This window comes from Nannobrachium achirus (genome assembly GCF_963921795.1).
Source record: "Nannobrachium achirus genome assembly, chromosome: 13".
NCBI lineage: Eukaryota > Metazoa > Chordata > Actinopteri > Myctophiformes > Myctophidae > Nannobrachium > Nannobrachium achirus.
This window is the reverse complement of record NC_137833.1, coordinates 6,808,025-6,952,203: the sequence shown is the minus strand read 5'-3', so window position 1 is coordinate 6,952,203 and position 144,179 is coordinate 6,808,025. Positions and strand designations below refer to the sequence as shown.

Below are 144,179 nucleotides of genomic sequence, written 5' to 3'. Positions count from 1 at the left end.
AATGCAAAATGATATTATCAAATGTGGAGACAAAGAAAATATACTGTATATAATAGAGTATAGAGTCATGGCATGTATGATGGCAGGTTTACCGATAACAGGAACATACAGCCTCCAAGTAAGAAGACAGTGCACGTTTAAAAACTGGGAATGTTGAAATAGCTATAATGTTAACCGGTAAATGTGTTGTCTTCGTTGAAATTTCATTTAAAACTGAGGATTGCATTTGTCTTCTCAGTGTGATTGACAGGAGAGATGATCAGAGGAGCAGAGTTATCAATGACCCTGGCCCTGGATTAAAGAATGGATAGAGTTTCTCAGTGAAGGAGAAGCCAGTGAAAGAGTAGAGATGAACTCTGGCCTCCACATCATAAAAGGAGACCAGACCCTCCTCATAATCCACAAACACGCCCACTTTCTGGAGCTCCTCTCTTACAGGGAGGGGGACAAGAGGGAAAGCAGCAGCCTTGTACTTTCCATTCCTCAACACTATAGACCAGCAACCGAAATTGGGGTGCAGTGGGAGGATTCTCTTCCTGTTGATGGACTCTCTGGCCACTCCTAGTTCCCAGTCAGTCTTCCCTTTAACCTGAACCTCATAGTAAAACCTTCCTGAGGAGAAGCTTTGTTTTCCTAAGACACAGGCACCTGCAGAGAATCGCTCTTTGTTGTCTGGGAGATTCTTCTTTACGATGCCATGACTCACTTGTTTACCATCCTCAGACAGGATGAGATTAGGATGAGCTGTATCAGGGTCCAGAGTCACATCCACTGCGTATCGCTGGATCCTCCTCAGGTCTTTAAGATGCTTCTCCGTCTCTTGACTGAGTGACTTCTCCAGCTGAGCCACAGCTGTCCTCACAGTCCCCACATATGAAGACTGAGGGACATTGACCTTTGTCCAGTCCTTGGTGGGTGGAGGGGTGTTGATGGATGTGAAGTTCTGGAGGAGGTGGATGTGGTCTTCAGTGTGTGAGAGCTGCTTCAGCTCAGAGCTTCTCTTCTTTAACTCAGTGATTTCCTGTTGCAGATCTTTAATGAAGCCTTCAGCCTGTTTCTCTGTTGTTTTCTGCTTCTTTTCAATCACATCAATGAGCTCAGCCTGGCTTCTCTCAATACAGCTGATCAGAGCAGTGAAGACCTGCACACTGTCTGCTATCTCTCTGTCTGCATCTTTCTTACTGAGCTGTACTGAGTGTTGGACCTCCTGAATCTTCACTTGTCTCTCCTGGATCATCTGCTGAACTTCAGCCTCTGTCTTTCCCAGCTCAGCCTTCTTCCCTTCATATGCCTCTTTCAGAGATACAATTTGATGTAACTTGTGGTCTGACTCGGTGCAGAACTGACAAACACACATGAGGTCAGTCTTACAGAACAGCTCCAGAGGTCTGTCATGTTTCTGACACATATAATCTTCCAGGTTCTTTACAGGGTCGATGAGTTTGTGTCGTTTTAACCCTGTGAGTCTCTGATGAGGCTCCAGGTGAGTCACACAGTAGGAGGTCAGACACACCAGGCAGGACTTCAGGGCTTTGAGTTTGGTCTCAGTACAGACGTCACAGGAGACTTCATGTGGTTCAGCAGGTTCCTGGATTGGGTTGGAATTATTTTCCAGCTGCTTTGACTTCCTGAACTGATCAGCCATCTCAGAGAGGATTTTATTAACAGAGAACTTTGGTCTCTTATCAAAGGTCTCGTTGCATAGTGGACACTGACACTGATCACTGCTGTCCCAGTAATGTGTGATGCAGGTTTTACAGTAGTTGTGTCCACATGGAGTGGTGATTGGATCAGTGAACACATCCAGACAGATAGAACACAGGAACTGCTCTTCAGACAGGAGACTGCTGGCAGACGCCATTTCTACACATTGAAAATAAACATGGAAAGAAATGTAGGCTAATTGTTGACTTCTAGATTGAATGTAATTCTCCCTTTAGTGCTGACAGCTTAATAGTTATGAATCTAATCTGGATCATCATATTAGAATAGAGCTCCATAATGTTGGCACACCACATACTGTTATGGAAGCTTGTCGTATTTACCAACTGAACGATTAGACTACAGGATTTCCTGGAAAACAAAACTAAGGGAAGATCGTGTCTAGCTTCAGTTTAATATGCCTTTGTTCTGTTACAGAATAATAAGTCTTTATCTGATGTACTCACCGGTCTATGAGAGCGTGTCTGTGTGTGTGTGTGTGTGTGTGTGTGTGAGTGAGAGAGTGTGAGGGTGTAGATTGCATCACTAACAAAGAGGCTGCTCTGTTTCTGACTGCTGTTAACCCTTCACAGCCTCCGTTCTTCTCTGTCTGTTATGGTTTTAGTGCAGCCACTCCCAAACTGTGGTCCGGGGCCCACTGGTGGGCCTTGAGGGTAGCATATTGCAAGTTGGCCCCCAAATATAATTGGCAAAACACAAAGACTTTAAGGATAATATAATATGAATATGAGAAATGTACCGGTATGTTAAAAACAGTTTCATTGTCCAACACCACGGAGGTTGTGGGTTCAAATCCACCGTGGTGCATCCGGCTTTGTCGGGCGTCTATGCGAACACAGTTGACCCTTGTTTGGGAGAGGGAAGCCCTAGGGCGGGGAGGAGGGTGATATTGCCATACAGGCAGTAAGAAATTAGTTAAAAATGTCACAACAAAACTTGAACATCCAGACAGAGAATTGTAACGGGAAGAAAACAGGTGTTAGAATTGAGTTTAATTCACGGTTACATTCATGGTATCGGTTGATTGCATAGCCATATGCAATTAATAAAAGACACGGCGATGTAAAGGTTACTTTTACTTGTTGGTCCCCTTAAATCCACTGAATTTCCCCCTTGGGATAATAAAGGTATCTATCTATCTATCTATCCACACCAAGCACAGCAACTGTAACTATTGTGATCATGAGGACTAATGACTATTATCCCTATGGGGATGCATTGGTGCAACATAATTGCACAAAACATGCACCTGCAGCCTTTGTGTGTGGTCGCAGTTAGACATGAACTCTAGTGTTTACTTGAACATATTCCTCATCCACTGACAGGCATACTTTACCTGTCCATTCCTGGGTCAAAAAAAGAGAAGAAAAAAAAAAAAAACAGAATCTGCAAGCATGCTTATGAAGACATCTGAGAAGCTGCATTTCTAATCAGATCACATCCTGTAAGCAGTAATGAGGAAAGGAGATTACAAGCCGTAGAAGTCAGAGCTAGGAGACATGGAATGACAGCGGCTATCAACTCCTCTGTCAATAATTGTATTTCATACCGACAGATGATTCTAAAGTGCTCTTTTAAAGCTACAGTCCAGAATGTATTTGAATTAATAAAATGTCATTTGAGCCAATCTGTGTGGTAGAGTATGTTAAATACAACTAGCAGTGCACATCTGTATTCTGTTATGGTTGGAGGTGATCTCTCTGTTCCATTCCAAACAGCCCAAAACAAACTAATTAGGGTCCTTAAGCTTAACCTTCCCTATCAGACTCACCTCACCGCTACTCACCAGTTAAGAGTGGGGTGGCTCAGACTAGTAGACAGAGTACAGCAACTTGCAATGGGCCTGTACAAGATACACTACACCACTAAGATACCCATGTACCTGACAAAATACTTTGAAAACGTTAAGGACGTCCACAATTACAACACCAGAGGCAGCGCCACAGATCACGTTCAACCCAGAGTCAAGTCAGTCAAAGGGGCAAACTTGTTCTTCTGCTATACCACCAAAATGTGGAACGCCTTACTGAAGGCCTTAAAGGAGTGTGGATCCCTAACATCCTTTAAAATCGCCCTGAAAAAAACACTTACAGGCGGCAGCCGTAAAACAAACCTAGCCCAGCCTTACCCTCCCCTGACCCTTCTTTGTATTTACCTACTGTATATATTTCTTTGCACTGTTTTTTTAATTTTTATTTTCCTGACTATATCTACTGCATAGTACTGTGTTCTATCCGTCTGTCATTCAATGTTATACTGTATGAGATACTTCAATGGTTTCCTGTGGAAATAAGCCAAGTGCTTGTCTAGGATCTCCTTTTAGTTGACCTTGCACCAGTGAACTGTACCGTCATGAAACTGTACCTTTTCCTATGAACTTCAGACCCTGGTGTTTGGGTACAGTAGGACACCTACTGGCCAATACATAGTACTGCATGAAGTGGGAGCAGGCCTGTTGTTGTAAATAACACTTAGAGCTATTTCACTCAGCCGCTAAACGGCAGACCTTGTCGGCGAGGGAGGTACATCCATCTTGCGACGTGGATATAAATCAGGCTCAATAATCTGTGGCGACAATGAGAGACCGTCCATGCATGTCTTGAGCTCCAAGGATGGCATGAATCCTGAGGTCCTGGTCTTTCTTAGCCTGGGATCGCTTCCAATTTCAGGGTTTTTGATCCGGTCAGGAGGAGCGGAAACAACCTGCGTCATTTTGTAGTCAAACGGGACAACACTTTGCAGTTTTAACCCAAAACAATTCCCCGCGCTTAAGGACATCATTTTAGGACCTACCCTGCAATAAAACCCTTTATGCGGGGTAGTTTTGCATACTTTTCTTTTTTTTAAGTTTGTTTGGTATATCCATCTTGTAGTCCAACTCGCAGCGACTGGCATTTAAATAGGGATTGGGGAAACAAACAGGGGAGACCGAAACAAAGCGACGCCGCTTCTTCTTCTTCTTCCCTGCTACCACCAGGTGAAGAAGGGTTTATATCTGTGGTCCCTGCTACCACCAGGTGAAGAAGGGTTTATATCTCTTGCTACCACCAGGTGAAGAAAGGTTTATATCTGTGGTCCCTGCTACCACCAGGTGAAGAAAGGTTTATATCTGTGGTCCCTGCTACCACCAGGTGAAGAAAGGTTTATATCTGTGGTCCCTGCTACCACCAGGTGAAGAAGGGTTTATATCTCTTGCTACCACCAGGTGAAGAAGTAAGCAATTTACCCCGAGTGAGAGGACATTATGCTCTCATAATGTCCGCAGTGAGGGTGTTATCGGACGAGGCGCAGCCGAGTCCGATAACACACTCACTCAGGACATTATGAGAGCATAATGTCCGACCCCGAGTGGTAAATAGCTTTTCTACCACTTTTTCCCGTATACATGAAAGAAAACACATAGTTGTAACTTGCAAGGATCTTAAGTTACAATCATTATTGCCTATAAAACTTCCGCGAGACAGCAGATAGTTCCACCAACAACATCTTCTACTCACCAACAGATGGCGCCAACTCCATACTAATCCATGCGTCTAGCTTACAGCTAAGCTAACGTCAGTTAAAAGCACCGTTCCGGCCGTAAATAGAGGCTGTTCGCTTCCAGAAAGGCATAGGTTCAGAGAAAAGGGGCTTTAAAGTTGGCGGATTGCATTGGATCCAAATAAATCGGCGACGATAGTACGCACGTTAGTAAACATAGGACCGCTGCGACCTTCATTTGTTGGTTGGGGGACTACCTCCTGAAGTCCCCGGATGTACACTGAGGCGCATTGATCTCGGACACACAACTTTGCGGCAGTTGTCCTCTCATAACCTCCGGAATTTAGCCAATCAGAATCCAGTATTTGAACACGTGACTCGAAAAAGTGGTAGAAAGGTTTATATCTGTGGTCCCTGCTACCACCAGGTGAAGAAAGGTTTATATCTCTTGCTACCACCAGGTGAAGAAAGGTTTATATCTGTGGTCCCTGCTACCACCAGGTGAAGAAAGGTTTATATCTGTGGTCCTGGTCCCTGCTACCACCAGGTGAAGAAAGGTTTATATCTGTGGTCCCTGCTACCACCAGGTGAAGAAAGGTTTATATCTGTGGTCCCTGCTACCACCAGGTGAAGAAAGGTTTATATCTGTGGTCCTTGCTGCCACCAGGTGAAGAAAGGTTTATATCTCTTGCTACCACCAGGTGAAGAAAGGTTTCCTGCTCTGGAAGCTGTGAGTGTAGGAGCCGTTGGGGGTCCTCTGCGGGGCCCTGGCCGTCTCCACCACAACGGGGGCCATCTGGACCAGCTGCAGGGGCGTCTTGGACTCCTTCAGGGCCTGGCACAGGTTCAGGATCTGGAAGAGAGAATCACAAAGAAAATCGGTACGATGAAATACTTTTGATACTACACTGAGAACAGTGCAGCAAGGAGTCGACGACCTTGTTGACATGAAGTGCCATGTTTTTCATTTGCTTGATAGTCAGTGTGCCATCATGTCAACATTTTTTCAAATATTCTATTTCACGTCAGGATTAGAATAACCCCACTTATCCCCCAGACTATCCCTTCCCAGGCAGAGTTCAGAGTTTTTGCCTTTATTGATAGGACAGTAGACTGACAGGAAATGGTGGGAGAGATGGGGAGTGACACGCGGCAAAAGTCGTCCGGATCGGGAATCGAACCGGCGACGCCGCCAGGCATTCATGCCTATGTGGTAATGCCTAAGTGGTATGCGCCTGGACCTGTAGGTTCAGAGTTTGAATTAATACATCATTATGCAGGATGTAATTTGCATACAGATGTGAGGGAATGTAACTGAATTGACTAGATTTCTTTTAAATATAGTCCTCTCTCTCTCACACTTATGCCAGTGTGCCAGTGATCACCCTCCCCTGTGCCAATGTTGGCACCCCATGGCTAAGGTTGCCTACTGGTGTAGCTTGTACTGTCCACTGTCCCCCCCTCCCCCCCTGTGACACACTCACCTGTCCTCTCATAACTGCGATCTGCTTATGAAACTGTCCACGGTCGAAGCCTGGGTCTTTCTGTAACACAACAACCACTTGTTACACTGCTAGCTCACAATGTGTTGCGAGCTTGTAGATCGTTGTACGACAAAGTATAAAATAGAGCTCCACAGCGGGTACTACAGTGTCATTTATAAAGCATTGAATGGTTGGGCTAAAATACATTTCAGAACTTGTGCTGCATCATGAACAACCCAGACTCCTCAGGTCATCTTTCAAAACCAGGAGTCAGAACTAAATGTGCAGCATTCTGTTTTTTTTTACAACATATCTGAAACCAACAGCCAGAAAAGGTCTGCTTCAACTCTCAGTTAAAAAGCTGAAGACCTTTCTGTTTGCTGCTGCCTTTTACTGAAGTTTCTTCTGCACTGTCATTTCATTCTCTCTTTTTTGGGTATTAGTTTGTATCAAAATGTCTTTCTCTTAAAGGAGTAGTTCACCCCCAAAATGACTTTTTTCCTATTGATTACTCATGCCATGGAGAGTAGAGTTCAATAATATTTTTGGGTTTTTGTTGCATTCCTAAGACAAAAATGTGATAACAATAAATGTACCCCCATTCGTTCCGGATGGGGACCCGTTTCGAAACGGGTCCCCATCCGGAATCCATAATGGCTGTTTTCTCATGAATGCCTGAACGGATTTCCAATCGGATCTTTTTGTTTGAAAGCTGTGAACATCCTGCACACACATGGTGCATGATTTGTCTATGGGCGTGCATGATCCGTGCACTATAAATTACATGGAAGTCTATGGAGGCCTCTAGTTAATGTGTTAATGCTTAATGTTTCGTGCAAAGCCATTTGAATTGCATCTTTGTTTAAAGCGTACTATTATAAAAATACAAATGAGTTACTACTAGTATATTATCTCTGCAGGAGACACTTGATCAATGTTTATGTAATTTAGGAAATATACAAAGCATCGTATGGAGACACAGAATGTCATCTTGTTAACATCAATCTATCAAACCTTAAAGAGCTCATAGAGGTCCTCCTCCAAGTCTTTGATCAGGTTGGGGTCCATGAGTTTGGGCAGAACCAGGTCTCTGATCTCCTGGGAGAAAGGAACCTTAGCCTGGGGCAGCCATGCCCAGTAGAACGGATCTGTAGGAGAGGAGAGGGAAGATACAATATTAAGCAGCCATGCCCAGTAGAACAGATCTGTAGGAGAGGAGAGGGAAGAGACAACATTAAGCAGCCATGCCCAGTAGAACGGATCTGTAGGAGAGGAGAGGGAAGAGACAACATTAAGCAGCCATGCCCAGTAGAACAGATCTGTAGGAGAGGAGAGGGAAGAGACAACATTAAGCAGCCATGCCCAGTAGAACAGATCTGTAGGAGAGGAGAGGGAAGAGACAACATTAAGCAGCCATGCCCAGTAGAACGGATCTGTAGGAGAGGAGAGGAGAGAGACAACATTAGAACAGGTCTGTAGGAGAGGAGAGGGGAGAGACAACATTAGAACAGGTCTGTAGGAGAGGAGAGGGGAAAGACAACATCGGGTACTGTTCATCAAACAAAACAAATCACGCTTTTACTTAAGCTCTTTCAACCTGGAATACCTGCTTTTGGCATAATGTCATTATAGGCAAAGATTTATCAAAATGTTTAATTTAATTTGTATTTTCATAGCAGATCTATAACCTCACAATGTCTCGCAATGTGAGCTGGTAGATCTGCTACGATAAGATTGTAGAAAGTTGATAATTGTAAAAGTGGTTAATCAGTCTAGCCATTGAATGTAAAAAGAATATCAAATTAGAAAATGGACGTCACAGAGCCACTGACTTGCATAGTGTCAGTCAGAGGCCAAAATAAAGCACGGTCATCTTGAAAATAGTGATGTTTTTGCAAGCAGAGCCTGCGTAGTGGAATAGTAATGTGTTCAGGATAACTCACAGGCTCTCCAGGAGTCTGGGTGTTTGAGAGGGAAGGCCAGGCCGTTGTCTATCGCTGCCAGCTTAATGATGGGACTCTTCACCAGAACCCAGTCTGTGTCCTACACACACACACACGCACGCACACACGCGCACACACACACACACACGCCACAAAATATATATTTTTTCAGTTCAGTGATGTATTGGGTACACACGGCATCCGAAGTCTTTTCAAGCAGGAGCACAAGCACACACATGCATCAAGTTTAAAACAATCCTTAAGTTCACACCCCAAACATGTTTACAAAAGCTGTAGTGTCACACCATCGTGCATTAACATAGGAACAAGCCTCGGATGCATATCAATGGTCTGCTAACTCCTGTAGTGTAGATGTTAAGCGGCATGCGTCTGACGACACACACACACACACACACACACACACACACACACACACACACACACACACACACACGCCACAAAATATCATTTTGTTGTCTTTTACATTAACCCCAAAAAAGGCACAAAAATCTCACATGTCTGAGAGTATGTACTGTATGTGTTATAAAGGATGAGATATGACGATGATAAGCATTGAACGGCACCCAGACCTACTGCACACAGTATAAACAGAGCTTTCTTTTCCTTATTGAAATTCTAATGAGAAAAAAGAAATGCTGATTTCTGTTCCAAAAAGCTTCATACCACGCATGTATATACATAATGACAACATGTGACATAACTCTGTTTACGTAATGCTGTACCCCCTCCAACTGTATTTTTGTTCCCCATTGTCAACTTTATTATGTTTTGAAACTTGTTTTGGCAATGTAAACGTATGTTTTCTCATGCCAGTAAAGCTCCTTTGAATTGAATTGATAAGCACATGTAATTTGTCACTTAATGGCATCGGACATACTGAATGGATTATGGAATGGTAGTGTACAGTGGACACGTCTTATATGTATTGAGAGGTTTTATATGCCAAATTAACTGTAAAGTAGTTTTGCCGATAAATTACTGAATCTTGCAATTTGTGAGTCAGGTCTGACCGCTGTTTACTCACCCGAATCCCTCCGCTGTCCATTGGATAGTCATACTTTATTAACCAGTTGTCATTCCCTCTGTCTGGGAACAGGAAACACATCCCAGAGGACAGGAAACACATCCCAGAGGACAGGAAACACATCCCAGAGGACAAGATAATGAGAACATGTTATTACCATTTAGACCGGGGGCGCATTATTACACATTATTACTTTAAGCATTATTTTATGCATTAACTATTGATAAATAGCAGATATACAAGCTCACAGCACGGTAGCTATTTTAAAAAAATCATGAAAATTTGTCTTTGCATATTTTTGACACGATTCTATAAATGTTTTCTAAATGCTTCTTTTTCATGTCAAGGACCCCCAAAATTACATGTATTTGGCCGTGGATCCCCTTCTCAAAATATGTTGTTCCAGGGACCCCCAGATAAAAAAATATGTTGTCTATTTTTAAAACAACCATTCATTAATGAGCAATAAGTGTTAAATGGCCTTATAATAGGAATAGTACTGTAATAATGTCTTGATCGTTGTCTTGATTGCTTAAACATGATGTCATGGGAGGTGACAGTTCTCCATTCCTACCCACTGCCATTCCTACTGAGGTTAGAGTTAGGGTTAGGGTATGGTTAGGTGGTCACTGCCTCCGTAGGAATGGCAGTGTGTAGGAATGGCAGGTTTAGGAATGGAAATGGCTATATTGATTGATTAGTTTATTTTCGTGTCCTGCACACAGAGTGCCCAACCCTCATGGGTTTATAAGACACCATTTCAAGTTTACAGCATGTTTTACAATTGTGCGTTCGGAAATGCGCACCGTGTGTGTGCTCAGTGTAGTGAGTTCAGTGGGCGTGACATTGTAGAGTGCGTTCAGTGAGGCTTATTTACGAACGACCAGTTAAGAGGCAGCTGTGCGCTTTTTCACTCTGAACTCTGAAGGTAAACTTTCTGAAAAGCAGCAGTTGCTAACGTAACGTTGACATTGAAAGGAGATCTCATTCATAACATTGGCATACCTGCTGTTAGTTTACACGTTGATGCGTGTGAAACTATCAAGCCCAAACGACCAATTATGCTGCAAATGCTGCATTTTGCTGCAAACAGTAACACCGCACCACACCGTCAAACCCCATCTTCTGAGTAGGGTCGGTCAGTGTGTACACTCAGCACACTGAATTTCCGAACGACAACGCACCAAGTGCACCGAATAAACGATCGACATGGCACACCAGTGCGTTGAGTGCGCATTTCCGAACGCACCCGATGTCATACATTCAGTTACACAGAATTATTGTCTACTCTCCCAAGCTTGACAAATAAAATCGGACACAATGAACGCTCCTTTGGCAAAACATATCTCAAGCTATATACTCGATAACAGGCTTGACAGCCCAAAGCTTATTGATACCGGGTACTCAATAAATGTGATATCTAGTAGGCCTATATGTAACAGGCTCATGTTTCGAGCTCCATCCCTAGCTGTGAGCTTGTATATCTGATATTTTTATAGCAGATATAGCTTAAGTATAACATAATTCCAGGTCTAATTGTCTTTAAAAACACCAACATGTGATCTTGGGGTGATGTAATAAGGAGCGCCACACTGACCTGTGTTCCTAATGATATAATCCAGCACCACCAGCCTCTCAAACTGCAGCTGCAGCTGTCGCCTGGTGTTCTCAGGAAGAGGCTCCACTTCAAATCTCCTCAGCCAGTCGTCTGCGTCTTTGTATCCTTCAACAAACAGCTGAAACGAGCCCACCTGACACAAGAGAAAGGCACAGTTTGCACTATATTATATTGTTTTCGAGCATGCAAAGTAGTCTGAAATGCTTCTCTGCCAGCATTGCCGGGTCTGCTTATTATAAACGACTTTGGGCTTGTTTCCCTGTAAATTCGCTGTGCACATAAACATAGTTGCGGGTTGCTTCTGTTTTGGCTTGTTTTCGTAGACCCGGTCGTTTGTTTCACTCACAGAAACTGGCAACACTCTCACCTCGAACATAAACATCACAGACATAGAAAGGTAGACGCCTCCCCCGGCTCTGGGGGTCTTTATCGCGGGCCTATATAGCTATGAATATGACTATGGGTTCACGCTTAGATTTTAAGTGTAGCAACAACGAAAACAGTACATTATAGGTCAACGCAGTGCTCTTCTTTTACATTCCACAGACCAGAAGACACAGCGCTATGGCCACTTCCAAGTGTTTAGACATTTATTGCCCCTTAATTGTACTCCAATTTGAAATAAAGGTTATGATGCTGATGATCTGATGGACTTTGATCAATAACATGGTTGATGATAACACACTGCAAAATAACAATCAGATACAATAACTACAATACATTGTAGTTAGGAACTATTCAGTTCTTCTCAGACAATATTCTATCCACCTGTTAGACTTAAGAATTAAATGCAAATAGAATATACATAATAATGTTTATCAATTTAGATGTATTTGCTGCACCTTTGGACCTGCTCACAGCATGAAATGACTCCAGTGAAACATTAACTTTTACAAGGAGTGCAGCTACGCTGACTTACATCTACAGTAAATGTAAAACACACCTACACTTACACTAGCACAGCAGTGCGACAACGGAGATAATAAAAACCTCACGTCAACAGGATTGTATCATTAACACAGAGGACATAGACAGGTGAGTACGGAACGGATATGATTTTCAGCACAAATGATCACCATTCATCTATTCATATATGAACGAGACATTTCAATGAATTTGAGTCTTAAGTGCCGTCCACATCAAGAATAATAATACATAACTGTATAGTGTTGATTTTGACCGCACGTTTTGATTTAGTTTTGGTCACAGTCTTTTGAAGAAAATTCGGACTAAATCCACAGTTGACTTAGTCGAACAAAATGTATTTTTGGCTGATTTTCACTGACAAAAATAGCTTTTAGTGAGCAGCTATTTTCGGTCTTTGACACCCGAACGGACCCATTTCATCTTGTTGTTTTTTGGAGCCGTGTGCAAAGCACATGGCTCCCTGTGCACAGCTTTCAGCTTTTGTCCCGTCTAGTGGGAAAAGGATGTTTCGTTGAGTTCGAACAGTACCTTTTATGACCACACATGTTAAGGGAGGGGCGCTGTTTTCAGGCCAGGCCAGGCCAGGCACACACACACACACGCACACACACACACAGGGGGGAACACATAGAATCAAAAACATAGATCTGGAAGTGCTCAAATTCACGGCTCCACTTCGAACCAAGGTTTGATTTTTTTAAGGTAGTTGACAGACATTTTTGTCATAGTTTTAGTTGACGAAATCAACACCGCAACAGTAGACTATAGTGATAATAATTTAATTTAAGCATGCATACTGATAAACTGTAATGCTATGTAAACATAATGAAGTTGAAGCCTTGTAAATTCAGATAAATTCTGATTGGCCGTCAGTTTACCAAACCATTCTGAAGGTGATTCTCACACTATCACCACTGTCGTCGTTATCGTTAGCGTTCACTCTGCTATCCACTAGATTTACAACTTAAACATAAAGAAAGAAGCATGTTTACAGTTATCGTTGTTCTTTGTGTGTCTCTATTACGGTTTGTCAATATCATGTATGTAGTGTATAAATATGCTGTAAGGTTGTAGGTTTTATGTAATCATTAAAGAACAACATTTAATACTTAAAAATATATCAACTTTGTTCTCAGTGTGTGGAAATGGCGTCTGCCAGCAGTCTCCTGTCTGAAGAGCAGTTCCTGTGTTCTATCTGTCTGGATGTGTTCACTGATCCAATCAGCACTCCATGTGGACACAACTACTGTAAAACCTGTATCACACATTACTGGGACAGCAGTGATCAGTGTCAGTGTCCACTATGCAACGAACCCTTCGATAAGAGACCAAAGTTCTCTGTTAATAAAATCCTCTCTGAGATGGCTGATCAGTTCAGGAAGTCAAAGCAGCTGGAAAATAATTCCAACACAATCCAGGAACCTGCAGAACCACATGAAGTCTCCTGTGACGTCTGTACTGAGACCAAACCCAAGGCTGTGAAGTCATGCCTGGTGTGTCTGATCTCCTACTGTGTGACTCACCTGGAGCCTCATCAGAGACTCACAGGGTTAAAACGACACAAACTCATCGACCCTGTAAAGAACCTGGAAGAGTATATGTGTAAGAAACATGACAAACCTCTGGAGCTGTTCTGTAAGACTGACCTCATGTGTGTTTGTCAGTTCTGCACCGAGTCAGACCACAAGTTACACCAAACTGTATCTCTGAAAGAGGCATATGAAGAGAAGAAGGCTGAGCTGGGAAAGACAGAGGCTGAAGTTCAGCAGATGATCCAGGAGAGACAAGTGAAGATTCAGGAGGTCCAACACTCAGTACAGCTCAGTAAGAAAGATGCAGACAGAGAGATAGCAGACAGTGTGCAGGTCTTCACTGCTCTGATCAGCTGTATTGAGAGAAGCCAGGCTGAGCTCATTGATGTGATTGAAAAGAAGCAGAAAACAACAGAGAAACAGGCTGAAGGCTTCATTAAAGATCTGCAACAGGAAATCACTGAGTTAAAGAAGAGAAGCTCTGAGCTGAAGCAGCTCTCACACACTGAAGACCACCTCCACCTCCTCCAGAACTTCACATCCATCAACACCCCTCCACCCACCAAGGACTGGACAAAGGTCAACGTCCCTCAGTCTTCATATGTAGGGACGGTGAGGACAGCTGTGGCTCAGCTGGAGAAGACACTCAGTCAAGAGATGGAGAAGACACTGAACCAAGGGGTGGAGATGCTGTGTGATGAGCTTGGGAGGATCCAGCAATATGCAGTGGATGTGACTCTGGATCCTGATACAGCATACTGTGCACTCATCCTGTCTGAGGATGGAAAACAAGTGAGTTATGGAAACGTAATGAAGAATCTCCCAGACAACAACAAGAGATTCTATCCAGGTGTCAGTGTCTTGGGAAAACAAAGCTTCTCCTCAGGAAGGTTTTATTATGAGGTTCAGGTTAAAGGGAAGACTGACTGGGGTTTAGGAGTGGTCAGAGAGTCCATCAAAAGGAAGGAAAAGATCACAGTGACCCCCGACAATGGTTGCTGGTTTGTAGTGTTGAGGAATGGAAATGAGTACAAGGCTGCTGCTGACATTTCTGTCCTCCTCCCTGTAAGAGAGGATCTCCAGAAAGTGGGAGTGTTTGTGGATTATGAGGAGGGTCTGGTGTCCTTTTATGATGTGGAGGCCAGAGTTCACCTCTACTCTTTCACTGGCTGCTCCTTCACTGAGAAACTATATCCATACTTTGGTCCAGATTTAAACCGCAGTGGTCAAAACTCAGCTCCTCTGATCATCTGTCCTGTCAATCATACAGATTAGACTAGAATCCTCAGCTTGACACGAAAGATTAGTTCTAGTTTAAGACATAAATATGTGTATAGAAGGGTTCAATTACAGGTTTATTGTGCTAATTAATGAAGACATTGATATGGGGTTCATTGTCAGTCAAGCTATTGAATTCTAAAACATGCATTCTATTGAAATGCAAGAACTTAACTTCACATGTCTGAATTGCAGACAAAGATTAATATGTTAAATTGAATGTGAGGACAGCTGTGGCTCAGCTGGAGAAGACACTCAGTAAAGAGATGGAGAAGATACAGAATCAAGGGGGTGGAGAAGCTCTGTGATGATGAGCTTGCGAGGATCCAGCGTGGTAATGCAGGGGATGTAACTCTGGACCCTGATACAGCACATCCTAATCTCATCCTGTCTGAGGATAGAAAACAGGTGCATACTAACAGAAAGAAAGATGTCACAGACAAAACAATGAGATTAACCATTTGACATTTCGTTTTAGGAAAACAAAGCTTCTCCTCAGGAAGGTTTGACTATGAGGTTCAGGTTAAAGATAAGACTAAGTGGCATTTAGGAGTGACCAGAGAGTCCATCGACAGGGAGGTAGCCATAAAGTGGTGTCACTACAATGGTTACAGTAAAATGGTAAATGGTGCATTTATATAGCGCTTTTAATCCAAAGCGCTTTACATAGATTGTGCATTACATTCACCCATTCACGCACACATTCATACACCGGTGGCGGAGGAAGCCATGCAAGGCACCAACCTACTCACCGGAGGCAATTAGGGGTTCAGAGTCTTGCCCAAGGACCCTTCGACATTAACTCAGGGGGAGCCCGGATTCGAACTGGGAACCCTTCGGGATTTATACCCTTCGTGCTCTAATACCAGTTTCTCTACCCCTGAGCTATGCCGCCCCATACAGTGTTACAGTGTTGCTAAAAGCCAAAGGAAATGAGTACCATGCTCATTCTTATCCTGATCTACAGCAGGGGTTCCCTAACTTTTTTGTCTCAGGGCACCCCATAAATATTTTTTTTTAATCCGAGGCACCCACATTATAATTTTCACTTCCAGCACCTTACATTTATAGCATATCGTCGTTGTCGGGTGAAAACCTTGTATGTCCAAAACCGTTTGTCGATCTACAAGCACACAGTGCTTGTAGATCGGCTGTTTTCACTAGTTTTGTGCGACAGAGGTTTCTGCCTGACAGTAATGATATTTTAGTGATTATGTTGCGAGGAAAACATTGAGATAATAGCCATTTTGGTTAGAACTGACTGAAAATAACTTTGTACTTCAAGTTTAAAATGACACTAAATATTTTTTCAAGTGTCCAAATAAATTCCAAATATTATCAAATGATCTCGCGGCACCCCTGGACTGCCGTCGCGGCACCCCAGGGTGCCCCGTCACCCACTTTGAAAACCCCTGATCTACAGTATACCTCCCTGTAAAACAGAAGCTCCAGAAAGTGGGAGTGTTTGTGGATTATGAGGAGGGTCTGGTCTCCTTTTATGATGTGGAGGCCAGAGTTCATATCTACTCTTTCACTGGCTGCACCTTCACTGAGAAACTCTATCCATTCTTTAACGCAGGGCCAAATATCTATGGTGATAACAACTCTGCTCCTCTGATCATCTCTCCTGTCAATCACATATATTAGACTAATTTAATCCTCAACTTTACGCCTTCTGGGGGCGAACATTCAGTGGAAAATACCAGATCTACAAGCTCACAACCTGCGGCGCGCTGTTAGCTTGTACATCAGATATTTTTTTCTTAGAGATTTGATGTAATATGAAATAAATTCTAGTTGTCCTATTCTAGAGCCCTGGGGGACCCCAGTTATCTACATGTATCAAAGTGTGTATATAGAAGGGTTAATCTAACTCTAATTTGAGTTAGGACATTTGTTTTGTTGTTGTTTTTTCCTAAGAAAATCGAATCTTTTTTCTTTTTTGAAAAAGTGAAAATATAGAAACACCAGAGTTAATGATGAAACATTTGAAAATGTGATTCTCTAATAGAAACCAATAACTGTAATTGTGTGGAAAATACCTGTAAAGTGCTAGAAATAGCTCAATTTGTAATGCAAAAATAAACTTAAAGGTAATAAAGAATGATAATAAGTAAGTATAACATGTTGTCTAAATGTTCTCAGGGGTAAATAATGTATGTGTTAAGATGACAATATTCAGTCATCAAACTGGTTCGGTGTTAAAAAGCTTTCTATCTATCTAGTCCTAAGCTATCGTCAATAATAATCATTGTTCTTCAACGTGTACAGAAACTGCTTTGCTTTGAGTTTCATGATCTTTATTGTTTTGTTTTATTGTGATGGTCCTTTATGCTTGTTTTATTTGGTCAATGTTAGATATTTTTCTCCCGTCATTGTGATGGCTATTCATGTCAAAAAAATAAAAATGAGTTTTTTTGATTGATTGAACACTCGGCTGCTCACTCTACAACGTTGTTAGTTTTAGGAGCTGTGCTGCTCATGTCCTTGTCTTACTTTAGGAAGGCCTATTCTGTGAAAGCTCTGAAAACTTAATACAGTTATCCAACTTATCACTGATCAAATTTTTCAAGGTTTTAAAGAAAAACTACCATGAATATGTTTTAAGTCAACATATTTGAAATTAAATACAAATTGTACTTTTCAGGATTCCAATTCAAAAATAGCAAAAAAAGCTAATCTGATCTGCTATTTTTGATACTTTTGTGTGACAGAATGACAACGTCGAAGGACATTAATTTACCAAAAAAGTTCAAATACGGAGATAAAAGATAAGGGGTTTCTGGCCGACACTATATGCAATGTGGCCCTCTGGAGTGGGCGTGGAAATAGTGTCCCTCTACATTATAAAAGTTGCCCATCTCTGACATAGAGCCCAACACTCCCGGCTGACAGGCTTCGACCGCAGTCCGTAGGAGTACAGTAGGTGCAATGACCATTATCACCCTCCTCCCCTCCCTAGGGCTTCCCTCTCACAAACACGGGCCAACTGTGTTCGTATAGACGCCCGACAAAGCCGGATGCACTGCGGTGGATTTGAACCCACAACCTCTGTGGTGGTGGGCAATGAAATTGTTTCTAATATAAGATATTCATATTATATTATCTTTAAAGTATTCGTGTTTTTCCAATTATTTGGCGGTCCACTTGCAATAGGCTACCCTCATGGCCCACCAGTGGGCCCCGGACCACAGGTTGGGAGTGGCTGGCAGCACTAAAACCATAACAGAGGGAGAAGCAGACAGAGAAGAACGGTGGCTGTGAAGGGTTAACAGCAGTCAGAAACAGAGCAGCCTCTTTAGTGACGCAATCTACAGTAAAGTGAAAGTTAGAGTGTTCATGCAGTTTGGTGTAAGCACACTCACACACTCTCTCTTTCTCTCTCTCACACAGACACGCTCTCAAGTACAACAAAACAAAACAAAAAACAACGTTCAGGTCAACAGGATTTCTGCTGGAATATTAAGAAGAACATACAGAGGTGAGTACATCAGATAAGGACTTATTATTCTGTTACAGAGAACAAAGGCATATTAAACTGTAGTCAGACACGATCTTCCCTTGGTTTCGTTTTCCTGGAAATCCTGTAGTCTAGTCGTTCAATTGGTAAACGTCAGGCTTCCCTTACAGTTTACAGTTTAGGCATTTAGCTGACGCTTTTAATCCAAAGCGATTTACAATAAGCAGGTAATACATAAATATAATAAGCAATATAATATGTCAGTACATCAACAACAATACAACAAATGCATAGGAAATCAATCTAGAAAAAAATAATAATAATAAAAAAAAAAATAACCTAGGTAAACCACGCACCTAATCAGTAAAACATATTTTTCTAAAACCCATAAATACCATCTAGCTTCATGTGTGGTCCTTGAGGGAGGGGGCGAAGTGTTTCAGTAGTGCTATGGGTTTAGGTGGAGTCTGAAGAGGTGAGTCATCAGTCCACAGCGGAAGCTAGGGAATGAATCTGTAGTTCTGAATGTGACAGGGAGTTTATTCCACAGTTTGGGGGCCAGGAGGGGAAGTGTTTAGGACGAGTGGATTTTGTCCTTGGGTTTTAGCAAGGCTTCGCTTACAGTATGTGGTGTGCCAACATTATTGAGCTCTATTCTAATATGATGATCCAGATTAGATTCATAACTATTAAGCTGTCAGCACTAAGGGAGAATTACATTAAATCTAGAAGTCAAGAATTACATTTCTTTCCGTGTTTATTTTCAGTGTGTAGAAATGGCGTCTGACAGCAGTCTCCGGTCTGAAGAGCAGTTCCTGTGTTCTATCTGTCTGGATGTGTTCACTGATCCAATCACCACTCCATGTGGACACAACTACTGTAAAACCTGTATCGCACAGCACTGGCACTGTACTGATATGTGTAAGTGTCCACTATGCAACAAAACCTTCTACAGGAGACCAGAATTCTCTGTTAACAAAGTCCTCTCTGAGATGGCTGATCAGTTCAGGAAGTCAAAGCAGCGGAAAAAATATTCCAGCGCAATCCAGGAACCTGCTGAACCTGCTAAACCAGATGAAGTCTCCTGTGACGTCTGTACTGAGACCAAACTCAAGGCTGTGAAAACCTGCCTGGTGTGTCTGACCTCCTACTGTGAGACTCACCTGGAGCCTCATCAGAGACTCACAGGGTTAAAACGACACAAACTCATCGACCCTGTAAAGAACCTGGAAGATTATATGTGTAAGAAACATGACAAACCTCTGGAGCTGTTCTGTAAGACTGACCTCATTTGTGTTTGTCAGTTCTGCACTGTGTTAGAACACAAATCACATCAGATTGTATCTCTGAAAGAAGAATGTGAAGAAAAGAAGGCTGAGCTGGGAAAGACAGAGGCTGAAGTTCAGCAGATGATCCAGGAGAGACAAGTGAAGATTCAGGAGGTCCAACACTCAGTACAGCTCAGTCAGAAAGATGCAGACAGAGAGATAGCAGACAGTGTGCAGGTCTTCATTGCTCTGATCAGCTGTATTGAGAGAAGCCAGGCTGAGGTCATTGATGTGATTGAAGAGAAGCAGAAAACAACAGAGAAACAGGCTGAGGGCTTCATTAAAGATCTGCAACAGGAAATCACTGAGTTAAAGAAGAGAAGCTCTGAGCTGAAGAAGCTCTCACTCACTGAAGACCACCTCCACCTCCTCCAGAACATCTCATCCATCAACACCCCTCCACCCACCAAGGACTGGACAAAGGTCAATGTCCATCAGCCTTCATATGTGGGGACTGTGAGGACAGCAGTGGCTCAGCTGGAGAAGACACTCAGTCAAGAGATGGAGAAGAACCTGCATGATGCTGAGCTGAGGAGGATGCAGCAATATGAGGTGGATGTGACTCTGGACCCTGATACAGCCTACAGTCAACTCATCCTGTCTGAGGATGGAAAACAAGTGAGTCATGGAAACATAGAGAAGAATCTCCCAGACAACAAAGAGAGATTCTCTCCAAGTGTTAGTGTCTTAGGAAAACAAAGCTTCTCCTCAGAAAGGTTTTACTATGAGGTTCAGGTTAAAGGGAAGACTCACTGGGATGTAGGAGTGGTCAGAGAGTCCATCAACAGGAAGGGAACCGTCACACTGACCCCCAACAATGGTATCTGGTCTATATATTTGAGGAATGGAAATGAGTACAAGGCTGCTGCTGGCCCTCCTGTCCTCCTCCCTGTAAGAGAGGAGCTCCAGAAAGTGGGAGTGTTTGTGGATTATGAGGAGGGTCTGGTCTCCTTTTATGATGTGGAGGCCAGAGTTCATCTCTACTCTTTCACTGGCTGCTCCTTCACTGAGAAACTCTATCCATTCTTTGGTCCGGCTTTAAACCGTGGTGGTGAAAACTCAGCTCCTCTGATCATCTCTCCTGTCAATCATACAGACTAGACTAGAATCCTCAGCTTGACACGAAAGGTTAGTTCTAGTTTAAGACATAAATATGTGTATAGAAGGGTTCAATTACAGGTTTATTGTGCTAATTAATGAAGACATTGATATGAGGTTCATTATCAGTCAAGCTATTGAATTCTAAAACATGCATTCTATTGAACTGCAAGAACTTAACTTCACATGTCTGAATTGCAGACAAAGATTAATATGTTAAATTGAGTGCTTCATTTGAGTATTTAGTATTTAGTTGAAATCCCTCTCTGTCAAGTCAGTGTCCATCAGTCTTCTAATGTGGGGACTGTGAGGACAGCTGTGGCTCAGCTGGAGAAGACACTCAGTAAAGAGATGAAGAAGATACAGAATCAAGGGGGTGGAGAAGCTCTGTGATGATGAGCTTGGGAGGATCCAGCGATATGCAGTGGATGCAACTCTGGACCCTGATACAGCACATCCTAATCTCATCCTGTCTGAGGATGGAAAACAGGTGCATGCTGGAAACAGAAAGAAAGATGTCACAGACAAAACTCTTTCACTGGCTGCACCTTCACTGAGAAACTCTATCCATTCTTTAACGCAGGGCCAAATATCTATGGTGATAACAACTCTGCTCCTCTGATCATCTCTCCTGTCAATCACATATATTAAGACTAATTTAATCCTCAACTTTACGTATTCTGGGGGAGAACATTCAGTGGAAAATACCAGATCTACAAGCTCACAACCTGCGGCGCGCTGTTAGCTTTACATCAGATATTTTAGTTTTAGAGATTTGATGCAATATGAAATACATTCTAGATGTCCTATTCTAGAGCCCTGGGGGACCCCAGTTATCTACAGTACATGTATCTAGGTTAAGTTAAGTGTGTATATAGATAGAAGGGTTAATCTAACTGTAATTTGAGTTTGGAAATTTGCTGAGGTTTTTTTTTGGTTGTTGTTTTTTCCTAAGAAAATCAAATCTTTTGTTTTTTTGAAAAAGTGAAAATAGAAACACCAGAGTTAATGATGAAACATTTGAAAATGTGATTCTTTAATAGAAATCAGTAACTGTAATTGTGTGGAAAATACCTGTAAAGTGCTGGAATTTAGCTCAATTTGTAATGCAAAAATAAACTTAAAGTTGTACTATGTAACTTTTTTTATAAAACAAATCTTAAAATTCTCCTAACTATTAAATCACAAAAGTTTTAGAAGATCCGCGCCGTGAATTTCAGCCTGTAAAGCCTTCTCTGTATGTAAACTGAGATCCTTGCCGTGGACCGGATCTCGCGCGAAAATTGCGTCATCACACTACCGGCCAATCACAGCGAGGGTTATACAACTGCCGGCCAATCACAGCGCATCTTGAAGTGGGGTCGCTATGGCAGCCATATTTGTTGTCGCCCGTTTGTACCATCCCTTCTCTAGGTAATTTCGCCTACCAGGCAGGGTGAAGGAGTCCGTATCTCTGGAATTACTGAACGCACAGGAACAAGGGACCCCTTAAAAGATAGATCTCAGCGAGGTGGAGGCAGACGCGGGGGTCTGAAGGTACGAAAAACGTCCGAAAGACGCGGACGCGACCGCGGTTTGCTATAGGGCTAATGACCACTAGTTGGGCATCTTACACAGTATGGCTTTAAAGGTAATAAAGAATGATAATAAGTAAGTATAACATGTTGTCTAAATGTTCTCAGGGGTAAATAATTGATGTGTTGTTAAGATGACAGTATTCAGTCATCAAACTGGTTCGGTGTTAAAAAGCTTTCTATCTAACTAGTTCTAATCTAAATCTATTCTATCGTCAATAATAATCATTGTTCTTCAACGTGTACAGAAACTGCTTTGCTCTGAGTTTCATGATCTTTATTGTTTTGTTTTATTGTGATGGTCCTTTATGCTTGTTTTATTTGGTCAATGTTAGATATTTTTCCCCCGTCATTGTGATGGCTATTCATGTCAAAAAAATAAAAATTCGTTTTTTTTTATTGATTTAACACTCGGCTGCTCACTCTACAACGTTGTTAGTTTTAGGAGCTGTGCTCATGTGCTTGTCTTACTTTAGGAAGAAGGCCAATTCTGTGAAAGCTCTGAAAACTTAATATAGTTATCCAACTTATCACTGATCACATGTTTCAAGGTTTTAAAGAAAAACTACCATGAATATGTTTTAAGTCAACATATTTGAAATTAAATACAAATTGTACTTTTCAGGATTCCAATTCAAAAACAGCAAAAATAGCAGATCTACAAGCTAAAGTTTTGAGCTTGTAGATCTTTTATTTTTGCTACTTTTGTGTGACATGTGTGACATAGAATGACAACATCGAAGGACATTAATTTACAAAAAAAGTTCAAATACGGAGATAAAAGATCAGGGGTTTCTGCCCGACACTATATGCAATGTGGCCCTCTGGAGTGGGCGTGGAAATAGTGTCCCTCTACATTATCAAAGTTGCACATCTCTGACATAGAGCCCAACACTCCCGGCTGACGGGCTTCGCCCGCAGCCCGTAGGAGTACAGTAGGTGCAATGACCATTATCACCCTCCTCCCCACCCTAGGGCTTCCCTCTTACAAACACGGGCCAACTGTGTTCGCATAGACGCCCGACAAAGCCGAACGCACCACGGTGGATTTGAACCCACAACCTCTGGGCAAAAACCTCTGGGTGGGCAATGAAATTGTTTTTTAACATACATTTTTGATATTCATATTATATTATCTTTTAAGTGTTCGTGTTTTGCCAATTATTTGGGGGTCCACTTGCAATAGGCTACCCTCATGGCCCACCAGTGGGCCCCGGACCACAGGTTAGGAGTGGCTGCACTAAAACCATAACAGAGGGAGAAACAGAGAGAAGAGTGGAGGCTGTGAAGGGTTAACAGCAGTCAGAAACAGAGCAGCCTCTTTGCCACTGACGCAATCTACAGTGAAGTGAAAGTATAGTGTTCATGTAGTTTGGTGGAAGCGCTCTCTCTCTCTCTCACACACACACACACACACACACACACACACACTCTCTCTCTCTCTCTCTCTCTCTCGCTCTCTCAGTTCAACAGGATTTCTACGGGAATATTAAGAACATAGACAGGTGAGTACATCAGATAAGGACTTATTATTCTGTTACAGAGAACAAAGGCATATTAAACTGTAGTCAGACACGATCTTCCCTTGGTTTCGTTTTCCTGGAAATCCTGTAGTCTAGTCGTTCAGTTGGTAAACGACAGGCTTCCCTTACAGTTTACAGTTTAGGCATTTAGCAGATGCTTTTAATCCAAAGCGATTTACAATAAGCAGGTAATACATCAATATAATAAGCAATATAATAATATGTCAGTACATCAACAGCAATACAACAAATGCATAGGACTATCAATCTAGAAATAAATGATAAATAAATAAATAAATAATAATAATACCCTAGGTAAACCACGCACCTAATCAGCTATCTAGCTTCATGTGTGGTCATCGAGGGAAGGGGAGTGTTACAGTAGTGCTATGGGTTTAGGTGGAGTCTGAAGAGGTGAGTCTTCAGTCCTAGGGAGTGAGTCTGTAGTTCTAATGGAAACTATTAATATGTCATCAATAAGGGAGAATTATATTCAATCTAGAAGTCAAGAATTACATTTCTTTCCGTGTTTATTTTCAGTGTATAAAAATGGCGTCTGCCAGCAGTTTCCTGTCTGAAGAGCAGTTCCTGTGTTCTATCTGTCTGGATGTGTTCACTGATCCAATCACCACTCCATGTGGACACAATTACTGTAAAACCTGCATCACACATTACTGGGAAAGCAGTGATCAGTGTCAGTGTCCACTATGCAACGAAAACTTTGATAAGAGACCAAAGTTCTCTGTTAATACTTTCATATCTGAGATGGCTGATCAGTTCAGGAAGTCAAAGCAGCTGAAAATGCCTTCCAACACAAACCCAGAACCTGCTGAACCTGCTGAATCAGATGAAGTCTCCTGTGACGTCTGTACTGAGACCAAACTCAAGGCTGTGAAGTCATGCCTGGTGTGTCTGACCTCCTACTGTGACACTCACCTGGAGCCTCATCAGAGACTCACAGGGTTAAAACGACACAAACTCATCGACCCTGTAAAGAACCTGGAAGACTATATGTGTAAGAAACATGACAAACCTCTGGAGCTGTTCTGTAAGACTGACCTCATGTGTGTTTGCCAGTTCTGCACTGAGTCAGACCACAAGTTACACCAAACAGTATCTCTGAAAGAGGCATATGAAGGAAAGAAGGCTGAGCTGGGAAAGACAGAGGCTGAAGTTCAGCAGATGATCCAGGAGAGACAAGTGAAGATTCAGGAGGTCCAACACTCAGTACAGCTCAGTAAGAAAGATGCAGACAGAGAGATAGCATACAGTGTGCAGATCTTCACTGCTCTGATCAGCTGTATTGAGAGGAGCCAGGCTGAGCTCATTGATGTGATTGAAAAGAAGCAGAAAACAACAGAGAAACAGGCTGAAGGTTTCATTAAAGATCTGCAACAGGAAATCAATGAGTTAAAGAAGAGAAGCTCTGAGCTGAAGCAACTCTCACTCACTGAAGACCACCTCCACCTCCTCCAGAACTTCACGTCCATCAACACCCCTCCACCCACCAAGGACTGGACAAAGGTCAATGTCCCTCAGTCTTCATATGTGGGGACTGTGAGGACAGCTGTGGCTCAGCTGGAGAAGACACTCAGTCAAGAGATGGAGAAGAACCTGTGTGATGCTGAGCTGAGGAGGATCCAGCAATATAAAGTGGATGTAATTCTGGACCCTGATACAGCAAATCCATGGCTCATCCTGTCTGAGGATGGAAAACAAGTGAGTTGTGGAAACGAAGAGAAGAATCTCCCAGACAACAAAGGGAGATTCTCTTCAGTTTCCTGTGTCTTAGGAAAACAAAGCTTCTCCTCAGGAAGGTTTTACTATGAGGTTCAGGTTAAAGGGAAGACTGACTGGGATGTAGGAGTGGCCAGAGAGTCCATCAACAGGAAGGGAAACGTCACACTGACCCCCAACAATGGTATCTGGTCTATATGTTTGAGGAATGGAAATGAGTACAAGGCTGGTGCTGGCCCTGCTGTCCTCCTCCCTGTAAGAGAGGAGCTCCAGACAGTGGGAGTGTTTGTGGATTATGAGGAGGGTCTGGTCTCCTTTTATGATGTGGAGGCCAGAGTTCATCTCTACTCTTTCACTGGCTGCTCCTTCACTGAGGAACTATATCCATTCTTCAGTCCAGCTTCAAACAGTAGTGGTCAAAACTCTGCTCCTCTGATCATCTCTCCTGTCAATCATACAGACTAGACAAATAATCCTCAGCTTGACATGAAAGCTTGGTTCTAGTTTAAGAAACTAATATGAGTATAGAAGGGTTCAATTACAAGTTTATTGTGCTAATTAATGAAGACATTGATATGAGGTTCATTGTCAGTCAAGCTATTGAATTCTAAAACATGCATTCTTTTGAAACGCAAGAACTTAACTTCACATGTCTGAATTGCAGACAAAGATTAATATGTTAAAGCTGTACTGTGGAAGCTGCTCAACTAGTGGTCAGTAGCGGTATTGCTTTTTTCGGCCGGAGTCGCCGCGGACCACCGGAACGGGGGTCCGCGGACCACCGCGGTCGTCGCGAGCACCTCCGCCTTGCCGATACGATTCCGTAGAGCCGTCTCCCATCATTAGACCAGAATTGAGGGAGTAGCAAGCAAGATTCCTTCACCAATGTAAACACAGTTGCTGAGGGAAGCTACTTCCTTTAGAGACTCGCTGTGATTGGCCGGTGGTGTATGATCGGCGCTGTGATTGGCCGGTAGTGTATCATGTGGGAGATGACATCATTTTGCCGGGAAATTCTCCCCCCCTCACAACTCATAGAAAACATATAAAGAGAAGGCTTCAGAAGCTGAAAATAACAGAGTGGGGGTTCTAAAACTTTAGCGATTTAACAGTTAGGACAATTTTAAGATTTGTTTTATAAAAAAAGTTACATGGTATAACTTTAAATTGAGTGCTTCATTTGAGTATTTAGTATTTAGTTGAAATCCCTCTCTGTCAGGTCAGTGTCCATCAGTCTTCTAATGTGGGGACTGTGAGGACAGCTGTGGCTCAGCTGGAGAAGACACTCAGTAAAGAGATGAAGAAGATACAGAATCAAGGGGGTGGAGAAGCTCTGTGATGATGAGCTTGGGAGGATCCAGCGATATGCAGGGGATGTAACTCTGGACCCTGATACAGCACAGTGTGAACTCATCCTGTCTGAGGATGGAAACAGGTGCATACTGGAAACAGAAAGAAAGATGTCACAGACAAAACTCTTTCACTGGCTGCACCTTCACTGAGAAACTCATTCCATTCTTTAACGCAGGGCCAAATATCTATGGTGATAACAACTCTGCTCCTCTGATCATCTCTCCTGTCAATCACATATATTAAGACTACTTTAATCCTCAACTTTACGTATTCTGGGGGAGAACATTCAGTGGAAAATACCAGATCTACAAGCTCACAACCTGTGGCGCGCTGTTAGCTTGTACATCAGATATTTTTGTCTTAGGGATTTGATGTAATATGAAATAAATTCTAGTTGTCCTATTCTAGAGCCCTGGGGGACCCCAGTTATCTACATGTATCTAAGTGTGTATATAGAAGGGTTAATCTAACTCTAATTTGAGTTAGGAAATTTGTTTTGTTGTTGTTTTTTCCTAAGAAAATCAAATCCTTTTTTTTTCTTTTTTGAAAAAGTGAAAATATAGAAACACCAGAGTTAATGAAACATTTGAAAATGTGATTCTTTAATAGAAATCAGTAACTGTAATTGTGTGGAAAATACCTGTAAAGTGCTGGAATTTAGCTCAATTTGTAATCCAAAAATAAACTTAAAGGTAATAAAGAATGATAATAAGTAAGTATAACATGTTGTCTAAATGTTCTCAGGGGTAAATAATTGATGTGTTGTTAAGATGACAGTATTCAGTCATCAAACTGGTTCGGTGTTAAAAAGCTTTCTATCTAACTAGTTCTAATCTAAATCTATTCTATCGTCAATAATAATCATTGTTCTTCAATGTGTACAGAAACTGCTTTGCTTTGAGTTTCATGATCTTTATTGTTTTGTTTTATTGTGATGGTCCTTTATGCTTGTTTTATTTGGTCAATGTTAGATATTTTCCCCCCCGTCATTGTGATGGCTATTCATGTCAAAAAAATAAAAATGAGTTTTTTTGATTGATTGAACACTCAGCTGCTCACTCTACAACATTGTTAGTCTTTAGGAGCTGTGCTCATGTCCTTGTCTTACTTTAGGAAGAAGGCCAATTCTGTGAAAGCTCTGAAAACGTAATATAGTTATCCAACTTATCACTGATCACATTTTTCAAGGTTTTAAAGAAAAACTACCATGAATATGTTTTAAGTCAACATATTTGAAATTAAATACAAATTGTACTTTTCAGGATTCCAATTCAAAAATAGCAAAAAAAGCAAATCTGATCTGCTATTTTTGATACTTTTGTGTGACAGAATGACAACGTCGAAGGACATTAATTTACCAAAAAAGTTCAAATCTGGAGATAAAAGATAAGGGGTTTCTGCCCGACAATATATGCAATGTGGCCCTATGGAGTGGGCGTGGAAATAGTGTCCCTCTACATTATGAAAGTTGCCCATCTCTGACATAGAGCCCAACACTCCCGGCTGACAGGCTTCGCCCACAGCCCGTAGGAGTACAGTAGGTGTATTGACCATTATCACCCTCCTCCCCACCCTAGGGCTTCCCTCTCACAAACACGGGCCAACTGTGTTCGCATAGACGCCCGACAAAGCTGAACGCACCACGGTGGATTTGAACCCACAACCTCTGGGCAAAAACCTCTGGGTGGGCAATGAAATTGTTTTTTTAACATACATTTTTGATATTCATATTATATTATCTTTTAAGTGTTCGTGTTTTGCCAATTATTTGGGGGTCCACTTGCAATAAGCTACCCTCATGGCCCACCAGAGGGCCCCGGACCACAGGTTGGGAGTGGCTGCACTAAAACCAGAGGGAGAAACAGAGAGAAGAGTGGAGGCTGTGAAGGGTTAACAGCAGTCAGAAACAGAGCAGGCTCTTTAGTGACGCAATCTACAGTGAAGTGAAAGTTAGAGTGTTCATGCACTTTGGTGGAAGCACACTCACACACACACACGCTCTCTAGTACTAAAAAACGTTCAGTTCAACAGGATTTCTGCTGGAATATTAAGAAGAACATACAGAGGTGAGTACATCAGATAAGGACTTATTATTCTGTTACAGAGAACAAAGGCATATTAAACTGTAGTCAGACACGATCTTCCCTTGGTTTCGTTTTCCTGGAAATCCTGTAGTCTAGTCGTTCAGTTGGTAAACGACAGGCTTCCCTTACAGTTTACAGTTTAGGCATTTAGCAGACGCTTTTAATCCAAAGCGATTTACAAGAAGCAGGTAATACATCAATATAATAAGCAAGATAATATGTCAGAACATCAACAGCAATACAACAAATGCATAGGACTATCAATCTAGAAATAAATAATAAATAAATAAATAAATAATAATAATAACCTAGGTCAACCACGCACCTAATCAGCTATCTAGCTTCATGTGTGGTCATCGAGGGAGGGGTTTAGGTGGAGTCTGAAGAGGTGAGTCTTCAGGCCTAGGGAGTGAGTCTGTAGTTCTAATGGAAACTATTAATATGTCATCAATAAGGGAGAATTATATTCAATCTAGAAGTCAAGAATTACATTTCTTTCCGTGTTTATTTTCAGTGTATAAAAATGGCGTCTGCCAGCAGTCTCCTGTCTGAAGAGCAGTTCCTGTGTTCTATCTGTCTGGATGTGTTCACTGATCCAATCACCACTCCATGTGGACACAACTACTGTAAAACCTGTATCACACATTACTGGGACAGCAGTGATGTGTGTCAGTGTCCACTATGCAACGAAACCTTCGATAAGAAACCAAAGTTCTCTGTTAATACTTTCATATCTGAGATGGCTGATCAGTTCAGGAAGTCAAAGCAGGTGAAAGAAACGTCCAGCTCAAACCAAGAGCCTGCTGAACCAGATGAAGTCTCCTGTGACGTCTGTACTGAGACCAAACTCAAGGCTGTGAAGTCCTGCCTGGTGTGTCTGACCTCTTACTGTGAGACTCACCTGGAGCCTCATCAGAGACTCACAGGGTTAAAACGACACAAACTTGTCGACCCTGTAAAGAACCTGGAAGATTATATGTGTAAGAAACATGACAAACCTCTGGAGCTGTTCTGTAAGACTGACCTCATGTGTGTTTGTCAGTTCTGCACCGAGTCAGACCACAAGTTACATCAGATTGTATCTCTGAAAGAGGCATATGAAGAGAAGAAGGCTGAGCTGGGAAAGACAGAGGCTGAAGTTCAGCAGATGATCCAGGAGAGACAAGTGAAGATTCAGGAGGTCCAACACTCAGTACAGCTCAGTAAGAAAGATGCAGACAGAGAGATAGCAGGCAGTGTGCAGGTCTTCACTGCTCTGATCAGCTGTATTGAGAGAAGCCAGGCTGAGCTCATTGATGTGATTGAAAAGAAGCAGAAAACAACAGAGAAACAGGCTGAAGGTTTCATTAAAGATCTGCAACAGGAAATCACTGAGTTAAAGAAGAGAAGCTCTGAGCTGAAGCAGCTCTCACACACTGAAGACCACATCCACCTCCTCCAGAACTTCACATCCATCAACACCCCTCCACCCACCAAGGACTGGACAAAGGTCAATGTCCATCAGTCTTCATATGTTGGGACAGTGAGGACAGCTGTGGCTCAGCTGGAGAAGACACTCAGTCAAGAGATGGAGAATAACCTATGTGATGCTGAGCTGAGGAGGATCCAGCAATATGAGGTGGATGTGACTCTGGACCTTGAAACGGCACATCCTAATCTCATCCTGTCTGAGGATGGAAAACAAGTGAGTGATGGAGACATAAAAAAGAATCTCCCAGACAACACAAAGAGATTCTCTCCATGTTCCTGTGTCTTAGGAAAACAAAGCTTCTCCTCAGGAAGGTTTTACTATGAGGTTCAGGTTAAAGGGAAGACTGGCTGGTATCTAGGAGTGGCCAGAGAGTCCATCAACAGGAAGGGAACCGTCACACTGACTCCCAACAATGGTATCTGGTCTATATATTTGAGGAATGGAAATGAGTACAAGGCTGCTGCTGACCCTTCTGTCCCCCTCCCTGTAAGAGAGGAGCTCCAGACAGTGGGAGTGTTTGTGGATTATGAGGAGGGTCTGGTCTCCTTTTATGATGTGGAGGCCAGAGTTCATCTCTACTCTTTCACTGGCTGCACCTTCACTGAGAAACTATATCCATACTTCAGTCCAGATTTAAACCATAGTGGTCAAAACTCAGCTCCTCTTATCATCTCTCCTGTCAATCATACAGATTAGACTAATAATCCTCAACTTGGCAAGAAAGTTTACAGTAGTTCTAGTTTAAGAAACTAATATGAGTATAGAAGGGTTCATTTACAGGTTTATTTTCCTAATGAAGACATTGATATGAGGTTCATTGTCAGTCAAGCTATTGAACTCTAACACATGCATTCTATTGAAACACAAGAACTTAACTTCACATGTCTGAATTACAGCCAAAGATTAATATGTTAAATTGATTCCTTCATTTGTGTAAGTATTTAGCTAAAATCCCTTTCTGTCAGGTCATTTTAACCAAACGAACCCTTGCGTATTCTGAGGGCGAACATTCAGCAGAAAATACCAGATCTACAAGCTCATAACCTGCGTCTCGTCTTAGAGATTTGATGTAATATGAAATTCTAGTTGTCCTATTCTAGAGCCCTGGAGGACCCCAGTTATCTAAATGTAATGTATGTGTGTATATAGAAGGCTTAATTTAACTGTCATTTGAGTTTGGAGATTTGCTGTTTTTTTTTTCTTCTTTTCTTGAGTTTATGATGATTTGAAAATTTGATTCTTTAATAGAAATCAATAACTGTAATTATGTGAAAATACCTGTTGTATGTTGTGCTTGAATTTAACTCAATTTGTAATCCAAAAATAAACTCAAAGGTAATAAAGAATGATACACATTGGTTTTCATTTATTCTTAGGGTGTAGTATGTACATTTATAACCTTTATAACATGTGGTCTAAATGTTCTCAGTGGTAAATATGTGTTAAGATGACAATATTCAGTTATCAAACAGGTTCAGGGTTAAGAAGGTGAGCTACAGTATTTCTATCTAGTTCTAATCTAAATCTAATCTATCGTCACTAATAATCATCGTTCTGTAACTGCTTTGCTTCGAGTTTTACGATCATCTTTTGTTTCATTGTGATGCTCAATTATGCTTGTTTTATTTGGTCAAGGTTCGATATTTTCCCCCCATTATTGTGATGGCTATTTATGTCAAAAAGGTTGCTAAAAATGAGGGTAACTATAGTTTTTTTATGATTGATTGAACACTCGGCTGCTCACTATAAAATTAGTTTAGGAGCTGAGCTCATGTCTTACCTTAGGAGGAAGTCCTATTATAACGTTAGTTTAGGAGCTGTGCTCATGTCTTACCTTAGGAGGAAGTCCTATTCTGTGGAAACACTGAGCCACTTTGGGCACCTTCTCCATGGCAAGCTTCTTCCCCCGAGACTTCACCCTGTCTATGGCGCTGTAGTTAAAGGTTTTACTGCTCAGGTACACCACCTGCAGAGAGGAGAATAACATGCATTTAATGCATAGAACATTAACCCATTTAGGCCTAGAATTATTTAATGCTTTAACTGTTAAAATAGCAGATATACAAGCTCGCAGCGCGGCAGCGAGTGCTGTGTTGCGAGCTTGTAGATCGGCTATTTTTGTTCTTGTAGCAAGTCTTTGAATATATCCTTTTAAAAGCGAACATGTGTAACTCAAATATTTGCTTCTGGGCGGGTCCCTGGAACATATATTTTGAGATCGGGGGTCCGCGGCCAAATACATGTACTTTTGGTGGGTCCTCGACGTGAAAAAGTTTGAGAAGTATTTAGAAGACATTTATAGAATCGGGTCAACAATATTCAAAGACTTGCACAATTTATTAATGTTCACGATTCAAAAAAATAAATAAAAAATAGCAGATCTACAAGCTCGCAGAGTGCTGCGCTGCGAGCTTGTAGCCAAAACTACTAGTAACTGGTGTACTGACCATGGTATTAAACTACTAGTAACTGGTGTACTGACCATGGTATTAAACTACTACTGGTGTACTGACCATGGTATTAAACTACTAGTAACTGGTGTACTGACCATGGTATTACTGGGTTTAACTGACCAGCCAACTGGCCTGACCTGAACCCCCACAGAGAATCTGTGTTGTGTTGTCAAGAGGAAGATGAGAGACACCAGACTCAACCACACAGATGCGATTAAGACCCATTTCAGTATACAAATGAAACCAAATGGACCTCTAAGGATCCATTTGGTTTCATTTGTATACTGAAATGCATCCTTAGGGGTTTATTTGGTTTCATTTATATAATGTCAGAGTTACATACAAGGATCAATTTAGACCTCCCAAAAAGAACGCAGAGAGTCCCTGGACCCCACTTTGAGGACGACCACTGGTCTAAATGGTCTGTTACTCCCTTTTCTTTTAGTTTTTGTTACCTTGTAGGTGGTTGTACTGTTAAATAACTTGAAAAATAACCATAAAAACCAACATGAAAAATAATCGTGGTAACATTGTGTATTGTGATACAGCTTGGGAAAATATTGTGATATTGTATTTTTCCATATCGCCCACCCATACTTTTTGGGGACTATGTTGAGGTCCAGTCTCTACCTTGGTTTTGGGGACTATGTTGAGGTCCAGTCTCTACAGTACCTTGGTTTTGGGGACTATGTTGAGGTCCAGTCTCTACCTTGGTGTTGGGGACTATGTTGAGGTGCAGTCTCTACCTTGGTGTTGGGGACTATGTTGAGGTCCAGTCTCTACCTTGGTCTTGGGGACTATGTTGAGGTCCAGTCTCTACCTTGGTGTTGGGGACTATGTTGAGGTCCAGTCTCTACAGTACCTTGGGGTTGGGGACTATGTTGAGGTGCGGTACCTTGGTGTTGGGGACTATGTTGAGGTCTCGTCTCTACAGTACCTTGGTGTTGGGGACTATGTTGAGGTGCAGTCTCTACAGTACCTTGGTTTTGGGGACTATGTTGAGGTCCAGTCTCTACCTTGGTGTTGGGGACTATGTTGAGGTCTAGTCTCTACAGTATCTTGGTTTTGGGGACTATGTTGAGGTCCAGTCTCTACCTTGGTTTTGGGGACTATGTTGAGGTCCAGTCTCTACCTTGGTTTTGGGGACTATGTTGAGGTCCAGTCTGTGGTCCACCAGGCTGGTTGATGAGGTACATACATAGGTACATAGGGGTCTCTACCTTGGTGTTGGGGACTATGTTGAGGTCCAGTCTGTAGTCCACCAGGCTGGTTGATGAGGTACATACATAGGTACATAGGGGTCTCTACCTTGGTGTTGGGGACTATGTTGAGGTCCAGTCTGTGGTCCACCAGGCTGGTTGATGAGGTACATACATAGGTACATAGGGGTCTCTACCATGGTGTTGGGGACTATGTTGAGGTCCAGTCTGTGGTCCACCAGGCTGGTTGATGAGGTACATACATAGGTACATAGGGGTCTCTACCTTGGTTTTGGGGACTATGTTGAGGTCCAGTCTGTGGTCCACCAGGCTGGCTCCGGCCTCAGACAGGTACCCCTGGTTGAGGACCAGACAGTCGCGGCCGAAGCTGCAGGGACAGCAGACTTTCTGCAGCCATTTGGTCCACTTGGGGTTGAGCTGTCCGTAGGGCTCCTCGTTCTTGGGCTTGAATACGCCGATTATCTTCTGCAAACAGAGACAGTTCAATTCAATTCAAAGGGCTTTATTGGCATGAGAAAACATACGTTTACATTGCCAGAGACACACAGATGTAATGGTAATAATATGGTGTCGCTTGTTTTCTGCAGGTAAATAAAACTTTGGAGTTTACTCTCAGGTTGCCCGGCCGGGCAAGTGCTTGTTTGTGCGGGGACGCAACCGTCTATAAACACAACACCAGATATAATGTGAGCTGTTTTCACTGTTGCTACACTTAAAAATATAAAATAGGTGTGAACCCAAAGTCATATTCAGTCATAGCTATGTAGGAATTAGGATTACAAATTAGGAATGACATTTTTTTATCGCACAGCCCCAGGAAGTAAAACAAAACAAGTGTTAAATTGAACGGTCATTAAAATTTTACCTATCATTTTATAATGGATGATTCGATTTACTTTTCGGGCAAGTGGGTTGGGCATGACCTTTGGGCAAAAAGAACATGACCTGTGATTGCCCGAAAGGCAAGTGCCTCTGAGACCTTAGTGTCAACCCCTGGGAGATTATAATCGATTAAAATAATCGAATAAATAATCCAATAAAATCTAATAAAATAATCGATTTGGGCAGATTTAGACATTTTCAAAAACTTTCCAAAATAGCAAAAGCTGTCGAGCCTAGGCCACATCTCACAATGTGTCACGTCATAGGCTTGTAGATCAGCCATGTTCGCTATTCTTTCCTCAATATGCTGATTATAAAAGGTCTATTGGAATAACGAATAGTTTTTCAGCCCTCCTAGGTGAGAAGGGAGTTCTAGGGCAGTGTTTCTCAACCTTTTTTCTGCATGGGCACACTTTTCATGTTCCAAGAATCCATGAAACGGGGGTAAAAATGTTTCAAATTTGTACGTTTCTTCGCAAAGTAAAGCCCTGCTTCTTCATACAAGGCTGTCGCACAACAGTAGTGAAAACAGCAGATCTACAAGCACACAACGCCTCGCACCGCGAGGCGTTGTGTGCTTGTAGATTGGCTGTTTTCACTAGTTTAAATCATTTTTAAAATGATAAATACAATACTGGCTTTCAAGCAGTTTCAAGGGGCACACTTGACCCTTCTCAGAGGCACACCAAAGGTCCCCAGGCACAGTGGTTGAGGATTTAGTCCTGGCCAGGCTGACACCCTAGAATCTAGAGTGTCAGCCTGGCCGGGACTAAATCCCATCCTCCAACCCTGCCATCAAAAGAGACAATTCATGAGTGAGCAAGGCAGAGAGGCTGGCTGTGACTAACAAAGTGGAATTGGAATGGTTTCGCAACTCATTTATGTCAATCAGATTATCCTAAGTCCCCTCACATGACCATGTGTGTAGTAGCCTATTCTGGGGCAGGGGACTGGGGCTTCTATTGTGCCCTGCTGCTAGTTATGCTGCTGCCTGGTAACGACGTTTAAACATTATGTCTTTAAATACGCGCATCATGAGTGAAAATGTACCGTCATCCGCTTGTTGAGAAGCCAGCGAGGCAAAGATAATATCTTGAGAGAGACGGTTTCAGGAGGAAGCCGTTCAAACTTATTTTTTCAAATGAATGGGCTAAATCACTTTTATGTGTTGGTAGACTTCCTATTCCAGGGGTCTTCGATGTTTTCAGTCCAAGGACCCCTTAACTGAGAGAGAGATGAAGCAGGGACCCCCACAACCTGTTCAGAGATTCCATATAGTTTCATCATTTTGACAGCACAATCGTCTGTGTGTTTTCCGGTTGATGTCAATTTGTGTTTTCAGATATTTAACCACTTGAACCGTCAATACTTAATAAACTTGACCTTTCACTCTGTACTTAGTCTGCTTTTTTCCCCCTCTATACCAAACCTCTTTGCCGAAAATAGCCGATCTACAAGCTCACAACGCCTCGCAGCGTGAGGCGTTGTGAGCTTGTAGATCTGCTTGTAGATTCGGATGACCCCCTGTAGTAACTCTGAGGACCCCCTAGGGGTCCCGGACCCCGTTGAAGTCCTATCACTAAGGGAAGAGCAAGCACACATGGGCTAAGCGCTACAACACATGACTCTGTGATGTTTAAACAATAAATTGATTTTAACCAGTGAGAGAAAACTCATCTCAACAGGTCTGTGGGAGATGTCACGGATATGTGAGCAATGCACACAATGTCTGCATGACACATGTGCCCCTCTCTCTCTCTCTCTCTCTCTCTCTCTCTCTCCCTCTCTCTCTCTCTCTCAGCTAACCCTGTGACAGCAACAAAGGTGATTCCTGCCGCGGTTAACATTATGATTACCATGGTTTATAAATATACTGTAGGAATGAATCAACTTCACACCACCAAGAAAGCCGGTGTCCTCCAGTCCAAAGTCATATGGCAACAGCTAGACCAGTGATTCTCAAGGACCGCCAGTTTGATATGCATTAGGATCAGGCAATGGTCCCCCGTTTCTAAAGTGACAATTTAAGGATTTTTTAATACCTTTGGCCAAAATTAAACATTGGCCAAATTGTCAAATATTAGAGGCAGAAATGTGAAAATAGCAGGTCCCCAGTCCCACTCCCCAAACTTAAAATATGATTATTTTGGGGGTCCCGGCCTTAAAAGGTTGAGAACCACTGGTCTAGAAAAAAATTCATACAGGTGTCCAAACTCAAAAACACATTTGCCAACTGTGTATGTCTGTATGACAATATCCTAACTAGGTTGGTTCATTATGACAATAATGTCAAAAGATTCATCATGACAATATCATAATAATGAAGGAAAGCTGACTTTAGCAACACAAGTTAGTAAAAATGTGCATATTGCAGGCAGGCGACCATCATCTCCAATATGGACACAATGCCTAAACATTCCCACCACTCCAAGGCACTGAGGCAGTCAGCAACAGCATTTTTGCAACACAGAGCGAGGCTTGTTTTTCAGTTTAAGTAATTGTCTCCACCAGCCGAAGGCTGAGGGAGAGTATGTTTGCGTCCGTCCGTCCGTGCGTGCGTGCGCCGATTTGTGTGGCCTGGTGGAGACCTGTGCTCGGAAGAGCACTGCTTCTAGTTTCATCATCCATTCCACAGCACGTCATTTAGGTGAAGAATCTAAAAAGACAGGGGTCTTCAACGTTTTCAGGCTGAGGACGCCTTAGTTGAGAGAGAGATGAAGCAGGGACCCCCACAACCTGTTCATACTAGATTCCATATAGTTTCATATTTTGACAGCACAATCATCAGTGTATGTTGGATTCATGTCAATTTGTGTTTTCAGATATTTAACCACTTGAACCTAAACTCGACCTTTCACTCTGTACTTAGTCTGCTCTTTTTCCCCCTCTACACCAAACCTCTTTAACCAAAAATAGCAGATCTACAAGCTCACAAGGCTTGTAGATCTGCTATTTTTGGCTAAAGTTCTAAGAATATGGACACTAGGATTCAAGTGGTTAATATAAAAAAGGAGAAAAAAACACATAGATTTGGAGGACCCTCCTGCAGTAACTCTGAGAATCCCCGGCCAAGGGGTCCCGGACCCCTTGTTTGAAGACCCCTGTAATAAGAATTCCTCAGTCTCTCTCACCCCCTGGGAGTCTTTGACAAAGTAGCTTCCACTGCTGCCCTGGTAGATCCTCTCCGGGTAGATCCCCTCCTCACTGGCCTGCTCTGCTCTCCGGACGATCTCCCCAAACTCCGGGTCCAAGGGGAAGCGGTTCCTGTGCCGGGGGGCCCGGACCCCCGGGCAGCCGCTGCCCCTTCTACCCGGCCCGGGACGCTCCAGGAGCGGCTGTCTCTCTCCTCCTCTCTCCCGGCCGCCGCAGCCTCCTCCTCCTGGTCTTCCTCCGGACACGCGGACCCCTGAACCCGGGGTCCCCAGGCCTTGGCCCGGGGCAGTGGAGCAGGGGACCACCTCGCTCTGGCAGTATTTGCAGTGCAGTGAGTGTACAGAGTCCTGGGACTGGGAGATGAGCGGACCACCATTCTCCTCCATCATTCTGGAACTCTGCAGCTCTCCTCTCTCTCTCTGACTCACATGTTCATGTTGTGATCTTCCGCGTGGAGGCCACACCCACTCAGCTGCTATTGGCTACAATGCCTGCGCAAAATCCCACCCACTCAGTAGAATGGGTGAAAAAAGTTTTAATTAATATTTCTTATAATGCTCGACTCAATTAAAATAATCTTTCTTTCTTTCTAAGCTACAATTTCATACACTATTTGTATAGGCTTTAGGGTTTAGGCTATCCACAGTCACTCACTCACAGCACTTTATGATTTTAAATGTTTTTGCTTGTGGGGGTAAATGTGAATGTCTGTAAACCTAACGCAACATTTATTTGTAAATTGTTGTTGAACGATCTCACTAAAAATATCGTTTTACACCCTTCTGTTTCATTTGATCAGTATGTTTGCATATTGAAAATGGAAATAATGTGCCACATATAGCCAGTAGATGGTGCTATAAATTTACCATTATTTACCAACGTGTCATTTTCCTCCCTGTTCGGGATGAGAATAAAATGCCTTTAGTTTAATATCTAATGTATTATGCTTTGGTCGTAGGCTACTCTCACTATACGTGACTCTACGGGCATGATCCTAAATAGTGTGTTAAGTTAAGGAGAACTCCTTCTAACCAGTGGTGTAAAGTAACTAAGTAGATTTTCTTTGTGGTATCTGTAGGCTACTTTACTTGAGTATTTCCAGTTTTCAGTAATTTTATTTCTACTCCTCTACATCTCAGGTCCAAATATTGTACTTTTACAACACTACAATTATTTGAAAACTTTAGTTCGCCTACTATAGCTACTTTGTAGATATAAATTATTAGATATTGTAAAACATACATTAATCCATTATTTCCCTATTTTATACCTAGGCTATTTGAAAAGTATATTTTCAAATATATTTTGTACTTTTACTTTTGGTACTTTAAAGTACATTTTGATGCCAGCACTTTCATACTTTCACTCAAGTACACTTTGAATTCCAGACTTCTACTTGTAACAGATTATTGTGAGTAGGCCTACTTTTTCCACCACTGGCTAATAACGCTATGGAGCAGACAGAGCTGCTGTGTAATCTGATCCAGAGGTTCCTCTGGTGACTGCAGCAGCTGTCCTACCACAGCTCCAGTCTGGACGTCCAGGCGTGGTCTTCTAGATGGGTGTGGTCGGTGGACTGACTGCTGCTTCCACGGTTCATACTGGAAGTTCTCAATGGACACAAGCACGGTTATTATGGAATATTAAAAAAAAGAAAAGTTGACATGCTGTCCTTGAGGCTTTTCCCTTCTGTATAGAATTGTGTTCGGGTTTTATTATTACCTCAACATCATCGCTAGAACTATAATTTGTGGAGGGACTTCACTTCACTGGACACTTCATACAGACAAGCGAGGTAAAACTATTTCATGCATTTTACTGGTGTTTAAAGTTGTTGAAGGACTTGCAGCACAAGTTAACCAAGCAGGCCGTTTTGTTCATATTAAGTTGGGGTTTTCTGACTGTTTAGATGTAGGTTTTATGCAGTCAAACACTGTGAAATCCACTATTAATAAAGTGTGTATATCGTTAAGTAAACAGCTGTTCAGCACAATAACTGATTCATTCATAACGTTGACTACAACCAGTGGTACTAGGCAGTAACTAATTTCTAATATGTTAGTTACTGTAATATTAGGCTACCGAAAACAGTAATAGTTTTACATGTAAGCCTACAGTTGTTTGAACATATTACATATTGCTGCCTTTTGAAAAACATTTCATTTAAGATCGAGGTCAATAGAGATTGCTGCTTTATTTTATAGCCTTTTTGGCTGATTGGTGACTCTTATCATTATTATTCAAATAATGGATTCAGTTCTAAAAGGAGCTGGCTAAACAGATTATGTTGTTGTACATCCTTTTTTTGGATGGGATCAAAAGTAATATGTTATATAGCTCTATGTAAATGAATAATAGGACTAGTATTCTTGATTCCAAGTAATAAATAATATAATGTTAATACCTAATATGTAATAACCTAATTACTCTCCTGAGTAATAGTGCCCTGACCACAACTGACCTTAATTCCTATACCTTACCCAAACCCTTTGAACATAAATGTCATTATTAAAATACCTTACCCAAACCCTATGAACATAAATGTCATTATTAAAATACCTTACCCAAACCCTATGAACATAAATGTCATTATTAAAATACCTTAATAGTTGTCTATTTTAGGATCAGGTGTCTTCACACTAAACATTCTCTAAGTTCAAGTTTATTTATTTTCTCACAGGAAATAAACTTGAACTTGAACCCAAGCGGTTCCCTAGCAACCGACACATTGGCAAGTTCCCAAGTGTGAAGATGTAAACTGCTGCCATGGTATTTAGGCTACTAGTAGAGTGGCTCTCAACCTGTGGGTCGTGATTTTGTTTGGGAGGTCCCCAGATGGCAGTGAAGTGACAATTTGAGGACTTTTAAGACCTTTTTAATAATACCTCAAAAAGAAAGAAAAGAAAAAAGACCATCACTGCATCAAAAGTAATCCACAAAAAAACTGGTCAAACATTGCTCAAATTGTCGGAAAATCAGAAAGAGGCAACAAAAATAGCAGACTTACAAGCTCACAACTCCTCGCTAAGTATAGATCTGATATTTTCACAATATTTATCTGTGGAACCGGAAGTGTAATGCCTCAACTCCCTAAGTGATTATCAGGGTGGGGGGTCCCCAGTTCAAATATGATTATTTTGGGGGTCCCCAATTTAAATATGATTAATTTGGAGGGTCCCATGTTCAAATATGCAAGATCTAAACATGCAGATCTACAAGCTCGCAGCTCGGCACTTGGTGCCGGCCCGCGCTGTGAGCTTGTAGATCTGCTATTTTTCAATAGCATTAAACAATATAGGCCTAAATGGGTTAAGACTCTCGTACAATGTTGACATTTTCAATCTATGTCAACATCTACAGGAGTCTTAATAATATAAGGCTGTCACACCCTGGTTGGCAAACTAAGGTGTTGCTTAATGTGCAGTATATTATTTACCTTCAAACAGGGTTATCTTTAATGCTTTAAAAGTACAACACACTTAACTTTCAGATCATGGAGGTCTCCATATTATGAACAATATAAAGCATATCCACCCATTAATGCAGAACATGAAAATGTGTATTTGAGTCCTGATTCTCTAATGTAACGCACGCACACATTTTGGGGGGGAGCTTGGGTTGCCTTGATAATCACATTATAACTAAACATCTGGAGGACAATAACAGGATAATAACTTTGTGCACAAACTGGTGCACCAAGTTTTTTTGCTCTGAGTAGTCATTGCTATAAATAGACTGCATTTATATAGCACTTTTTCCAAAGCACTTTACAATGTACTTCACATTGACACACACACACACACACACACACACACACACACACACACACACACACACACACACACACACACACACACACACACACACACAGCGATGGAAGAGGAAACCATGCAAGGCACCAACCTGCTCACCAGGAGAAGTTAGGGTTCAGCAATCTGGCTAGCCATCGCCAAGGAAAAGTTCAGTCGCTCTTTTCACTTGACTGGCTGTTATTGAGGGGTTCAGTGTCTTGCTCAAGGACCACTGTTACTGCACACAAACACACACTCTATAGCAGGGGTGGGCAACTTTGATGATGGAGAGGGCCACTACATTTTCACACTCACTCCAGAGGGCCACAATGCATATTCTGCGACGCGTTTTGAGCTTGTAGATCTGCTATTTTTCTATTTTTGAATTGGAATCCTGAAAAGTAACTTTTTTTGTTCTTTTTTTAAAATGTGAAATGCATTTACAGTATATGTTCTTATGTTAACTTTATGAACTTAAATACAAATGCATTGGACATAAAAAATACAATAACTTTTGAATACTAGTAATTTAGCTACTGAAATAGATCGAAGTAATTAAAGCAGGTCATTTTTCATTCCAAACATTTTCCATGTTTGGAATTGTAACAGCTGAAATCAATAATATATCAGTACTCCATTATCAACCTGCGGGCCGCATAAGTGAAGGTGAGGGCCGCATGTGGCCCCCGGGCAAGTATTACAATCACAATATATGGCTTTTTTAAAAACCCGAATCTTATAACCACCACAAACAGACGCAGGCTGTCTGCACTTCCCTAATCCACCTGTGTACAGTAAGCCCTCGTTCTGGGCACCACGGCTCCAGGGAATCCACTACCTGGAAGTCAGTCTGAACAGAAGTGGTCTGACTGTACAACGTTGCCCTGCATGGGCCACCCAGCAAAACAAACACACTTTTAGTATATAAACCAGGGACGTGCTGGGCCCCTGATTCAGCCCCGGAAAAAGAGTTGTAGAGACCCTCATTGCGCGCTATAGAGAGACATCTCTCTCTATATAGCGCTGCTGCTACTCAAAGATTTGCCATTTCAGATCATGACAAGTGACAAGCCAGTGGGCCAATTACTGTACATGAGTTATATTTCGTCGTTGTCGGGTGGAAACCTTGTATGTCCAAAACCGCTTGTTTTGTATTTATCATTTTAAAAATGATTTAAACTAGTGAAAACAGCCGATCTACAAGCACACAACGCCTCACACCGCGAGTCGTTGTGTGCTTGTAGATCTGCTGTTTTCACTACTTTTGTGCGACGGCCTTGTTTGATGAAGCAGGGCTTTGCTTTGCGAAAAAAATTACAAATTTGAAACTTGGAGATATGAGGTTTTCTGCCCGACAGTGACGATTTACTTTGTTGGCTGCCCAGCCCCCAAAATGGAACGAAGGCCGACATTTTATTTTTATTTTTCTCCTAATGGCTCGGCCTGGACCGGCCGGGAATGAACCGGCCGTTCGGGAGTTGTCCCACTTTTCCCAATGGCCAGCACGTCCCTGTGTACAACGTTGCCCTGGGCCACCCAGCAAAACAAACACACTTTTAGTATATAAACTAGAACTGCACTCTGTCGAGGTGCCAACTTGCGCCTTGTACTGCCAGCAGAGCGTGCCATGAGGTGCGCTCACCACTGGCATCACACTGGCATCACCAGGAATGCTGGTCCCAGGGACGTGCAGAGAATGTTAGAGAGGCAGGGCCTGAAATTTCAAAAAAGGGCCTTTTGATGAAAATATAGAAAATAGACGACCTCCAAGCTCACAACACAGGCTTAAACACGGGCAGACACCGACATACTGTACATACGAACATATGTACACATACATACGCAGCCGTACGCAGAACTTGCACACTCTGCCGACGCAAGTAATAAGAAAAGCTAAATTAATCTTGAAACAATAAAACATACTTTTTTACGTATACTGCTATGCACATTCCTTATAAAAGTGATATTTATCTTACAAATTGGTGGCATTTTGTCCCATGTGGCTTTGCCTCCAGAAAGCCGCCCCCCCACCCCCCACCCCCCAGACAATAGGACCCACATTCTGGCCCCATCTCATGGGACATGCAGACATGTCTGGTCATATACTGTATCCTTCTTTTTCTTTTCTTCTTTAATGAAACGGCTGGTGTGTGAGCTGTGAGGTCCAGAAAGGTAGTCAGTTGCCTGAGGACACACCAGCCCATAGATGTTATCATGATTAAGTCAAAGAAAAGGGGGGGCAGTGCTTGTTCTCCATGTTTAGTCCTGGAAGCTATCCTTGACCTCAAAGGCTCCATTCAGCCTGGGAGGGAATGAGATGAAAGAAAGCCGTTATTCCCCCTGGATGAGCAGTAGTTGTTTGGTTTACCATGTGGGAGACTCGGGGTTTGAATCCAGGAGGTTACACATGCAATGGAGAAACACCCGAATTAATTTCTACTGGTCATTTTTTTTTTTTTTTTTTAAATCAGATGGTATTGTAGGAGTCCTAATCACAGGAAAATGTCATGTTAAAAAATTAATAATGTTTTTGTAAGGTTTTATAGCCATAAATCATAGGGAAACTAGGTAACTTTAAGACTATTTTAAATATCGTCGTTGTCAGGTGAAAACCTTGTATGTCCAAAACCGTTCGTTTTGCATTTATCATTTTTAAAATGATTTAAACTAGTGAAAACAGCCAATGTACAAGTGTGTGCTCGTAGATCTGCGGTTTTCGCTACTTTTGTGCGATGGTCTTGTGCAATGAAGAAGGGCTTTACTTTGCGAAAGAACGTACAAATATGAGATATGAGATACGAGTTTTCTACCCGACAACGATGATATTTATGTCTATAATTTTTTTTGCGGTCATTTCCCGTTATCAGTCACTATATTATTGTGCTGGGGTGTTTCCTTGCAGAAAGACACAACCCCCTGGCTGTATTTTCTCAGCCAGAGCTCTTAATTGCTCCCTTTGAACTTCAAAGGGGTTGTGCACTGAGGTAATTGATCGGGCCGCAAAAGTGTCAAGTGCTCGTTAGTGATCTCTCTTCATCAATGAAAGCATCAAAGACAACAACCTGTTTGATGCCTGTCATAGAGGGGAGGGGGAGGGGGGAATGTAAATGGTAAATGGTGCATTTATATAGTGCTTTTATCTAAGACGCTTTACAGAGATTTTGTATTACATTCACCCATTCACACACACATTCATACACCGATGGCAGAGGAAACCATGCAAGGCACCAACCTGCTCACCGGGAGCAACTAGGGGTTCAGAGTCTTGCTCAAGGACTCTTCGACATTAACTCAGGGGGAGCCCGGATCCGAACTGGGAACCCTTCGTGTTCTAATGTCGGTTTCTCTACCCCTGAGCTATGCCGCCCCAAAATGTGTTTGTATACACACAGACTTGCCTAGTTCCCCTTTAATTTAGTCTTTAGTTATTTTTTTATGTTTTACATGTTTTCATGACAACATGTGTGTCCTTCACAGAGAGATGGGCCTCCTGCGGCTGCTGAAGTCTCAGTTCCTGTGCCACCTTTTCATCTGCTGTGTGTTTCTGCTCAGCGGCCTCACGGTCAACCTCCTGCAGGTTAGGGCTGGGCCATATGGTGATAAATATCGTTGAGACGATACAGTGTCTCCACGATATGCCTTTTCAGAGATATCGTACACTGTATATCGTGGTACAATGAGGGAGAGCCTTATAAAAAAGGCTGTCGTATTGTTAATACAGAGATTCATTGCAGAATTCGTTTAAACCTGCATTTTGGTCTAAATCAGTAGTTTTTAAAATGCCACTGATCTAAATGGTCTAGTATACTCTTTTGTTTCCTTTATTTTTTTATTTTTTTTACCTTGTAGGTGGTTGTACTGTTAAGTAACCTGAAAAATAACCATGAAAACCAACATAAAAAGAATCGTGATAAGATTGAGTATCGTGATACCGCTTGGAAAAATATCATGATATTGAATCTTTCCATCTGCCCCCCCCTCCTGCAGGTGTGTACTCTGCCGTTGTGGCTCCTGGACAAACAGCTGGCCAGGAGGCTCAACTGCAGACTGGGATACTGCGTCTCCAGCCGTGAGTACAGCCTGCTCCAGGATTTCCCAAAGTGGGAGGGTGCCGTTATGCCAGTCCAGGGGTGCCACAGAATAGTTTGATGATATTTTGGAATTCATCAATATCACTACATCAATATCACTACATCAATATCACTACATCAATATCACTACATCAATATCACTACATCAATATCACTACATCAATATCACTTAAAAACAGACTTGATTTGCACTGTACTTGAGTTATTTTTCCATCTACTGTACAGCCGCTTGTAGATCGGCTATTTTTGGTGAACCTTCCCCCCGGAATAGGCATGCTGTGGTTCAAGTGGTTAAACGTCAAGTATAAAAGTTATTTTCAGTCAGTTCTGATGGAAACGGATATATCTTCCAATATGATGTAAGATTATAGAAATGTACAGTGTGATTCAGGGGTGCTGTGGATGAAAATGTTATTTACAGGGGTGACCTTTGTGAAACCCCCTGGCATACTCACTCCCTGCCAGTCAGCTGACAACAAAGTCTGTGACTTATCAAATCTCGTTCTAAGATAGGATTGGGTCGGTCCTGTGTCTGTCCTGCCAACAGACAAGCGTATATTAAGTATTACAGTACTTAATATGGATAAGGAAACTGTTTTCAGTTGATTTGTAACCTTTGCAATCCCTGCATTTGTGTCAACAGACCATTTGTGTCTTCTTGTTAAACATGATTGACTTATACTTGTATGATGATGTGGCTCACTGAAAATAGTTAATCTACAAGCTCACAGTGCTTTGCGACGCAATGTGTTGTGTGCTTGTACATTGGTTATTTTTGGCACAGAGTATATTAACCATTAATTAAGTAGAACTTACTATATTATGTGCCTTTTCTTTAACCCCAGAGATGGTGGCGCTCCTGGAGTGGTGGTCGGGAACTGAATGCACGCTCTACACGGACCCCAACAACTACCCACTGTATGGGAAAGAAGATGCCATAGTGGTGCTCAACCACAGCTTTGAGATCGATTTCCTGTGTGGTTGGACCTTCTGCGACAGATTCGGCGTTCTCGGGGTGAGGGCAAATCATTGGTTAGATACATCTACTGGTCTCCTAATAGTCCAGTTCAATATTTCCAAAACTGAAGGTTCGTTCAAATTGTCAGGGGATTAGGAAAATTATATGTTTTTGTAGACTTCAGAGTATAACAAATCAGAAAATCCATGTTTCTTTTTGCAAAGATCCTTGGGGAATTTTTGACAGCTGCTGAAAGTTTGGGTCCCATTAACTTTACTATACAGGAAATAAATCTGCTTTAAGTAACATGTGAGGGGTCAAACTATAGGGTTTTTCTTTTTTCATTATTCTGAATCCATTGCAAGCATTTGCTTTGCACAAATAAACATTCCTTGGGCTAAAAACGCCCCCACAAAACTATGGATTAGTGACGAGTCATCTCTTTTCACAGTTTTGTGGAAAAACAAATGCTTGCAATGGATTCGGAATCATGATTTTATGATTTGTTACACTCTGAAGTTTCCAAAAATGTATAGTTTTCCTAATCCCCCGAATATTTAAACGACATTACACAAGTGACTGGACAATAACTAGAGTATACATTTTGGTGTCCTCCTCCTTCGACTCTTCTAATCAGCTTTAAAACCCATTCAGAACGGGTACACATTATTGTGTATCATTATTTTATGCTTTAACTATTGAAAAATAGCAGATATACAAGCTCACAGCGCGGCACCGAGTGCCGCGCTGCGAGCTTGTAGATCTGCTATTTTTTAAAAGTCGTGAAAATTTAAATTATGACCCGATTCTATAAGTGTCTTTTGAATCCTTCTAAGGTTTTTTTAAAAACCTATGTTTCTATGTCAGCAATCTGGCCAGCCATCGTCAAAGAAAAGGTCCTTTTCACTTAACTGGAGCTCAGTTGGTCTGTTCTTGAGAGACTACTGTGTCAGTGGTTCTCAAACCTTTTCATGTGAAGGACCCCCAAAATGATAACAAAATATTTAGTTCCAGGGACCCCCCAGAAGCAAAATTTGAGTTACAAACGTTCGCTTTGAAAATAGATGTATTCAAAGATTTGCACACATTTTCAAAAATAACAGATCTACAAGCTCACAGCGCGGCACTCGGTGCCGCGCTGTGAGCTTGTATATCTGCTATTTTTCACTGGTTAAAGCATTCAATAATTCTAGGCCTAATGTAAACTTCTTTCAGAGTTCCAAAGTGTTAGCCAAGAAGGAGCTGGCGTACGTGCCTGTGATCGGCTGGATGTGGTATTTCCTGGAGATAGTGTTCTGTAAGAGGAAATGGGAGGAAGACAGAAGAACGGTGGCTGAGAGTCTTCAGAAGCTGCAGGATTATCCAGAGCACTTCTGGGTGAGACTCAGTGCCGGCGGGATTTTAGGGTTCCCACACATCTTTACCAATTAATTTCTTTTCCAAAACTTTTCCAGAATATTTAACCCGATTTCCAGGACTATATAACAATAATTCAGCTCAATAACGAGTCGCTTACTCCTATGCACATTGCACAATGCCCAAAGACAGGTAGTGTATGCCAGTGGTTCTCAACCTTTTCAGGCCGTGACCCCCGAAATAATCATATTTGAAGAGAGTTGAGGAATTTTGTATAACACGGTTTTATTGTGAAAATAGCCGATCTACATGCTCACAACGCCTCGCGTTGCGAGGCGTTGTGAGCATGTAGATCTGCTATTTTCACAATTTCTGCCTCTGATATTTGACAATTTGGCCAATGTTTAATTTGTAATTTCAGTATAAAAAAAATCAATAACGAAAGACAATGCATAGTTATTTTTTCCAGTACCTACCAGGACCCTTGATCAATTCCAAAACTTTTACAGTACTGGAAAAATATTTTTCTAAATTCAAAATATTTCCAGGAATCTCATGACCGTGGGAACCCTGGATTAAAACAAGATAAACTGATTATGTCATTTCTAGGGATGGGACAATAATCGCTATCATCATTTATCGTGATAAAAAAACACTCACAATATTTGTATTGTGGAGATTTAATTTATCGTGAATTTGTCCTCCTTCATGCACTGGGAACAATTCACCTTTTATTTTCCCGTGCTGCATATTTGGTACCATTTAGCCTAAACCCTCTATAATTGGTAAAACTGACTCTTTTTTTTCAGTCTCTACCAAATCTCTTTGCAAAAAATCGCTCACAACGCGTCGCAATGAGCTTGTAGATCTGCTATTTTTGGGGCAAATGTTCCACCCCAGAATAATAATGGATGTTGGGGATATTTTGATTATCGCGATAATATCGTAAACCGCTATTATTTCGTTCACGAATAATCGTGACACAGACATCGTCCCATCCCAAGTCATTTCATCATCAGAATGGCATATCACCCTATAGGCCTATATGTTTGGGGATTGTGTTATTAATGATAATGAGCCATCTCATTTCCTGGGGGCCATGCAGTTCTTGCTGTTCTGTGAGGGGACCCGCTTCACCCCCCAGAAGCACCAGGTCAGCATGCAGGTGGCAGAGAGCAAAGGTCTGCCCCGGCTCAAGCACCATCTCCTGCCCCGGACCAAAGGATTCTGGGTGACCGTGCAGAACCTCAGAGGGAAAGGTGAGTTCTGATTCACCATGCAGAACCTCAGAGGAAAAGGTGAGTTCTGATTCACCGTGCAGAACCTCAGAGGAAAAGGTGAGTTCTGATTCACCGTGCAGAACCTCAGAGGAAAAGGTGAGTTCTGATTCACCGTGCAGAACCTCAGAGGAAAAGGTGAGTTCTGATTCACCGTGCAGAACCTCAGAGGGAAAGGTGAGTTCTGATTCACCATGCAGAACCTCAGAGGAAAAGGTGAGTTCTGATTCACCGTGCAGAACCTCAGAGGGAAAGGTGAGTTCTGATTCACCGTGCAGAACCTCAGAGGGAAAGGTGAGTTCTGATTCACCGTGCAGAACCTCAGAGGAAAAGGTGAGTTCTGATTCACCATGCAGAACCTCAGAGGAAAAGGTGAGTTCTGATTCACCGTGCAGAACCTCAGAGGGAAAGGTGAGTTCTGATTCACCGTGCAGAACCTCAGAGGAAAAGGTGAGTTCTGATTCACCATGCAGAACCTCAGAGGAAAAGGTGAGTTCTGATTCACCGTGCAGAACCTCAGAGGGAAAGGTGAGTTCTGATTCACCGTGCAGAACCTCAGAGGAAAAGGTGAGTTCTGATTCACCATGCAGAACCTCAGAGGAAAAGGTGAGTTCTGATTCACCGTGCAGAACCTCAGAGGAAAAGGTGAGTTCTGATTCACCGTGCAGAACCTCAGAGGAAAAGGTGAGTTCTGATTCAGAGGGAAAGGTGAGTTCTGATTCACCATGCAGAACCTCAGAGGAAAAGGTGAGTTCTGATTCACCGTGCAGAACCTCAGAGGAAAAGGTGAGTTCTGATTCACCGTGCAGAACCTCAGAGGAAAAGGTGAGTTCTGATTCACCGTGCAGAACCTCAGAGGAAAAGGTGAGTTCTGATTCACCATGCAGAACCTCAGAGGGAAAGGTGAGTTCTGATTCACCGTGCAGAACCTCAGAGGAAAAGGTGAGTTCTGATTCACCGTGCAGAACCTCAGAGGAAAAGGTGAGTTCTGATTCACCGTGCAGAACCTCAGAGGAAAAGGTGAGTTCTGATTCACCGTGCAGAACCTCAGAGGAAAAGGTGAGTTCTGATTCACCGTGCAGAACCTCAGAGGGAAAGGTGAGTTCTGATTCACCGTGCAGAACCTCAGAGGGAAAGGTGAGTTCGTCCATTCTGATGAATCCACATCAAATGTTTAATCGGTCAGGAGTATCAGTTATTATTACGCATCATTACTTTAACCATTATTTTATGCTTTAACTATTAAAAAATAGCAGATCTACAAGCTCACAGCACGGCGCCGAGAGTGTGTCACGCTGCAAGATTTTTGAAGAATCATGAAAATGTATGTTTCTATGTCTGTGGTTCTCAAGCTTTTTCATGTCAAGGACCCCCTAGAATTACATGTATTTGGCCGCCAACCCCATCTCGAAATATTATGTGTCAGGGAGGGACCCCCCTAAAGCAAATATTTGAGTTACAAATGTTCGCTTTAAAAAAGATATACCGTACATCTATTCAAAAATAGCAGATCTACAAGCTCACAGTGTGGCACTCTGTGGCACCCTGTGAGCTTGTATCTGCTATGTTTTCATAGCTAAAGCATAAATACTGGTCAAAGCGGGCTCCAGGTCTTTAACGGTGCTCTCTCTGTCTCGTGCAGTCGCTGCTGTGTACGATTCCACGCTGAACTTCAGAGACAACCAAGTTCCGACCTTGTTGGGCGTTCTTAACGGGAAAAAGTATCACGCCGACTTATACGTGAGGTATTAACACACATTACACTTGACTTTTGAATGCATTTTGACAAGTGATGTAAAGTAACTGAGTACATTTACTTAAGTAATGTACTTTTTCAGTACAATTTTGATGTATTTGTACTTTATTTGAGTAATTGCAATTTCCAATACTTTTACTTCTACTCCACTACATCTAGGATCAAAATATTGTACTTTACTTCACTAAATGTATTTGAAAACTTTAGTCATTGTTACTTTACAGGTATAAATTATAATATAAAAAAAACATACATGAACCACTTTAGCCATATTTTATACCTTGGCTATTTGAAAATAGCCGATCTGCAAGCTCACAACGCGTCGCATCGCGACGCGTTGTGAGCTTGTAGATCAGCTATTTTCAAACATTTTGTACTTTTTGGTACATAAGCATATTTTGATGCCAATATCTTCGTACTAATGCACTTCATACTCAAGTACATTTTGAATTCTGGACTTTTACTTGTAACGGAGTACTTCTACATTGCTGTATTGATACTTTTACTCAAGTGAAAAAAAGCATAGTACTTTTTCCACCACTGCATTTTGACACAAAGGGTCGGGTTTGTTTTCCGGTATCCGGTCGACTCGCCAAGTCGCCAACTTAGCGGGACATGTCGCCAAAGTCAGGTCGCCAACCAGTCGTGGACATCTCGCTAAATTCGCTGAGTCAGCTCGCCAACCAGTTGCGTGTGTGTAGGAAATGTCCTGTGAATGATACACGTTCATGGCGGCTTATTCAAGAGCACAAGTGTTAAAGAATGAAGAGTGACGTTTGGTAGAGTGTGCTTTGCCTGGCTTACCTGCAGTAATAGACTAGTTTGCAAATCCCGCCCCATTCTGCCCTGTTACTATGATGGGACATTTTCCCTGGGCAGATTGTTTTTATAGTGGCAGTGAATGGGATTTTTTTGTGTTTTCATAGCCTCATTACAGCTATATAAAGTACCAAAGGAAAAACATCTAGGTGATATTAATAAAAAGGGAAGACAAAGGTACAGTAGTTACATTGCAAAACAGGGGATTTCCCCGAAAATATATGTTTTAATTTGTTTAATCCCAGTGGGACAGAATCACTATTGCAGATTCTTTTATAGTGGAAGTGGATGGGATTTTTTTTTTGTTCATAGCCTCATTACAGCTATATAAAGTACCAAAAAAAACACATCTACGTGATATTAATAAAAAGGGAAGAAAAGGGTACAGTAATTACATAGCAAAACAGTAGTTTCCCCCCGAAAATATATGTTTTAATTAGTTTAATCCTCTGGATCAGAGAGAGAATAGTATAGAAATAGAAAGCGCATTGCATCTTGGGTAGGAAGAGGAGAACTATAATCTGTTCTCCTCACACAATCGTAATTCTGCCCATTTAAAATATATGTACCCAATCGTAACTAGTTAGACCATTGATAAGGTCCATGTGAACTAGTTTGTTGAAGCTTATTCATTATGATGAGCGTGATCGCTATCACCTACCGCGGCCGTACCGATTGCGCGACCGATTGCCGTGTCGCGCAGTGCGGACAGTTTTTGAAAGGCTGAAGCAACATTCTCCACTGCACAAACTCCACCCCCGATAGCAAAAAGTGAATGTTTTTTCTGGTTGGCCAGTCAGGGAGTCTCAGGGACCAATCAGAAGGCTGACAAACGGTCTATTCTGTCAGTCTGACGTCTCTTTCCGCTTGCAGGAGGATCCCTCTGGAGGCGGTCCCTGAGGAGGAAGCAGAGTGTGCCGATTGGCTGCACAAGCTCTACCAGGAGAAGGTTAGACGCATTAGACAAACCACAACGCACACGCTTGACTCTTTCTGTTTGAGTCACATTCGTTTTCAGAATCTTAAAACCTAATGTATAATCTACACAACAGCCTGATTTATGCTTCAGTGACAAAGTGTCATGTTTGTTGCTCAACAATAATGTGAGTCGGCTAAAAGAAGTTTAAACATGTTGCGTAATTTACAGGCATTATACTTTTACATTATACAAAACATGTATGTATTCGTTGTTGAAGAAAATCTAAAAATATATATATACTGTAATTATAATTTTCTTAATTTAGAGTAGACATTTATTTTTAGACCCTTTTTCTCCTCAATGTATCACTGTTGTTGTATCCTACTGACTCACCTGCAAGTGAGAAGCCCCCACCGGGAGCACGTAGAACCTTCGTCCAACTCTCCCCCCCCCCCCCCCCAATACTCCCCTATGACAGGTGTAACAGGTGGTTGATGGTCCGCGACCGATCCCGTTTGGCGGGATTCCCCCAGCCATGGAATCAAGGAAGTGGTCCGTTTCCTTGTTAGAATGTCATTTGCTTCACCGTCTATCATTTGTGTATTGGACTCTGCAAGTCTTCTACTGTGTGGTTGCTTTTGGCCACATGTAAATGTTTATTTTAGGTTGGATAAGAGTGTAAGAAATGTAAAGCAAAATAAGCGTTGTTTTATATTTACAACATGGTGATACTGCCGCGAGCTGTGTCAGCTCTCAGCTCTGGGATTAATCTAAACGCAAATTCACCTTGTGAAATGAAAGGTCCTATAACAATAAACGATTCACCAATCGCAGAGAACTGTTTGCACTAGTCACGGAACAGTGGCATTCAACAACAAACTAAAAAGTTGCTCAACAAGTCAGGGTTCATTCATTCATCATGGTGATGATTAAAAAGTGATAGCATGTATTTATGTTCAAATAAAGGCTTTATTTATACATAAAGAGGTATACATGAAGAGACAAAACAGTCAAATAAAGTCTTATTAAACTCTGAGCTGGCCGAGTGGCCCCCACTTGTGGGCAGGGACTTTACCACTGCCATACAAATGCATGGCAATGGATTGTGAAACCGTCAGGGTAAGTTTACTATAATCAATTTGTTGTCTTAGGAATGCGACAAAAAACTAAACAATATTATTGATCTCTAGTCTCCATGCATGGCGTGAGTAATCAATGGAAAAAAAGTCATTTTGGGGGTGAACTACTCCTTTAAGAGAATTGGGCAGAGTCATGGCCCTCATGGTACAACCGAGACCAAATCATGATGTCATCCCTGGTGTCTATGGTATGTTTGTGGTAACCTGGTGTCTATGGTATGTCTGTGGTAACCTGGTGTCTATGGTATGTTTGTGGTAACCTGGTGTCTATGGTATGTTTGTGGTAACCTGGTGTCTATGGTATGTTTGTGGTAACCTGATGTCTATGGTATGTTTGTGGTAACCTGGTGTCTATGGTATGTTTGTGGTAACCTGATGTTTATGGTATGTTTGTGGTAACCTGGTGTCTATGGTATGTTTGTGGTAACCTGGTGTATATGGTATGTTTGTGGTAACCTGGTGTCTATGGTATGTTTGTGGTAACCTGGTGTCTATGGTATGTTTGTGGTAACCTGGTGTCTATGGTATGTTTGTGGTAACCTGGTATGTTTGTGGTAACCTGGTGTCTATGGTATGTTTGTGGTAACCTGATGTTTATGGTATGTTTGTGGTAACCTGGTGTCTATGGTATGTTTGTGGTAACCTGATGTCTATGGTATGTTTGTGGTAACCTGGTGTCTATGGTATGTTTGTGGTAACCTGATGTTTATGGTATGTTTGTGGTAACCTGGTGTCTATGGTATGTTTGTGGTAACCTGGTGTATATGGTATGTTTGTGGTAACCTGGTGTCTATGGTATGTTTGTGGTAACCTGGTGTCTATGGTATGTTTGTGGTAACCTGGTGTCTATGGTATGTTTGTGGTAACCTGGTATGTTTGTGGTAACCTGGTGTCTATGGTATGTTTGTGGTAACCTGATGTTTATGGTATGTTTGTGGTAACCTGGTGTCTATGGTATGTTTGTGGTAACCTGATGTTTATGGTATGTTTGTGGTAACCTGGTGTCTATGGTATGTTTGTGGTAACCTGGTGTCTATGGTATGTTTGTGGTAACCTGGTGTCTATGGTATGTTTGTGGTAACCTGGTGTCTATGGTATGTTTGTGGTAACCTGGTGTCTATGGTATGTATGTGGTAACCTGGTGTCTATGGTATGTATGTGGTGGTAACCTGGTGTCTATGGTATGTTTGTGGTAACCTGGTGTCTATGGTATGTTTGTGGTAACCTGGTGTCTATGGTATGTTTGTGGTAACCTGGTGTCTATGGTATGTTTGTGGTAACCTGGTGTCTATGGTATGTTTGTGGTAACCTGGTGTCTATGGTATGTTTGTGGTAACCTGGTGTCTATGGTATGTATGTGGTAACCTGGTGTCTATGGTATGTTTGTGGTAACCTGGTGTCTATGGTATGTTTGTGGTAACCTGGTGTCTATGGTATGTATGTGGTAACCTGGTGTCTATGGTATGTATGTGGTAACCTGGTGTCTATGGTATGTTTGTGGTAACCTGGTGTCTATGGTATGTATGTGGTAACCTGGTGTCTATGGTATGTTTGTGGTAACCTGGTGTCTATGGTATGTATGTGGTAACCTGGTGTCTATGGTATGTTTGTGGTAACCTGGTGTCTATGGTATGTTTGTGGTAACCTGGTGTCTATGGTATGTTTGTGGTAACCTGGTGTCTATGGTATGTTTGTGGTAACCTGGTGTCTATGGTATGTTTGTGGTAACCTGGTGTCTATGGTATGTTTGTGGTAACCTGGTGTCTATGGTATGTTTGTGGTAACTTGATGTAACCTGGTGTCTATGGTATGTTTGTGGTAACCTGGTGTCTATGGTATGTTTGTGGTAACCTGATGTCTATGGTATGTTTGTGGTAACCTGATGTCTATGGTATGTTTGTGGTAACCTGATGTCTATGGTATGTTTGTGGTAACTTGATGTAACCTGGTGTCTATGGTATGTTTGTGGTAACCTGGTGTCTATGGTATGTTTGTGGTAACCTGATGTCTATGGTATGTTTGTGGTAACTTGATGTAACCTGGTGTCTATGGTATGTTTGTGGTAACCGGAATGCTCTCCTTAAAACACGCTTGCTTTAATTCTTTTCTGCCGACCTCACACCGACCGCTTGGTGGGGCGGTTCTTGTATTCTTATATTTGTTTTGCTGAGGATAGGGTTAGGCATAAGTTTAGGGTTAGGGTTTTACTGAGGTTAAGATTGTTACTATCAAAACCTCCACCGGCTGTCAGTCTGTCACGTCACGTCACACTTTTCCCCTACTCATATCTCCGCCACCGTTGCCCCTATCCATGCCAACTTTGAACACACACTCCTTGGCTACCAAACCACAACCTCCGCTCCACTCATTTCTCACATGGCCCTCTTCTAGCGCCACCATGAGGACGATTCTTGTAAAACACATTTTTGGACACAGATTTTGCCCTAAAATCACACAAAGCGGTACACAGTATGTCTACAGTCATGTCATCAACATGGAGCTGTCCCATTTAAGAGCCACCATCAGGCCGATTTTTGCACACTGCTCCTACAGATTTTGCCCTAAAATCACACAAAGCTGTGACAGAGTCATGTCATCAATGTGACCTGACGGTCGCTTATCTCCCTATTAGGGAGTCTTACTGGTATTCTTATTTGTTTCACTGAGGATAAGGTTAGACATAGTTTCACTGAGGTTAAGGTTAGGTTTAACCGTTTAGGCATAGTTTACAGAGGTTACGTTTAGGAAAACCAGGCAGAGACTGTCTATCCGCCGGATAGTCGTGAGGCGACTGTGTTTTGACTGTGTTTTGTGGCGAGTGGTCTGGTATTCATGTGTGTGCATGTGTGTCCCCAGGACAGCTTCCAGGAGCAGTATTCCCAGACGGGCCGCTTCCCTGGCCCTGTAGTGAGCCCTCCCCGGCGCCCCTGGGCCCTGCTCAACTGGTTGTTGTGGTCCTGTGTGCTCCTGTACCCCCTCGCTCTGCTCCTCGCTCAACTCGCCACCTCTGGATCCGTCGCCACCGTCCTGATCACCGTATGCGTCTGCTGTGCAGGTAGGTTCCATACGGACGCAGTCAGTGGAAAGCGCTGGTTCCCAAACAAGTAGGTCGGGACCCATTTGTGGGCCGCGGACAAATTTGTATGGGTCCCTTAATTTAAATTTTTGGTTTCCTACAGTTTGCTTTTAATTGTTATTATTTCAAAACAAAAATAAACATTCCCAAAAAGCTAACATTTTCATAATAAAAATAAAAAACTAAGAAAATAAGTAGTTGAAAATAAGTAGTTAAAATAGCCGATCTACAAGCTTGCGAAGCGTTGTGAGCTTGTAGATCTCACTAGTTTGGGTCCCCGGGCAAACTTCTAATTTCTCTTGTGGGACTCGACCTGAAACGTTTGGGAACCACTGGTAAAAAGTGGATCTCTGAACCGGCTTCTAAAGCTCGTTCTCTTTCGTTCCAAATAACCTGTTCCTCTCTTTGTCCAAACATTCTGTAAAGCAGCAGATTTGACAGCTAAAATGTAAGTTCAACTACTGTGCAAAGTATAACATATCTGCCTTGCATATTTGAGAGTTACTACAGGGGGGGCCGACAAATCTTTGCGTGATATGATCATGTTTTTTACATTAACCACTTGAAACCTAGCATCCGTATTCTGAGTGGAACATTAGCCAAAAATAGCAGATCTACAAGCTTGCTGCGAGGCGTTGTAAGCTTGTAGATCGGCTATTTTTGGCAAAGAGGTCGGTAGAGGGAAAAGAGCAGCAGACTAAAAGTATTTGACGGTTCAAGTGGTTAAATGTCTGAAAACATACATTACTCCAACATGATGACAGTGCTGTCAAACAAGTCTAAGCTGTCTAAGAAATCTATGAACATTTCTTTCATCTGCAACACTATTTTATACAATGTGTAGTAGTGGGGGTCCCTGCTTCATCTATCTCTCAGCTAAGGGGTCCTTCCTTGGCCTGAAAAGGTTGAAGACCCCTGAAGCCAGCAGCATTCTATACTATATAGAATATAGAATACACTTTCACTATGAGAAGGCATGCATCAATCTTTCATTCTGAGTATTTTCCCCAGAGAGAAACATTGTTCTCATCACATGATCTGCACAAATGATGTTCCTCTTATTTTGTTATTCAAAACAGTGAGAGTTTGCATACCTATCAGCTAACTAAACTCAGTACATGCCGTTCTCATCCCTGGCCGACGCTCCAACGTCCTCAACTCTTCAACCTGCTCTCAGGCTCTCCAGGCCGGCCATTAGGAAAAAAATCTAAATAAAATGTCGGCCTTTGTTCCATTTTGGGGGCTGGGCAGCCGACAAAGTAAATCGTCACTGTCGGGCAGAAACCTCGTATCTCTTTCGCAAAGCAAAGCCCTGCTTCACCATACAAGGCCGTTGCACAAAAGTAGTGAAAACAGCAGATCTACAAGCACACAACGCCTCGCGGTGCGAGGCGTTGTGTGCTTGTAGATCGTCTGTTTTCACTAGTTTAAATCATTTTTAAAATGATAAATACAAAACAAACGGTTTTGGACATACACGGTTTCCACCTGACAACGACAAAATATAACTCATGTACCGTAATTGGCCCACTGGCTTGTCACTTGCATGTCACGATCTGAAACAGCAAATCTTTGAGTAGCAATGAGGGCCTCTACAACGGTATTTCCCGGGCTGAATCAGGGGCCCAGCACGTCCCTGCTGCAGACAGACTTGCTGTCCAACTTTCCACCAGTCTGAAACACTCGCCTCCTTCAGACTCTACCTAACCCCCTAGCAGCACTCATTTTTTTCATTTGTAGCCTATTTTCAACAGATTACAAGGCCACATTGTGTATTAAAGTGCAATATAAAGCAACTTTTACTTTAGAAAGAAAAATCTGACTTGGTTCTCCCTGATGGTTTCAGTTTCCCTGGGCGTTCGCTGGATGATCGGCCAGACTGAGATCAACAAGGGCTCGAGCTACGGAAACAACCAGGTTCCCCTCAGGAACGGAGAAGCCGCGACCCACGACTGAACGCTCCCAGTGACGGCGTGTGAAACCCAGCGTTGAGTGGACCGTCTGGCAGCGCTGCTTTGGCTATGAACGCTTTCCTTTGATAGTGCAGAACTAGTCTGGGATCACTTCACTTTTAGAGGTTTGATCCGGACGGGAGAGGAAACCACTTTACGTCATGTTGTAGTACTCAAAGGACTACAATTTGCCGGAACTATCAAACCGGATTCAGTTTTAACCCAAAATAATTCCCCTGCGCTCAAGGACATACTTTTAGGGCCTACCTAATAAACTCCTTGATGCGGCGTAGTTTTGTTTTTGAAAAATATGTTTGGGATATGCATCTTTTATTCCAACTCGTAGCGACTGGCAAGACTACACTAGGCTACTGGAGCATTGTAATAGGGATTGGGGAAACAAACGGAGGGAACCCAAAACAAAGCGACGCCGCTTCTTCGGCTTGTGGTTTCTGCCTAAACCGGATCAAACCGCCCGTTGTTACCGATTACCAGGCTTTCCCTCAGAAAGCCTGGTGGGCGAGGTTAGTGCAGAACACAATGCAAATGAGCCGTTGTGCCATGCTGCTCAGACAGGTGCTAAAAGCGTCAAACCGGGCAGCTTGGGTTTGGTGCATGGCTGCATGCAGTGGTTTGGAAAACCTCCCAAAGGAAACAAAATGCTTACTGCAGGGTTTCCAATCCACACATCTTTTAACAATGACTTTTCAAAACTTTTCCATGGCTTTTCCAAAGTACTTCAGTCCATTTCCAGGCCTAAAGCGATCATACGGTGCCAAAATGAGACTCTTAAACCAGTGTGTTATCAATGCACCAGGACAGACTGGAGCGAAACCGTCAAGTTGACAAAAAGAATAGATCTATAAGCTAACAACGTATCACGTAGCACTGCATGTTACCACGTTACATCTTGGACGTTGGACAAAAACAACGCATTTCGTTGCTGTCGAGCAAAATTCGAACTTTGTTTCTTTCACTAAATTAACGGCCTACTCGATCACACGGTCACTACAGCGCCACACAAAAGCATCAAAAGTAGCAGATCCAGAAGAATGAAAAGCAGCACGTTTTGAGTTTTTAGATCTTCTACTTTTGCCATTTTTCAAAACCATTTGATGGATTCCAAACCTTTTCCAGGCCTGGAAAACAGTTTTTTGAATTTCTAAATGTTTGCAGGAATTATATGACCGTGGGAGCCCTGTGTCTGCCATTTGTCTAAAGTTATTCCAAAAAGCAAACAATGGGCTACCTCTTTAAAGACTGCTAATGTTTGTAAACCAACTGATCCCATCCCGTATCATTGACAGTCAATTAGAACAATGGTTCACAACCTATTTGTCGGGGTCCTCAGACTCAGAGGGGTCCCCAAATTATTTTGGGGGGGTCTCCAGATGTTTAGCAAAATGTTAACATTGTTTTCTCACTCAACAGTAAACAGTCCAACATACAGTATAAGTGTATACGGGGTATCTGGACGTTTCAAAAGTGACAATTTAAGGACTTTAAAGACCTTTTTAGTACCTCTGGTCAAACATTGGTCAAATATTAGAGGCAGAAATGCTCACAACGCCTCACAAAGCGAGGCGTTGTGAGCATTTAGATCTGCCATTTTCACAATGAAATACTGATGTCTCTGGTTCACATTGGCCCATTTTTTCATCTCACTCCTGTCACTTTGTCTGCTGACCTCACTCGGCAACAAAATAAAAATACAATAAACAAATGTAAAAATAAAACAATTCAAAGGAGGCAAGCAGTGATCACCCCATGATGTGCACTGCAATGTAGTTTCAAATGCACTACATTGCAGATGCTTTTTTGAGAGTAAAAAACTAAAAGAGAAGAAGACACGTGTGACATGCATGATCTGGGCAGATTGCCCCAGGAAATGTGCCAATCTCAACCCAAAACAACGGTAGATGAGAGTGAAACTAACTCCTCCAATTACAAGTGCTTGTGCAAGGTGGGGGGGTCCCCAGTTAAAATATGATTTCGGGGGTCGCAGCCTAGAAAAGGTTGAGAACCACAGAATTAGAATACACAATCCAGTTTTCTTACAAAATGATTTTTAATATTGTTTGTACATGGCAAACACTGTAAAAGCAGCAGAGGACCAGAAGTTGTGGTGTGTGTTTGTGTGTGTATGTATGAGGATGATGTGTGAGTGTTTGTTTAATGTGTGAGCAGCAGGCCAGCCTCCTCCGGACTGGCTGCGTTCCGGGTACATCCGGGTACGTTCCGGGTACATCAACAAAAAGCTCCTCACAGCTCTTAAAGGACAACTCCTCCCTAAATCCCTTCTAGGCTCATTTTCTTACTTATATTGATCCCAAAAGACTGTCCATGAGGTCTATTAGGCACAAATGTCCCTGATGTCCAGTTTCCCCAGCAGAACCCAGCAGCTCTCATAGCATAGAGTGGAGCTTATAAGCCTATCGCTTTTACACTATTTGTTGTGGTCAAAAGTGATTTCTTTTTCATGAATGTGTTACTAGTTGTCATTATAAACACATCCATGCCATCGTTATCCCACACAATCCACCACAATCTCATAAATAATGTTTTGGGGTGAGCATTCGGAACAAGTGCCAATCAAAGTGAGTGCACTGGCCAATCACAGGGCATCTTTTCCGGGACTTGGCAAAACACATAAAAGCATAACATCTGTTTAGCAGAGTGTGATGGCTTGTGTGGGACAACGATGGCATGGATGTGTTTATAATGACAACTAGTACCACATTCATGAAAAATAAAAACATTTTTGACCACAACAAATAGTGTAAAAGTCATAGGCTTATAGGCTCCACTCTATGCTATGAGAGCTGCTGGGTTCTGCTGGGGAAATTGGACAACAGGTGCATTTCTGCCTAATAGATCCCATGGACATGGTCTTTTTGGATCAATATAAGTAGGAAAATGAGCCTAGAAGTGATTTAGGGAGGAGTTGTCCTTTAACGTGGTGGGATTTGGATACGGCCTCGATACATGACCAACTTTTAACATTTAACTCTTGGCAAAAGGCAAAATACAAAATAATAAAAACAAAATGTCTTCCTACGGCAGACTTCCTCCAGGCCAAATGAGTGTTGAATTAATTAGCATTTTGGTATTGTTTCCGTCGTTTCATTTAAAGAAAATGGTAACGACAGTGTCCTACATGGGTTGAATGAAGCTTACCACATCTAAAAAAGTCGGAAGTCCGAAGTCTATTTCTTTCAAAAGGCCTGCTGAAATGAAACCCTCCCCCCCCTCCCTGGACCCCCACAAACTGCTCTCTTCAGGGTAAACAGTTTTTTAAAAGTGCCATAGCTGTCAAATCCCCCCCCCTCTCATTTCTTAATAAAAAAAATAACGAAAAACGGAAAAGAAAATTCCTCGTTGCTTCTTTCCGGAGGTCTTCACCAGTGAGAACGATAAAAGCGGTTAGAATTATTATTTTTTAATTTACAATATTGTTTATACAAAGGATCAAAGCCAATTCTATTCTTACAATATGTACAACTTCTCCCCCCGCGCGCGCGCACCCCCCCTCCTATCAGACCCGACGGGTACGTGCATACAGACACGCCCCTCTACTCCGATAGGTCCAGTTGTCCTCTGAAATGATAACATAACATAAAGCCTGATTTATGCATGGTTGTGTGGGGGGCCCCCGAAAACAGCCGATCCACAAGCTCGCGACGCGTCGCGATGTGACGCGAGGCGACGCGCCGTGAGCTTGGGGATCGGCTGTTTTCAAGGCTTTTAAGTTCCATGAAACCAGGCTTCGGGTTCCTCAGTTTAGCGTCCATGTGCCGGCAGCCTCAGCGACGTCCACAGTTTGCGTTCCTCTTTGCCCACAGAGAGTACAGTAGTGTTTTGTAAACGTAATAAGAGCATGAGAACAGGAGGTCCCGGACGGTCACTCCTCATCTGTACACACCTGTTGAGACACCAAGGAGAGAGGAGGACATCATGACGACTGGGCATTAACGACTTGGGATTTTTGCAAGTCGACTCGACTCAGTAAAAAGTTGAGTTGAAGTCGACTTTATCGTTTGATGACGTCATCACATCACACACGACCCCCTCTAATTATTTTGGGGGGTCCCCAGATGATTAACTTAATGTGCAACATTGTTTTCTCACCCAACTGCAAACAAACCAACATACAGTTTAAGTGTATATAGAGGGTATCTTCACATTTCTAAAGTGACAATTTAAGGATTTTTTAATACCTCTAAAATGGCAAATTAAACATTGTCCAAATTGTGAAATATATAGAGGCAGAAATTGTGAAAATAAAATAGCCGATCTACATGCTCACAACGCCTCGCGTTGCGAGGCGTTGTTCACAATTTCTTTCACATTGTTTTTTTCAACTTCGACTTTCTCTGGTGGGAGTCGACTTGTGTTAATGAAGTCGACTTGTCGACTTTTTCGTTAATGCCCTACTAAGTACATTTACATTTTGATACCAATATGTTTGTACTTTTACTCAAGTGAATGTTTAATTCCAGACTTTTACTTGTAACAGCATTTCTACATTGCAGTATTGATACTTTTACTTAAGTAAAGAATGTTCTTCTACCAATGGGTAGAAGCCAATGTACCGGCGTTACATCACATACAAATACATAGCACATACTGTACCCACCTTTCACATGTTCATATGTTACCTCTACACCAAATCTTCTACAAAAATAGCCTATCTACAAGCTCGTGTGTCGTGTTGAGAGCTTGTAGATCTTCAATTTTCACAGGATGCTTGCCCGAGAATACATAGGGACCGGATGCTAGGATTCATCCAAGAAGTGGTTTTCAACTGGTTTCAGGACATTCTCAGCTAAATTAGCAGTACATTTCTTTTTAAACATTTTTCTTTTTCTGCCTTTATTGGTCGTCAGGTTTCTGAAGTCGAACCTGCAACTAGGAGCCTAGGTGCCTGGACTTTTGGGTTTGCTCTACAAGTCAGACTTAACAAAGCTTGGGTTAAATCCAACAGTGAGGCAGAGTCCTGTACGGGTCCAATTTTCAGAACCCGTGCCCAACCCGCCCGTCATTAGTCAGATCCGTGGTTATATAAAAATCAAAACAAGATCCGCCCCGCCCATCAAAAAAAGGTCCCGTCGCCTGCCCCGCTACCTGTGATTACATGCAGTAAAAATAGCCAACAGCCGTGCCTGCTTGATTTCAAAATGCATCGCACTCGATCGTCCCTGCACGCCGCCATCAAGTGTTTGCGACGCAATATACAGTATTTACATAAACGCCAGGTCAGCTGCCACTCTTAATCCTTTTAGATAGACTTTTAAAGCACCCTTGCTATGATGGGAACATGGGCACGTTGCTGTGGTTGTCTGTCTGTGTGTGTTATATGCGTCTTGTTGCCCAGTGCCACTTCCCACTGTGTGCGCTCCACGTTGTTTAGGCGGAAACAGTGCTGCATGCATGCCGTGGTTCTGTCCTGCTGCTCAATGTGTGCGCTCCTATGATGTTCTTTAGGCGGAATCAGTCGTCTGATTTTCACAATAAAATATCACCCGCCTGTGTTTAGGGATAGGACAATTAGCGATATTATCGTTTATCGCGATAAAAAACACTCAAGGTAATCGTATCGCGTAGATGTAATATATCGCGATATCGTCCTCCGTCATGCACTGGGATCAATTCACCTTTTAATTGCCGAGCAGCATATCCGGTACCACGTAAACCCTCTATAATTGGTAAAAGGAACTTATAATATACATACTTGATAGTCTTTTTTTCACTCTCTATCAAAAGATGTCTTTGCCAAAAAAATAGCCGATCTACAAGCTCACAACGCGACGCGTTGTGAGCTTGTAGATCTGCTATTTTTTGTCAAATGTTCCGCCCCAGGATAATGGATGTTGATTATCGCGATAATATCGTAAATCGCGATTTTTTTTGTCACAATAATCGTGATATGAAATTTTCATATCGTCCCATCCCTACCCGTGTTTAGTCGCGCCCGTTGCAGGACTCTGCAGTGAGGTGCTCACCTTGACAAAGGGGTGGTCCAGCATCATGTACAGTGAGGTGAGGTGCTCACCTTGACAAAGGGGTGGTCCAGCATCTTGTACAGTGAGGTGCTCACCTTGACAAAGGGGTGGTGGTACAGTGAGGTGCTCACCTTGACAAAGGGGTGGTGGTACAGTGAGGTGCTCACCTTGACAAAGGGGTGGTCCAGCATCTTGTACAGTGAGGTGCTCACCTTGACAAAGGGGTGGTGGTACAGTGAGGTGCTCACCTTGACAAAGGGGTGGTCCAGCATCTTGTACAGTGAGGTGCTCACCTTGACAAAGGGGTGGTGGTACAGTGAGGTGCTCACCTTGACAAAGGGGTGGTCCAGTAACATGCTAGCGGTCCAGCGGCGCTTGGGCTCGCTCTCCAGGCAGTGGCCCAGGAAGTCCTTGCCCTCGGTGCTCAGCTTCTCGGGGATGGGCGGCTTGTGCCCCATGCCCACCTTGTACATGATCTGGAAGTTGTGCTCGTACTCGTGCCAGGGCCTCTGTGGGAGAGAGGGCAGCAGTTTTCAGTACCCAGTTAAAGCCTCCTTCACAGGTGAGATTTAAGCAACTGCTATTTTTGGCTGAAAAGGAAATTAAATCACGCAACAAATGACCGCTATCCATCCATTGGAGTACCAGAGATTAAGAACAAAAGGGTGTCTGTAGCCTAATGCATATCAATCTGGGGGTCCCTTAATTTAATTAAAGGGGTTGAGAATCACTGGGCTACTTCCTTATAACAGGGTTAAGACCTAAAGCGAGAGATAAAAAAGGAGGAAAAGCACTGTGCTTTAATAAAAGTATAAAAAGTAGTGTGTGTTGGCACCGCTCTGTATTGCTTACAGCGTAGGATCTTGCAGGAATCCCTTTACTTTTACTTGTCCATTCACCTCAAATGTGACAGTGTGTTTTCAAATAGTGCTTGTTTTTCTTAGACTTGCTGTTCTGGACAACAGTCAAACCAAATGGCACTAGAACAGGGGTTCCCAAACTTTTTTGTCTCAGGGCACCCCATGAATATTCTTTAAATCCGAGGCACCCCTACATTATAATTTTCACTCCCAGCACCTTATATTTATAGCATATCGTCGTTGTCGGGTGGAAACCTTGTATGTCCAAAACCGTTCGTTTTGTATTTATCATCTATAAAATTGACAAAACTAGTGAAAACAGCAGATCTACAAGCACACAACGCCTCGCGATGTGTGCTTGTAGATCTGCTGTTTTCACTCGTTTTGTGCGACAGTCTTGTATGATGAAGCAGGTCTTTGCTTTACCAAAAGACGTACACATTTGAAACTTGGAGATACAAGGTTTCTGCCCGACAGTGACGATATTTTAGTGATTATGTTGCGAGGAGAACGTTGAGATAATAGCCATTTTTGGTTAGAACTGACTGAAAATAACTTTGTACTTCCAAGTTTAAAATGATACAAAATACTTTTTCAAATGTCCAAATAAATTCCAAATATTATCAAATTATCTCGCGGGCACCCCTGGACTGCCGTCACGGCACCCCAGGGTGCCCCGTCACCCACTTTGAAAACCCCTGTGCTAGAGAGTTGGAACGAAGCTCCGAGCAGCAAGTTGAAACCCCAGCTTAACTGGAACACCGTGACGACAACTGATCATTCTCTTTTCCAGAGTTTACGTTGATACAGGTGTTTGATAAACGAGACTAATCTATTGAAGCTTGATTACAGCATACATATGGGGGGAACTGGCATCCAGTCTCAACTACATGCAGAATAAATCTATACAATTTGCAAATACCCATTCAGGCCTAGAATTATTGAACGCTTTAACCAGTGAAAAATAGCAGATATACAAGCTCACAGCACGGCACCGAGTGCCGCGCTGCGAGCTTGCAGATCTGCTATTTTTGAAAAAGTCGTGAAAATGTGTGCAAATCTTTGAATATATGTATTTTCAAAGCGAACGTTTGTAACTCAAATTTTGCTTCTGGGTGGTCCCTGGAACTAGATATTTTGAGATGGGGGTTCGTGGCCAAATACATATAATTTTGGGGGTCCTTGACATGAAAAGGTTTGAGCACCACTGACATAGTCTCTCAAGAACAGACTAACTGAGCTCCAGTTAAGTGAAAAGGACCTTTTCGTTGACGATGGCTTGCCAGATTGCTGACATAGAAACATAGGTTTTTCAAAAAAAAAACGTATAGAATCGGGTCCAAATTTTCACGTTTTTTTTTTCAAAAAATAGCAGATCTTCAAGCTCGCAGCACGGCACTCTGTGCCGCGCTGTGAGCTTGTATATCTGCTATTTTTCAATAGTTAAAGCATAAAATAATAATACACAATAATGTGTACCCGTTCAAGATACATTTGACAGTTTATTCCTTCATATCCTGTGCCACAAAAGGTGGTGTTTTTCTGAGCTGTTGGCAATGACAGCGGATCTACTTGTATTACAAGTATTTCCTCCTGTCAGGCCTCCATTGTCAGTAATGTAATCTGCTGTCAGAGCTGCATTCATTCATTTGATCTCACAGGTGAACAAACAAGCCCTAATAAAACCTCTGTTTGAACAGGATAGAACCTGGACAAAGAAAAGTCAAATGTATAAGAAAATGAAAGTGTTTTTTTATGGTGTGGAATGCTGTGTATTTATATTAGGGCTGCAACCGTTGATGAAACGAATTGATTTAATGAATTATAGAAAATAGATCAATAATGGAAAATTATAACAGATAAATAACAACTCACTCTTTTGAGCAAGTCAACATAGGCGAAAGGTAAAAAAAGAAAGGGGAAAAAAATAGTGACAAGCAGCTATCTAAAATATCTGCTATATTCACATGTCTTTGCACAAAGTATAAAACAACACAAATGGTTTATCAATTTGTTGATATACAACTTTCTCCCCTCCAAAAGGTACTTCTGAGGAAAAGTAATTATGAATTAGGTAATAGGCATAACCTTTTATAGAATTGAAGTACATTTTGTCTTTATTGTCGGTTTTAATTGTGGTGTATACTGTATGTATGTATTGTCTTGAATGTATGCATTGACCACATCAAAACAAATTTCCCTTGATGAAAGGACATCTAATCTCATTTAACCCATTTAGGACTAAAATTATTGAATGCTTTAACCAGTGAAAAATAGCAGATATACAAGCTCACAGCGCGGCACCGAGTGCCGCGCTGCGAGCTTGTAGATCTGCTATTTTTGAAAAAGTCGTGAAAATGTGTGCAAATCTTATGTTTTTTTAAAGCAAACGTTTGTAACTCAAATTTTGCTTCTGGGTGGTCCCTGGAACAAAATATTTTGAGACGGGGGTCCGTGGCCAAATAAATATCATTTTGGGGGTCCTTCACATGAAAAAGGTTTGAGATCCACTGACATAGTAGTCTCTCAAGAACAGACTAACTGAGCTCCAGTTAAGTGAAAAGGACCTTTTCTTTGACGATGGCTATAGCCAGATTGCTGACATAGAAACCTAGGTTTTTTTCCAAAAATCTTAGAAGGATTCAAAAGACACTTATGTAATCGGGTCAAAAATCAAATTTTCACGATAAAAAAAAAAATAGCAGATCTACAAGCTCGCAGTGCGGCACTCTGTGCCGCGCTGTGAGCTTGTATATCTGCTATTTTTCAATAGTTAAAGCATAAAATATTGCGTCATAATGTGTTCAGGCCTAAATGGGTTAAAGGACATCTGATCTCATTTAATAATCACTAAGGAAAGCTGGGTAGAGTTGGCTCACCTTTCCAGTCACCATCTCGATCAGAACACATCCCAGACTCCAGATGTCCGCCGCCCGGCCGTGGCCTTCGCCCTTCGCTCTGGTGATGACTTCTGGAGCCATGTACGCTGAGAGCAGGAGAACAATGTCAACAATGTGGCTTTTGTACTGGTGTGCGCGGACAGTAACTAAGTTAATCTAACTACATTTTTGGAGTATTTGTTATTTTGTTCTTTGAAAGATGACTTTCACTCTACTACATTTCAAATATAAATACTGTACTTTTCACTCCTACTACATTTCTAGACAGGGACTCGTAAAACCCAAATGCACAAAACAGAGTTTTTACTATTGAACACTTTGAGTATTTACCATGGTATTTACTTGAGTATATACTTTGTTCATTCCTGCTTTTGTGTTAGCGAAAGCTTTGCAGTTATCCTTCTTTTCCCCCCAAAACCCTGAAGGCAACATTCCACATAAACTGAACCTTCAAAGTCATTCTCAAGCCACAGCGACCTCTGGTGGTGGCATGTGCTCATTGTTTACCTGCAGTTCCCAGGGTGCTGTTGACTAGCCTAGCTGAGCTAGACATCCCAGCCATGTTAAAACAAGGTAGGGATACTGCAGTTAGTTAGCTGCATTAGTATCTAGGCTGGTTATACCAGGCTAGCTGTCGACCTCCCCAGGCATGGGATGTATAGTATTTACCTGCTGTTCCCAGTGTGCTGTTGACCTCTCCAGGCATGGTATGGGAGTTGTTCTTCAGCTTGACGGAGCAGCCGAAGTCGCCCAGTTTGATCAGGCCTGACGACGTCAGGAAGGTGTTGGCTCCTGTTGACACGAAAAACAAGATGAAAACTTTATTTTCACTGAAAGGTTTTTCAGCACAGTTCTGGGAAAAAAACTAAACTAAAACAACCAGAAAGGTTGGCCTATGGAATGTGTATCATTGAGGAATGTACATAGCACAACTAGCAGGTTGCAGTTGAACCTAAATTCACTCACAAAATCATTTACGGACATAAAAAAAAGGAAAAAAAAAAAAGTTTCAGGGTTGACCGCCGCGATTTTATTACCTTTTAAGGTGGCGCGTGTCCATCGTGCACGACGACGGAAGGATCGTACATGATTCGCGTGCATACCGCTCGCAAACATAAAATATCCCAATATAATCCATGCTTGTGTTGCTGCGCCAGCTACACTGTTGCCCAACAAGGAAGTGAATGCAAGTGAATGCCCCCCAAAAAACCTAATCTAAATCTAATTCATCTAATAGCTCAGGAAACCCAGGCGTGGCGGCCTGGAACAACGGGAATAACTCGGGAAACTCGAGATGCGGCAGCAAATAAGTTATGTGAATGTGAACAGAACGCTGGTGGAATGACTATCTTAACTTAACTCATCTACATTTACTTTGGCGAGTTATTCCCAATGGTCCAGGGCAGACTGCCACCGACGACTGTTGACCACCTATCACTGGATGGCGCTGTTTGCTAGCTTATGGGTCAACACATAGTGTGTGCACAAGGCGAAAAAAAAAGAAAAGAAAAATTAATAATAAATGACATTTGAAAGATAGAACATGGATAAAAGGATCTTCACAGCTTGTGCACAAGGAAAAAAAACTCAGTTTGTTTAACTGATAATATCAGTTAAATGGAATTAATCGATGATGTTTGAACGATAAAACATGGATAAACTTATCTTCACAGCTTGTGCACAATGCAAAAAAAAAATACCATCAGGGCTTTCCTTTTCATACGCCACTTGTGATGTCACCATCTCTCCGGAGCAGAGGCGATGATTAACATGAGACAGACCATGAAAGTGTTTGAACTACGCCATCTCTGGTGACCAGGTATATTATCTTTAAAAGGCCACAGAACACAGGAAACAAAAACTGCCATGGCTCCCTGGAGTGTAGTTTTCAGTTTTAACATTTTAATACACGTTTTAAGGACCAGGACGAAGACTTTAATGATTGGTACAGAGCGATTGGCACAGAGCGAGCGACCCCGGCCGGGGCGCCCCAAGGGGCGTCCCCGAGCCGAGGCGGCCGGGGCGCCCCAAGGGGCGTCCCCGAGCCGAGGCGGCCGGCCCGCCGCCGGGTTGAGTCCTCCGGGGCAGACTGCGCGGACCCCACCAGTTTATCTCTTAACGGTTTCACGCCCTGTTGAACTCTCTCTTCAAAGTTCTTTTCAACTTTCCCTCACGGTACTTGTCCGCTATCGGTCTCGCGCCGGTATTTAGACTTATTTGTCCTGTTTCTGTTGTCATGGCTGCCAGTTCCCACTTGACATTGTGTGGGAGTCCTGACTGCTCCAGGCCATACTGAATAACAGCTACTTTACATAACGTCTTCAGACTAGGACTTAAGTGTAAGATATATAGTTGTTGTGGTACAACGATGATCATACGATCTCCCAGCATGCAACTGTACATACAAACAGTACCAAGCCACTCGGGGCCTTTCCCCTTCTGCTCAACTTTCTTCCAGGAGAAGGTTTTGGGATTTAATTTCCACAGATCATTGAGCACCCTACTCGGATCAAAGTTAACGCCACCTAATATGTACAGCTCTCCATTGTAGACAAAGGCTGCATGATCCTTACGTCGTTCTGGAAGAAGCTGTGCAGAAGGTGTGATCAGCCAACAGTTGGTCTCTGTGTCAAACACTCTGATGTTGTTGTCCTGGTTGTCCTGGTCCCCAATGCCCCCAAATACAAACATTTTTGTCCCGATGATGGTGGCAGAGTGACATATTGGAATAGGAGGTGGAGTGCCAGTGGCGTAAATAAAAGACCAGACCATTGTGCTGGTGTCCAACTTGTAGACGTCTTTGTATCCAATCAGCTGCTTCATTCCTCCATGGATAAACATGACCTTCCCTAGAACACAGGCTGAGTGGCTGGCCCTCGTCTCTGGAACAGTTCCAGAAACCTTGGGCCTGAACCATGCGTGGGTGTCCACATCAAATGCATAAAGAACGTTGTCCAATTCCAACCCCATGAGGTTAACCCATATGTCATCGTTAAACTTTGCCTTACAATTCACCATCCCTCCCCAGATGTAGATGATATCTTCTATAAGTACAGCTGTGTGTCTGTAGCGCATGGAGGGAACCTCAAGGGAACATTCTCCTCTTCCACTGGTCACTGGAGGCAACGTCATCCAGCACAAAGTCACTGTGTTGAAGACATGAACATCAATCTGATCCTTGTTGTCGTAGGTCTTCTCGTCAGAGAAGAATCCTCCAAATGAATACACCTTGTCCTTCACTGGTCCAGCAGCACAACCAATGAAGTGGTGGGATGTCTTTGGTCCTCTTTTCAGGGGCGGTGTCCAGAAAACCATCTCTACCTCAGTTGCCCTGTATCTGTCAGTGTTTTTCCTCTTTATGTAGTTCTCTGAATCTCTGGGTATTCCTCTGGGTCTGTATCAATGTGTTCAGACCTTATGTAGGCTAACAAAGCTCTGGTCCCATGACACTCACAACACTAACTGATGTTCTGCATGTGTGACAACGCTGATTTGCGCAGGTGTTTCTATCTGCACATGTCGCAATTGTGAAAATAGCAGATCTACATGCTCACAACGCCTCACATCGCGAGGCGTTGTGAGCATTGTGAGCTATTTTCAAAATAGAAAGTATATCTTTTTTTCAACTTCAACTTTCGACTTTCTCTGAGTCGACTTTTTCGTTAATACCCTAATGAGTTCCGGGTCTTAACAACTTGGGGGCCAAACTCGTTCAGTAACGAGATACGGCCACTGGAGGTCGCTGTGCCAAAACTAAGTTGTCTCGTCTCTCAACGATATAAAGGGTTAACTTGGTTACGTGCAGCTGCATCCGTCCTTTGTACCCTGTGAGAGACGCTGGTGCATAGGTCATAACATGGCTCGCACAGAAGCAAAATGGATCGTCTAGGCTGCATACACTTCCATTCTATGCTGAAACATAAAAAGGGCTTTATCTATGAATAAGGTGCAAAGAACGCCAGGGAAGCAGAGATCTGATTGTTTTCACAGGCGACACTTTACCGCAATGGTCTGCCCCGGTTTGGATTTTAGTTTCGCGAGCGTTTGTAAACAAATGGATTATCTTCCTCAATCGTCAGCGGACACTCACGTGCACACGCAAGAAGCTTCCGAGGCTCTTCAAAATAAAGCGTAAGTGGACGGCGGCACCAGCAACAGCTAGAAATGTTAGAAACCTTGGCTTCCGTTGTGTTAATGGGTGTAAACATTTCCCCGTGGACCACCAGTGGTCCGTGGACCACCATAGAGGAGACAGGAGGACAGACACTGTGGTACTACTGACCCTTGATGTCTCTGTGCACGATGCCGTGCTCGTGCAGCACGTTGATGGCGGTGGTGATCTGTTTGCTGTACAGCCTGATCACGTGCTCCTGTAGGCCCAGGCGGGACACCTCCTCCAGGGTACCCTCGTCACAGTACTCCATGAAGATGTACATCTCCTCCTAGAGGCGGGGAGGGGGAAGGCAGGGAGAGGGAGTCAAGACAACGGCGTCATTTCACAAAGACACAGGGGGTGGCAAAAAAAAAAAACGAAAAAAAAAAAAAAAAAAACACTTAAGCACCATTTCTAAAATAGCAAAAATAGTGGATCTACAAGCTCCAATCCTTGTTTTGAGTGGTCTCGTGTAATATTGTTAATATTTTGAAATATGGACTTTTGGTATTCATGAGCTGTATGCCGTACAAATTCAACATTTTCACAAGAAATGTTTGGAATAATTCAATGAATGTGCAATGTACAGTATCTAGAATATATGAAAGTTTTAAGAAATTTTACTTTTACACAATATTCAAATGTTTCAGGATAGACCCATCTCTATATACATTTTGGAACCGACAGAAAAGTGCATTCGATAGAAGACCCAAAAAACGAATGCGCATGCGCGACAGCGAGAGAGAGCAAAGAGCGAGCGAGAGACAACGAGAGAGAGAGAGAGCGAGACACAGTGAGAGAGAGAGTGCAAAGAGCGGCGAGAGACAGCGAGAGAGAGAGAGAGAGAGAGAGAGAGAGCGAGACACAGTGAGAGAGAGAGAGAGAGAGAGAGCGAGACACAGTGAGAGAGAGAGAGAGAGAGAGAGAGAGAGCGAGACACAGTGAGAGAGAGAGAGAGTGCAAAGAGCGGCGAGAGACAGCGAAAGAGAGAGAGAGAGAGAGAGAGAGAGCGAGACACAGTGAGAGAGAGAGAGACACAGTGAGTGAGAGAGAGAGAGAGAGAGAGAGAGAGAGAGAGAGAGAGAGAGAGAGAGAGAGAGAGAGAGAGAGAAAGAGAGAGAGAGCGAGACACAGAGAGAGAGAGAGAGAGAGAGAGAGAGAGAGAGAGAGAGAGAGAGCGAGACACAGTGAGAGAGAGAGAGAGAGAGCGAGACACAGTGAGAGAGAGAGAGAGAGAGAGAGAGAGAGAGAGAGAGAGAGAGCGAGACACAGTGAGAGAGAGAGAGAGAGAGAGAGAGAGAGAGAGAGAGAGAGAGAGCGAGACACAGTGAGAGAGAGAGAGAGTGCAAAGAGTGGCGAGAGACAGCGAGAGAGAGAGAGAGAGAGAGAGAGAGAGAGAGAGAGAGAGAGCGAGACACAGTGAGAGAGAGAGAGAGTGCAAAGAGCGGCGAGAGACAGCGCGCGCGAGAGAGAGAGAGAGAGAGAGAGAGAGAGAGAGAGAGAGAGTACTGCCTAGCGCAGTGCACGTTGTCATTTCCATGACAACGATGTGCTGATTGGCTGGCTGGTTACATGGGTCGCACAGAGTTCACAGCCACGCAACCTTTAGCAGCAGCAGCCTAATGAAGTGCTCACTCAGAGTGCCGTGAGTTTTGGAGAAGCACAAGAAGCCATTCTCTGATGCTGAAATAATTAAAGAATGCTTGACTTGTTTTATTTGAATATTATTTAAATATTAACATTATTGTTGTTTGTATTGATAGAGCTTTGTTTTAACCCCACTCCTTTTGGGGCATTCTTATAGGTATTTGAATTGTTGTTAAAATTGAACGTTATATTTAGGTAGCTTTTTCTTTTCTTTCCTTTTTTCTTTTTTGTAATTTCTTGACAAAAGTTGACTATCCACACACATGGATTACTTTTAGCAATTTTCATGGATCCTACAGTAAATCCAGCTACAAGTTAAACAATATTGTGTGTGTTTGTCAGGCTGCTCCTCACCTGTCTAGTCATTCACAGAGCGTTAACAACGAGGCGAGGGGGGCTAGATGGGAGCGGCGCGTAGAGCCGCGACTTTCTAGTAGAACACATTTGGCACATTACGCAAAGATACGTGATCTGATGGAAGAAGTGCTGCTCGTACCCGATGGAGCTCAACGCCAAAGTATCGGACCAGGTTGGGGTGTTTGATTCCTTCAAAGATCTTCAGTTCGTCTGCCGTCTCCTTGATGGTTTTGTGGTCGTTGGGCTGGAAGCGGATCTGTTGGGAAACAGCAGCAAGACAGGTCAGGTACTGTATTTATGAAAAGAGAAAATAAATACAGAAATGGTATCTGCAGTTCTTTTGACCTCTCCAAAGTAGAGATGTCAACATGGTTCACTATATAATTACATTGAAATATCCTTCTCATATAGAGCATCGCAGCGGAAGCCAGTAAACACTGGTGCCACTTAGAAATCGTCATTCATTTTCCCCATAGACCTTTACAAAAATATTTATAACAATAATGTTAAGCCTAGAACCAAGCCATCCAGGATGGCAGTGAATCATGACCATAAAACCTTTGATCCTATGTGAAACGTACCTCTTTCATGGCCATCAGCTCTCCAGAATCCACGTTGATACAGGTGTAGACCTTCCCATACTGGCCCTCACCTGTTGAACATCAAGAGAATGGAGAATAAGCCATTAATCATTATTTTATGTAAAAATAGCAGATTTACCAGTAAGACTCCCTAATCGGGAGATAAGCGACCTTCAGGTCGCATGTATGTTGTCTGCAAAAAGCAACCTCATGGTGGCACTAGAAGAGGGGCATGTGAGAAATCAGGGGCGGAGGTTGTGGTTTGCCAGCCAAGGAGTGTGTGTGCAAAGTTTGGCATGGATAGGGGCAACAGTGACGGAGAAAACAGTAAGGCGGTGTGACGTGATGTGACGGACAGCCGGTGGAGTTTTTCATAGTTAACTCACAGCGCAGCTGCAAGCTTTTAGATCTGCTATTTTTTTCAAATCGTGAACATTTGTGCAAGTTTTTGATTTTTTTTTTTACCTGATCAGATTCTACAAATGTCTTCTAAATCCTTCTTCTAAAATCAGTGGTTCTCAAACCCAAAAGGACCACCAAAATTACATGCATTTGGCCGCGGACCCCCATCTCAAAATATGTTGTTCCAGGGACCCTCCCGGAAGCAAATATTTGAGTTCCAAATGTTCGATTTTCAAAAGATATATTCAAAGATTTGCCCAAAAAAATCACGACTTTAAAAAAAAAACAGATCTACTGTACAAGCTCAAGCTCAAGAAAAAGATTGTATTATTTGGAGGGTTTTCTTGTTGCCCCTCTGCCACTTGAAGGTGACCTTACCTATCTTAAATGGTGCATTTATATAGCGCTTTTATCCAAGGCGCTTTACAGAGATTGTGCATTACATTCACCCATTCACACACACATTCATACACCGATGGCAGAGGAAACCATGCAAGGCACCAACCTGCTCACCGGGAGCAATTAGGGGTTCAGAGTCTTGCTCAGGGACTCTTCGAAAATTAACTCAGGGAACCCTTCTTGCTCTAATAGCGGTTTCTCTACCCCTGAGCTATGCTGGCCCTTTATCTTGTTGCCCCTCTGCCACTTGAAGGTGACCTTACCTATCTTGTTGCCCCTCTGCCACTTGAAGGTGACCTTGCGCAGGCCCACGTGCATCACGTTGTCGTAGGACTTGGGCGTGTGGCAGACCTGCCCGATGATGTTCCTCTGCTTCATGACGGCGTAGCGCTTCTCCTCGAAGGTGCGGATGGAGCGCCGCACCGCCTCCATGGGGCTCTGGCGCGCCGCCGTGTCTGAGGAGAGGAGAGAGAGGAGAGGAGACGGAGGTTCTATAGATCAGTGGTTCTGAAACTTTTCCATGTCAAGGACCCACACATTGATACAGTTGTGGTCGAAATTATTCAACCCCCTCTGAATTAGTGAATTAGTGTAGCCACTGTTCCTTTGACTTAGAACTTGTGAACTATTCTCAAAACTGTACTTTTTGAAACATTCAGGGTCTTTGCAATTGTTTTATATCCTTTTCCTTTTTTGTACAAATAGTCAGGGAAAACTAGCAGAATATCTGTCAAATCTGGGAATAAATTCCTTACCAAACAATTTCTTCACCAATGTGTTCGTAAAGGTGTCTAGTAACATATCTAACAAAGATTGAAATTCAACATCCCTAGCAAAATGTTTGACAGCTAGGGTAATTCTGGGTCTCATTCACTTACTATACACTGTACTATAAGGGAAAAAATCACTCCCAAAAATATGCTTTAAGTGGGATTTGAGGCGTCTAACTAGGTGTTTTTAATTATTCTGAATCCATTGCAAGCATTTGTTTTGCACGAAAAACATTCCTTGGGCCAAAAATGGACCCCATACACCTTGTGAAAAGTGATGACTAATCACTAAACCATAGTTTTTTTGCGTCTGATTTTGGCCCAATGAATGTTTTTCGTGCAAAACAAATGCTTGCAATGGATTCAGAATAATTAAAAACACCTAGTTAGACCCCTAACATGCTACTTAAAGCATATTTTAGAGAGTGATTTTTTCCCTTTAGTACAGTGTATAGCAAGTGAATGATACCCAGAATTACCCTAGCTGTCAAATATTTTGCTAGGGATGTTGAATTTCAATCTTTGTTAGATATGTTACTAGACACCTTTACACACACATTGGTGAAGAAATTGTTTGGTAAGGAATTTATTCCCAGGGTTTTATTAAAATTCCCTGACTAAAAGCAATAATCTCTTCCGTGAACTTTTCTGACCATTCCTTAAACTTAGCCATGTTTCTAACTGCTCTAATCACAGTCAACAAACTTCTAGTCAGGCCAGATTGCACATCTGATGCAACTATTTAAGCCCTTGATTAGTCGATTGCAGTTAAAACAGATGTTTTCAGGTCTAATTAAAGCTATACTGTGTAAGTTGCTCAACTAGTGGTCAGTAGCGGTAGAGCAAACCGCGGTCGCGTCTGCTTTTTTCGGCCGTTTTTTGCCGCGGACCGAGCCTTCAGACCACCGCGTCCGCCTCGCCTCTCCGAGACACATCCGTAGAGGTCTTCCGTGTCCCTCTACGAGCAGCGGTTGGGGAGCTACATGCTAGACTCCTAGACCAGTGTAAACACTGCAGTGTACTTCCTGAAGGGCTCGGCAGTGTATGATCTGGGCTGTGATTGGCCGGTAGGGAGACACGTGTACAGAATGATGCATATGACATAATTTTGCCAGGAAAAACAGCCCCGGTCACGGCCACCAGGGCTCAGTAGAACACATATAAAGAAAAGGCTTTGGGAGCTGAAATTAACAGAGTGGGTGTTCTAAAACTTTAGCGATTTAATAATTAGGACAATTTTAAGATTTATTTTATTAAAAAAGTTACATAGTATAACTTTAAGAGTTGAATAATTGAAAGTGAAAGTGGTGTTGAAAGTGTCATTTAGCATTGAATTTGGAAAAAGAAAACACACCAAAGTTACTTTTGTTGAGCCATTTACATTGTTCTTGTATGATGTATTTATTTCATTCAGTTGTCAGTTTGTGAATGTAGCCAATAACCCAGATTTGCAGAGGGGGGTTGAATAGGGCTGTCACAATTATTACATAATCGTCTAATCGTGATTATTTGACATTATCGCAATTATTTTGTCATAATCGTCATAATTGTGAATGTTGAAAAATGTCAGAAATAGTGGAAATAGCAGATCTACAAGCTCACAACGCGTCACATCGCGACGCGTTGTGAGCTTGTAGATCGGCTATTTCCACTATCAAAGTTATTTTTTAAGTAGTAAGTTGTCAAATATGTCAGTAATGTATTTGTATATTTAGGTTATGTGTCATATCTACCGGCCACTTCAAAGCCTAAAAGCCAAACAGAAATGTAATTATTAACGACAAAAACACAATTAAATCGTTAATCGCCAATTATTTGAGTGACAATTAATCGTCATGTAAAATGTCCTATCGTGACAGCCCTAGGGATGAATAATTTTGAGCACAACCGCATGTATGTGTTGGCGGATCCCCATCCACGGCCCACATTCCTACCCTTTGATTGGCTGATGAAGGTCCGGAGCTCCCAGCTCCGGCGGGCAGCACTGCTGGGGTCTGCAGCTTTAGGATAGGATGGTTCTGAGAAGACAAGACAAGACACCACCACGGCAAGGTCACCACGAGGCTAGCAGAGTAATGATAGTAGTACATTATCTTCTGAGTCCATTATTCTAACCTTCACCAAACCTCCTTGCCGAAAATAGCCGATCTACAAGCTAATAAAGCCTCGCAGCGCGATGATTATCGGTTGATTATCGGTTACTTTTTTTTATAAATTGCCAGTTGCTGTCGAGCAGAAACCAGTTATCTCCGTATTATAACTTTTTGTGTTTACGTAAATTTAACACCCTACTTGATCATACGACAGCATCACACAAAAGCAGCTAAAGTAGCAGATCTACAAGCTCCTTCTTCTTTCGTGTATCATCATCTAACGTGACACGAACGAACGCATTTTGAGCTTGTCGATCTGCTACTGTCATTTTTTTATTTGAACGCTGAAAAGGAACAGCTTTGGACTTGGGAGGTTTCAACCCGAAAGACAAATGGATAGTTTAGAAAACGATAAATGGATTAGTTTAATGAACTGTCACACATGGAACCAACCTTCTCTGTCCTCGGTGGGACTGGAGTGGCGACTCAGGGACTTGAACTGCAGCTCCGCCGCAACCGACGACAGCCGGTCGTTCTCGTGATAGCTGGAGCCCCTGCAGGACAACAGCGGTATTGCAGTTAACACCATGCTCTTCAGCATTAGAATATTATTATAAATCCCTACCGTAATAAGATGGTAATACTGTACGTTGGTACACCTCCTGATTGAATTGAATTCTAGAATTAAAAAGGTCCAGTATAGAATTGGATGCTTTAATGCTCAGCTTGGAGGCAAGATCATTTTCATAGTTTCATAGTAATTTGTCAATGCTTGAATATGAAATACATGTATTAGATTAAAAACAAATACTTCTATCTACAGAAAACTAATCTATGTGTGTTACGTTGAGATATTTATAACAAGCATGTAATATAATCTGTGACTAGCTCTTGGGATGTGCTTGAAAATGTCGGAGAGACAGAAGCCAAGTTGCTGATGCACTAGCTGTGAGTTGGCAACTTAAAATCCACAATTAGGGTTCAAGATATGTCACAGCAAAACCACACCTAACCAAATCGATTATAATTCAAATAGAATCGAGTTCATTCTCCAAAGTCCCCTTCCATGGAGAAGCAACAACTCATTGACTTTATGCACAGCAGCCATGTTGGAAAGAAAGTGGGCCTCTTGCTTACAGTACTTCACAGGTCTTTTATACCAAGGGTCTTCAACAGGGCGTCCGGGACCCCTAGGGGGTCCTCAGAGTTACTACAGGGGGTCCTCCAAATCTTAGTGTAATAGGACAATTCTTTTAAATGAACAACTTAAACCCTCGCATCACTATTCTGAGGAGAACTTTAGCCAAAAATAGCCGATCTACAAGCTCTCAACGCCTCACGCTGTGAGGTGTTGAGAGCTTGTAGATCAGCTATTTTTGGCAAATAGTTTTGGAGTGAAAGGTCAAATTGACTAAGGATTTAAGTGGTTAGATGTCTGAAAAAACATTTAACCACACAAATCCAACATAGATAGACTGATGACAGTACTTGTCAAACAGAACACGTCTATGAATCTATCGATGAAATAAATCTGAACACAATTTTATACAATATGTAGAGGGGGTCCCTGCTTCATCTCCCTGTCAGCTAAGGGGTCCTTGGCCTGAAAACATTGAAGACCCCTGTTTTATACTAATATGGCTCTGTTCCATTCTGGTCAAACGGAGACAGGGTGGCCTGGACCGTGGCTTAGCGTTCCGGGCACCTAGGCTCTAAAGTAGACCAGACAGTGCATCGCGGGTTCGAGTCTCATTCCCGACATGCATGTCTACTGCATCTGCATGTCCTATCCATTTTCAACCACTATCAACTAGAAATAAAGGCAGAAAACCACCCAAAAATATGTCTTTAAACATAGTCAGGGTGTTGGTATCGTGGACAAATGGCCCCTTACGGGAGCCTAACTCCAAACCAAATGGACCCAAAAGAGTCCATTTGGTTCCATTTGTACCCTCTCAGAGTTATGGGGATCATTGAAACTAAAACGTATGAGAACCACTGTGCTACACTAAATAAATGTAACGGAGCCTTAACCGTCGTGTGCAAACTTTTCAATATATATTTTTCAACACAAACTTTTGTAACTCAAATCTCAGCTTCTGGGGGGGTCCCTGGAACAACATATTTTGAGATGGGGGTCTGCGGCCAAATAAATGTAATTTTGGGGCTTGATGTGAAAAAGTTTGAGAACCACTGATTTAGAGGAAGGATTTAGAAGTCGGGTCAAAGATCGGTCAGAGATATTCAAAGACACACAATTTCACGATTTTTCAAAAATAGCAGATCTACAAGCTCGCAGTGCAGCACTCGGGTTAGGGTTAGGCTGTGAGCTTGTACATCTGCTATTTTTCAATAGTTAAAGCACAAAATAATGGTTTAAATCAAACACGACTTGGGCACGTTCCAGGTCTTTGAGCCTTAATTATAATAAATGGCACGACCTGTGAAGGATGTAAGAGAGAGACCCAATGTCTTTCCAACATAGCTGCTGTGCAGAGAGCCTATAGGCATGCGTCATTCGTCTTAAAGTTCAAACACAGCTGACGGACAGAAGTTAGACTTTTAGAAAGCACAGACATGTCCAGCCAAGACCTGATAGCAGTGAATCATTAGCATGAAAGCAGAACTGATTAGACTGGGAGGATAGCATACATAGATCACTCTTTCAATCAGGTAGAGTTTATCAGTCAGATTCTGTCTTTGACTCTGAAGGATATACTTGAATCAAGCCCACTTAACCCATTTAGGCCTAGAATTATTGAATGCTTTAACCAGTGAAAAATAGCAGATATACAAGCTCACAGCGCGGCACCGAGTGCCGCGCTGCGAGCTTGTAGATCTGCTATTTTTGAAAAAGTAGTGAAAATTTGTGCAAATCTTTGAATATATGAGTATTTTCAAAGCGAACGTTTGTAACTCAAATTTTGCTTCTGGGTGGTCCCTGGAACTAGATATTTTGAAATGGGGGTCCGTGGCCAAATAAATATCATTTTGGGGGTCCTTCACATGAAAAGGTTTGAGCACCACTGACATAGTAGTCTCTCAAGAACAGACTAACTGAGCTCCAGTTAAGTGAAAAGGACCTTTTCTTTGACGATGGCTGGCGTGGCCAGATTGCTGACATAGAAACAAAAATCTTAGAAGGATTCAAAAGACACTTATAGAATCGGGTCAAAATTCAAATTTTCACAATTTTTCAAAAATAGCAGATCTACAAGCTCGCAGCGCAGCACTCGGTGCCGCGCTGTGAGCTTGTATATCTGCTATTTTCTTATATTTAAAGCATAAAATATTGCGTCATAATGTGTTCAGGCCTAAATGGGTTAAAGTTAAAGCGATAAATAGCAATACTGGCCTTATTTCTATGGGGATTATACATATCAAATCTGCCCAAATCAACGTACCCACTTCAGGCCTATACTGTATACTTCATTCATTGTAAGACGAAATAGGGAAAATAGCCAATATATGAGCTCATAACGTGACGCGTTGTGAGTTGTAGATCTGTTATTATTCTCCATTTAAAAAATATAACGATTTTTGAAAGAATTTGGCCGCAATATGGAGTTGTCTGGGTACTCTCGCGTAGCCAGACAACTATTCCACAATCTCCGAATGCAATACAGAGTCTGGAACTACACCTCCGAGAGAGGAAGCTGGCATTTCTTTTTTTTTTCAGTTTCTGCAAAGCAGCAAGCTAAATACGCTTAGATGATTTGTATTCATATTAGGATACTCTAAACGAAGCGGGGAAGAGGCTTCAAATCCGCTTTATCGCTTGCTCATGATCAGAGCTTCCGTTGCTCCAGACTGCATGACGGAAGCATTTGAAAATTGTGGGAGGAAACAGTCTGACCACACGAGACTAGGGTTTGTGGTCAACCCGTTTCTAGATTGACCTCTCTTCGTTTACTAAACAGGTTGTTTGATCCAGTCTAGACCGGATGGCATCCTACGACATTTTTGTAGTCAAACACTTTGGCAGGAAACACCAAACCGGAAACAGTTTTAACCCAAAACAACAACTACTTGCGCATGCGCTAACCTCGCATCACCAGGCTACGCATGCCCTTAGCTGGGTTAAAACTGTTTCCGGTTTGGTGTTTCCAGCCCAAGTGTAGTCCGTTTTCACTACAAAATGACGCAAGACGCCATCCACTCCCGACCGGATCAAAAGCCCGAAATTGGAAGCGATCCCAGGCTACTCTCAAGCAGAAATGTGAGAGGGGCAGGGAAACAGCTTTTCCTGTAACTTCTGATTGAGTGACCGAGGGGCAGCTTTTGCTCTGTGCAGCTGGGGGGCGCTGTGCTGACAGCCAGGGGACTCGGGGGGGGGGGCGGGGGCAAAGCTAACCTGACATCATTGCCGCCGGGTACTTTGGTGTGGCCGGGTTCCCCCGGGCCCTGAGGGACGGGCCGGGGGCCGTTGGGGAACAGCTGAGTCCGAAGGTCACAGGGGAGACTTCGAGAGCTGTGGTGAATGAAAACAAACACACTGGAGGAACTCTGCCTTGGGGAGACGAGGGTCGGCACGTTGTGTGTGTGTGTACTTACAATTAAAAACAAATTAAAGACACAGAATCACACTCATACAGACACAGAGCAAGATAAAGAAATGTTATGAATTCAGATTAAAACACACAAGCTCACCAGCCCATAGATAACAGTTAATTAGAAGTGGAGGCGATAAAAGCCATGCAAGGAAAGACGTTGTGCACACAGAAGCATCGTGGTCCCTACCTGAAGCCTTCAGCGTTGGGGATAAATAGATTGGGGTTTGGGGGGTCACTATGGCAGCGGGGGACCTTGACAGGCCGAGGACTGTTCCTGGGGGCTGAAAGAGAATGAATGAATGAACCAATCAATGAGTGAGTCACCTCGACATCTTAGACGGAAGAGAAGGGAAAATGCATTCTAAAACTCAACACGTTTGTGTGTCGGTGCAGTGGAGCGCTACCTTTACACGTGCTTACCTAATTTACTAAACTAGAAGCTCGGCCGCCCGAAAACTCGGGAACAATGTAAATAGGGAATGAATGCCCCGCCCTTTAATGCAAACCCGATTATACCTGTTGTCATAGGATCCGTTTTGACCATCTGTTTGCATGTGTCCATTTATGCCCATATATGGAGATATCTGTCTGTCTACGTTCATTTTATTGCCCATATATGGAGATCTCTGTAGGACCCGTTTTGACCATCTGTTTGCCCGTGTCCATTTATGCCCATATATGGAGATATCTGTCTCTAAGTGTCCATTTTATGCCCATATATGGAGATCTCTGTAGGACCCGTATTGACCATCTGTTTGCCTGTGTCCATTTATGCTCATATATATATCATTATATATGGAGATATCTGTATCTGTCTGTCTGCATCCGCCAGTGGGACGAACGGTTCTCGAGATACGCGGATAACAGACACGCAGAGACTTCTCGCATTTATAGATAGATTACAATTTACAGGGGCGCCTGGTGGCCTAGTGGACCAGGCGCATACCATATAGGCATTGCCATTTCGGCATCAATGCCTGTCGGCGTTGCCGGTTCGATTCCCAATCCGGGCGACCTTTGCCGCATGTCACTCCCTGTCTCTCCCCCATTTCCTGTCAGTCTACTGTCCTATCCAATAAAGGCAAAAAGCCCAAAAACAAATCTTTAAAAAAAGAAAAAGATTACAATTTACAAGAAATCTAGATAAAATAACGTAGGTACCTAATCAGTAAAAAACGTTATATAAAACCTAAAAATGCTATCTTCCATGTATGGTCATTGAGGGTAGGCGAGTGCTACAGCAAGTGCTAAGGGCATAGGTAAAGTCTGAAGAAGTGAGTCTTCAGGCCACAGCGGAAGCTAGGGAGTGAGTCTGTTGTGAGACAGGGAGTTTATTCCACAGTTTGGGGGCCAGGAGGGCAAATTGTGGGGCAAAGTGGATTTTTGTCCTGGGGTTTTTAGCGAGGGTTCTGAACTATTGCTGTATTGACTTTGACCTCTAAGGACCTTCCAGGAAGAGTGCTCATGTGCGTCTTGCGGTGACACGCTTCCTAGTTTCTTCTTTTTTCGCACTGATTTTTGACATTGCACTATTAGGTTGTGTTGGTAGTTTCTGAGTAGGGATGCGGTATCGGTACTCGTGGTATCGGTACTCGCCCCAATACCGGCCTATTTTGCGGTATCGGTACTCGTCCGATACTGCTCACAAAGCACCCGAGTACCCTGTGTGTTCTTCCACTTCGCCTTTCTCTCTCTCTCTCTCTTAAAGTATCAAAAGTAAAAATACAAAATGTTTGAGCATAGCAGATCTAGAAGATCATGCACAGTACAGGAATTTCCATGGGCTAAACCTGAAAAAAAGTGAAATGTGTGGCAGTTGTGCCATGTTCTGGGAAAGCAATGGAATTTAATGGAGGGCAGCCAGAAAGTGAGGAACATCTGATTAAAAAAAAAAACAAAAAAACGTAATTTAAAGACATTTTGTATTATTAATTGTACTCGTATCGGTACTCGGTATCGGCGAGTACTCAAAATGAAGTACTCGTACTTGTACTCGGTCAGCAAAAAAGTGGTATCGGGACATCCCTATTTCTGAGTATTTTTGCTTTATTTAACAATGACAGTGAGATACTTGTTTGCACTAACTAGCATTGACTGCTATGGTCTCTTTTGCAAGACACTTTATGTATATATACTTATATATTATTCGCCCCCTCTATTGATGCACCTTCTCTTTATTGGTACTGTACTGCTCTTGTCTTTGTTTTTGTTTTTTTCCCTCTTATCTATCTTTTCTTACGTCTCTGTAACGTTGTAAATAACTGTATACTGCTGTGCTTCTACTGGACAACTGAATTTTCCCCTTGGGATAATAAAGGTATCTATCTATCTATTAGGGATGTGAAAAAAAATCGGAAATCGACGCGTCGATCGACTCACACTCACCGCGACTCAAAAAGTACGAGTCGAAAAATCGAAAAATATATATATTTTTTTATTTTTCAAAAGTTTTTCCCCCAAAAAAGGTTTTAATCGTTCAAAAACGTTAATGTTTTCCATGTGAGAGGACCGTGTGTGTGCGTGTGTGTGACTGTGTGTGTGTGTGTGAGTGTGTATGTGTCTGTCTGTGTCGGAGACGAGTGCACGCCTGCATGTGTTGTGCATTCGCATGCATGCGGCGCTAGTCAGGTCCGCGGACTACTGGTTGAGAAACACTGTGGGACCGGGCTGATGTGCGCGTCATAGCAGTGCGCGCTGACTTGCCTGACTGTCCTGCCTCTGCATGCATGCTTGACACGAAAGCTTGCTTGTTAATGGCAGCGTCGCCGTCGTGTGCGATGATCGCAAAATACACGTTAATGCGACACACCCGTTGACTCGGTCGGGGAGAGAGCGAGTCAGACACTGCTCCACAAGCGAGGCAGAGACTGCTCCACATTTGATACACTAGCCTGGGGTGCGCCAGCCTGAGCGCCCCCACTACGTTCCATGGACGTTATCACTCCGCTTCTAGTCTAGACTCTGCTAACGCAAGGAAGAGCAATTATTTATTATACCTATTATTAGGGCTTTGATGCAAGTTCTGATGGGTGCAGCTGCATACGTTGTGTTAGTAATGCGCCGTTGTGCTCTCCTCTCAGCTGCTGCTTTGCGAAAAAAAAAAGTGAAAAAAGTCGATCGACGCGTCGATTTTCGGCCGCGACGCGTCGATTCGCCAATAATGCGTCGATTAACATCCCTACTATCTATCTATCTATCTATCTATCTATCTGTGTTGGCTGATCTGAGTGAACGGGTGGGGTTGTAGGGGTTGATCAGGCTTTGGAGGTAAGGAAGTGCCAAACCTTTGGCTGCCTTGAAGGCCAGCATCAGTGTTTTGTATTCTGTGCATAACAAACAGTCGTCATGGAGAAAGCATGTCTTACCTATGTACAGACCTATGTACATGTCTTACCTATGTACAGACCGGTGACTGGACTGTGAGGCTTGCCGATCACATGTCCAATACACTCATTCATCAGTGCTTGCAAATTCTGCAGAGAGAAAAACAAGGTTCGCCATTAATTGATGTGATCCACATCTGTGACATTCCGAGGGTGAACTGTTGCATTTTGTAGGTTGTATGGAAATCAAGAAGCGGGACAATTTTATTTTTACCAGAAAGTCATCCTCAGGCAATGCCGATATGAATCCAGGTTCGATGGCTTGAAGGAAATCAAAACCCTGAGTCGCCCACCTGTAGATGAAGAGACGTTAGCAGTGGCACACATCTCATTATGACAATCCCTTGACCACTAGTCTGGGATCACTTCACTTTTCGGGCTTGTAACCGGCAGGCCAGGATTACCACCTCTGAGGGCCCCTGGGCACTGAAGCTCCAAGGGCCCCCCTCTGCGTACGCGCTACAGGGCTCCAGACTAACCACTTTCAATATTTTAAAAAGTAGCTTAACGATATCAGCAGCCAGTGAACACACTTAAGACAATAACTGTCTGAGGTAAGAAACAGTGGCAGTGTGGCCACTGACAATCAAAATAAATAACAATGTACTATTATAGTACTACTATATGGTCAAAACAAGCCATATCCATCCCCCCAAAAAATGACAAAATACCATTTGTGACCACCAAATTGGGGGTCTTAGGGGCATAATTTAATTCATTTCATTTGGATTAGATAACAACTAAATGGCTGGGGGTTTTCTTTCTTTTCTTTTCAACATTTTTTTTAAAAAGAATTTGAGGGCCCCCTGATGCCAAGGGCCCATGGGCACGTGCCCAAAGTGCCCATATTGTAGATCCGGCCCTGGTAACCGGTCTGGAGCGGAAACCACAACACGTCATGTTGTAGTACTCAAAGGAAAATTTGCCGGAACTACCCACCGGAAACCGTTTTAACCCAAAATAATTCCCCTGCGCTCAAGGACATACTTTTAAGGCCTACCTAATAAACTCCTTGATGCGGAGTAGTTTTGCTTTTGAAAAAATCTTTTGGTATATGCATCTTTTAGTCCAACTCGTAGCTACTGGCAAGACTACACTAGGCTACTCGAGCATTTTAATAGGGATTGGGGAAACAAACGGAGGGAACCAAATCAAAGCGCCGCCGCTTCTTCTAGTGGTTTTTGCGCTTTAGGTGGAAACCAAACGGCCTGTTGTGAACGAACACCAGGCTTTCCCCCAGAAAGCCTGGTAGGCGAGGTTACTAGACCACTGGTTCACAATGCAGGGACTCCAGCTAAAATATTGATATTTAGGAAGCAAATGGGACACTTAAAGGGGTACTCCACCACTTTTCAACCTACGTTCATATAATTGGTCCTCACTCAAAAATAGCTTATTTTTTTTTTTTCTCAGAGGAGGGCTGTGGGCAGGTCAGAAACCCATCGTCTTGTGACATCATCGATTGCCAATCCAGCTTATAGAAACTGCAGGCTTTCTATTCCTGAAAAGTTGCAATTTTAAAGTGGAAGCCATTGTTCTCGCGATAATAAAAATCTATTTTCTTTTTCCAAAAATATTGATTTTTCTTTTGGAAAATGATGATGTCACAAGACGATGGATTCTGAACTTCCCACAGCTCTCCTAGGAGACTTGGACTGAGTAGAAAATGTTTTAGATATTTTATCAAGAACATTAGTGAGGACCTATTATATGAAGACAGGTTGAAAAGTGGTGAACTACTCCTTTAAGTTCCGTATGTACAGTCTTACTTTGTACCAGTCTTATGAAACGGTGTTTCGTTGCCTACTACTACATATCAAACTTAACAGTGTTTCGTTGCCTACTACTACATATCACACTTTGGGCAGACATGACTATGGTGGTCTCCTGTGAGCTGTGGTCTTACCTGGGTCTGGTGCCCCGCCCACTCTCACACTTGGTCAGGACGTAGGTCATCCATTTACGGGCGAAGGCGATGTAGCGCTCCCCGATCCTCTGCCGGAACTCCCCCGACATCAGGCGCACCACCTCCTTATGGTACTGGACACAAATATATAAATAAAATTAAGTTATCAGGCCTGTTCCCTCATTACCTTTTTTATTATTATGTTGTACAGTACTCCTTGCTGTGCCAACATAATATCGCAAGGCTTTATGCAAAACAACTTCATTCCACAATTAAACAATATTTTGTATATTTTATATTTATGAATGTGCCTTTTTATGGGGGCTTTTATGTCTTTATTGACAGGACAGTAGACTGATAGGATATGGGGAGAGAGATGGGGAGTGAGTACCCGGACCGCCAAAGTTCTCTCACAGGTGTTGTGAAAGGAAATACGTTTGGCTATTCTTGGATATGGAAGTGGACGCCATAATCTGTGATTTGTTGGATTCTACAGGCCACCAAATCAGGGGCATAGTTCCGCCGATTTAAAATGAGTCCAATACGGAACTAAAACTTCCTATGATTGGCGCCCCCCCCGGCCGATCGCAAAAAGAATTGTTCTCCATTGGACCCCATTCATTTTCCCCTTTCGTTTTCTAACCTTAATAAACATTTTCATAAATACTTTATGGTTCCTATCGCTAGTTAAAAATTGCCTTTCAATCACGATATGCGTTTTGTGAAAATAAGGTCCCATTTATGTTAAAATTGACGATAAAGTTGTGGGGGGCGTGGCCAACTAAACTGATACCAGCCGACTGTGTTGTTCTTCGTGTGCTGTATTTCGGGAGGCTCCGACCACATTCTCCCATGTATCTCTGCGGTTGCACGTGACCGTTGGCAGCCAATAGCCTCCTCTGGTCGCATTTCAATCTTTGATGGCGACACCCATGCCAAGGACCCAAAATACTTCAGTTGCACTTCATAGAAACCAATGGCTTCGCACTGTCCATATATTTTACGGTCTATGCACCAGATACAATTAACGCATGATTTTTTTCGTTTAATCGTTTTGATGCTGAATTGCTTTCTTCAATCAGTCATCCAATATACAGCTTTTGGCCTCCCATCGTTGAGCGTGGTTCTCACCTCGAAGGCGAAGTTGTACCCCTGGATCATGGCCTCTCTGTAGTACTGCTGCAGCGTAGCGGACTCCGACTCTTCCACCTCCACCTCAAACTCCTCCTTGAAGATGTTCTCCACCCGGTCGATGGCCGTGTTGATCTTCATGCACAGCTGCAGCGCCTCGTTCTGTGGGGGGGGAGGAGACAGGTGACGGAAACACTGAATGACTTAACTCATTAACACCCAAGGAGCCAAACTCGTTCAGTGACGAGTTAAGGCCACTAGGTGTCACCATGCCAAAAGGAGTTGTCTCGTCGAGAGACGAGACAACGAAGGGTTAACTGTACGTGCTGCTGCCTGCCCTCTGAATGACCCGAGTCCATACGTCACCCCGTAGCAGAGAGAGAGAGAGAGAGGGAGAAAATGGCGGAGGCTGGTTACATTGATTTCCATTCTACTCTGGACACCCACGTGCACACGCACAAAGCTTCCAAGGCTCTTCAAAATAAAGCGTGAGTGAACGGCGGCAGCAGCAACAGCTAGAAATGTTATAAACCTGAGCAGCCCATGTGTTAAGACCGGGAACGTCTTATTACGCATTATCACTTTAGCCATTATTTTATGCTTTAACTATTGAAAAATAGCAGATATACAAGCTCACAGCGCGGCACTCGGTGCCGCGATGTGAGCTTGTAGATCTGCTATTTTTTTTAAATCTTGAAAATTTGTGCGAGTCTCTGAAGTCTCCTTCTTTTAAATCAGTGGTTCTCAAACCTTTTCATGTCAAGGACCCCTAGAATTACATGTATTTGGCCGTGGAGCACCATCTCAAAATATGTTGTTCCAGGGACCCCCAGAAGCAAAGTTAGAGTAAAAAAAAAAAGAAGAAAAATCACAATTCTTCAAAAATAGCAGATCTACAGTACAAGCTTATAGCACGGCACTCGGTGCCGCGCTGTGCGCTTGTATATTTGCTATTTTAGGATGGCTAAAGTATAAAATAATGGTTAGAGATGACTTATACTGCGTGGCACTATGGTGTCACTGGCCGATAATAGCTGCGTTGTTATCTTGAAGAATCTGCCATTTTCAACAAGTGACGACAGTCACAACACCCTCCCTTCTCTATGAATCCAGGACTGCCGTTAAGATGTTCAGATTAAAGCATCAAGGACGGGTGGAGAGGAGCGGATTCAACGGAACAATAGACACGCGAAACACGATATCTTCCACCCAGCGTGAAGAGGATGGAAACTGTACATTATATGCAGCACTCACTGCAACACATAACAGATCTACAAACTTGTACAGTATATCTGCTATTTTTGAATAGCCAACGGAAAAAATTCAAATGACACGGATGCTTTCCTGGTTTCAGTTTGAATAAAAAGGAGAAGTCATGTAATCACCTTACTTTCGTTATTTGAATCCAATTAAGCTCTTACGCACAGCAAGCCTAATTGCAGTTAAGATGTGATGTTGGGCATATGAAATCCGTCTCCGGGCTTTGTTGAATTGAACTGATTGTGCACAGGTATGACATGACTAAGCTGGGTTCATTAGAACTGGTGAACAAGTCCACATCCTAAACAAAAGGTTCTGATCTGCTTCCACTGAGCTAGTTATCTATATATTGTATTCATGTTTTTAAGATTAGACTAGGCAGGATTTCAGAAAAAGTGCTTATTTAAAGTCCTGAAGGCAAATTGTGTTAATTTATGGCATACCTGTTTTCTAGGGGTATTAAAGTGTGCTGAATCCAAATCTGCTTTATGCCCAGCTCAAAAATGTCCGCCAAGCCCTCAAATTGATTGATAGAAACGGCTCATGTAGGCTCAGTGCGGCTCACGAAGGCTCAATTCATGTATAAATTGGTCATATATTGGTGAACATTTTTCCAACCAACTTCATCACCGAGTGATGTCGTCCAATGGGAAAACCCTTGGAAAGACACAGAGTGACCCCTGATGACGTCATCAATCCAATCAATAAGTACGACCCGATATGAACGTAAAGGGTGATGTCATAATATTGAGACATACAGTATATAAGGACCATGAGAGGGGCCGTCTATGCCTGTAGCATAGATGATCTAAATGTCATCACGCAATGACGTCACAACCTTGTCATCACAACCAATGTACTTGTCTTAAAGGTAAATGTACAATAAACCAAATGTCATTCAACAACTATTCCAACTAATTAAACTGTCCTTTAACAACAAATCCTGTAGAGTTGGTGCTGCTGTGTGAAATGTTTCACTGGACAATAGATCTGAAAGGAGGACCTAAGACTATCTACCCTGCTGCTGTGGTAGTCGGACACAAACTGTACTCATTTGGAGGATCCAACGACAACCTGAACTACAGGGATCAGATTGAAGTACACATCTTCAACACAGTGTCTTTGCGTTGGAGGAAGCTGCCCCCAGTGACAAATGGAAGAGGTCAAAGTCCCACTGAGGTTCCCTCCGGGCACTGGGGCCACACAGGCACAGCTGTGCTGGTAGAAGAGACTGTCTACATCTGGGAAGGGTATCCTAACTGCTGCAATGTGCTTTATGCCTTTGATGTCAACACCCACAGCTGGTTCAAACCCAATATTTCTGGGACGATTCCAGGAGCAAGGAGGCACCACTCAGCCTTTGGCCTGGTGAAGGTCATGTATGTGTTTGGAGGATACAACAAGCTGACTGTATATAATGACATGTACAAGTTGGACACCAGCATAATGGTCTGGTCTTTAATCAACACCAGAGGAACTACATCTCCTGCTTCAAGGTGTCACTCAGCCACCATCATAGGGACAAAGATGTTTATATTTGGGGGCAGTTGGGGCCAGTGGAACTTTAACAACACCACTGTGTTTGACACAGAGACCAACTGCTGGCTGAAGACCCCTTCTGCACAGCTTCTCCCAGAAAAACGTTCAAGTCATACAGCCTTTGCCTACAATGGAGAGCTGTACATATTTGGTGGATGGAACGGGGACCAGACATTCAATGATCTGTGGAAATTCAGTCCAGAGACATTTTCCTGGAAGCAGGTTGAGCCCAAGGGGAAATACCCCTGTAGGATGTATGGGATGGGCTGTTGCATGGTGGGAGATCGTATCATCATCTATGGAGGATACACAGCACGCGATACAATGTCTAATGACCTGTCCATCTTAGATTTAAGTCCTAGCCTGAAGACGTTATGCAAGCTAGCAGTTATTCATTATGGTCTGGATAAGTCTGGACTCCCACATGACATCAGGTGGGAACTGGCAACCATGACTACCAACAGATAAGAACAAAATGACAGCCCACACCACACACGTGCAGACCATGTCTAAGCAAGCACACACAGCCGACCACCAACACGCGCGAACGCACGCACACACACACACACACACACACACACACACACAAAAGCATGAAATTGTCTTGGAAGCCGATTGGCACTTTTTTGTTTCAGCATAGTGGTGGTCATTAAAATGGCCCATCTTAGAGCTGGTAGTAGATTTCAATGATGGGCAGCAACGAGTTATGTATTGACGCTACATAGCTTAACCCTATCATCATTTTTAGACCCCAGTAGTGACGTAGCGTCCACCAAAAACAACACGCTACTAATAAAGTTTGTGGGCAAAAAAGAAAAAAATCCCCGGAGAAAAGCCATGGTGATAGGTTGGTTTAGAAATGACGACTGACACTTGGGTAAGCTTTTTCAGAGAGATCGTATAGATCAGGGGTCTTCAACGTTTTCAGGCCAAGGACCCCTTAGTTGAGAGAGAGAGAGATGAAGCAGGGACCCCCACAACCTGTTCATAGAATCCATATAGTTTCATTATTTGACTGCACAATCGTCAGTGTATTTTGGATGTCAATTTGTTAGGATCAAGTGTCTTGCTCGGTGACACTTGGGCACGTAACACTAGGAGGGGGGGCTGGGGGGGGAGAACTGGTCGTCTCTCTTGTCACTAAGCCACGGGCGGTATGATGCACGTTAGAATGACGCTACTGACTGTGATGCTAACTGAAGTAGCATGGTTCACTGTCACTGGAGCATCTCCATCTTGACATGGTGTACGCGAGCATTATGAGCCAGGCACGTGCACACACACACAGACATCAAAGGGGGCTTGAAAAGTGCCCTCTCTCCAGACCATGAATGCAGTTTTTACTATGGTCAAAGAAATGCAAATGCCCCCTCTTTCCGTGCCATACCTGAAGGCAGCATTCAAGAGAATTGCCTTGTCCAAACTCTCCTGAACTTGAATGCAGCATCTTATGTTGAAAGAATTGCCCTCTCTGTGTAGAAATCCATGTCATACGCCACATCTCCAGTATTGACTTGATTATGCTTAGTTTGTGGTATTAAGCACCGAAAATAGCAGACCTCCAAGCGCGTTGTTTGGCACCGTTTGTTAAGTTATGCTTTGAGTATAGCTTTTTTGTGTGTGTGACGTGTCACTTATGAGCGTTGAATGTTTCGTGGTCACTTTATGTATATATTTTTCTTCTTTTTTTTTTGCAATAGCTTTCAACACTTTGTTTATTTATCTTTTTTTGTGCTTGCTCTTTGGACTGTACACCACAGTACTCTTTTTCTTACTTCTCTGTAACTTGTAACCTTAACTGCTGTGCTGCCTCTGGGCAACTGAATTTCCCCCGTGGGATAATAAAGGTATCTATCTTGGTCACAGGGGTGGGCAACTTTGATGATGGCGAGGGCCACTATATTTCCACCTTCACTCAAGAGGGTCACATTGCATATTGCTACGTCCTACTTTGCCATTCTAGTATCTTATACAAAAGAAGCAAAAATAGCAGATCTACAAGCTCAAAACACATCGCAGCGGCTATTTTTGCTTCTGTTGAATTGGAATCCCGAATATTTTTTTGTTACTTTTGAATTGGAATCCTAAAATGTAACATTTTGAATTAATTTCAAAGGCATTTAATTATATACTCATGTTAAATGTATGAATCTAAATACAAATACATTGGACATAAAAAAAAAAAAAACATGTTAATACTACTACACTAGTCATTAAGTTACTAGTATAGACTGACGGAATTAAAGCAGGTCATGTTTGGAATTGTAACAGCTGAAATCAGTAATATATCAGTATTCCGGTGTTAACCTGCGGGCCGCATTAAGTGAAGGTGGGGGCCGCATGTGGCCCCCGGGCCGCCAGTTGCCCATGTATGATCTTGGAGGTCAGCTATTTTCTATATTTCCACCAAAAGGCCCTTTTAGAAATGTCAGCCCCTGCCTCTCTAACATTCATACCTTGAGCTGCTCCAGTGCGCTGGCGATGAGCGGCTGGCTGGAGGTCTGCTCTCTAACATTCATACCTTGAGCTGCTCCAGGGCGCTGGCGATGAGCGGCTGGCTGGAGGTCTGCTCTCTGCTCAGAGTCAGAAGGTCCTCCATGGACTGCTGGAAGGCCTTCCTCTGAGCCACCAGGTGAGCTGACTGCATGACGATCAGCAGCATGTTCTCCACCTGCAGGATGAGAACATAATCACTTATCTCTTCAATCCTAGGGTTCAAGGGGGCACGGTGGTGCAGTGGTTAGCGCTTCGCCTCACAGCTAGAAGGTCCTGGGTTCGATTCCTGCAGGGGGGACGCTGTGGGTGCTGGGGGTGTGTTTCTCCCTCCGCATCATCAGCGCCCACACCCTAGGTGGGGTCGGCGATAGGGCCTTTCTGTGTGGAGTTTGCATGTTCTCCCCGTGTCTCCTAGGGTTGATACCCTCACAAAAACATGCAGTAATCCTGGTCTCAATAATGCCTCCCCCTGGCCAGCCGGGGCGCTTGATGGAGGGGAAAGGAACTGTTTGGAATAACGTGTTCCTTTCATGCACTACGTCCATCCCGGGGAAATCCCCCCTGTCAGGTGAAAAGAAACAACTTGGACTCCTCATGCATAGAAGGAAGCATGAGGTCAGTCCGTTGTCTCCCCAGGCGTGGCAGAGGGAGAGCAGAGCCCAGGATTACATAGGCAATTGGCACTGGGTGAAAATGGGTTGCAAAATCGTGGGATAAAAATTATAGAATTAAAAAAAAAAATCCTAGGGTTCATGTAATTGTGACCCAGAGCCTGTTTTCAAAAATAGGGGCGAATTCCTCTAAGATACATTGTTATTCAGACTATTTGATTTATTATATTGATTCATTGATATACAATTGTATAATATAAAAAGGTAATCAAACACGTTTCTCAATTATTTAAAAACTAAGTTGACTAATAATAATCAATGGTTCCCAGTAGGGATGCACGATTTAATCACTCATATCGGTATCGGCAAAATCGGCCATAAAAATGCATTACCATGTATCGAACCGATATCAAAATAATTGATCGGTTTTAACCTTTTTTTTTTTTTTATAATATTCAAATTTGAATGTGAGGCTGAAAAAGCCCTTTGTGATGATGAAGGCTGAAGATTCAATCAGTGTTTTATGAGGATTGGTACACTGTCAGTCAGAGTTGACAACTCCTCCCTAAATCACTTCTAGGCTCATTTTCCTACTTATATTGATCTCAAAAGACTGTCCATGGGGTCTATTAGGTAGAAATGTCCCTGTTGTTCAGTTTCCCCAGCAGAACCCAGCAGCTGTCATAGCATAGAGTGGAGCTTATAAGCCTATGCTTTTACACTATTTGTTCTGGTCAAAAGTGATTTTCTTTTTCATGAAAGTGTTACTAGTTGTCATTACAAACACATCCGTGCCTTGGTTGTCCAACACAAGCCACCACAATCTCATAAATAATGTTTTGGCGTGAGAATTCGGCACAGGTGCCAATCAAAATGACTGTACTGGCCAATCACAGGGCATCTTTTCCGGGACTTTGCAAAACACATAAGAGAATAACATCTGTTTAGCAGAGTGTGAGGGCTTGTGTGGGACAACGATGACATGGATGTGTTTATAATGACAACTAGTACCACATTCATGAAAAATAAAATCACTTTTGACCACAACAAATAGTGTAAAAGCGATAGGCTTATAGGCTCCTCTCTATGCTATGAGAGCTGCTGGGTTCTGCAGGGGAAACTGGACAACAGGGGCATTTCTGCCTAATAGACCCCATGGACAGTCTTTTTGGATCAATATAAGTAGGAAAATGAGCCTAGAAGTGATTTAGGGAGGAGTTGTCCTTTAAGGGGGGATCTTGAAATGTAAAAGTTTGAGTTATCGGACATCGGCCATAATTTCGTGATCGTGCATCTCTAGTTCCCAGCCCTAAAAGGAAATTCCTCCCCCACACACACACACCCACCCACACACCTTCATGGCTCTGAGTGTGTCCACGGTCTCCATCTGGGGGACCAGCTTGATGAGGTCTCCGTCCCACTGGGCCCACTCAGCCAGGGTGTGGGGGTCCCCGGCTCCGTGCTTGCTCATCAGCAGGTAGGCCTCGTCCTGCTCCATGTCGTCGGGGTCCTTGGAGCAGTCCTTCCCCGCCGCCGCGTTGAGGAGCTGCAGGATGAGCGGCCGCTGGTCCATCAGGCCGCACGGCACGAAGACCTCCAGCTCCTCCAGACCCAGGATCTGAACCTGGAGCACCGGACAGGGGGGGGAAGCAACAGCAGTGTTAACAACCAGGATCTGAACCTGGAGCACCAGACGGGGGGGGGAAGCCACAGCAGTGTTAACAACCAGGATCTGAACCTGGAGCACCGGACGGGGGGGGAAGCCACAGCAGTGTTAACAACCAGGATCTGAACCTGGAGCACCGGACGGGGGGGGGGAAGCCACAGCAGTGTTAACAACCAGGATCTGAACCTGGAGCACCGGACGGGGGGGGGGGGGGGGGGGGCGCTATAACAGGCCAATGTGAAAAGGGCTGGCATAGTGGGAATGTAAGAATTTACGCTGCGTTCATGATTTGAACAGGATATGTCCGTTCAAAATGGACATATCCTGCAAACTTTGGGTGGAAAATCAGGGTGGAATATAGAAAATGGGACAGATCCATGTTGACCACATGACTGTAGAGATACCGTCTACAGATTTGTGTGATTTATGGACAAAAACTGTTGGAGTCTGTCCAGAAATATCAAAAAAAAATCTAAACCAATAATCCCATCTGAAATGTGGGGCAGAGGTTCTGAAATGGCATGCCCCAAAATGACTAGCGCTGAGCCAATATAGAAAGCCAGTATGCATTTCGAGCTGTATGCAATACCACATCAACCACTAGGTGTCCTACAACCACCACATAGCTGTGTTAGTGCTGCACATTCCGTCTCAATATGAAGTTCTTTTTATTTATTGAGGTTTTCTGCCTGCTGGCCTTCACCAGAATTAAGTTATATGTTGTACTTGTACTAGCATACACTGACCCTAGACCCATACCCTAACCATACAAATTGGAGTAAATTACATTTTATTCACACACAAAAACAAAAGGCGTTTGGATTGCAGGTTTAAAAAGCTGGGGAAAGAATCCCACATGGGCAGCAGCAGGGAATGATTACAAGCACAGATAAGATAGAGGCGAGGTAAAACTGTAGGGAGGGATTATGAGGCATGGTAAACAGGACATGACATCCAGTTGTCCTGGACAACTAATACATCTTTATGGACAAGTTAAAATGTTCTTGTCCATTGGACAAGTGGCTTTTGGTTTCACTTTTTCTGTGATGCTCCTATCAGCGTTGTGCTGTATGCAGACTATGGACTGTTAATAATGCTATGGAGTGGAGGGGGGCTAATTTTTAAGTGTTTTTTTTAAGGCTGGGACTTTAACTGATTAATTGCGATTAATTAATTACAGAAAATTAACGCGATTAAAAAAATTAACGCATTTTAATCGCACTTAGTTTTTGCACCACATAACCTTCAGTTTCGGGCATACCGATCATAGCGATCCACCAACCCAGAAGAGACAACAAACTCAAAGGGAGAAGAAGCCGATCAGAGCACTTTGCTTGGCCCAGCGAAATTTAGATTTAAAAAACTCACTCGTTGATTCACTCGTACAACAAAATGTGTTTTACTTGAAAAAAAATGCTTCTCAGGTCAAATATCGATGTGCGATTAAAATGTGATTAATGGACCAATCCCCAATCACATACACACCCATTGTAACAGTTACAATGGGTGTGTATGTGATTGGGGATTGGTCCATTGCGATTAATTAATCACAGCGCCTGTAATTAATTAGATTAAAAATGTTAATCGCATCCCAGCCCTAGATTTTTTGTGAATGGGAAATGTATTTATCCAAAGGAAAAGTGCCTCAAGAGGTTAAAGGACAACTCCTCCCTAAATCACTCCTAGGCCCATTTTCCTACTTATATTGATCCAAAAAGACTGTCCATGGGGTCTATTAGGCAGAAATGCCATTGTTGTCCAGTTCCCCCTTCAGAACGCAGCATCTGTCATAGCATAGAGTGGAGCCTATAAGCCTATATCACTTTTACACTATTTGTTGTGTTCAAAAGTGATTTTATTTTCATTAATGTGGTACTAGTTGTCATTACAAACACATCCATGCCTTGGTTGTCCCACACAAGCCGCCACCACAATCTCATAAATAATGTTTTGGGGTGATCATTCGGCACAAGTGCCTATCAAAGTGACTGCACTGGCCAATCACAGGGCATCTTTTCCGGGACTTGGCAAAACACATAAAAGCATAACCTCTGTTTAGCAGAGTGTGATGGCTTGTGTGGGACAACGATGACATGGATGTGTTTGTAATGACAACTAGTACCACATTCATGAAAAATAAAAACACTTTTGACCACAACAAATAGTGTAAAAGTGATATAGGCTCCACTCTATGCTATGAAAGCTGCTGGGTTCTGCAGGAGAAACTGGACAACAGGAGCATTTCTGCCTAATAGACCCCATGGACAGTCTTTTTGGATCAATATAAGTAGGAAAATTAGCCTAGAAGTGATTTAGGGCGGAGTTGTCCTTTAATGTCAAGCCCTGGAAAGGTGTAGGGAGGAAGGATTATGAGGAACATAAAATGGCACAAGACGGACAGGGAATGGTTTCCTCACCTTGACGTAGCTCCTCTCCTTCAGTGCCTCCAGCAGACTGGGAACTCCACTGGTGATGTTGAAATCTGCTGCGATCTCCAAGTCCTGTGGGCCACGAAGGAAAGATGCTGTTAGAGCACAAAGGCAGCGCGCTTTGAGCTTGTAGATAGGCACGTCACAATTATTACATGATAATCTTCTAATTGCAATTATTTGACATAATCGCAATAATTTTGTCATAATCGTTTCCATGTTGAAAAATGTTCATATATTTTCAACCATTTGATTTCTTTTTTGGAAATAGCAGATCTACAAGCTCACAATGTGTCGCGATTGCGACGCATTCTTTTATAAGTATAAAGTTATTTATTTGTCAGTCATTTATGTCAGTCATTTATTTGTATATTTAGGTTATGTGTCATATCTGCCATGTGCTACTTGAAAATGTAATCATCAACGACAAAAAACACAATTAAATCGTTAATCGCAATTATTTGAGTGACAATTAATCGTCATGTAAAATGTTTCTCACCTTGCGAAGCATCTTTGCGAAGCCCAGGGCCTTGGACGCTCGCTCTCTAGCTTCGTGGAAAAGCTCCTTGAGCGAGCGACTCGTCTCGATAACCGACCGCCTATAAAAGAAGGATGAAATATTTAAAAGAACAAATCTTCCCCAGAACAGAGAAATGAATCACTGGCTTTAGCAGTAAAAATCTATCGGCGTTACCTTATCTCATCTGACGCTGTGCTGTCATCTGCACTTTCCCAGAATTCATCGCCGCTCTTCTGCAGGCCCGCGTCGAGGAAGTCTCCCGTGGATTTGAGGAGCATCCCAGCAATGTCACTGTTGTTGGGGTCGGGAGATTAGTCATTAATACGTTTAAAGTAAACGCATGTAACGGATGGCATGAACAAGAATAAATGCCTTAAAAAGCTGCAATACATAAGATTTCGATCCTACGCGCGATTCAAACCAGAGCCAGTATTTCTACTGTTGAACTTGAAGAGTAATATCTCCCCTGCCCAAGTGGGCTTACATTATATACATATGCCACAATTCCACTACAAGAAAAAGTTTGGCAAGAAAGTAGTCCAGAACGGTTACCATTGTCGCAAATTGCAAATTGCTTGCTCAGGGTGGGGGCCTCAGACCTGTGAGGTATCCGCTCGGGTTCTCTCGAGGGGGTACCTCACGGGTACAGGTTCTGCTCGGGTTCTCTCTCTCCCCCCCCCACCCCCCCTACCCTTACCTCCCCCCTTCCCCTCCCCTTCCCCTCCCCCTACACACGCATGCGCATGCAGTGCCTGTGTGTGTGTGTGCGTTCGTTCGTTGCTTCGTTCGTTCTTGTACATACGCATGCAGGACCTGTGTATGTGTGTGCGTGTGCCCCTTGTCTGTCTTCCCCTTGCCTCTCCCTCTCTCATGGCTCTTTAGCCTTTGTAAAGTGTCTTGAGATAACTTGTTATGATTTGACACTTTAATAAAATTGAATTGAATTGAATGGTCTTAACAGTTGCTATGAAAAATAAATGTAGGGAAGGTCCCATAAAATATATGATGTGATCATGTGTGTCATGTTTAGGTGATTAATGCATTTGTTGTAAAACCTTGTGCATAGACTGCAAACACAGGATGTCAAGTGAACAAAAATGAGCTCACCTCTAACCTTAGAAAACAACAACACTAGTGCGTAGTGTAGTAGTAATACATCCATGGAATGGTACGGTGAAAAAAAGTTTATTTTTTTAATAATCTGTGCCGACTTAAATTGCTTGCTTTGTTTGTTCTTTTACCACTTCCAACCTGGTATCTATACTTGGGAATGTCATTGGACATGGTTTACATTTTCTAAAAGCTTGTAGATCGGCTACTTTTGTAGATCGGCTACTTTTGAAAGATCTTTGTAATTCAAAGATCTCTCAAAAGTAGCCGATCTAAAGATCAATCTCACTGGACTGGACTTCAAGCAACTCTGACTTCAGAAGGTTGACATTTCTCTAGATAAATCCTTGTTTTGAGTGATCTCATGTAATATTGTAATATTTTGAAATATGGACTTTTGATATTCATGAGCTGTATGCCATAAAAATTAAAATAAAGGTTTGGAATAATTCACTCAATGTGCAATGTATCTAGAATATATGAAAGTTTGATAATATTTACTTTTACAAAATGTATTATTTTCTGAGATTGATCTGTACAAGCTCACAACATCACATACGCTATTTTCCACCCATTACACCATCGTACAACAACGTAGAAAACAGGACTTGAGTGTCTTGGTGTTTGCCACTGACCAGAAGAGCTTCCCGGACTGGGCCTCCCCTCCTCGGATGTACGGCGTGATGACCTTGGTGAAGTTCCACTCCTCCTCCAGGAGGTTCTTCAGACTGTGGGAGGCCTGGGGAAGCTGCTGCAGCATCCCGATCCAGCTGTGCATGTACTCAAAATACACCTGGAGAGGAACAATCACCACCTTTCATTAGCGTCCTACTGGACCAGTGGGTCTCAAACCTTCACATTTCACAGTCTCCGACTCCCCCTTAACTCTGACAGTGTACAATGTGTACCAAATGGACCCGTCAATTTGCACACTGTCAAGAGTTACAGACTTGTATGGGTCAGTTTAGAACCCCCTAAAGCAGGGGTGGGCATTAGTGGGCAACTTTGATGATGGCGAGGGCCACTATATTTCCACCTTCACTCCAGAGGGCCACATTGCATATTGCTACGTCCTACTTTGTCATGTCTCATACAAAAGAAAAAAAAATAGCCGATCTCATGCGTTTTGAGCTTGTAGATCGGCTATTTTTGCTTCTTTTGAATTGAATACTGAATTATTTTTTGTTATGTTTTAATTGGAATCCTGAAATGTAACATTTTGATTCAATTTCAAACGTATTTAGTTATATATCATGTTAACTTTATGAACTTAAATACAAATACATTGGACATGAAAAAATGACATTTTAATACTAATATACTAGTCATTAAGCTACTAATATAGACTGACGGAATTAAAGCAGGTCATGTTTAGAATTTTAACAGCTGAAAACAATTATAATATCAGTATTCCGGTATTAACCTGCGGGCTGCATTAACTCATACCCTGCCAAAAAAGACGTTTTCTATAAAAAAACGTCTTTTTAACTATGGACACCTCCCTGCCAGACGTCTTCTGGACGTCTTTTTAAAAATAATAATAAAAAAATAATAATTTGGACCTCCAACAGTGTACTAGCCATGATCGCGATCGCGAAATTGCATGTTTAACCCCCATACCAACCCCATCTTTCAAACATGGCAGCCATGTTTGTTTACATTTGAAGAAAACATAAGGGCTGCCTTCTCCTGAATGCCTGAACGGATTTCCAAGCGGATTTTTTTGTTTGAAAGCTGTGAAAAGCATGCACATGCATAGTGCATGATCTGTGCACGAATGTGTGCACCAGCGTGCACACTATTTTTTTAACCCTTTGTAGGCGAACCGGCAATATAAGAGGTCCCACTTTAAATATGGCACCGAAGAAGTTAAGTAAAGGTGGGGGCAGCATGTGGCCCCTGGGCCGCCAGTTACCCATGTATGCCCTAAAGGTACACTGTCAGAGTTACAGACTTGTAAGGGTCAGTTTAGAACCCACAGAGTCCCTGGAATCCACTTTGAGAACCACTGTACTAGAATGTAGCATTTCAAAGTGAAAGTGTCACCTTATCACTAAAGTCTTCCTGCATCACAATTGATTTATATACAAAAGTATTATAGGTCTATTTAAATCCTCAAATAAGAACCTATTTCATATACAGGACGATTCCTCAAATTTCCAGTAATCAATTATTCAAGTGCAGCCAATTGCACAGTTTTCAAACATAGGTTGCCAGATAGTTACAGGCGGTTAAAAAAGAAATGGTGCGCGTTAGATAATAGAATAATGATGCTTTTTAATTTAACTCCAAATTTTGATTTGGCTAAAGAGACATTTAACTACATGAGTCCTCGCATCCCTTTTCTGGGCACTGTCATGATAGGTGAAGACAGCCTGCAAACATAGACGATCTACAAGCTTACAACGCATCACGACATCCAATAGATCGGCTAATTTAGCTATTTGACTCAATGCTATAGAGCGTGTTTCTCAAATGGGGGTACTGCAGGGGGTACAGGAGGAAATGGGAATACTGTATGTCAGGGTTCCCCAATAGGCGGCCTGCGGGCCATTTGCGGCCCGCGGGGGGGCTACTGTCCGGCCCCCACCAACCCCAGTAATAATGGTAGTATAGGAGCAGCAACAACACTAGTATATCGTCGTTGTCGACTGGAAACCTCCTATCTCCAAATTTGTACGTTCTTTCGCAAAGTAAAGCCCTGCTTCATCATGCAAGGCCGTCGCACAAAAGTAGTGAAAACAGCAGATCTACAAGCACACAACTGTGTGCTTGTAGATCGGCTGTTTTCACTAGTTTAAATCATTTTTAATATGATAAATTCAAAACGAACGGTTTTGAATTTCATACAAGAATTTCACCCGACAACGACGAAAACTGTCGCTGGAGTAGCGGGAACACCACCGTCGCCCCCTGCAATGTTGTGGCCCTCAGCTTGGTACCCTAGACATAATTCGGCCCGTGGGGAAAACTAATTGGGGAACCCTGCTGTATGTATTCACTGTAATGATGACAACACATTGACAGTCTTTGTGTGAACCTGCTCATCTGTACATTGTGAAACCAAATTACATCAATACCTTGACTATAAAGCTGTTATTGAATAAAAAGCAATGTTTATTGGCCATTATGCTGTTTTATTTTTGACACAATGGCATCGGAACTGGACTTTTGATGAGCTTTAGATAAGCAAAATGCTGCAGTCAGGGGAAGGGGGTACTTGGCTTTAGAAGTCGACCGATATGGGATTTTCATGTTCGATTTCGATATCGATAAGTCGTGATCAAAGAGGCCGATAACCGATATTATGAACCGATATGCATTTTAAGTAAAAAAGAAATCCCCCAATTTGAAATAGTGATTAAGTGGTTAATTAATTTATATACCGGTATTTTTCCCATCCTAAATGTTCTAGAGGCTCACATCTAGTCGCCACATACTAGAATACAGGCTATATCCTAATATTTGTCATTATTTAACAAATGTATTATTGTTATTTTTTATAGCAGCTGGTGACATTGGCAAAGCTCTATCTATATCTATCATCTATAATCTATATCTATCATCTATAATCTATCTATCTATTTATCATCAATCTATCTTTTTGCTACTGGGTAATGCAATGGGTGTTGTACCGATTCATGGATTGGTGCTGTTTGTGTAATAATTATGTCTTCTAAATTCATCGTTAAAAACGTGTTCCGCAGCAAAAAAATAATAATCTTTTTTTCTTTTCGATATCGATATTTTGCGATATTAATAAATGTTATGAATATCGACTTTGATTATTGCCCGTTTCGATAATCGGTCGATCCCTATTCTCTACTTGGGCTTCAGAAATCAGTGCAAGCCAAAATGTTTGAGAAGCGCTGCTATGGAGTGACGGGTGGATTCTCACCCCCAGCATCTTGTGCAGGTCCTCCTCGAAGTCGTCGATGTTGGCGTTGGTCTGCAGACCCTGGGCGTCGGTGACCACGCCCCGCAGCATGAACTGGTAGTACTGCTTCATCAGGACCCCGCCCTTAAGGACCTCCTTACACTCACGCACCAACTACACAGGGGGAACACACACACACACACACACACACACACACACACACACACACACAGAACAACACATAGATGTTAGTACTGTAGGGCAGGGGTTTTCAAAGTGGGTGACGGGGCACCCTGGGGTGCCGCGACGGCAGTCCAGGGGTGTCCAGGGGTACAACGCCTCGCGTTGTGTGCTTGTAGATCTGCTGTTTTCACTGGTTTAGTACATTTTATAGATGATAAATACAAATTCTACCACTTTTTCGAGTCACGTGTTCAAATACTGGATTCTGATTGGCTAAATTCCGGAGGTTATGAGAGGACAACTGCCGCAAAGTTGTGTGCGGACTTGTCCGAGATCAATGCGCCTCAGTGTACATCCGGGGACTTCAGGAGGTAGTCGGAACACCTTTCCCCCAACCAACAAATGAAGGTCGCAGCGGTCCTATGTTTACTAACGTGCGTACTATCGTCGCCGATTTATTTGGATCCAATGCAATCCGCCAACTTTAAAGCCCCTTTTCTCTGAACCTATGCCTTTCTGGAAGCGAACAGCCTCTATTTACGGCCGGAACGGTGCTTTTAACTGACGTTAGCTTAGCTGTAAGCTAGACGCATGGATTAGTATGGAGTTGGCGCCATCTGTTGGTGAGTAGAAGATGTTGTTGGTGGAACTATCTGCTGTCTCGCGGAAGTTTTATAGGCAATAATGATTGTAACTTAAGATCCTTGCAAGTTACAACTATGTGTTTTCTTTCATGTATAAGGGAAAAAGTGGTAGAAAAGCTATTTACCACTCGGGGTCGGACATTATGCTCTGATAATGTCCTGTGTTAGGGTGTTATCGGACTCGGCTTCGCCTCGTCCGATAACACCCTAACACAGGACATTATCAGAGCATAATGTCCTCTCACTCGGGGTAAATTGCTTACACGAACGGTTTTGGACATACAAGGTTTCCGATCGGAACCGATTTGCGATGATAATTGTTTTGATATTCTTTATAAATATGAAATAACATTTTTACTAACTCCGGAAACTCGTGTTTGGCAATGGACATGTTATTAACATCAAATTATTGCCTTGGGAATGTGAAAAACAAAAAGAATATTCATGAATTCAAAGGGGCGAGTAATCGATAGAAAATTGCATCAAATTGTCAAATATTACGTCGAAAAATAGGCAAAGGTTGTGAAAATAGTCGAGCTACAAGCTCACAGCGCCTCGCACTGAGCTTGAAGGTCAGCTATTTTCACAATGCAGGTCGCAACCTGAAAAGTTGGAGAAACCTTGTACAACAGTATTGTGTGCCACCCAGTAGGGCATTCACGAATAGTGATTTTTAGTATTCGAATTATTCGACCTCAAAGTATTCGAATAGTCGAATATTCGACAGGACTGGCCAAACTGTCAAATATTTCGTGCTACTGAAATTAAAGGATTAAAATGTCCAGCGTGCCTCCCGCAGGCTGCATCCACGACCGTTGTCTTATTTTGAAGGCCAGAAGTCCATAGTGTAAACACTTCCGGTTTGACGTCATCGCGTCATTCACAGGAAGCGGTCATCGTCCACATGGTGTTGTGTAATGGCCGATCGGTGCTTTTCAACATGTGTTATATAAGCGAGAATCTACTGCCATCCTCGCTTTCAAAGTGTTGTTTGGAGATAATGGACATTAAAGATGAGATTCCCCGTCTGCCTCAATGTTATGGGATTACTATTTTGTGCTCGTGGATCCGTGATGATAAATCGGCGAGGGAGATCGTCTCGGGACCTTCCGCGCATGTACCCGGTAGGATAACCGCAGCTACAGTAATATATTACTTTTCGCGAGTATACTCGGGATCGGCACCATGATACTCGAGTATTTTTCACGAGTATTCTCGGGATCGGCTCCGTATGAGTTAAGTAAGCAAGAGGCGAACATTGTGAAAATAGCCGATCTACATGCTCACAACTTGTGAGCATGTAGATCTGCTATTTTCACAATATTTATCTACAGAACTGAGTCACATTAACTAATTTGCTGCCATTTAACAATACCTTCGTACTCTCATATGCCCCTGTCTCCATAGACTTCCATGTAATTCATAGTGCACTGATCATGCACATTGCACACCCATGCTAGGCCTGTGCAAAAAAAACGATTCACTATATTATCGTGATGTTAATGCTGGCGATTCAATTAATCGATTTTCAAAGTTCAGAATCGATTTTCCCGATTTTATTTATTTATAAAAAAAAAAAAAAAAAAAACATTTTTTAAGGCGAAATTAACCTGATGGTGAAATAACCACTTTCAGTCAGAGTAAGTACAGGTCCTAAAGGAACAGTTTTAGGTCATGAGGATGTCATGTTATGGCTAAAGCTAGCACAGTGCTGTAGGCCTGCAGCACAGCGATTTCTTTTTTTTCTTCTTTTTTTTATGACTGTTTTGTTCTGTGTTTTCTGGCATCTTGACCAGGAACATGTTGTTGTAATGTTGTACCACTGGCACTTTGGCTGAAATAAATGTCAGAAAGATTGACTGACTTTATTTGGCTGCATTAATTTGAAGTATATGATTCAACTTTTAATGTTTTATATTGTTTCGAATTGTTTTAAAATGTTTCAATATAAAAAAGCTGTAATTTTTGGGGGAAAATCGTGATTCGAATCGCAAATCGCAGGAAAACGCAATAATCGTGATATAATCGAATCGTCAGCCTATGAATCGAAATCGAATCGAATCGGGAAAAAGTGAATCGTCACAGGCCTAACCCATGCCTAGATAATGCACCACGTGTGTCCACATTGCTCACAGCTTTCAAACAAAAAAATCCGAATGGAAATCCGTTCAGGCATTCATGCAGCCATTGTGTTTTCCTAAAATGTAAACAAAGATGGCTGCCATGTTTGAAAGATGGGGTTGCTATGGGGGTTAAACATGCAATTTGCTATCATGCCTACTACATTTTTTGGGGTAAAAAAAAAATAAATTGGATTTTTTTTTTTTCAAAAACGGGAAATTTCCAGGTTCTACGGGCATGGCAGGGCGGTACAACGGGATTTTTTCGGGATTTTCGGCCATAGCAGCAAATGAGTTAAATGTAATACCTACAATTCCAAGTGCTTGTCAGGGTGGGGGTCCCCAGTTCAAATATGTTTATTTTTGGGGTCACAGCCTAAAAAGGTTTGAGAACCCCTGGTATAGAGCATTAACAAATTCATCCACCAGGGGCATTGACAACACATTCTTATGACTTCCTATCTAGCCAAGCTTTATAAACTATATATTTTTTTTTAAGAAAACTATAAAAAATAAGCGAATATTCGACTTCGGTGAACAACGTCGAATAGTGACTTTGGTATTTGAATATTCTAATATTCTAACATTTGGTGAATGCCATACCACCCAGACAGTGTTTACCTGTTTGATGCTGAGCAGGGAGGGCTCCCCTGCTGGCCAGGGGGAGGTATTACCTGTTTGAGCAGGGAGGGCTCCCCTGCTGGCCAGGGGGAGGTATTACAGTTTACCTGTTTGATGCTGAGCAGGGAGGGCTCCCCTACTGGCCAGGGGGAGGTATTACAGTTTACCTGTTTGATGTTGAGCAGGGAGGGCTCCCCTACTGGCCAGGGGGAGGTATTACAGTTTACCTGTTTGATGTTGAGCAGGGAGGGCTCCCCTGCTGGCCAGGGGGAGGTATTACAGTTTACCTGTTTGATGCTGAGCAGGGAGGGCTCCCCTACTGGCCAGGGGGAGGTATTACAGTTTACCTGTTTGATGTTGAGCAGGGAGGGCTCCCCTGCTGGCCAGGGGGAGGTATTACCTGTTTGATGCTGAGCAGGGAGGGCTCCCCGGCGGGCCAGGGGGAGGTATTACAGTGTTTACCTGTTTGATGCTGAGCAGGGAGGGCTCCCCTGCTGGCCAGGGGGAGGTATTACCTGTTTGATGCTGAGCAGGGAGGGCTCCCCGGCGGGCCGCTGCTCCAGGCGCAGCTTCAGACACTCGTGGATGACGTTGAGCAGGACGCGGCAGAGCACCAGGAAGGCGGGCCGGAAGGACGGGAGGTCCAGGTCCAGCAGGTCGTCCCAGGACACCTGGTCCGCCCCCAGCTCAGGGCTCAGGTCGGCGCTGAGGCCGCACGACACGTGGCGGGACAGCTCCGGAAGGTAGTCACTGTACAACATGGGGTCCTGGTGGTCTTCAAACTGCAGGGTCCAAAGACAGAACGACGTGAGTAAAAAAAAAACACTTGAACCCCCTAACCCAGGGGTCTTCAACGTTTTCAGACCAAGGACCCCTTAGTTGAGAGAGAGATGAAGCAGGGACCCCCACAACCTGTTCATAGATTCTATTCACGTTATTCCTGGCCCCGCCCCCGGCTTCCTGTTCATATCCTGAAAGAGGCGGAGGCTGAAAAAGCTGGCCTGAAAAACATCATTTGGTTTCCTGTTGTCCTTGCATTAAAGTGTCAGTAGTTGGCGTTCTGGGCTCTGGGCTCTGAATGTACCTGGGTTGCCATGTCTGCTTATAATAAGCAATTTGTGTCGTGTTGCTTATTGGGCTTACTTTCTAATATTTCTTAAAACAGTGGTTCCCAAATCTTTTCATATCAAGGACCCCAGATTACATATTTGTCCACAGTCGCAGACCCCCATCTGAAAATATGTGGTGGCAGGGACCTCCACACAGATGTATGTTGTTAAAATGTTTCAAAAATATAAAAAAAAAAAAAAAAGTTTTCCCTCAATATTTTTTAAATAGCAAATATACACGCTCACAATGTGTCGCAATGCGACACATTGTGAGCTTGCTGATCTGCTATTTTCAAATGTGAATGTAAAGTAGTATAGCCTACTGTAGTTGCTTCTGTTGGGCTTATTTCTTTGGCAAAATCTGGCAACAGACAATTCCATGTCACTTCCTTACTTGGGAGGAAGTGAAAAGATGTTTATGAAGCAGCACACAAATAAAAATGCTCCAGCGCCCTCTGTAAAAGGAAAATGGCAGCCTCCATAGAATGGCCAGGAATATGGTGAATAATATGTAATATTATTGTATTGTTTGACAGCACAATCATCAGTGTATTTTTGGATTCATGGCAATAGTTAATAAACTTGACCTTTCACTCTGTACTTAGTCTACTCTTTTTCCCCTCTACACCAAACCTCTTTGCCGAAAATAGCCGACCTATAAGCTTACAACGGCGTTGTGAGCTTGTAGATCGGCTATTTTCTTCTAAAGTTCTCCGAATATGGACACTAGTGTTCAAGTGGTTAATATAAAAAAAGGAGAAAAAAAGCTTCTACCACACAAAGATTTGGTGGACCCCCTGTAGTGACTCTGAGGACCCCCTAGGGGTCCCGGGCCCCCTGTTGAAGACCCTTGGCCTAACCCACTAAGATTGGAGGCCGATGCTAAACAATATTTTTCTTTTTTTTTTCTGAAAAAAATAAAATAATAATAAAAAAATAAAAAATAAACTGTTTCTGTCAGTGGTGCACAAACTGTTTCATTCTCAAGGACCCCCTAGACTTATATGTATTTCACCCAATCTCAAAATATTTTGTTCCAGGGACCCTGAGAAAGTTACAAATGTTCGCTTTGAGAAAATTCTAATCTATTCAAAGATTTGTAAATATGATCATGTTTTTTTCAAAAATAGCAGATCTACAAGCTCATAGCGCAGCACACACTTGGTGCCGCACTATACTTGAAAACCTTGCTTCTCGATTATTCGATTCACCTGCGTTTATTGGTGGTAAATGAGGATTTCATTATATTGGGGGTTAATTGCCCAGACCTAATGGCCAGTCAGTGACCAATGAGCATGCCTTCCACACAGCATCAAGGTGATCATTGTGAATGGCTTTTTAACGGCTTTATTTCATTACCTCGCCCTGTGAGGGACGCACAGCACCTTACCAACAGCACCCTGCTTTATACACACAGCACCTTACCAACAGCACCCTGCTTTATACACACAGCACCTTACCAACAGCACCCTGCTTTATGTACACTCTGTATTGGCCGTTACACTGAACAGTGTCCTTTACTTTCATGAATGTTACTTAACCCTAAAAATAGCAGATCTACAAGCTCGCAGCGCGGCACAGAGTGCCGCACTGCGAGCTTGTAGATCTGCTATTTTTGAAAAAGTCATGAAAATGCGTGCACATCTTTGAATATATGTATTTTCAAAGCGAACGTTTGTAACTCAAATTTTGCTTCTGAGTGGTCCCTGGAACTAGATATTTTGAGATGCGGGTCCGTGGCCAAATAAATATCAGTTTGGGGGTCCTTCACATGAAAATGTTTGAGAACCACTGACATAGTACAGACTAACTGAGCTCCAGTTGAGTGAAAAGGACCTTTTCTTTGACGATGGCTGGCCAGATTGCTGACATAGAAACAGGGTTTTTCTAAAAACCTTAGAAGGATTCAAAAGACACTTATAGAATCGGGTCAAAATTCAAATTTTCACAATTTTTCAAAAATAGCAGATCTACAAGCTCGCAGCGTGGCACTCGGTGCCACGCTGTGAGCTTGTATATCTGCTATTTTTCAATAGTTAAAGCATAAAATAATGATACACAATAATGTGTACCCGTTCTGAATGGGTTAATAGTTCTCTTCGTAGCGCAGCGTACCTTAATTGGCCTTATTACGCTTTCAGTGCTCTTGATGGTGAGGTCAATGCTAATGCAACTTACTGTCACAAGAAAGAAAATCATTGTAGGAAAAAACAAGTTATCTGGAAGAAAGCACATTGCTTTTATCAATCAAATGAAAATGCTAAACTCTAGGCTTCCCTGATCTATTGCAAATGGCCTTTCAAATTGTCAATTATTAAGTGCTACAAGTGTACTTCTACAGACAAAAGGTGATTAGAGGCATCTAGGGGCGGCAGTGGCTCAGCGGTAGAGAAACCATCATTAGAACAAGGAGGGTTGCCGAAGGGTTCCCAGTTCGATCCCGGGCTCCCCCAGAGTGTGGAAGAGTCCTTGAGCAAGACTCTGAACCCCTAGTTGCTCCTGATGAGCAGGTTGGTGCCTTGCGTGGTTTCCTCTGCCATTGGTGTATGAATGTGTGTGTGAATGGATGAATGTAATGAATGTGTGTGTGAATGGGTGAATGTAATGGATAAAGGCGCTATATAAATGCACCATTTACCATTTAGTATGCATTATCATGCATTATTAGAAATTAAGTGAATATTCTGCACTCATTACTATTAGACCCTCTTTTTGTAACCCAAGGTCAAACATAAGAGTGGACTAAGTGCATGTAATAGGGGTCCCCGTTTTGGTGAATACACACAAAACTGTTCATTATTTTAATTCTTATTTCCAAGGAGGAGTCAAGTTTCAGAAAGACAAGAAAACATGTTTGCATGTGTTCTGCTTGGGCTTTGATAGCTCTGTGTCTGAATAATGTGGTCACACCATGAATGTGGGTGCATGGCAGTGGTGGAAAAATAACTCACATTTCTTACTTGAGTAAAAGTATCAATACTGCAATGTACAGTAAAACACCCTGTTACAAGTAAAAGTCTGGAATTCAAAAGTTACTTGAGTAAAAGTATAAAAGTAGGGTATCAAATGTACCAAAGGTAGGAAGTACTAATTATAATGAATGTTTTCAAATGTATACAAATCTTTTGAAAAAGCAGACAAAGCAAGCAAAAAAAATGCTCACAATGCATCGCCATACGATGCATTGTGAAATATAGGGTGCAAATTGTTGATGTATGTTTTGTAATAATACCGGTAATCATAAAGTAAAATTGGAAATACACCAGTAAAGTCAAAACACAAAAAAAAGTGTAAATGTACTTGGTTACTTTACACCACTGGTGCTTGGCCAGTGATGTAACATGTAACACCTTGTTTATAAAAACACACACGTTACCACTTTCATGGTGGCGCTAGAAGAGGGGCATGTGAGAAATGAGGAGGTTTAGTGGAAGAAATATGTAACAAAAATAGGCTAATGTGTTCACTTCCGGCAGAAAGCGTGAACATTTGCACCTAGGGGTATTTTTGTGCGCCGAATTCAAAAATTGACGGTCCCAAGCACTTTTCCCATGGGATCTGGTGGCTCTAATTCACTTACCATACTAGGGAAAAAAGACCCCCCAAAAAATCTTCTTTAAATAGCATGTGAGGGGTCTATCTAGGGTGTTTTCATGATTCTGAATCCATTGCAAGCATTTGTTTTGCACGAAAAACATTCCTTGGGCAAGAAATGGACCCTACACAACTGTGAAAAGTGATGGATTCATCACTAAACCATAGTTTTGTGGGGTCCATTTCTTGCCCAAGGAATGTTTTTGTGCAAAACAAATGCTTGGAATGGATTCAGAATCATGAAAACCCCCTAGATAGACCCCTCACATGCTATTTAAAGAAGATTAGGTGCAAATTTTCACGCTTTCTGCCGGAAGTGAACACCTTTTTCACATATTTCTCCCACTAGTTGTGGTTTGGCAGCCAAGGAGTGTGTGCGCAAAGTTTGGCATGGATAGGGATAGCAGTCACGCCAATGAACTACAGCAGCGGATGAGGTATCTAGCCTTTCATATCCATGGTAAAAACAATGAGAACATTCTCACCTCCTGTGCACAGGGTTCCCACACATGTTTACTAATTAATTTCCAAAACTTTTCCAGAATATTTAACCCAATTCCCAGGACTATATAACAATAATTCAGCTCAATAACGCTCAGTATGCCAGTGGTTCTCAACCTTTTCAGGCTGTGACCCCAGAAATAATCATATTTTAACTGGGGACCCCCACCCTGACGAGCACTAAGAGTTGAGTTGTATAACACGTTTCTATTGTGAAAATAGCAGATCTACATCGGCTATTTTCACAATTTCTGCCTCTAATATTTGACAATATGGCCCATGTTTAATTTGTCATTTCAGAGGTATTAACAAAATCTGCCTGGAAACAAAATTTCCAGGACCTTCCAGGACCCTTAATCAATTCCAAAACTTTTTCCAGTACTGGATTTTTTTTTTCTAATTTCAAAATATTTCCAGGAATTTCATGACCCGTGGGAACCCTGGTGGTGGAACAAGGTAAAAACAAGGACAACATAACATTCTCACCTCCTGAGCGGGTGTGTGTCTCAGCAGCGCGGCCCTGGCCCTCTGCAGCGGGCGGTCCATCAGTTTGTGCAGTCTGAGGATCAGCTTCCTCAGTCCCATCTGTTTCAGAGCCTTGTCCACAAAGGGCCTGTAGATGGCCGTGGGGCACATGGTGCCCCCCCCGCCTCCCACGCACACCACCTCCGCGCCGCCGACCACGGAGGCGGCGGGGAGGAACTCCTCCTCCGACAGCAGCCGGGCGAACTTGGGCGTCAGGACGGGCGACAGCTCCTCGACCTCGCCGCCCGGACGTCCCACTCCCTCCTCTGTCAATTCCCGGTCCTCCTCGCCGTCGCTGTCCGCCGTGAAGGTGGCCGTGGAGTCGTTCTCCTCGTCGTCCTCATTGTCGTCCTACGGACGTTCCAATATTAAAATTAATACTAGAATTATTAATTAGGCCTAGAATTATTGAATGCTTTAGCTATTGAAAAATAGCAGATCTACAAGCTATATATAAATATATATATATATTTTCTTTGAATATATCTTTTTGAAAGAGAACATTTGTAACTCAAATATTTGCTTCTGGGGGGTCCCTGATACAATATTTTGAGATGGGGGGGGGGGGGCCCTGGAACAACATATTTTGAGATGTGGGTCTGTGGCCAAATACATGTAGTTTTGGGGGTCCTTGGCATGAAACATTTTGAGAACCACTGACAGAAACATAGTTAAAAAAAAGAAAAGAAAAACCCTTAGAAGGATTCAGAAGACACTTGTAGAATCGGGTCAAAATATTCAAAGATTTGCACGAATTTTCAAGATTTTTCAAAAATAGCAGATCTACAACCAGTGCCGCGCTGTGAGCTTGTATATCTGCTATTTTTTTATATTTAAAGCATAAAATATTGTGTAATAATGTGTTCAGGCCTAAATGGGTTAAGAAAAGATGAGTGTTACAATGTTTTCATTTACTGCTTTCTATCGTTTTAGCCATTTATGATTTCAGCAGGAAGGGACATGCGTACAAGTGACTAAATGTATTTTTAGACAAAATAAGCTGGCAATTTCTTTACTACTATTTACAGTAACGCTACCAGCCCCCATAAGTCACATCTGCCCATGAAAGATTGCAGTGCATCTTGGGAATGGGCTTTTAACTCTTATTGTGCCTATCCCGAACTAGTTCGGGATAGTTTGGACCTTATTAACGTTCGGGGTGCCAATCCCGAACTAGTTCGACCTTTTAAAAAAAAAAAATGTTTTTCCAGAGGCCTTAGCGAAGCACCGGGCTAAATTTTCGAGCCGGGCCGCCGGCCTTCATCTGTTTACACGGCCCGCGAGAGCGTCGCGCCGCCGATATTTGCCATCCACTCCAATGCAATCCAGGATCTTTAGAGCTCATTTTCTCTGTTCCATGCATATCCATGAGGTGTGCAAGGTTTAATCACGGCTAAATCGCCGAAAATAGGGCTTCTAAAATGCTTGGTAGCCAATAGCTAACTTCAAGCTAACTTCATTCTGTTCCTGTTCATGCACAAAGGAAAGTGTTCAGGCGTGTCATGGCTGCGCACGGCTTGTGCATATACAGCGTATGTCTATGGTGGATTCTATGGCCATTGGGCGCTCTCTAGTGGTGATTCTGGGCACTGAAAGGGTTAAAAAGACATGTTTAGCCTACCACTTATGCATGCAGTAAATTAGAACATTTTAACACTCATCTTTTCTTTTCTCTAATTACAATCTAAAATGTGAACCCTTGTAAAAAAAAGAAGTTGTATATTTTTTTCAACAAAAAAAAGAAAAGAAAAAAAAGATGTTCTATATAATTATATTTGCTTTATGTTTGAAAAAAAAAAACAACGTATCAAGTTATAAAAAACAAATTTTCCCAATAGAAAATGACAAGATGACAAACAAGATACCAGTGGAAGACGGACAGCGTGTGTGTTGCTCGAATCCAATGAAAAAAAAAACATATTTTGTTATGTTTTTATAACTCGATAAATAGTTTTTTTGTGTCGTTCTTGTCAAATCGAATTAACATTTCCGAGGAGGAATGTCTCTGGACAGCCCTCAGCCCTTACCTCGTTGCCGCGGGAGCATCGTGGCGAGGGGATCTCGAAGACGGGCCAGCCGATGCGGGACAGGTCGTGCAGGCCCAGCACCGTGGCCATGACGCGCAGCTTCTGGTTGAGGTCCTGGGTGATGTTGAGCCACAGGCAGAGCGCCTGCACCCTGCCCTGGAAGTCCCTGGCCGCGTACTTCTCATAGTCCTTCTGCAGAGCCTGCAGAGACGGGTACAGAGCCTCCACCGACTCCAGGAGCTCCATCACCCTCTTCACCTGAAGGGAGGGGGGGGGGGGGTCTTTAAATATCATATATTAATGAATATTAATATATTCTGCAGAGCCTGGAGGGACGGGTACAGAGCCTCCACCGACTCCAGCAGCTCCATCACCCGCTTCACCTGTAAGGAGGGGGGAAGTCTTTAAATATCATATATTAATGAGTATTAATGTATTCTGCAGAGCCTGCAGAGACGGGTACAGAGCCTCCACCGACTCCAGGAGCTCCATCACCCGCTTCACCTGTAAGGAGGGGGGAAGTCTTTAAATATCATATATTAATGAATATTAATATATTCTGCAGCGCCTGCAGAGACGGGTACAGAGCCTCCACCGACTCCAGGAGCTCCATCACACGCTTCACCTGTAAGGAGGGAACCAGAAGAAGTCTTTAAATATCATATATTAATGAATATTAATATATTCTGCAGAGCCAGAGACGGGTACAGAGCCTCCACAGACTCCAGCAGCTCCATCACCCGCTTCACCTTTAAGGATGAACTCTGCTAGCGCGTACTCCTGTTCCTTTTTAATTGTTGTAATTGATTCCAACTCTGAAAACACTTGTTGCATCGAGGGCAGCCATGTTGTTTTGAAAATGCTGCTGGACGATATCACGATAAATTTAAATCTCCACGATACGATTACCGTCATTCATTCATTCATAACCTTTATTTAAACTCAGAGTATAATTGAGTCAAGCCCTCATTTGCAATATAGTCGAGATACAATACATTAACAACAGCAATATTAAAATATAAATCAGAGGACAACATACAAAAAATAAAAAAATAGGCGATCTACAAGCTCACAACGCGACACGCTGTGAGCTTGTAGATCTGCTATTTTTGGGCAAGCGTTCCTCCCCAGGACAATGGATTGTGATTATCGCGATAATATCGTAAATCCCAATTTATTTTGTCACAGTAATAATAATGGTGATATGAAATGTTGGTCCCATCCCTCCTCACCTGCTCGAAGGCGAGGCGCTGGCGCAGCAGGTGGTCCCTGCACCCCGTCCCGGAGCCCAGGGGCTCCGCTGCGTTCATGGTGGGAGGGGTACAGGCGCTGAAGCCCCAGGGGTCCACGCCGCAGTGGTTGGTCTCCGCTACGGAGGCCGCCTGGATCCGCTCCTCCTCCTCGCCCCCCAAACACAACGCCAACGCCTGGTCCCGGGGACTGGACTCAGAGACCGGGCCCCCCGCGGACCCCCCGCCAGAGCTCAGGCTGTCGTAGTTCACCTATGGAAAAATACAATATCACCATATTTTTCCAAGCAGTATTCACGATAGACGATCTTATCACGATTCCCTTTCGTGTTGGTTTTTATGGTTATTTTTCAAGTTACTTAACAGTACAACCACCTACAAGGGAACAAAAAACTACAAGAAAAAGGAGTAACAGACCATTTAGACCAGTGGTCCTCAAAGTGGGGTCCAGGGACTCTCTTGGTTCCTTTTGGGAGGTCTAAATTGACCCTTACAAGTATGTAACTCTGACAGTATACAAATGAAACCAAATGGATTTGGTTTCATTTGTATACTGTCAGAGTTAACACTAATAGTGCCTCTTAATCTGAAGGTTGCTTGGTGCCTCGGTGCCACGCCGTTTCCTCCATAGGCCGCCGCTATTATTTTGAAGGGCTGGAAGGGGGTTGTTTTTGTTTTTTTGGATTATCACTTGACGGCAACGATTACGTCATCTAGTCACATGACAGTGTGAGCCCAGAAGAGAACATGGCTGCGCCCAGCGTTTGTGTACAGTATGGAAGAGTGGAGACCATCCTTTGTATAAGAATGTCCCTTTTGGAGAAAATGAGGTCTCTTTATGGGCCTCTCAATGGATTTACTATGGAGGACGTTAACTTCGCGTGCACGCCCGACGTGCGTTGTAAACAAATCGCGGACATTACCGATGCGGGCGGGACCGGAGCGACGTACAGTAAGTAATAATATCTTTACTGTATATACAGTAAGATTGACAGTCCTCACCGTCAACGGCGCCATGGTATTAACCCTTTCAATGACGGTGAGCGCCGTCAACAGCAGCAGAACAGTTAAGGGGAGACCTTGACATTTTAAGGTTTGAGACCTACTGATTTAGACATCACATGCTACCAGGCAGGCTACTAGGGGTGGACATGGTTAAAGAAAAACCCAGAACAAATGCAGTATGCAGATCTGTAATGTACAGGGCAATTATTATATGGAACACGTTAACAACTATGATCACTGAAGCACCCAGTAAGGCTAGTTTTAAGAGACTCCTTAAAAGACATTTGACTAATTATCCTCATTTTAGTTTAAATGAACTGACCTGTAGTTGGTTTTTATTGGACTTTTATTGTCTTGAATCTTTTTTTTTTTTTTGTAAGACTGTACATGTTTTTATTGTATTGTGTTGTTAACTCTTACTGTGCCAATCCCGAACTAGTTCGGCTTTATTTGTCCTTATCAGGGTGCAGATACCGAACTAGTTCGGCTTTAAAAAAAAAAAAAAAAATTGTAAAGATTCCCGCTTTCGAGCCGCGCCGCCGGCCGTCATCTGTTTACACGGCCCGCGAGAGCGTTGCGCCGCCGATATTTACCATCCACTCCAATGCAATCCAGGATCTTTAGAGCTCATTTTCTCTGTTCCATGCATATCCTTGAGGTGTGCAAGGTTTAATCATGGCTAAATTAAAAAAAAAAAAAATAGGGCTTCTAAAATGCTTGGTAGCCAATTGCTAACTTCAAGCTAACTTCATCCTGTTCCTGTACATGAACAAAGGAAAGTGTTCAGGCGAGTCATGGCTGCACAGGGCTTGTGCATATACCAGCACTTGTCTATGTAGCATTCTATGGCCATTGGGCGCCCTCTAGTGGTGAAAAGGTGGCACAGAATGAGTTAAGTATTGTATTATGTATTGTTTTTTTGTGGACCCCAGGAAGAGTAGTGGTGGCAGGGGATCCGTATGAATAAAGAATAAAGGCCAAAGTGCAGGTTTAAATGAACTCTGCATTTAATCTCTATATTAATAATTCAACAGGATTTTTTACAAGGCTCCCTCATGAAATGCATATGGTGTAGATATTGTATCGTCTCAACGATATTTATCACCCTATCGCCCTGCCCTACCTTGAAGTGCAGGACCTCGTTGATGATGTCGGGGATGGCCTGGCGGGCGGTGAACAGGTACAGGTCCTGGTCGCCGGTGGAGCGCCGCGCGTGCCAGGCCTGCAGCTCCAGCCAGATCACCTCGTTGTTGTGGCCGAAGGAGGCCATGTTCTCCAGGCCCCGCTGCTCCTTCTCCTTCCTCTTGGAGGACATGGAGGTGAGCTTGAGCAGCAGGCGCAGGGTCTCGAAGAACTTGAGGCGGTCGGCGGGGCAGTCGGTGCGCGAGGTCTGCCGGTGGGTGCTGCGCGCCATGGGGTGGGGCATGGTGACGGGCAGCTTGCCACTGCTGCAGCCCAAGCTCAGGTAGTGCTTCCTGGGGATTTAGGGGTGTTGTTAACAATACATTTGGACCTGGCATTATTTTATGCTTTAAAGGAGACATCCAGACCAAAACACATGTAGGGTTAAATCTGCCTTTTATCATACCCCTTCATACCTGCTTTAGTCGATTTTTTTCATAGCTGCCCCTGTTGCTAGATTTCGGCTGCCCCTGTTGCTAGATTTCGCAGGCTCTCTCATAACTAACACAGTGGATTGTCCTTAGGCAAGTGCGGTCATTTCTTGAGCTTCAAAGTTAGTATTTTTTTTATTGGATTGTGTTTACACAACGTCCTGAGACGAACCACACCGCTGTTTTGACCTCACAGGCACCCTTACTTGTCAAACAGACCCCTCCCTCCCTCCCTTTCTAGCCTCTCCTCTCCCTGCTCTGGTGCAGAGCAGAAGCCGTTTGACAAGTAAGGGTGCCTGTGAGGTCAAAACAGCGGTTTGGTTGGTCTCAGGACGTTGTGTAAACACAATCCAATAAAAAATACTAACGCTAAAGAAATGACCGCACTAGCCTAAGGACAATCCACTGTGTTAGTTATGAGAGAGCCTGCAAAATCTAGCAACAGGGGCAGCCGAAATCTAGCAACAGGGGCAGCTATGAAAAAAATCGACATTTTGACGATAAAAGTCGTCAAAATGTGTGCAAATCTTTGAAAGTATGCATTTTTAAAGCGTACATTTGTAACTCAAATGTTGCTTCTGGGTGGGTGTGTGTGTGTGTGGGAGGGGGGGGGGGGGGGGGTGTCCCTGGAACTAAATATTTTGAGATAGGGATCCGTGGCCAAATATATCTATCATTTTGGGGGTCCTTAACATGAAAAGGTTTGAGAACCACTGACATAGAAATATAGCTTTTTCTTTTTTCTTAGAAGGATTTAGAAGACACTTAGATTCGGGCCAAAATATTCAAAGACAAATGTCCATGTCATGATTAATAAAAAAAAATAGCAGATATATAAGCTTGCTGTGAGCTTTTATATCTGCTATTTTTAATTACCGGTAATAAAATTGCTAAATACAAGTACTTAGTTTCCATACAATCGACTATTTGCATTGCTAAACAATTCGATACCGATTATTTGCATTGTAAACTGATACAAAGCCAAACCAGCGGTATGATATTTTGCTGTGTGCATACCTATATAGTAGATTGTTGCAAATTAAAAATAATTTTTTCAATTCAGTTACTATATTTGTTTCAACCCCTACCTGGGATCCATGTTGAGGGCACCGAAGGGGCTGGACTTGGACAGCGGGTCCAGCATAAAGGCGCCTTCGAAGGTCTTCTTGTGGTCTCTCTCAGTGGAGCGCAGGGCAGAGCGGTTCTTCTTGCCCTGCTTGTAGCTGTGGCCTGCTTCCTCCGGGACCTCCGGAGGCCTGGGACTCTTCTCTCTCTGGCTCTCTCTCTGGACAGACAGGCTGTGATCCGCTGAAATACACACATCATCCCACCTCAATCAGTACGGTCATCGCAAAAAGTCAAAGCACAGCTCTTCTTAAAACAGTTCTTCTTTGTCATCATATGTACTTGTTGTACAACAACTTCAGCCACAAGGCAGACAAATGTTTACATGTCCTCTCCGGAGCCGGGTTCTATTCTGGTGCGTCGATACGCTGCAGAAACCATCCAACATGAGGGGGATGTTGGAGTAGAAAGTGAACATATTTGTTTTACTTCAAACTGGAGTGCATGTAGTATGTATGTGTGTATGTTTGTTTTCACCTGTTTTTAAATAGATGATGTGAACAGGCAGACTTCGCCTAATGCATGGCTTGACATTAAGGCTTGTCCTGTTGTCCGGGACAAGTAATAAAATCTTCCGGACAAGCTCATTAATAATGTACTTGTCCGTTGGACAAGTGGCTCTTGGTTTAACTTTTTCTGTGACGCTCCTATAAGCTTTGTGCTGTATGCAGACTATAGAGCATCGCACTGGGCGTGGTTTACTGGTCCCGCTAAAAAATATCCTGTTAGTTTTCCTCATAGACTTTCACGAAAATATTTATAACGATTACATTAAGCCTAGAACCAAGCCATCCAGGGTTGCAGTGAATCATGACCATAAACCCTTTGTTTCTATGAAAAGAACATTTAGAAAATCGCTAAACAAAGGGTAGTTATTAAATGTAGTATATCAAATAATTTAACATTAAAATATGTTTTCACATAGGATTTAAGGTTTTATGGTCATGAATCATGATTCACTGCCATCCTGGATGGCTTGGTTCTAGGCTTAACATAATTGTTATAAATATTTTTGTAAAAGTCTATGGGGAAAATGAATGGGAGGTTTTTTAGTGGGACCAGTAAACCACTTCCGCTGCGATGCTCTATAGACTGACCAACCATACTATGGAGTGGAGGGAGCAAGAGGGGTCGTTAGCAGTCCTTTTGTTATTCATTCTATTTCAATGTGTGACTCCTATATGCATGCATTTAAGAAATAAATTACAGTGAAATATCTCATCTTTGTGCCTCATTTGTGCCCGGACAAGTGAATGGGAAATGTACTTGTCCAAAGGACAAGTGACTCAAAATGTCAAGCCCTGCCTAATGCGCTGCACCAGAGACGCTTTCAGTGTGTGGAGGCCGTCCACTCACCCTTGTTGGGAGAGCGCCCAGCGGTCCTGGCCTGGCTGTTGCGCTGGTGCTGGTGTTTGCCGGACATGCGTTTCATCTGACGGGGGGTGCAGGGAGGCGACGCGCTGTAGAGAGCTTCCTCTTCTTCGCTGGGACAGTCCCAAGATTCCTCCACGTCAGAACCTGCCTGGGACGCATCTTTCAGAGGGTTGGCTTGCCTGGGAAGGAAGGAACAGCAGCTTAACGTTACTGACGGGGCTCGACGGGGGCCAGGAGGACAAAACTACTTATCGTCGTTGTCGGGTGAAAAAAACCTTGTATGTCCAAACCTGTTCGTTTTGCATTTATCATTTAAAAAACGATTTAAACTAGTGAAAACAGCCGATCTACAAGCACACAACGCCTCGCATCGCGAGGCGTTGTGTGCTTGTAGATCTGCTGTTTTCACTACCTTTGTGCGATGGCCTTGTATGATGAAGCAGGGCTTTACTTTATGAAAAAACGTACGAATTTGAAACTTGGAGATACGAGGTTTCTGCCCGACAGTGACGATATGTTAAGGTTAGCATCACACTTACACACTGACTGCAACAACATGCAAGGTTTTTTACTTAAATTTTGAAAACATGATTTTGCAACAAATTTTTCACCCGGTGTCAATTATCTAATGTAATCCTGGGCGCTACACTCCCTCTGCCAACCTGGGGAGAGCAACGGACTGACCTCATGCTTCCTTCTATGCATGAGGAGTCCAAGTCGCTTCTTTTCACCTGACAAGGGGGAGTTTCCCCGGTTGGACGTAGCATGTGGAAGGAACACATTATTCCAACCAGTTCCTTTCCCCTCCATCAGGCGCCCCGGCTGGCCAGGGGGAGGCAGTATAGAGACCAGGATTACTGCATGTTTTTGTGAGGGTACCTACCCTAAGAGACACAGGGAGAACATGCAAACTCCACACAGAAGGGCCCTATCGCCAACTCCACCTAGGGTATGGGCGCTGATGACACGGAGGAGAGAACACGCCCCCAGCGCCCACAGTGTCCCCCAGCGGGAATCGAACCCAAGACCTTCTAGCTGTGATGCGACACAGACAGCACTACTGACTGCGCCACCGAGCCCCCCTACAACAACATGCAATGTTCAAAGACAAAGTGATTTCATTATGTTATTGTGTTATTACCAAACTGCTGCACAGTAAAAATCCCAGTTTACGTGTTGATTCTGTTGAAAGCTTGTAGATCGGGCAGCTGTTTCCGCTATTTCAAACAAATAATTGAAAGTATAATATTGTGTCACTAAGTTATTTGTCATATTTTTCAAAAGTTGTAAAAAAAAAAAAAAAATTGTATTAAAACATCCAATGCCAAAAACAAAATTAAATTGTTGATTGCAATTCTTTTGAGTGACAATTAATCGTCGACTTAATCGTGACAAAAGCTCTATTTGTGACAAAGCATAAAGCTGTAAACACTGCATTTTTATACAGGCTTAATTGACACAGATCCCAGTGTACACACGAGGTCAGACAGTGAGAGGACTGTTTGACCCATAACAGAGTGCAGCTGGTGTGTGTGTGTGTGCGTGCGTGCGTGCGTGCGTGCGTGCGTGCGTGCGTTCGTGTGTGTGCGTGAGTGTACTAATGGTGCCAGCAGCAGGTTGCAGAGGATTCCCAGCCCAGACCAAAGGTCTGCTGTTCTGTTCTCTTACTGCAGCTCCTCCAGCAGCAGACTGATGACTGCTCTGTCCTCTGGAGCCTGGCTGGCTGGCTGTCTCCTCTGACAGCACACAGTCTAAGGCTGGCTGTCTCCTCTGACAGCACACAGTCTACCATGCAGACACTCTGCAGTCTGCACACCACAGAGTAGGGATGATGGGACGATATGAAAATGTCATATCACGATTATTGTGACAAAATAAATCGCGATTTACGATATTATCACGATAATCTAAATCCTTTATCCTGGTGCGGAACATTTGCCAAAAAATAGCTCTACAATAGATCTACAAGCTCACAACGTGTCACAACGTGTCACAACGTGACGCGCTATTTTTTGGCAAAGACATTTGATAGGAGTGAAAAAAGACTGTATCAAGTACGTATATTATAAGTACCTTTTACCATTCTAGAGGGTTTAAGTGGTACCGGATATGCAGCTCGGCAAATAAAAGGTGAATTGATCCCAGTGCATGACGGAGGACGATATCACGATAAATTAAATCTCTGCGATACGATTATCGCGGGTGATTTTTTTCACGATAAGCGATGATATCGCGCATCGTCCCATCCCTACCACAGAGGTACTACGCTCTGTCTGCACACCACAGGGGTACAGGAGGACACTGGATACTAAGTCGCGGCTCGTAAACCTCACTTGGTCTTCTAAGTAAACACGACTGCTCAGCCAAAGACTCTCGCTCTCCACCGAAAGCCTGATTTATACTTGGTTGCAGGCTTGCAGCATCACGTCTCGCACTCGATAATAGACGCTAATAATACAAGCTCACAACAAGGCAGCGATGTGCTACGACTCTACAAGTTTGTTTTTCTGCAGGCAGGACTACCGGCACGGTCGGAACTAAGGATAAATCACTTGTCTTGGGGCGGCAGTGGCTCAGTGGTAGTGAAACCGTCATTAGAACACGCAGGGTTCCCAGTTCGATCCCGGGCTCCCCCAGAGTTAGTGTGGAAGAGTCCTTGAGCAAGACTCTGAACCCCTAGTTGCTCCCGGTGAGCAGGTTGGTGCCTTGCATGGTTTCCTCTGCCATCGTGCCATAATGAATGTGTGTGTGAATGGGTGAATGTAATGAATGTGTGTGTGAATGGGTGAATGTAATGAATGTGTGTGTGAATGGGTGAATGTAATGAATGTGTGTGAATGGGTGAATGTAATGAATGTGTGTGGATGGGTGAATGTAATGAATGTGTGTGTGAATGGGTGAATGTAATGAATGTGTGTGTGTGTGAATGGGTGAATGTAATGAATGTGTGTGTGAATGGGTGAATGTAATGAATGTGTGTGTGAATGGGTGAATGTAATGAATGTGTGTGAATGGGTGAATGTAATGAATGTGTGTGTGAATGGGTGAATGTAATGAATGTGTGTGTGAATGGGTGAACGTAATGAATGTGTGTGTGAATGGGTGAATGTAATGAATGTGTGTGTGAATGGGTGAATGTAATGAATGTGTGTGTGAATGGGTGAATGTAATGAATGTGTGTGTGAATGGGTGAATGTAATGAATGTGTGTGAATGGGTGAATGTAATGAATGTGTGTGTGAATGGGTGAATGTAATGAATGTGTGTGTGAATGGGTGAACGTAATGAATGTGTGTGTGAATGGGTGAATGTAATGCACAATCTCTGTAAAGCGCCTTGGATAAAGGCACTTTATAAATGCACAATTTACCAATTTGTCTTACGCCGTTGCAGCGATAACGTGAAATATGCACTGATGATTCAGAATCAGAAGATCAATTTATTACAATAATATTATCATGACGTTGTGTATGTTAGTAAAGCTTGTGGAACGCGAGAGATACGGACAATCGGGGGGTAACAACAGAGACAACCCGTTGACTGTTGCAAATCTCAAATTTTCTGAAGGCCGGTGGTGAAGTGCAAAAAAAGCGCTAGCAGCCGCCAGCCGGTAGCAGAAAGAGAGCATACTAAAACTAAACCAATCTCCACACACACTTCCTTCCTGGTGGGGGGGGGGGGGGGGACAAAAGAATAACTAAATAAAGAATGCCAGCGGTGGGCACGCCTTTTCAGATTACAATGTCAGAGCTTTGTGCCCTAAAGCTTTTCTGAGGGCTTTTTAATAGGATTAGAGGGGAGGGGAGGGTCCCGGGGGGGGGGGGGGGGGGGGGCTGACCCCGCCGGAATAAAACAAAGAACGGGGAAGAAGACGGAGGGTGTCTGAAAACCAACATTTCTATACGGCCGGTCAGGCACCGTGCGCCATGGCATCGATCATGAAGCTGAAAGGCATTCCCCTGCACGCGTCACCCTCTGTGTGTGTGTGTGTGTGCGTGTGTGCGTGTGTGCGCGTGTGCGTGTGTGTGTGTAGGGCCGGGTTGAAAGGGCTGGTGCCTTGACAGGGGTGTCACACCAGACTCTGGCCCCTGGGGTACAAGGATTCACTGTGGGCCCCCCCCCCCCCATGAATGTTCTTCATTACACATTATTTTGTGAGTCAACCATTGAAAAATAGCAGATCTACTGCCGAGTGCCGCGGTGCGAGCTTGTAGATCTGCTATAAAAAAAAAAAAAAAAAAAAAAAAAAAAAAACGTGAAAAGTTTGTGCAAGTCTTTGATTATTTCAAAAGGTTTTTCGAAAAACCTAGATTTCTATGTCAGTGGTGCTCAAACCTTTTCATGTGAAGGACCCCCAAAATGATAAAGGTATTTGGCCACGGACTCCCATCCCATCTCAAAATATTTAGTTCCAGGGACCCCCCAGAAAAGAAAAATTGAGTTACAAATGTTCGCTTGAAAAATACATTATTATAGCTTTTGCACACATTTTCACGACTTTTCAAAAGGAGCAGATCTACAAGCTTGCAGCCGCGCTGTGAGCTTGTATATCTGCTATTTTTCAATAGTATACAACAGGGGTGCCCAAAAGGTAGATCGTGATCTACCAGTAGATCATCAAGGGTGTGCAGGTAGACCACATGACATGCCTCTAAAAATATATAATTCAAATATAAAAAGAATATGTCAATATGACATCAAGAAGGGCCTGTCAGCTCCATTCATGGCTTCTAAAGTAGGCACACTTTTTTCAAGAGTCAGTAGCATTACAAAGAACCCCAAAACCTACCACTTCCATACAGAATGGGATGAAGACATTTCCCCCAGTATTTCCCATTTATTTCCCCCTTACAGTGTGTTTGTCTAAAATGTAACGCCAGTGCTGCTATTCCAAAGCCCCCCTCAGGCCCTCAGCTAAAACATTTTGGATCGGTAGATCATGTTGAGCTAGTCATTTTAAAAGTAGATCACACGTCAAAAAAGTGTGGGCACCCCTGGTATACAATAATGAAGGGCCCTCCACCTTGGGCCCTAGTAACTCAGTCCCACTTCCCCCCTCCCCCCCCCCTCCCCTTGTGACGCCCCTGGGTGCCGGATCGCTTTCACAGGACGGACGGGGGGCTAATCTGGAAATCACTTCAGCCAAAAGCTTTTCACTGGAAGAAAGGGAGACACATGGAGAGGCAGCGCACATACAGGCCCCTACTGCCCATCTGCCCGGCTCCAGAGTAGTGCACTGCACACACACACACACATGCACGTGCACGCACTCGCCCAAACACACACACACACACACACACACAGTCCCCTGGGAGCTGTGGCAGAAACTGCAGAAAAGGGGGAAAGACACCTGCTGCAGAGCCACTGCTGGCCTTGACATGCACCAGGACTCCAGATTCAACACATTGTTTCTTTCTACACCACCAAGCATATTGTTATTACAATTATTGCATATTATATGTTTGCTGCATTGTCTGAAGGAAGCTTGAACATTAATACGTTTTAAATAGGGAATGCACAGAACATTCTACACAATAAATAAATATTGTGTTTCAAATAACTGCTCTCAATATGGACCCTTATAGGTGTTGCCATAATCATGTAGAGGCACAGCCATGACAGGAATGGTACAAAAAAAAGAAGAAAAAGGGTCAAATATTCTGCCATTCAGTATTCGGTTTTTCTTGTATATTCGCTATTCGGCCAAGAATTCTCCAATCAGTGCAACCCTAGTTTTAAAAACAAAGGGATTCTATGGCACGGTGCATTCTATAGTCCGGTGCGTCACAGGAGTGGAGTTGCAAAAGAGAGAGAGACATTGGAGCAGCTCGGACAATTAAAGCCTTTTATTTAAGTGCTAGTGCAAAATATTGTGACTTGAGGTTTCCTTGCTACTTGCATCTTCATCAGAGTACAATTCTGGACTGGGAGGAAGATGCAGCAGCAGCAGCTGAACATCAGTCATTATTTTTGTGTACTAGCACCTAAATAAAAGGCTTTAATTGTCTGAGCTTCTCCAATGTCTCTCTCCTTTAGCATTTAGGCCAAGAATTATTTTATACTTTAACTATTGAAAAATGGCAGATCTACAAACAAGCTCACAGCGCTGCGCAAGTCTTTGAATATATCTTTTTAAAGGCGAACATTTGTAACTCAAATATTTGCTTCTGGGTTGGTCCCTGGAACAACATATTTTTAGTTTGGGGGTCCTTGACATGAAACAGTTTGAGAACCACTGAAGACATTTATAGAATCGGGTCAAAGACATTCAAAGTCTTGCACAAATGTTGAAGGTTTTTCAAAAATAACAGATCTACAAGGTAGTAGATCTGCTATATTTTAATAGTTAAAGCATAAATGAATGGTTAAAGTGGTCCAAATCTAAAGTGGCACAGATTTGCGACAGGCCTAAATGCGTTAACAAATACTTTGTACTCCTATTCTTTATTAGGATCCCCATTAGCTTCCACAAAGTGGTCACAAGTCTTCCTGAACAGACAATAGTAAAAATGTTGCTATCTAGAATAGACGAAAATCTAGTTAATAGCAAAGATAGTGAAATCGCTCTGCATATAAAAAACAGAGACAACAATAACCAATACTCACAAATACAGTGTTTTCACAAAATACATCAATAAAAATAAGGTACAAAAATAGAAAAAACACAATTACATCTATGTAGGACTAGGAAAGTCTTAAATTTATAGGGAGCATATTCCAAGCTGAAAAAGCTCTATGAAGAACAGTTCTCAGCATACTATTCTGGTTGTGGCTTGGCACCTCCAGGTGACCTGAGCTCACTTCTCATGTACCTGTACTACCTGTCTACAAGATAACAATAAAGCACGACCTCTCTTTTTTTAAAGGAAGGGAATGTCTCTAAACAACACACAACTCTTGAATAAAGCAACACTGTAGTGCTTCTGTACGAGAAGCTGTGCAGCAGCTTGTTATGTGGTCTCAGGGTGAAACAGGATCCTACCGTGATCCTGTCATTAGCCAGGCACAGTAAATCCTGATTTATATAAGGCCGAAAACAGACGATTTACAAGCTCACAGCGGGGGCGCATTGCGACGCGTCGTGAACTTGTGCGTCTGCCGTTTTCAAGTGCGCGGAGACAGGCGTGAACCGTGCAAACCGGGCTTAAAGCAATCTTGTGCCTGAAACAAGAGGGCATTTATCACGGTGCAGTCAACGACGGAGACGGACTCCTCCTATCAACGCACTGTGGTTTTCTGCATACAACAAGAACGCACAGTCAGCCCTGCACTGCAGAAAGCAAACAGATAAATGCATGTCAATTGTTCCCTATAATGGCAACCCAACCATTTATAAACAACACTCACTGTCAGAGCATGCACACACACACGCACACGCACACACACACACACACACACACACACACACACACACACACACACACACCCTTGCAGCCCGACCCTTGGCTGAGATATTGAATTCTCACATGTCTGTGCCTACGCATGCCAGGGTGTGTGAGTGTGTATGTGTGTGTTGTGGAAGGATGTAAATAGTGCATGCATACGGGGCGGGGTGGGGGGGGGGGGGGGGGGTGGGGGGGACACAGAAAGGTGCTCCCCTGGCCAGAACGAGGTGATTAAATAACTCAGGAATGACTGGCGGAACCGATGACGCCATCACATGCGTGTTGTTTTGTTTGGTCGCTAGGATACGCTTCCAAGTACGGGGCTGTGAGTGTGTGTGAGTGAGGAGCTCGCGCTGCAAAGAAGGGCTACATAAATGTCTCTTCAAGAGTCGAGATCTCTCCTTTTTCCTTAAGATATTCTGCAGGCAACAGCAGCAGCAACAGAGAAAGGCAGTGCTTGCCTTGCCCCCCTCCCCGTGTTAAAACCATGTCTTGTGCCACTAGTGAATTATGGCTGCAGATGGTGTCTGGCTGCTCTCAATGGCTCATCTGATGGCTCATTGAGGTTGTAATAAAGGCCGGTGGAATGCTATGCTACAGCCCCCAGGCTGACTGACTGACGCACACGCACGCACGCACGCACACACACGCACAGGGGTGTCACTCCAAACTCTGGGCCCTGGGTACTTTATAACTATTGAAAAATAGCAGATATACAAGCTCACAGCCGCGCTGCGAGGTTTTTTTTGAAAAACCTATGTTTACCATCTCAAAACATTTAGTTCTAGCGACCTCCCCCCAGAAGCCAAATTTGAGTTACAAAATAATGTTCACTTAAAAATACATACATTCAAAGATTTAAACACATTTTCACGACTTTTGAAAAATAGCAGATCTACAAGCTCGGCATGGCGGCATTCGGTGGCCGCGCTGTGAGCTTGTATGTCTGCTATTTTTCAATAGTTAAAGCACAAAATAATTAAGGCCCCTCCACCGCCCTAGTAACTCAGTCCCACTGCCCCCCCCCCCCTTGTGACGCCCCTACACGCACGCACACGCACACGCACACACACACACACACACACACACACGCACACACACACACACAGAGCATAATAAACATCACAGAATCCAGTCTCTTCTGCAGAACGATCCGTGGCAGCAGTGAAACTCAGGGACGACGAGAGGGAGTCAGAGCAGAGGGGCACTGACCTTTGACACCCAATCATCCCGACCATTGTACGAGGCGGGGGCTCTCTTTTGTACCAGGGCGACACGTGGCTCGTGGTTGAGGCCCACCTCTGAATGGCACACAGCTGGTCAGTGTGAGCACACTTGCTCACAATGCCCGGACTAAAGGGGATTTTTTCTTTTTCTTCTTTTTTTTTTGATTTTTTTTTTTTTTTGATTAAAGTAGTAAAACTCGCCTTGACTTTTTCGGCTAATCGAATCATTCTGGGTACGACAGCGAAGAGGGGTGATGCTCTTGTATTTTTTTCTTTTTTTTTTGATTGCAGCCTTTTACAAGAAGTATGCATCTGTCTCCAATTTCCCAGAGCAATTAGCCCGGTGACGCATCAAGAAATGCATGCAAACCTTTACACGCTGCAGAATGCACACAATTCATGCATAAAAAAGGTGCGTTGCACGAGAGACAGTGCTGCTAGATATAATGTCCTCCTGCATGATTTCTGAGTAAACGTGAGCAGTCTGACCTACCATGGGCCTCTGGAGAGAACAAGCAGTGCTAAAGGCAGTCAGCCAGCCGGGTTGGTTGGTGTCTGCCACAGGCAGCAGCAGGCTGAGTGAGTGAAGGAGGGGGGGGAAAACAAACGCAGGGAACAGGACAGACTTGACCCCACCCTATTCAAGGAACACAGTGACAACAACGCCAAAGAGAGTCGGACCTCCCAGCCCCAGCCACTCCTGCGTGAGCAGCACGTGCAAGGCATAAAGAAAACCAATGCTACCGAACAAGACTAGCTTTTATTCCTGAAGACGACCCCATTCCACATGGCAAAAACAATATTATATTCAGAAAATGCAACACCTCATTTTCAACCCATTTAAAGAAGGACCAGGTCTTGTAAATGCATTCAAATTAACACCAGGAATCAAGCCTCAGCCTAAATAAAAACAAAACGTGCTTTCAGGAACATAGTCTGTTGACAAGCACAAGGTCCCTCTGCAAACCCACATGAACCTGCGTGAACCCACGTGAACTAAATGAAGACGTGCGCACGTGAACCCACATGAACTGAGCGAAGACGTGCGTGCATGCATGCAGACAATGTGCTGCAGTGCAACGTGAAGTACATAATGACGGCCCTTCAGCTTATATCACTTCTACCCTAAATAACAATGTGTGCACGTCGAGGCGACTCGGTGTCTGTTTGCAGCAGCCAAGCCAGCGCAGTCACGAGAAGCACCCAGGGTTGTTGGGTGGTTCACTGACTGGCACATGCAAGCAGGATTACGTCATCAGATTATGAAAAGTAACTACGTCAGACCATGCATATGTACCAATGATGTTATAGAGTTACATTGTCATGGGAAGCTAGAAGTGATGTGTGGTTCATGAGTGATTTGTTCATCAGAACAAATCACAAGAATGATTCATGAACGATTCGTTCATTTCCTTGAACTGTTACGTTCGTGCTTTCGTTCATACCCCCCCCGTCTCCTCCCCCTAATAGCCCTCGGCACACTGGTAAATGGTAAATGGTGCATTTGTATAGCGCCTTTATCCAAGGCGCTTTACATAGATTGTGCATTACATTCATCCATTCACACACAAATTCATACACCGATGGCAGAGGAAACCATGCGCAGCACCAACCTGCTCATCAGGAGCAGTTAGGGGTTCAGAGTCTTGCTCAAGGACTCTTCCACACTAACTCTGGGGGAGCCTGGGATCGAACTGGGAACCCTTCGGGTACCTTGTCTGTGTTCTAATGACAGTTTCTCTACCCCTGAGCCACTGCCACCCCTGTAGCATCATCCCTATACTGGGGAGGCGAACATTTAGGAGACATGATAGATCTACAAGCTCACAATGCCAAGACATTTGCTGTACTGGGGGAAAGTGGAAGTGAATCAGTATAGAGCCCTGGTTGGTGGAACCCGGTCAATGAAGTACATATATAGGGTTTAAAATAACTTTCATGTGCAGTTCTCTGCACATCACATCCATACACTAATGAACCAACAAGCATTTAAACAACTTCTGTGGTTTACAATCTGCAGCCATACATTACCATCCATTACCCTTGCACCTTATGTCGACATTGTCCCCATTTACCCATACGTTTATCTAACTATTAATTTACCAAATGTCAGTGTCTGCAGCATGCTGACATCACTGATACCAAACAGTGTCACCACTAGGGATGTGCGCGTGTATTCGGTTATCCGATTACACGGTTTGTAAACCACTATTCGTTTTGAAAATACAATTCGATTATTCTATTAAATATATTTTTAATTATTGAGATATTAACTTTATTAAACATTTAAATTCTGCGCCCATATTACTGTCTTGTCTTAATAAAATGTTACTTTTTAACAAGCAAATTAAGCATTCCCTTTGTTGATTTGCACAGCATGACTGTCTGTGTCACAGTCTGACTGTTGCGCGCTGTGGTCAGTGGTCGCGCTGACCTGCAGTGAGTGTGCATGGCACTGCACGCAGCCACACACCAAGCAGCCTGTCCGCTGCGCGAGTAAATTAATAGCAATTAAGCGACGTGTATCTTAAGATACTGGATGTGAATCACTCGTTACCTCGAGTAGGATAGCCTGCACACTGCATCTGTGATCCGGTCCATGAATTAATCCATATTTTGGGGTGAGAACAAGCCAAGGAGAATGCTTAATCATACATAGGCTGAGAATGAATGGAATACCATTATGTAGCTAACTTTGCAGAGAACAGAGCTGTTGCTCAGTTAGTATAGCGACTCCAGTCAGAGCTGTTGTAGCGACCAAGCTGAGACTGATGCACTAATTATTGATCTGACTTAGATTCACGCAATGACGTAATTGATTAATTTGAGCAAGATTTCAATATTATATAACATTTTAAAAGGCTTTTATATACTCTTTTTGATACTTTTTTCAAACGAGGTTTGCCTTAATAGATCGAAGTGCTCAGTTTTGGCTATTTTCTGTGTGAAATTACAATAAAACAACAATAAATTTTCGAATAGTCGAATATTCGTTTACAAAATTGTCGTGTACACGTCAGTGAAATTAGTCGCTAGGAACATCCCTAGTCGCCACCATGGTAACAGCCGCAAGCTGAAATTATGCCCAAATTTGGAGATGACGTCCGCCATCTGTCTGCATGCTGACATCACTGATAATAAACAGTGTCGCCACCATGGCAACAGCCGCATGCTGAAACAATGCCTACATCACAGACAGGTATTGCACAACTGGACATCAAAACTGGACGTCAATGGCGACTGTTCTGCCCAACGGGCACCAGTCTGGGTTCTCCAACATTACTTCTGAGACTCCTACATTCAATCCCTCATATACTGTGCAACCTCCCCCCCCCCCCCCCCCCACCCCGGGCACAGGACTAGTGTGCTGTATAAATAACATTGGCAGAGAAAAGGCTAAAGTGAAAGTGCCAGAGTATGAGGGCTGGATTCTTCATTTCCCTTAACGCGACGCGAGGGTGGGCAGTGATAGGATGCAGTCAGGAAACGCTTGAGGAGAGGATCCATCCGTTTAGTCCTCACTGCCTCTGCTGCTGCTGGCAAATGGGGGCATTAATGAGTTCTAGCCCTGGGCACCGCGGAGGCTTGAGGCAGAGCTATCCACTACACACACCACATCCTGAAATCCCTGGAATGCTTGTGGGAGAGAGAACCAACGCTACTGGGCCAAAATGTCTTAAGACTTGAGTTCAAGAGTAAGACACAGTATTGACAAAGGGCCTCTGTCTGTCCCGGCAATGCCTGCTGCAATGGCCCTCGTTTATCAGGCAAGCACCCAATCTGATCTTAAACTGTTACTGCGCTCTTTTTCCCTGCAAAAAAACTAAGTACTGCATGTCACTCTGACCCATAGTTAACATTTTCCCTGCAAAAAAACTAAGTACTGCATGTCACTTTGACCCATAGTTAACCTCCTAATGTGTAGTCTCAGAAAGAGGGACAAGCAGTCCAGTTTGTTGGAGAAACTGAATGACATTAATAGTCTACGTTTTGCACGCATGCATCATCGTAATCATTCATGGCACACTCGTCTCATCAGTTTTTGGGTGAAATGCAATACAGAGAAGCAAGAAGTTCAAATAGCTTGATGTCATGTTTAATTTCCTCCACAGCCCAATCAACCATTTTTCTGTGGACAATGGACCATGATAATCAAATTTCTAGTTATTACCGTATAAATAAATGTTAGATTTCTTTTGTTATGGTTTTTCTTAATTTTTGCAAACTGATAATGTATTCAATCAATCAAACAAACAAACAATAAGCTCTGTCAAATAACAGTGCACAACTCAAGTTCAACAACCTAATCTATGCATTGGATTTTCTGGATAGGATATTGATCAATGGATGGGGGGTGTGATCAGGTCATGTGATTTTAATTCATGATTCTGAACTGAAGTGGCGTCTACAAAAGGCATGACCGAGTAACGTTGCATTGCATTACACTTTTATCTACACCACAACGTGGTTGGATATCAATGACACTCACAGACAGTCACATGCACAATCATGTGTGTTTGTTTATGTCACTAAATAAGGACAGACAGAGGCGGGAGGTAAGGCCGGGGCAATCGGATAACAAACCGGCTGACATTTATACAAGACGTACTGGAACACTCAACCACAATCCCAGATATTCAGCTGAAATCACACAGCATTGCTGGTCAACTGTGATGATTTACTCGCAGTTTGGAAAGCAACCAAGCAGCAGCATTACATGGAAACTAAGTGACGGGAAAGAGTCAGAAGGAAAGACACAACACCAGATTCCTGGGAGTCCAGTCGCCATGAGTCAGGGGCAAACAGGGGAACGCAGGCATACCAACAGACATGCATTGTTTTTGATATGTTCCCCCCCTCCCTCCCTCCCTCCCCTCCTCCCTAACTGATCTTTACCTCTGAGAGACTATATTCCTGTGCACTGCAGTACATTATCTGCTCCTCTAACAAAGAGCAATTCTTCTGATGTTCTCTAATTGTGCAGACTTCTTGTAAATTAAGCAATGCAGACGTTTTTAACAATGATTTAACTCTTGAGAGCGTAAAAATGAAACTGATAGACCGTTTTTCCTGGGCAGTGCATGTCTGCTTCCCAACAGATGTAGATTAAAAAAATAACAATTCTTCCACATTCTCTAATTGTGCAGACTTCCTGTAAATTAAGTAATGCAGATGTTTAAGGATAATTTAACTCTTGAGAGCGTAAATATTTAACCAAATGGACCGGTCAAGGCCCAAGGGTCCATTTGGTTTCATTTTACGCTCTAAAGAGCTAAAGATCAATAAAAGGGTCCATTTGGTTTTCCTGCGCAGTACAGCCGTGACTGAGATCAATGAAGATCAGGATGATCTCAAGACAAGACGAGCAACAAAAATGCATGTCTTTTGGCAATGCATTCCCCATGGCCTGCCCTGCACACATTTCTACATCTGCACTCTCTAGGCTTATATAATCAATAATTTAACTCTTGATAGCGTAAACATGAAACCAAATGGACCAACAAATGGACCCAAAAGGACATTTGGTTTCATTTTTACACTCTCAAGTCAAGAGTTACAGATCAATAAGGGTCCATTTGGTTTCCTGTGCAGCTGTTGTACTGTGTGACTGGTATCAAGGAGGATATCTTCAATATGATCTCAACTCAAGACAGAACAAGAACAATGCATGTCATGTCTTTTGGCAATGCATTCCCCATGCCCTGCACACATTTCTACATCTGCTCACTGTAGGCTCATAGAATCAGTGCAACTTCTTCCTGCACACACAATCGACACACGCACGCACGCACGCAGCCAGCACTGTGTCAGCACATCATACATGCATGCACAACCTAGCAGCTTCTGCAGCACACACACACACAAACAGAGACAGCAGAGTAGAACAACCATTTGAAGAAACAACAACCCATCAATGATATAAAAAATGATATACATTATAAAAAATAAGGTAAATGCTAAAAAATCTACATGTGCAATGCAGGCAAACAGACAGGGTTTCAAATGACGATCACAACAACAAGATAAAGCAGCAACATCTATAATAATGTAGGATTAAATTAAACAAGCTCCTGTGGTAGCAGGGGCAGAACAGTGCAGCAGCAGAAATGCTGCTAAGCTAAAAAAAAAAAAGCTAGCCAAGTTTATATGCCATCATCAGATGGCTCATAAAAACGCACGCTGCAGTGCGTCGTCACCAAGCATTAAAAGCAATAAAACATAACTAAAAATCCATGATAACAAATCCACACGCACGCCACGCGTGCACAAAAAAGCCCTGAACAATAAACAGCAGCGCAGCAGTCCTAGTTTAGCAGCAGCTTAGCCTCCAGAGGCGTCAATTGGGGTATGGCAAAGCTATGGCAGCTGCCATACCCTGGCTGCAGGGGGGGAAATAATAAAATGTACTGTAATCATGCCTGTTGCTAAGGTATGGCAACATGACTGGTGTCCAGTCATGTTGCCATACCTTAGCCTTTTCCGAAGCGACGCCGCAGCTAGCATTCTGTTCTCTTACATGTTGCACTGTTGTTGGAACACTTGACTGTTATAGGATAATATCCTGGCATTAAAATATCATATTTTTTACCTTTCCATCGGCCGGGCATGGTGCAGCGCCAAGGCCTTTCAGCGACACGGCGAGGCTAGCATTAAGAGTAGAGATGATGTTTGAATTATTGATGCGCGTTTAAATGAAAGCGGTTTGTTGTTTGGTAAAAGTTTGCAAGTTGAAACGCTCTGCTGCTGCAACAAACTGGAGAAGTGCAGAAACACTAGTTTGTACTGAGGGAGCACTATCTGGCAGGAAGCGTGGGGCCGGCGGTCTGCGCCTGCGCACTGCTGGAGTGGTACATTTTTTTGTTTGCCTTTATTTATTTTTTTGTATTTTTTGTTTCTTGCAATTTGATTTTAATTGTTATTTCAAAAACATTCCTAAAAAAAATAGCTAACAATGTCATGAATTTTAAAAAAAAAACCCAATATATTTCATTCATAAATAAAAATCTAGGAAATTCCATCAATTAGATTTATTTTTTTATAGAAGTAGTGAAAATAGCAGATCTACATGCTCACACAACGCGACGCTTCTGCAGTTTACACTAGTTTGGGTCCCGAGCAAAAGGTTTAATTTGTCTTTTGGGTCTACGACCTGAAAGGTCCACAGCGTTATAAAGGAGTTCTCCTTAACGCTATGTCACCGCTCACTGCGGTGGCAGCCCAGGCTGCTCAGCTTCTCGTCTGTATAGTCAAAAATAAAAGATACACTTTGGCTACTCTCCAAAGCAAAGACGGTTCTATGACGTCGAAAGACTACTCGCCTTAGTGGCTATACTCCGAGCCCCCCAACTCACGTCTAAGATACACTCTATGTCCAGAAAATAAAATATTTCACCGGATATTTTAGCTACTCCACAGCGCCCTCTACAGATCTTGTCAATAGAAAATCCCATTGACCAGATTTTCACTTTCCGGTAAAGATATTTTATTTTCTGTCCATAAAGTGTATTTTAGACGTGAAGTGGGGGCTCAGAGTGTTGCCACTAAGGAAAGTAGGCTTTCAACTCCATGAAGCCGTCTTTGTTTTGGTGAATAGCCAAAGTGTATCTTTTATTTTTACTACAGAAGAGAAGCTGAGCAGCCTTTCCTGCGGCACAAGGGGTAATCGGTGACATAGCGATGAGAACTCCCTACCGCCATGGAGACCAGAGCTAGGGCTCACTATTTGGCACGCGAGATGTAGTTCTTTTTTTGTGCGTTCGTCGGTTTTTTTTAGCGTGCTCGGTTTTGCCAACGGGTCTGAGGCCCTAAACTAGATGCAGAATTATAGATGTTCTGCATCTAGCTTAGGGTTTAACTCAAATCTTTGCTCAATCTGGAGGTCCCTGGAGGGCTGGAACAAAATATTTTTAGATGGATGGGGGTCCGCAGCCAAATACATATCATTGTGGGGGGGGGGGGGGGGGGGGGGGGGGGTCCTTGACAAAAATGACATGACAAAGTTTCAGGATTTGGATGACATTTGTAGAATTGGCCTATAATAACAGTGGTAAGGACCCCCAGAATGATATGTATTTGGTCCACGGAGCCCCCCCCCCCCCCCCATCTCAAAATATCTTGTTGCAGCCAAGGACCCCCAGAAGAAAAGATTTTTAGTTAAAAATGTTGACTCTAAATTTGGGTCTATTCTGCATCTAGCTTAAGGCCCCAGACCCGTTGGGAAACGCCAGGTCGCGTTTTTTCTTTTTACCTGCTGGTTGGTTCGGATCCGGAGGAGAGGGGTCCTCCATAGCAGGGCAGGGGGTCCGTGCCGTCAGAAGTGCATGGGAGAAAGCATGTCCGGGGGGCCCCGGGACCACCGTGCACCATCAAGCGTGTGCAAGAGTGTGGGGTTTGCGTGTGTTTTTTGGAGCACTTTTACTGGGATGGTCTGCCGGTGGCAGCAGCAGCACAGTGGAGCTGTCCCTTTCCCTTTGGATGAGAGGTCGCCATCTTTCCAAGAGAGAGAGAGAGAGGCGTCTCTGGTTGCATTGCCAGGGGCGTCACAAGGGGTAGGAAAGTGGGACTGAGTTTACAGGGCCCACGGTGGAGGGGCCCTAGTAACTTTAGCTATTGAAAAATAGCAGATATACAAGCTCACAGCGCGGCACTCAGGTGGAGGGGCCCTAGTAACTTTAGCTATTGAAAAATAGCAGATATACAAGCTCACAGCGCGGCACCGAGTGCCGCGCTGCGAGCTTGTAGATCTGCTATTTTTGAAAAGTCGTGAAAATGTGCGCAAATCTTTTAATATAGCCTATGTATTTTTTAAGTGAACATTTGTAACTCAAATTTTGCTTCTGGGGGGGTCCCTGGAACTAAATATTTTGAGATGGGGGGGTCCTTCACAAGAAAACGTTTGAGCATCACTGACATGGAAACATAGGTTTCTTGGCACACATTTTCACGATTTTTCAAAAATAGCAGATCTACAAGCTCGCAGCGCGGCACCGAGTGCCGCGCTGTGAGCTTGTATATCTGCTATTTTTCAATAGTTAACATTCATGGGGGGCCCGCAGTGAATCCTTGTAACCAGGGCCCAGAATTTGGTGTGACGCCCCTGAGCATTGCTACGGCAACACCGCCAGGGACACTGCTGCGTGCATCTATTCTGCATCTACCCTTTTGGGTTGGGGTCCCCAAATTATTTTGAGGGGTCCCCCAGATGAATAACTTCATGTGCAAGGTTGTTTTCTCACTGTATAGAGGGTACTATCAACACATTTCTAAAGTGACAATTTAAGGACCTTTTAATGCCTCTAAAATGACAAATTAAACATTGGCCACTATGATACCCAAGTACCTGTCAAAATACTTTATAAACGTTAAGGATGTCCATAATTACAACACCAGAGGCAGTGCCACAGATCACGTTCAACCCAGAGTCAACTCAAAGAAAGGGTCGAACTCGTTCTTCTGCTATACCACAAAAATGTGGAATGCCTTACCGAAGGCCATAAAGGAGTGTGGATCACTAGCATCCTTTAAAATTGCCCTAAAAAACCACTTACAGGCAGCAGCCGTTCACAACTGGTAAAAACCTAGCCCAACCCTACCCTCCCTGCCCCTTCCTTGTATATACTGTACATACTGATTGTTTAGACTTACTGTTACCTGCCCCTTCCTTGTATATATTGTATACTGTACTTACTGATTGTATAGACCTACTGTTTTCTTTTTCTTTCTTTTTTTCTTTACATGTCTACTGCATAGTACTGTGTTCTATTTGTCTGTCATTCAATGTTATATGAGATACTTAAATGGTTTCCTGTTGAAATAAGCTTAGTCTTTTCATGGATCTCCTTTTAGTAGACCTTGTACCAGTGAACTGTACCGTCATGAATCTGTACATTTTCCTATGCAAACTTCTAATAAAGCCTTCAATCAATCAAAGGCCAAATTGTGAAATATTAGAGGTAGAAATTGTGAAAAATAGCAGATCTACATGCTCACAAATGCGAGGCGTTGTGAGCATGTAGATCTGCCATTTAGACCCATGTTATACAAAATGTAATGCCTCAACTCTTAGTGCTCATCAGGGTGGGGGTCCCCAGTTAAAAGTTTGTGAAGCACTGATATAGCAACATAATATTTTGTACTTCTTTTTTTAAAAAGAAAACTGTTAGGATTTACAAGACATTTGTAGAATCGGCCTGTATCAGCGGTTCTCAAACTTTGTCATGTCAAGGACCCCCAAATGATGCATTTGGTCACGAGACCCCTATCTCAAAATATTTTGTTCCCTTGACCCCTGGGGGGGTCCCCGGACTCCCCGCCTCCCGGGCCACACTTTGAAAACCAATGCAATAAGAGATTGGTGTGAGGGTCCATTTGCAGACCAATTATGACAAAATATGCTGACATATTTGAAGCTTTAACACTGTGAAATTGAAGATTATAACAGTTTACTATAGAGAGAGAGACAAGAATTAGGCCTAGTAGACCCCTGGTCACTGCACAAACACTATTATTGATTTTAACAGAAAACTGTTTTATTTTATTTATTTCACCCTTTAAGTCGGATTACATGTACCGGTACACACAATGTAGAAATACTAAGTCTGGCATTAAACAAAACACGCTTACACAGTCGCCTAAAGGTACAAAGGTACCATACTGGCATCTAATTACAGTAGCCTAATACATGTAAAAGCGCTCAATATGCAGAGCGGCCCAGTTCACAATCAATCATGAAATTGAAATGTAATGACTCATTACTAATGAGTCATGACATGCATTAAAAAGGGTGCCTGATTACTTTCTTCATCCAGTTCCAGCAGAGAGCTCAGCAGGGCAGTCTGGGTCTCCTGTCTCAGTCAGTCTGGACCCCTGCTGTCCCAATCATCAATTCAATTTCAATTCAATTCAAAGGGCTTTATTGGCATGAGAAAACATACGTTTACATTGCCAAATGCAGAAGTGTACACAATACAATACAATCAGAACAAAATATGTACAGGTGAAAACAGTTTTCATGCATCACGGTAACGTGCAGGCAGAGCAGGGATATATACAATGGTTTTTAAGGTGGTTGGGTTCCATTTGATATCCTTCTCTTATCACAGCAGCTCACGAATCTTGCTGCTGTGTTTGCACATTCTTTTACTTCACCCAGCAGGTATGGGAGTTTTTCGTCATTGGTCATATTTTCAAACTCTCCTTGGGTGGTTATGATCTGTGGGAAGTATGTGTCTCTGATGTCTTGGTACAGCGGACAGGTGGTTAGAAAGTGTAGCTCAGTTTCCACTTCATTTTGTGTGCAGTGGGTGCAAAGTCTGTCTTCTCTAGGGAGCCAGGTATGCCTGTGATGTCCTTTCTCGATTGCAAGACTGTGCTCACTGAGTCTGTACCTAGTCAAGATTTGTCTTTGTTTTGGGTCGGCCACCTTGCTCAGGTATTCTGCCATGGTGTATTCTCTGTTTAGGGCCAAATAAACGTGTGATTCCTAAACCCACCAGGATTGAGTTAAGACCCGCCTCCTCTAAGATGAAAGTGCCCATGAACGTTAGCGCTGCTCGCTCAAGTGCAAAGTACCTACTACCTAAAAAAAACTCGAAACTGACTTAATTGTACTGTGCTTAAAGGGAAAACTTTGTAACTTTGCTAAAGAGAAAAACGTACTGAGAAAGCTATTAATTTGTCACTACTGTGCTCAAAATAAAAACTCTTACTGATTATCAGTTAATTTGTTATGGTT

At 43.0% G+C, this 144,179-nt stretch overlaps 7 protein-coding genes across 9 annotated transcripts in view; 4 read left to right on the top strand and 3 right to left on the bottom strand.

The window, feature by feature from the left end:
- The window catches only part of LOC308296772 (phosphatidylinositol 4-kinase type 2-alpha-like), a gene marked incomplete at its 5' end in the record, with an annotated part of 53,921 nt that extends 15,167 nt beyond the window's left edge, over positions 1 to 38,754 (bottom strand). The window contains 3 exons of the mRNA XM_080740098.1: positions 32,492 to 32,623; positions 34,595 to 34,795; positions 38,344 to 38,754. Of these exons, the coding sequence (XP_080596224.1) occupies positions 32,492 to 32,623; positions 34,595 to 34,795; positions 38,344 to 38,754 (744 nt within the window). The remainder of the gene's footprint in view (positions 1 to 32,491; positions 32,624 to 34,594; positions 34,796 to 38,343) is intronic.
- LOC308296598 (E3 ubiquitin-protein ligase TRIM39-like) lies at positions 260 to 1,861 on the bottom strand (the record flags this gene model as incomplete). The annotated part of the gene is made up of 1 exon (XM_080739909.1): positions 260 to 1,861. The coding sequence occupies one exon, from the start codon at positions 1,859 to 1,861 to the stop codon at positions 260 to 262; it is 1,602 nt and encodes a 533-aa protein (XP_080596035.1).
- Positions 13,365 to 20,918, top strand: LOC308296672 (uncharacterized protein; the record flags this gene model as incomplete). Its single annotated transcript, XM_080740000.1, has 2 exons — positions 13,365 to 15,014; positions 19,257 to 20,918. The coding sequence occupies 2 exons, from the start codon at positions 13,365 to 13,367 to the stop codon at positions 20,916 to 20,918; spliced, it is 3,312 nt and encodes a 1,103-aa protein (XP_080596126.1).
- LOC308297123 (E3 ubiquitin-protein ligase TRIM21-like) lies at positions 24,562 to 26,214 on the top strand (the record flags this gene model as incomplete). Its single annotated transcript, XM_080740536.1, has 1 exon — positions 24,562 to 26,214. One exon carries the CDS (start codon positions 24,562 to 24,564, stop codon positions 26,212 to 26,214), a length of 1,653 nt encoding a protein of 550 aa, XP_080596662.1.
- On the top strand, positions 29,710 to 31,353 carry LOC308296521 (E3 ubiquitin-protein ligase TRIM39-like; the record flags this gene model as incomplete). The annotated part of the gene is made up of 1 exon (XM_080739815.1): positions 29,710 to 31,353. The coding sequence occupies one exon, from the start codon at positions 29,710 to 29,712 to the stop codon at positions 31,351 to 31,353; it is 1,644 nt and encodes a 547-aa protein (XP_080595941.1).
- A 6,883-nt stretch (positions 38,755 to 45,637) lies between the features above and the next one.
- On the top strand, positions 45,638 to 59,503 carry agpat4 (1-acylglycerol-3-phosphate O-acyltransferase 4 (lysophosphatidic acid acyltransferase, delta); the record flags this gene model as incomplete). Its single annotated transcript, XM_080740097.1, has 9 exons — positions 45,638 to 45,733; positions 46,144 to 46,225; positions 47,093 to 47,262; positions 48,421 to 48,582; positions 49,667 to 49,820; positions 51,481 to 51,583; positions 53,287 to 53,362; positions 57,328 to 57,526; positions 59,394 to 59,503. The coding sequence occupies 9 exons, from the start codon at positions 45,638 to 45,640 to the stop codon at positions 59,501 to 59,503; spliced, it is 1,152 nt and encodes a 383-aa protein (XP_080596223.1).
- A 3,286-nt stretch (positions 59,504 to 62,789) lies between these two features.
- map3k4 (mitogen-activated protein kinase kinase kinase 4) lies at positions 62,790 to 139,178 on the bottom strand. 3 transcript variants are annotated; one of them, XM_080741008.1, is made up of 32 exons: positions 139,035 to 139,178; positions 123,818 to 124,014; positions 122,425 to 122,644; positions 120,847 to 121,198; positions 118,701 to 118,970; positions 117,795 to 117,851; positions 117,469 to 117,669; positions 115,403 to 115,792; positions 110,228 to 110,494; positions 106,166 to 106,318; positions 102,903 to 103,060; positions 101,332 to 101,448; positions 101,137 to 101,236; positions 100,626 to 100,709; positions 97,897 to 98,166; positions 95,957 to 96,106; positions 90,637 to 90,798; positions 89,506 to 89,639; positions 87,814 to 87,892; positions 87,611 to 87,689; positions 84,404 to 84,497; positions 84,018 to 84,134; positions 80,117 to 80,217; positions 79,505 to 79,588; positions 77,064 to 77,255; positions 76,000 to 76,070; positions 75,558 to 75,674; positions 73,544 to 73,703; positions 69,931 to 70,053; positions 69,241 to 69,347; positions 65,831 to 66,010; positions 62,790 to 63,421 (listed from the first exon to the last, which is right to left on the bottom strand). In XM_080741008.1, exons 1-32 carry the CDS (start codon positions 139,040 to 139,042, stop codon positions 63,401 to 63,403), a joined length of 4,815 nt encoding a protein of 1,604 aa, XP_080597134.1. In that variant the 5' UTR covers positions 139,043 to 139,178; the 3' UTR covers positions 62,790 to 63,400. The 3 variants fall into 3 exon arrangements, with proteins under 3 accessions (XP_080597134.1, XP_080597133.1, XP_080597135.1); XM_080741007.1 differs by lacking the exon at positions 117,795 to 117,851 and having other exon boundaries at positions 117,469 to 117,726; XM_080741009.1 differs by lacking the exons at positions 84,018 to 84,134; positions 117,795 to 117,851 and having other exon boundaries at positions 117,469 to 117,726.
- Positions 139,179 to 144,179: the final 5,001 nt, after the last annotated feature.

Coding starts and splice junctions, on each gene's coding strand:
- map3k4 (XM_080741008.1), bottom strand. Junction 98,167..100,625: donor AGGAGAGGAGCTACGTCAAG/GTGAGGAAACCA, acceptor CCGGTGCTCCAG/GTTCAGATCCTGGGTCTGGA. Junction 75,675..75,999: donor AGCTGATGGCCATGAAAGAG/GTACGTTTCACA, acceptor GTTTCCCAACAG/ATCCGCTTCCAGCCCAACGA.